The sequence below is a fragment of the Medicago sativa genome, chromosome 2 (assembly GCF_051527215.1).
Source record: "Medicago sativa cultivar Bolivia chromosome 2, Bolivia_mono, whole genome shotgun sequence".
NCBI classification, from domain to species: Eukaryota; Viridiplantae; Streptophyta; class Magnoliopsida; order Fabales; family Fabaceae; genus Medicago; species Medicago sativa.
The window spans coordinates 3,325,648-3,469,826 of record NC_140750.1 but is presented as its reverse complement, the minus strand read 5'-3'; the positions used below and the strand labels follow the sequence as shown (position 1 = coordinate 3,469,826).

At 33.2% G+C, this 144,179-nt stretch overlaps 7 protein-coding genes, 2 long non-coding RNA genes and 3 pseudogenes across 16 annotated transcripts; 8 read left to right on the top strand and 4 right to left on the bottom strand.

Moving 5' to 3' along the window:
- Positions 1-23,242: 23,242 nt before the first annotated feature.
- LOC146943675 (heat shock 70 kDa protein, mitochondrial-like) lies at positions 23,243-27,750 on the bottom strand. The gene is made up of 6 exons (XM_085741951.1): positions 27,474-27,750; positions 26,456-26,520; positions 26,298-26,376; positions 25,636-26,202; positions 24,932-25,552; positions 23,243-24,068 (listed from the first exon to the last, which is right to left on the bottom strand). Exons 1-6 carry the CDS (start codon positions 27,549-27,551, stop codon positions 23,445-23,447), a joined length of 2,034 nt encoding a protein of 677 aa, XP_085598077.1. The 5' UTR covers positions 27,552-27,750; the 3' UTR covers positions 23,243-23,444.
- A 14,159-nt stretch (positions 27,751-41,909) lies between these two features.
- Positions 41,910-46,243, top strand: LOC146943674 (Magnesium transporter CorA-like family protein). The gene is made up of 4 exons (XM_085741950.1): positions 41,910-43,191; positions 44,661-44,740; positions 45,223-45,487; positions 45,579-46,243. The coding sequence occupies exons 1-4, from the start codon at positions 42,405-42,407 to the stop codon at positions 45,845-45,847; spliced, it is 1,401 nt and encodes a 466-aa protein (XP_085598076.1). The 5' UTR covers positions 41,910-42,404; the 3' UTR covers positions 45,848-46,243.
- Positions 46,244-54,027: 7,784 nt separating this feature from the next.
- On the top strand, positions 54,028-60,593 carry LOC146943673 (oligopeptide transporter 4-like). Its single transcript, XM_085741948.1, has 6 exons — positions 54,028-54,624; positions 55,727-55,824; positions 57,876-58,442; positions 58,869-59,121; positions 59,397-59,579; positions 59,730-60,593. Exons 1-6 carry the CDS (start codon positions 54,118-54,120, stop codon positions 60,342-60,344), a joined length of 2,223 nt encoding a protein of 740 aa, XP_085598074.1. The 5' UTR covers positions 54,028-54,117; the 3' UTR covers positions 60,345-60,593.
- A 9,196-nt stretch (positions 60,594-69,789) lies between these two features.
- Positions 69,790-87,546, top strand: LOC146943672 (uncharacterized). Of its 3 annotated transcripts, none has more exons than XR_015025679.1 (4): positions 69,790-70,037; positions 70,131-70,203; positions 79,986-80,091; positions 83,767-84,169. It is a non-coding gene; the product is annotated as an uncharacterized LOC146943672 (long non-coding RNA). The 3 variants fall into 3 exon arrangements; XR_015025678.1 differs by lacking the exon at positions 83,767-84,169 and adding an exon at positions 86,990-87,546 and having other exon boundaries at positions 69,907-70,037; XR_015025680.1 differs by lacking the exon at positions 83,767-84,169 and adding an exon at positions 86,400-86,875 and having other exon boundaries at positions 69,907-70,037.
- Positions 86,200-111,945, bottom strand: LOC146943671 (MADS-box transcription factor 23-like). Of its 2 annotated transcripts, XM_085741947.1 has the most exons (9): positions 111,844-111,945; positions 111,434-111,638; positions 94,033-94,111; positions 87,591-87,652; positions 87,283-87,382; positions 87,148-87,189; positions 86,981-87,064; positions 86,604-86,758; positions 86,200-86,507 (listed from the first exon to the last, which is right to left on the bottom strand). In XM_085741947.1, exons 2-9 carry the CDS (start codon positions 111,613-111,615, stop codon positions 86,492-86,494), a joined length of 720 nt encoding a protein of 239 aa, XP_085598073.1. In that variant the 5' UTR covers positions 111,616-111,638; positions 111,844-111,945; the 3' UTR covers positions 86,200-86,491. The 2 variants fall into 2 exon arrangements, with proteins under 2 accessions (XP_085598073.1, XP_085598072.1); XM_085741946.1 differs by lacking the exon at positions 86,200-86,507 and having other exon boundaries at positions 86,570-86,758.
- A 3,116-nt stretch (positions 111,946-115,061) lies between these two features.
- On the bottom strand, positions 115,062-115,799 carry LOC146943670 (uncharacterized). Its single transcript, XM_085747727.1, has one exon. The coding sequence runs from the start codon at positions 115,797-115,799 to the stop codon at positions 115,062-115,064; it is 738 nt and encodes a 245-aa protein (XP_085603853.1).
- Positions 115,800-121,922: 6,123 nt separating this feature from the next.
- On the top strand, positions 121,923-122,270 carry LOC146943669 (uncharacterized). Its single transcript, XR_015025677.1, has 2 exons — positions 121,923-122,179; positions 122,212-122,270. It is a non-coding gene; the product is annotated as an uncharacterized LOC146943669 (long non-coding RNA).
- A 1,462-nt stretch (positions 122,271-123,732) lies between these two features.
- On the top strand, positions 123,733-125,409 carry LOC146943668 (putative cinnamyl alcohol dehydrogenase 1; annotated as a pseudogene). The gene is made up of 4 exons (XR_015025676.1): positions 123,733-124,088; positions 124,526-124,643; positions 124,733-124,963; positions 125,130-125,409. The product of XR_015025676.1 is annotated as a putative cinnamyl alcohol dehydrogenase 1 (transcript).
- On the top strand, positions 125,409-125,986 carry LOC146943667 (putative cinnamyl alcohol dehydrogenase 1 pseudogene; annotated as a pseudogene).
- Positions 125,987-129,650: 3,664 nt separating this feature from the next.
- LOC146943666 (putative cinnamyl alcohol dehydrogenase 1) lies at positions 129,651-132,477 on the top strand. Of its 3 annotated transcripts, none has more exons than XM_085741945.1 (7): positions 129,651-129,686; positions 130,059-130,154; positions 130,614-130,727; positions 130,817-131,047; positions 131,211-131,496; positions 131,615-131,765; positions 131,865-132,477. In XM_085741945.1, exons 2-7 carry the CDS (start codon positions 130,066-130,068, stop codon positions 132,059-132,061), a joined length of 1,068 nt encoding a protein of 355 aa, XP_085598071.1. In that variant the 5' UTR covers positions 129,651-129,686; positions 130,059-130,065; the 3' UTR covers positions 132,062-132,477. The 3 variants fall into 3 exon arrangements, with proteins under 3 accessions (XP_085598071.1, XP_085598068.1, XP_085598069.1); XM_085741942.1 differs by having other exon boundaries at positions 129,651-129,732; XM_085741943.1 differs by having other exon boundaries at positions 129,651-129,740.
- A 2,375-nt stretch (positions 132,478-134,852) lies between these two features.
- On the bottom strand, positions 134,853-137,626 carry LOC146943665 (U3 small nucleolar RNA-associated protein 18 homolog pseudogene; annotated as a pseudogene). The gene is made up of 2 exons (XR_015025675.1): positions 137,520-137,626; positions 134,853-136,653 (listed from the first exon to the last, which is right to left on the bottom strand). The product of XR_015025675.1 is annotated as a U3 small nucleolar RNA-associated protein 18 homolog pseudogene (transcript).
- Positions 137,627-142,239: 4,613 nt separating this feature from the next.
- On the top strand, positions 142,240-143,602 carry LOC146943664 (uncharacterized). The gene has a single exon (XM_085741941.1). The coding sequence runs from the start codon at positions 142,590-142,592 to the stop codon at positions 143,406-143,408; it is 819 nt and encodes a 272-aa protein (XP_085598067.1). The 5' UTR covers positions 142,240-142,589; the 3' UTR covers positions 143,409-143,602.
- Positions 143,603-144,179: the final 577 nt, after the last annotated feature.

Sequence of the window (144,179 nt, the reverse complement as noted above, 5' to 3'; positions counted from 1 at the left end):
CCCAAAATCACCAATCACAAGCATTCCATAGATGTCTGTCTCATGCAATCAATCAGAGAAATAAGTTGAATCCTCGATATTGATATGAATGTTTCTTATATTGATTTTGCTTTCAGTTTAGAATATTAATTTTTTTTAAGCAAAAATATAAGTTAATTGTTTTAATATTTTTAACATTATTTGAATACTGAAAACAAAAAATGGTATAAATTAACAAATTAGTAAAATAAAGTGAAGGTGAGAAAAAACACAAGAAGGGGGGTTGAATTGTGTTTTGAAAAATTCTTCAATTCTCCTAAAAACTGAACACACTGATCAGAAGCTAGGTGAGACAGCTTCTGAAGTGATAATCAGAATCTAAATGCAGCGGAATAAAACAGAGAGAGAGAGAGAAGAAGAACGACACAAAGCAATTATACTGGTTCCTTCCACAATCCGGAAGTAGTCCAGTCCCCCTTGCACTTCCAAGGAGATTTCACTATGAGTAATATCTGATTACAAATGCTCAAGCACACAAGCAAGAGACTTCCAATGCTCAAGCACACAAGCAAGAGACTTCCTTTGCTCAAGAACACAATCAAGAGACTTCCAGCTCAAGCACAACTGCAAGAGACTTCCTAACTAAACAAAATTACACAGAAAATTGTTTAAGGTTGAACACTTGATATAAAATCAGAGGTGCTCACAATACAAATCAGATACAGACTCAATGGACTTAAGAATTTCTAAGATATGACTTTGAGACACAGAAATTCTAAGTGAATGCAGAACAATTTTAGCAGAGGTTTGGTACTTGTGAAAATCTTGTGAGTCTTTCGTTTTGCGTTCTTGCATTACCAAATCTCTAGGTCTTCAGTCCTTTATATAGAGGTGTGAAAGAGACGTTGTGAAATTGTCAGCACACCAAAGAGTCGTTAGTTGAAGCTTGATCTTTCACCAATGATCTTTTGCTTGATTTGGTTGTTGTCCTATGAAGAACCAATTTGAAATCCATTCCTTATCCAAAGGAACATATATGCAGGCGAGACCGTATTCTGGAGCTGTTTTCTTGTCTTGAAGCGTGGACACAAAACAGAGCAGTGGAGAACGTGGCTGTACAATTCGTACAATAGTACAATGTCAACGCTTTCGTCCAAATTGCAACCACATGCCTTCAAACACCTTTGAAATGACCGTTGCAATGTTCCACTAATTTTCTGCTATGTTTTCGAATCCAATAGACAGCTTTTGCAATGTAGATTCTTCAATCTTTGAATGTTCTTGCAAATCCAGTTGATCTTCAGCTTCTGGTGAAATAGCTTCTGATGAGGCAGCTTCTGATGATGCAGCTTCTGATGAAGTGACTTCTGCAGCTTCTGATGGTGCAGCTTCTGATGATGTGGCTTCTGGACCTCTTGTCTTCAGAAGCATTATTCTTCAGGAACAGCTTTACTTCAGGAGCGGTATTTCTTCAGGAGCAGCTTGACTTCAGGAGCGCTTTGCCTTCAGAATCATCTAAGCTTCATTTTCTTTTGCTCTTTATTTGCTCATTCAGAACCAACCAATGATGTAACTTTTTAATTATGGTCCTGTACACTTGAACAAATATTAGCTAGTCCAATTTACAATTTTTAATGCCTTGTTATCATCAAAACTCTTTAAGGTTCATTGTTAAACACATTTTGTTCCAACAATCTCCCCCTTTTTGATGATGACAAACAAAAGTATTTAAAATTGATCAATTGTTGTTAATCTAATTAACAAGTTGACTTTGGGGTTCTGAGGTTTGTAAGCTCAGAATCTGAGGTTTGTAAGCTCAAACTCCCCCTGAGTCTGATAGTCTTTAAGGTGAGGTTTGTAAGCTCCCCCTAAGTTCTATCCAGGTTAATTAAATTCATTTTTCGCACAAAAATATCAGAGCTTAAAAACAAAATTGAATCATTGAAAGAATTAACTTATAGATAAGAAGAATGGTTCAATTAATTTTACTTGAATTTTGATACTCCTTCGTTCGTTCATAGCTTATACCAATAAGGTAAAGATGATAGAAGTTTTTCAAAAAATTTCAAATGCCATTAATGGGGCTCAGAGCCTTTAAATACTTGTCACATATACTCCCCCTTTTGTCATTATCAAAAAAGATAAAAAAATAAGCATAAAAGACAAAAAGATTTGAGAAAAACTCAAACAAAAGAGAGTATACAAGAAATTAATCAGATCAAAAATATATGAACATGAATATCTAAAATATCAGAAGCAGCTAAACAGTCAGAATCAGTAAGCATTCAGAAGCAAAGAGAATTAAAACATAATGGTTTCAGAAGCAAGGACTAGGAATTTAAAACAAACTAGTTACAAACCCGTGCTTCGCACGGGGGTTCAGTAACGTATTTGACAAAATATTATATAGGAAGGATAGATTGTGAAATGACAGATAATTATAAACCATAATACAATATTTAGAGTACTCTTGCATTACGGATTACAAAATTAAATCTTTAAAATGGTTTGATCACAAGTAACAAATGAAAACATATTTTGTCAGCGGTAGAAACACTTTTCCAGTAATAATTGATATCTATCTATAAACCAATGAAAACCCTATTACCAAAGCTGCCTGATTTATATCATTTTGACTTTCAGCTTCAACATATATAAATCATTTCACATGATCTACATCAAAGACAGTAACTGCAATTTAGTATCCAGTTCTTTCAGGCGAACAAACTTCTGCATCAGATAGATAGCTGAAAGCCTCTCTACCTAATTTATATCATTTTGTGTTTTAGCTTCAACGTATATAAATCTTTTCACATTATCTACAGCAAAGGCTAGGGATGTCAATGGATACCCATGGGTACGGATAATATGATACCCGTCCCCGCCCCGTATCCTCGTGGGTACTCACTATACCGGTACCCGTGGGTATTGAGGTATCCATGGGTACCCATGGAGTTTTGAATTTATTTATTTTTTGGTACAAATAATAACTTTTTTTAATTACCAAAAAACTTCAACTTTTAAACATCCATACATAATCCACTCGAATTTCATTAATCATACATAATTCATAGAAAATTCATGATTCTTATATAATCTATATGTTTTATGATGTGAATGAAGTAGAAATGGTGAACTTAATAAGATGAATTAAAAAAATTTAAAATAAAAATAGGTTATTATTGAGGATTTTTAGGTGGGGGGTAAAATTTTCTTCAATAAGGTACCAACTTTAAGTAATAAGATATGATATATAAAGATATATTAGTAATTTACTTAATTTATTATCGGGTATGGGTACCCATAGGTATGGATACAATCCAATCCGTGTCTATGTCCATATAATAATGGGTAGTCAAATACCCGTTTATTATACCCGTGGATATCAGTTTAGCTACCCGCTCCATACCCGTGACGAATTTTACCCACGGGTACCCATGGGCATGGGTATTTTTGCCACCCCTAGCAAAGGCAGATATTAACTACAATTTAGTACCACGTATATAAATCCTTTCACATGATCTACAACAAAGGTAGATAGTAACTGCAATTTAGTACCCATTCCTTTCAGGTGAACAAACTTCTGAATCAGACAGATAGTTGAATGTCTCTCTACTTGATTTATATCATTTTGCCTTTCAGTTTCAACGTATATAAATCATTTCACATGATCTACAACAAAGGCAGATATTAACTGCAATTTAGTATCGAGTCCTTTCATGTGAATTATACGCACTTTTAAAAACTTGTTTTAAAGGAGAGATGTTCAAATTACGGAATATTACCATTCTTAGTAAATTTGAGAATGAAGTTTGCATAATCCAAATATTTGTGATGCATGGTTTAAGGCATGGGGTTCAGTAACGTATTTTGTAAAAAAATTGTTCCGAAGGAAAAATGAACAAATTAATGAATATTGCACAAAAATTAAAAAACTTTATCAAAATATTTATGAAAGCTTTATCAAGAGCAGGAAAACAACATAAATTACATAATAGTTAAAATTATAAAAGTGAGCGCTACTGTCATAGAGTTACCAAAAAGGGATTAACACCAATATTTACATGACACAAAATGAACGAAAGAAACACATTAAACTCTTTAGCGTCTTGTGTAGGAACTTGGTTATTAATATTTTGACCGTTAAAAAATAAAAAATCTCTTTGACATCAAAAAAGTAATATCAACTGAGCAATATTTAGTCTCTTCACATATGCTTAGTAATATTCAGTCTGAAAGATTACATTGAAAGGATAGATGGTAAAATGACGGATAATTGTGAATCATTATAATATGTCAAAATATAAACCTTAAAAACCATGAACCATCAACTTAGTTTTAAATAGTTAAAAATAAAAAATTGTAAAATAGTTAAAAGTTTTTAAAAATATAAAAATTGGAATATAGTTAAAAAAATTGGTGAGGTAGCACTCAACCAAGCAACACTAAAAAAATTACATGCATTAGCGTAACAAAAAAAACAGACAGACGGACATAAAATATTACTCTAAACGTTAATGTGTGTATATATTCGCGAGGTTGAAGAAAGGAGATAAAAATATTTGGGATCATTAAATGACATCGTGAATAAAAATATTTGTGAGATTGTGATGATTAAACGATATTGAAATTAAATATATAAGTGATAAAAAGATAATAAAATTCCTTTGAAAAAAAGGTAATAAAATTAAATGGAATCTCCTTAAAAAATTAATGGAACGGTTAAAAAAAAGTTAAATGGAAGAAAAAAACATAATGAAATATAATATTAAAAAATAAAGAAAAAGTTCCCGGCGTGAGTTGAAAAGAGGTGCTTGTGAAATAAATTGTCGAGAAGTAGTTTTTTAAAGTAACATTCAACAGCTTATGGTCAAAGCTCATTCCATTCAATTTTATGCGTTCAAAAAAAGTACTTTTTTTAGTAAGTAATTAATTGATATTGTATTCGGCCTAACTTCTCCTTAAAAATGTAGAGAAGTTTGAAAAAAGTCGGGTCAAACGATACCTTAATCTCCCACAAAGGCAATGTAGAAGCAATTGAATTTGGGAGAAAAAATTGAAAAATAGTTAAAAATATAAAAATTGGAAAATAATTAAACGTTATTAAAAATATAAAAATAAGAAAATAATTAAAAAAATTGGTTAGGGGCAAAAATGGAAATTCATAGGCCAAACCTTAAAAAAAAAAAAACTTGTCGAGAAGTAGTTTTTTAAAGTAACATTCAACAGCTTCTGGTCAAAGCTCATTCCATTCAATTTTATGCGTTCAAAAAAAGTACTTTTTTTAGTAAGTACTTAATTGATATTGTATTCGGCCTAACTTCTCCTTAAAAATGTAGAGAAGTTTGAAAAAAGTCGGGTCAAACGATACCTTAATCTCCCACAACGGCAATGTAGAAGCAATTGAATTTGGGAGGAAAAATTGAAAAATAGTTAAAAATATAAAAATTGGAAAATAATTAAATGTTATTAATTAAAAATATAAAAATAAGAAAATAATTAAAAAAATTGGTTAGGGGCAAAAATGGAAATTCATAGGCCAAACCTTAAAAAAAAAAAACCACTTCCAATAATTGAATTACCAAAATGTCCCTCATAGGGGCAAATTGGTAATTTCAAGGGGCATTTCCTTTCTTATATATATAAGTAGACAACAAACAAAAAGAAAAACACAAGGGTGTGCAACTAAGGGTTGGTTTGTTGTTGTTTCTTCATCTTCTCCATCTCTTCAATTTTCTTCTGCAACAGTTCTTCAAGTTGTTGTTGCCTCTGGAGAAGAGCTTGTTCCCTTTCTCTAGCTTCTTGCTGCTGCTGTGCCATCTGTTTCTTCAGAAGCTTACACAACCTGGCTTCTCTGGTCAAGTAATCCGTTTCAAAGAAGAAAGGCTGGTTTGCCAGGAGCAGTGTAGAACTTCTTACTCTAAGACTCTGATTCAGATTTTCCATTAGCCTTCTGACTGAGGCTTGCTTGACTCTGATACATTTAGCCTTGATCTCTTCAATAAGCTCAGCTGCCCGGTTCTGAAGAGATGCCCAGGAGTCTTCATATGCACTTGTGAGATCAATTGTCCTTCGTTGATCCACAAGATTATGCAACTGACTCAGGATTGTGAGAAGCTCAGCATTGATATATCCAGATTCCAGGATGTTTGTGGGTGGATGTTCAAGGGTTTCAAGATCAGAATCACTGATTTCCAGATCTTGAACAGGGTTAGGAACTGGAATGGTAAGGTGTGTTTGTGTGTTCGAAGATGAAGGCTGGTCAGAGGCAATGTGAGTGGTAGAGGTTGAGGCTTGAACATTGACTAGAGAGATGTCAACATCCATAGGAGTTGGTTCTGGGGAGTGTTCAGGTAAAGGTTGAAAGTCAGTTTCAGTTGATGGTTGTTGTGGTGAAGTTGATGTTTGAGTGTTGAGTTGGGGGTCAATGGTAGCTGTTGGTGATTGTGGGGGTGTTGTGGGTTTATGTGGTTCAGGTGTTTGTTGATGGGGGTTTTCTGAAACAACATTTTCAGAAGCAGCTGCTTCTGGAGTTGCTTCAGAGGCCTTTTCTGAAGTAGATTCAACATTTTCTAGAGGAATCATGTTGAGAGGTTGAATGTTAAGGGGTTGAGGGTTAAGGCGAAAGATAGTCTCAATGACTTTTTCTCTCTGCACAGCCATTTAAGCCAACTTCTCATTAATTATGTGACCAACTGGCTCATAAGTAGTTGACTGAGAGGGCTTTTTGTTGGTTTTGGTTGATGTTGACTTGCTTTTTACTGGTTTTTGAAAGAGTTGGGCTAAGGGTATATCATCATCAGAATCTGATAATGGTGTGGATGCGGAATCTGATGATATATTAATTACCTTCTCTGGTTCAGGAACAGAATCCTCTTTAACAGACTCACTGGTCATCAGCAACAGTTGCTTGGCTTCTGAAACTACAGACTCTTGTAGCTCAGCAGCAATCTCCATAGCTTTTCCAATAGCTTCTGACACAATAGTAGCAGCTTCAGTCTTCTTAGAAACATGAGGGAAGTTCTTGGTCATCCTTACTGCTTGCTTCCTTTTCTTCTTTGGTATTGCAGGTTGATCAAGAGTAATGCCAACATCCATGATCATCCTGGAATCCATGTCTTCAATGGCTTCTTCAATAGAAGGTACTGATGAACTACCAATTTTGAGCTTGTCAGTAGCAACTTTTGCCTTTTTAGCAGATTGTTCAACCTCTAGATATTGCTCTGCAGTCATCTTCCTTTTTGACTTTCTGCCTCTGGCTCGTGGCAGAGCACCACCATACATTTCCTCTGGAATATCTTCCAATCTGATTCTCTCATTGGTTGCCTCAAAATGTTCCTTTATATAGTACATCTGCACTTCAATGGGATCCTTCTTGCAGATGGGTGGAAAGTCCTTCATAAGATCAGACTTAACAAGTGATTCACTCAAATCTGTATGAAGCTTGGTGACAGCAGGGATCAACTTCATATTCTTGAGGGTTTGTGCATTAATGAACTTTCCAGTTTTAGTATCAAGCAGCTCATCTGTGAAGGCTTCAGCACTGCTTAGCTTGTCCAAGACTCCTCCTTGATAGAATATTTCTGACAAGAGTCTTCCATAAGGTACCCAGGTTCTATTCTGCAGCTGACTCTGTTTCAGACACTCTATCAAGTATTTGAACATATATTTTGGCACGTTCACTTTCTCCTTCTTAATGAAGTGTTGAAGAAAGACTTTTTGTGCCAAATTGGGTTTCTCACTACCACCACATGGAAGTAAGTCCTCATTCTGAATCTTCAGAAGCAGCTTCTTATCCATGCTTAGATCAACATACTTTCCTGCTTGCGTTGAGTTGTACAGTGCCAAGTTTACTTTTTCCTTCCAGAGGCGTTCTTCAGCTGTATTTGAGAGATCAATTCTAGAGTATTTTCCAGAGGCCTCTCTACAGAGTACAGCTTCTATCTGCCATTCCGCAATTCTCACTGGAATACCACAAATACTTGACCTGATTTCAATACCTGTAAATGGCTCAAGTCCCATTTCTTCTCTGGTCTTCCCTTCCAGTTCGGGATAAATCAACACCATTTGACTTTCTTCGGTTATAGACGCAGCTTTGTCATAAACCTTAGCCCTTACCCAGAAGTGTCTTACCAATGCTTCGTATGTTGGTCCATTCAACATCTTGAAGTAATGCATAAGTTCCTGCTCTTCATAGTAGCTTCTGATCCAACACTCATGGAAGGCGAGTGATTCAAAATCCACCGGATTTTCTATTTGAACCTGTAGTTCCCATTCTTCCAATTTCATGCTTCTTCCTTTGTAGTCAAATTCAGGGACCATCCGTGAAGTAGATTCTGAAACTTTTGAGCTTGATGATGCCATTTGATGATTGACGAAGATTTGAAGAAGATGAAGATTTTAGGGTTCTAAGTTTGAGAGAATGCGCTTACTTCGCAAGAGGTTTGAGAGCAAATGTGTTTGTTGTGAGTGAGTAGTGTGTGAATTGTCAAAGTGTTAAAAGTAAAACGATTGCAATTCAAAAGAGACAAACAAACATAACATTAATGACAAAATTGGGGGCGCGTGAAAAGTACTTTCAAAGCTATTAAATCATCATTGCCCTTTTAGTTATACACCAACACATACAGGCCACGTAAGAAGTTCACAGAGTAACTACCAAATTAGTGGGCCAGAAGTTACTTTTAAAAAGTAACTCCCAACGTTTCCACTAATTCAACTATTCAGAAGCAATAAATCCAGCTTCTGGACTTCAGATGCTGACGTCATCAGAAGCGAGTTTTCCTCAGAACCTCAATAAAGAGCTTCTGATGGACTACTGCTTCTGAACTAACTTCAGAACCTAAAATCCTATTCAGGAGCAAGCAAACATCTAATCAGACACGTAATGCATGTTCAAATTTTTCTTTATAAAATCAAATCTTTCAACAGTTAAAGGCTTAGTAAATATATCAGCCCATTGATTTTCAGTATCAATGAATTGTATATCTAAAATTCCTTTTTGAACATAATCTCTGATAAAATGGTGTTTGATTTCAATGTGCTTGGCTCTTGAATGCAAAATTGGATTTTTAGACAAACAAATAGCAGCAGTATTATCACAATAAATGGGAATACTGTTAGCAGTTATCTGATAATCTTCCAACTGATGTTTCATCCAAAGTAGTTGTGTACAACAACTTGCAGCTGAAATGTATTCTGCTTCTGCTGTAGACATAGCAATAGTTGTTTGTCTTTTGCTAGCCCAGGATATAAGATTATCACCCAGAAATTGACAATTGCCACTGGTTGACTTTCTTTCAATCCTATCACCAGCATAATCAGCATCACAGAATCCAATTAGCTTATAATCTAAGGATTTCCTATAAAGGAGTCCAAGATTAGTTGTTCCTTTCAATTACCTGAAGATTCTCTTGACAGCAGTCATATGAGATTCTCTAGGATCTGATTGGAATCTTGCACACAAGCATACACTGAATAAAATATCTGGCCTAGATGTAGTGAGGTATAACAAAGAACCAATCATACCTCTATACAGCTTCTGATCTACTTTAGCTCCTTCATCTTCTTTGCTTAAGGTGCACGTAGGGTGCATTGGAGTGTTCATCACTTTACAATCTTCAAGTTTGAACTTCTTCAGAAGCTCCTTTGTGTACTTTGATTGATGAACATAGACTCCATCTTTGCATTGATTGATTTGAATGCCCAGGAAGAACTTCAGCTCTCCCATCATGCTCATTTCAAATTCATCCTGCATTAACTCAGAAAATTCCTTGCAAAGAGATGCATTAGTAGAACCAAATATTATATCATCAACATATATTTGCACAACAAGAATATCTTTCTCAAGGGTCCTTCTGAAGAGTGTAGTATCAACCTGTCCCCTTTTAAAATCATTTTTGATCAAGAAATTACTTAGTCTATCATACCAAGCTCTGGGAGCTTGTTTCAAGCCATATAGTGATTTCTTCAGTTTAAAAACATGGTCAGGATATTTAATATCCTCAAATCCAGGAGGTTGCTTGACATACACTTCTTCTTCTATGACACCATTTAGAAATGCACTCTTGACATCCATTTGATATAATATTATGCCATGATTAACTGCATAGGAAAGAAGTAACCTGATTGCTTCCAATCTTGCAACTGGAGCAAACGTTTCAGTTTAATCAATGCCTTCTTGTTGACTATACCCTTGTGCAACAAGCCTGGCTTTGTTTCTTGTTACTTCACCTTGCTCATTCAGCTTGTTTCTGAATACCCATTTTGTTCCAATAATGTTCTTGTGCTGAGGTTTGGGTACCAGATCCCACACATCATTTCTTTGAAATTGATTCAACTCTTCTTGCATGGCTAGGATCCATCCATCATTTGAAAGTGCTTCATCAACTGTTGTAGGTTCAATCATTGAGATTAGTCCAATCATTGACTCCTCTTGTCTGAAATGTGATCTTGTTCTTCTTGGACTATCTTTGTTTCCAATGATTAGCTCCTCAGGATGTGAAGACTTGTGTTTGAATGTGTTTCTGGGAGGATCTGCTTGATGTGAGCCATCTTGTGCTTCATCAGAAGCAGCTTCATCTTGTGCTTCTGATGTGGGTTCAGCTTCTGGACTATCTTCAGATTCAACTATCTGATCAGGTTCTGGAGTAGCTTCAGGAACCTGTATCTCTGCAGAACTTTCACCTTGCTTTGAAGTTTTATCTTCAAGCTCCTTGTCATCAAATTTAACGTGCATAGATTCTTCAACACAAAGTGTTTCTGAATTATACACTCTGTATGCCTTTGACCTTTCAGAGTAACCTAAAAAGATTCCTCTTTGGGCCTTGGCATCAAATTTCTTTAGGTAGAGCTTGTTGTTCAGAATGTAACATGTACATCCAAATTGATGAAAGTAAGAGATATTGGGTTTTCTTCCTTTAAAGAGTTCATATGCTGTTTTCTCCAAAATAGGTCTAATATAGATCCTGTTTTGAACATAGCATGCTGTATTCACTGCTTCTGCCCAAAAATGTTTTGGTAAATTGTTTTCATGAATCATGGTTCTGGCCATTTCTTGTAAAGTTCTATTCTTTCTCTCTACAACCCCATTTTGTTGTGGTGTTCTAGGAGAAGAGAACTCATGGAAAATTCCATGTTTTTCACAAAAAGCTTCAAATGGCTCATTTTCAAATTCTCCACCATGATCACTTCTGACTTTCAAAATTTTTGATTCTTTTTCAGATTGAATTTGAGTGCAGAAGCTACTGAATACATCACACGCAACATCTTTACTCTTTATGAATTTCACCCAAGTCCATCTGCTGTAATCATCAACAATGACTAATCCATATCTACTTCTATATAGGGATGCAGTACTCACTGGTCCAAATAAATCAATATGGAGTAATTCTAAAGGTCTTGAGGTTGAAACAATGTCTTTGGTTTTAAAAGATGATTTCACAATTTTCCCTCTCTGACATGCACCACAGAGTGCATCTGAATGATAGTCAACGTCTGGTAGCCCTTTCACAAGTTGTAACTTACTAAGCTTAGAGATTAACCTCCAGTTAGCATGTCCCAACCTTCTGTGCCACATCCATTTCTTATCATTCACTGATAATAGGCAAACCACCTTCTGATCAGCCAGTTCAGAAAAATTGATTTTATAGACATTGTCAACTCTCTTTCCCTTGAACACAATGGATTTGTCTTCCTTGTTGATTACTGTACAGTTGGGTTTTTCAAAAAGCACATCATAACCATTATCACAAAATTGACTAATGCTCAAAAGGTTATGTTCAAGACCATCTACCAACCATACATTATTAATTGATGTAGAGGAATTACCAATAGTTCCTGTACCTATGATCTTGCCTGACTGGTTGCCCCCAAATTTCACATTTCCTCCCTCTTTCATTGTTAGGCTGAGGAACATGGACTTGTCTCCTGTCATGTGTCTTGAGCAACCGCTGTCTAGGTACCATGATCTTTGCTTTGGCACTGCTCTTAGACATACCTGCATCATTGACATTTTTAGATTTAGGTACCCATTGTTCTATGGGTCCTGAAAGGTTAGTACTTAAGGCTTTACTCTTCACTTCTTGTACCTTGTGCTGTGAGTTGGGTTGCTTCTGATTAATCATCACCTTAGGTTTTGGTACTTCAGAAGCAGTAACTATCTTCTTCTGAAACTTAGACTTCAGAACCCCAGATTTTGGTTTCACCAGACTCTGAGGAATAGGTTCTGATCTTTTCAGGATCATGACCTTTGAAGTCTTGGAATCAGATTTGATCATAGCCTTTGACTTAGAGTTCTTTGGCGTTGAAGTAATCTTAGCCTTAGGACTAGAAGCTTCAGGTTCTGATTGAACAACAGTTTCCAACTCAGCCCCTTCTGGTACAAAGAATGTTTTCAGACCTTCCTTGATGCATTCACAACAAGATTTTAGATTGGTTTTCTCAAGTTTCACTTCTGGAAAACCAATTCCTCTGCCATTGTTCTTGTAAATGCTATAAATCATAGAAGCCACTCTGCTTCTATCAATGCCAGATATAATAAAATCTTCAAGAGCAATTTCATGGTTACTTAAAGGTTTTTCATTACACTTTTCTTGTAGCTTCTGACATAAGAACCTGAGCTGATCTTCATATGTTTTACACATGAAGTCAAAGCCCCTAAGTCCTTGTTCAGAAGCTTTCAGATCCAATAGAGTTGATTTTTGCTGTTGTACCAAATCAGCATATTTTTCTTTTAAATCCTTCAACTCATTGGTTCTTACTTCAAAATGTGTAAGAAGTTCTTTAAGTGACTCAACAAGTTCATCTCTGGAATTTTGGAATATACCTCGTTTTCATCTTCTGAGTCTGAATCTGATCCAGCTTCTGAAGTTGCTGTTGCTACCAACCCAACAGCTACCTTTGCATCTTCATCAGCTTCCTCTTTATCAGATCCAGATTCACTACCCAAATCATCCCAGGTTGCCATTAAACTCTGCTTAATCTGCTTCTTGAGTTTGCTTGGTTTGAATGTAGACCTCTTTGACTTGTCCTTTGACTTTTCTCTTTGAAGATCAGGGCATTCAGCAATGAAGTGTCCAGGCTTCTTACAGTTGAAGCATCCCTTCTGATCTTCTTTCTTTGAGCTTCTGGAGTTACCCCTTCTGGAGAGAAACTTTCTGTTCTTCTTGGCCAGATATTGAAGTCTGTTTGAGAGCATGGCCATTTCAGCAGCATCTGGTTCAGAATCTGAACTTGACTGTTCTTCCTCTTCAGATTCAACCACTTTGAGAGCTTTTGATGACTTGCCTTTGGATGGAAGAGCTATTGATTTACTCTTCTTAGTAGACTCATGTTCATTAAGACTTAACTCATGAACTTTGAGAGAACTAACAAGATCTTCGACACTTAAAGTGTTTAAATCTTTAGCTTCCTCAATGGCAGTCACTTTTGGTCTCCATCTGGCAGGTAAGCTTCTGAGTATCTTGCTTACATGATCAGAAGCAACATAGCTCTTCTTTAGAATCTGTAGCCCAGAAACTAAGGTTTGAAACCTTGAGTACATCTCCTCAATAGTTTCATCATCTTTCATCTTGAATAACTCATACTGATGTACAAGCAGGAGAGCCTTTGCTTCTTTGACCTTCTTGCTCCCTTCATAATTTGAACAGAGAGAAGCAAACATAGCTTTAGCAGTGGATTTGTCACTCATCTTCATATACTCTGCTTTGGGTATGGCAGTGACAAGGGCTCCTCTGATAATATGATGCTTCTTGTAAAGTTTCCTCAGTTCTGGAGTATGTTTCTTTCTATCCACAGCAGCTCCTTCTTCATCAAGGACTAAATCACCAACACCATCTTCCAGAATATCCCATAATTCTTCATCCAGGCTCATGATGTAACTGTAAAAGTTGGTCTTCCACCAAGAGAACTCTTCAGCATCTCCATTGAACTTTGGAACTTTTCCAACACTGGTTTTCTTACTATCACTATAATCATGTGAGACATGTTTATAGCTAGTATCACTAGGACCAGTAGGAGGAGGAGTAGACATGTTTTTCTCAGATCTTTGACTGTTGCACGGTTAAGTGATACACAACAGACCAAGGCTCTAGATACCAATTGAAGGTGAGAAAAAACACAAGAAGGGGGGTTGAATTGTGTTTTGAAAAATTCTTCAATTCTCCTAAAAACTGAACACACTGATCAGAAGCTAGGTGAGACAGCTTCTGAAGTGATAATCAGAATCTAAATGCAGCGGAATAAAACAGAGAGAGAGAGAAGAAGAACGACACAAAGCAATTATACTGGTTCCTTCCACAATCCGGAAGTAGTCCAGTCCCCCTTGCACTTCCAAGGAGATTTCACTATGAGTAATATCTGATTACAAATGCTCAAGCACACAAGCAAGAGACTTCCAATGCTCAAGCACACAAGCAAGAGACTTCCTTTGCTCAAGAACACAATCAAGAGACTTCCAGCTTAAGCACAACTGCAAGAGACTTCCTAACTAAACAAAATTACACAGAAAATTGTTTAAGGTTGAACACTTGATATAAAATCAGAGGTGCTCACAATACAAATCAGATACAGACTCAATGGACTTAAGAATTTCTAAGATATGACTTTGAGACACAGAAATTCTAAGTGAATGCAGAACAATTTTAGCAGAGGTTTGGTACTTGTGAAAATCTTGTGAGTCTTTCGTTTTGCGTTCTTGCATTACCAAATCTCTAGGTCTTCAGTCCTTTATATAGAGGTGTGAAAGAGACGTTGTGAAATTGTCAGCACACCAAAGAGTCGTTAGTTGAAGCTTGATCTTTCACCAATGATCTTTTGCTTGATTTGGTTGTTGTCCTATGAAGAACCAATTTGAAATCCATTCCTTATCCAAAGGAACATATATGCAGGCGAGACCGTATTCTGGAGCTGTTTTCTTGTCTTGAAGCGTGGACACAAAACAGAGCAGTGGAGAACGTGGCTGTACAATTCGTACAATAGTACAATGTCAACGCTTTCGTCCAAATTGCAACCACATGCCTTCAAACACCTTTGAAATGACCGTTGCAATGTTCCACTAATTTTCTGCTATGTTTTCGAATCCAATAGACAGCTTTTGCAATGTAGATTCTTCAATCTTTGAATGTTCTTGCAAATCCAGTTGATCTTCAGCTTCTGGTGAAATAGCTTCTGATGAGGCAGCTTCTGATGATGCAGCTTCTGATGAAGTGACTTCTGCAGCTTCTGATGGTGCAGCTTCTGATGATGTGGCTTCTGGACCTCTTGTCTTCAGAAGCATTATTCTTCAGGAACAGCTTTACTTCAGGAGCGGTATTTCTTCAGGAGCAGCTTGACTTCAGGAGCGCTTTGCCTTCAGAATCATCTAAGCTTCATTTTCTTTTGCTCTTTATTTGCTCATTCAGAACCAACCAATGATGTAACTTTTTAATTATGGTCCTGTACACTTGAACAAATATTAGCTAGTCCAATTTACAATTTTTAATACCTTGTTATCATCAAAACTCTTTAAGGTTCATTGTTAAACACATTTTGTTCCAACATAAAGTACTTTCATGTAATGTCTGTCACACTCTCAAATGAAAAATAAATGAAGTAGAAGAGAGTTAGAATAGTGAAATTAAAATAGAATATATACAAAACTTTCTAAATGGTAGAAAGTAAATCATGAAATTCGTAGAGCTCGTTCAAATCATTATTGTCATGCATAAGAAAATTTTGTAATTAAAAACATGCAACATTTAAATAGTTTATATCTTATGAGGAAATAAGAATATATCATCTGCATCATACAATAAATCATAAAGTATAATAACTTTATTGAACATATGACTTTAATGCAATAAAGAAAAAATTACACACACAATTAAATCTCAAAATGCATCTTCAAAAGGATGTGCCATTGTTCAAGTCCTCTACCGTTGCTTCCGTTTTTCCTCTTCCAAGGATATCAATTTTGTCAAGGTCAGGGCCGTTCCTACGAATCCGGAGGCTCGGTTCTATAAGTGAAAAGATGCCCTTAATAAAAAATAACCTTTTTTTTAAAGAATAATGTTCTATTTAAAAGATAAATACAAGGTGTCGTATATATGCGATACACCTAAAGGTGAAAATCACTATCGTATACATGAGGAACCTCAAACCACCCTCCCAAAAAAACACCCACCTAACACCAAAAACAAGATGACCTAATTCTAATAGGCCTAAAACAAGACAACATAAGAGGAAAAAGAAATCAAATCGAGGAAGAAGAAAAGGAAAGTCTGATGGAGTGATGGTGATGGAACGCATGGTAGCATAGAGAAAGAGAATAACGATTTTTTTTTAGTGGGGTAGTACTTAGTAGTACTACTGGGCAATAATTTTTTTTGAGGCCCATACATTGGGGAGACCCAGTTCCATTGAGCTCCTTGCACACCCCAAGGTTCGGCCCTGGTCAAGGTTCTTATTTCAACTTTTCGCTCTCTCGCCATATTCAACTGTCAACAGTTTAACTACCTTTTCTATGGCACAAATTCAACTTATAAAGCACGGACAGGAAACTGACACGTCAGTGCCAATAATTTTAAGAAAAAAACGATAAGACACACGTTCAATCAGAAATGTCGGTGCAATAGAGGATTCAACTTATTTCTGTAATTGATTGCTTGAGACATCTATGTAATTGCTTGTGATTGGTGATTTTGGGTATTTACAATCTGTCTGCGACCAACCTGTTTTCAGGCTTAATTAAAGATATTCTCGTGTTGACGCGTGATCAGAAGTTGTGTGTGCTAGTTGTTGTGATTGAATGATCTCTCTCACTTGATATGTAGATAGATATATGTATTCAATATTCATGAAACATCGTTTGATAATTTTATTTAGTCTTTTTATCTTGTATATGTAGATGGGTGAGAAAGACCTATGGGTTGCTATATCTGATTCTAGAAAGATGTCATTTCTCACATTTTGCAATCACAATAACAAGTTAAGTTTACTCTTTATGAACTCGTACATCAATTGATATGCATGCTACCTTTTCAATTAAATAATTCATCCTTACCATGGGACATATTGTAGGTTTGTTCCTTTAACACACATGTTGAACTATCTACTCCTGAAAAAACAACATCCAAATGTTTGTGGTTGATACCAGGTGACATTTTAAATTATTACACAATATTGACGTTAAAAAATCAAAATAGTGTCATTCATCTGATAACTCTTCTTGTTCTATTTATGCGGTGGTTGTCTTATTGTTGCTAATGCATATGAAGATCATCAGGGTTTGTTTAATCTGTCAATGTCCGACAACGACATCATTGATAAGGTGTTCAAATAAACTACTATTATATAGTTCTACACTTTAAAAAGGTTGCATGTGCGTGTTTGTTTGTTGACAAATTGCATATACGAGTAAAACATCGTTGTTTCCAGTAAGATATTGTTGTTTCTAGTGATATTTATGGATTCTCATTTAACCTGAATACCCACTTGCATCCAATAGCCTCCCTATTTGCAGGAAGAGGCACAAGGGACCAAGTATGATTGTGTAACAGAGTATTATATTCTTTTTGGATTGCAGAATGTCGTTTAGGATCTTGAAGAGTATGTTTGTAAGAAGTGAGTTCAACAATAGTTAAAAGAAGTGATGGGTGAATCCTGGGTTAAACAATGTCATGCTTCCCTCTTGTTCTCATGGAATGAGTTTTTGTGGGTGAATACGATGAGGAACAGGTGGAGGAGAGTAAAGAGGCACATATTGTGAGCTGGTAATGCTAGAATATGACCCAATAGAAGGACTTGAAGTTGAAACAAATTTTGAGCACTAAGGATGAAATGTTGTTTGAGCACTAAGATTTTGCACTGTGTGAATTTTATGTGCTTATATATTCTGAAACATATTTTTATGTACTTGTATATGTCATGTTGATTCATAATCGGGTGTGGTTATGGTGCATAAGGAGATCCTTATGCATCGTGCATAATTGCTTTCTACACCCAACATAATTGCTTTCTACACCCCAAGTGAAAGCTTAATTCTAATAAGTCCTGCATAAGTTCGGCCCATTAACACCTAGTCCAACAAAAACAATTTAACCTTTCTACACCCCAATTGCTTTCTAATTCTACCGCTGACAATATCAACAACCAGTTTCAATGACACAAGGCAGTTCCAGCATCAAGACCACCGGACAGAACATAATTGTAGCGCTTCCACCAATCTTGCTTATATTTAAATATAATGTACCCAGAGATAATGGCAACAATAATCCAACTAGTGAAGTTGACTGCAGTTGCAGGAGGCATCATTGATGTAGCACCCAACAAGATAGGCATGTGAATTTGACGTATCCATGTTTGTCCCGGGAATGCCTTGTGAGCAAGCCAAACTAGAAAAGGTGCAATGGCTCCACCAAGGAAAAACCAATTCACAGTTGAATATTCACCAAGGTTTCCAAAGATTCTGTGTGGTCCAACAAGTCCTCATATAATTGATTAGCACATGAAGAACATTAATAATTCATTATAATTAAAAAAAATTCATTGATTTAGTTGCTGATGATGTAAAACAAAATACCTTCGTAATCCCGCTTCAAGATGAAACCTAACAACGAAAAAAATTGAAATTTTAATTCGGAAATGAAAAAAAAGAGTCTCGTTGGAGAAGAAGGCTTTTGCCGGCGGTGTTGTTTTTTTGTTTTATAGAGATAGATGAGAGCTTTTAATGAGTTAGAGAGAGAAATGAGTATGGATTATGAGTTTCTTTACTGGAACGTTGTTTAACATGTTATACACTGAAATTATTACTGAAACCATAATTATGGTTTAATGGTTTTGATAATCATGTATGTGAAACCAAGATAATTGTGTAATGGTTTTTAATGAAATTATTATTGTTAGATGGTTTTGAATAATGATTAAGATGTTATACACTGAAATTATTACTGAAACCATAATTATGGTTTAATGGTTTTGATAGTCTTCTATGAGAAACCAAAATAATTGTCTAATGGTTTTGCTATGGGTATGGTTTCTGTGAGTTGGTTTCAAAACCATTTTGCTTTGGAAATGGTTTCTGTGAGTTGTACTCCAAAACCATTTTGCAGTGAAAATGGTTTCCGTGTTTTGTACTTCAAAACCATTTTGCAGTGAAAATGGTTTCCGTGAGTAATGCTAACACCAGATCCGAACCGGATTGATCATAAACAACACAATTCATCACAACATTCTCAATAATTCATCAAATCCGAATTCCAGCTTATACCAACGGATTTCACATCGAATCATTTCCCAATCCATTACATCAAACCTTCAAACACCGTCGGCCATCGTTCATTCAATTAACACAAGTCCAGATCCAAGTTGAAGAGAAGAGGATCAGAACTACCGCGAAGAACAACAATCGCCGGAACTGAACCGATCTCAACAAGACATAACACCATCTCCTTTTGTTCGATCCAGAGAAAAGGCAAACCGAATTCAAGGGAGAAGAAGAAGAGGAAACCGTAATCGCATTCAGGTGAGATCGGAGCTCAACAACAACAACACAAGCTGATACTCGCCGGTGATGATGAAGATCTCCGGCGAATCTCACCGACATACTCCGTCATTCAAGGCGAGCATTGCTTCCAACAACTCTCCCGATTCAGATTCGACCTCACCGGAGAACTTCTCGCCGGAAGTTCAAGACGCCGGGTAGTCGTTTGAGGAGAAGTGGTACGTCTTCGGGAAGAAGGAGTAGGCCGGAAACTCCTTCGTCGAAGTGGAAAATTCCTGAAGACGGAGAAGCCGGTGGAGGAGGATCCGGTGGAGGAGGTTTGTCGGAAAAGTGAGGAGAAGCAGCAGCAGAAGCCGGTGGTGACTGTGTCTGCGAGGAAGCTTGGTGTTGGACTTTGGCGGTTGCAGTTGTCGGAGGTTGCGGTGGGTGGTGATTGTGGAACAGAGACCGTTTTCATGAAGAGAGTGATGGAGGGGTAGAATCGGTAATTGATTCACGGAAAGAGAGAAGTGCACAGTATTATGAGATAGGTGCAGATGCAGAGAGAAGATGGCGGTAATGGAAATGAGAGAAGATTATAACACGTGTCCCTGATCTGACGGTTGTGATATGTTTATGCATGGTGCATAAGGAATGACTTATGCACCATGACTTTTGCCTTCATAATCGATATATAAAGTTGAACCAATAAAATTTGGCTCATTGACGAAACTAAATAAGATTAGTAATAGATTATATATTTGCATTTATTGCTCCTTCTCTAAAATATCTATATTTCACAATCCCTTATTCAAAAACCACCATATACGATCATATTTTATGTGGTTTTATTTTCTTTAATAAATGATGATGCAAGGAGCACCATCTAAATATGTTCAGAAAAAAAAAATCAAAAGAAAAGGGGACTAGGTCAAAAACTTTTAAACATGGATTATGCTAATAAGTGTCCTAAGATCACTTGTTAGGGCACTTGTTAAGGAACCCAAAAAATAGGTTGACATTGAAATGAACAATTTTTTGACTTTTTAAAAAGTTGAATTCACAACTTTTCACCATTTCCTAATACATTTTTTCTATTTTAATTCTCTTAACCAATGTCCCAAGAATACTCTTTAACATTTCTCTTTAAACATTTACAAATTTGTAGCTTGGTAAACCAAACATGTTTCTAATGTAATATCAGTCCTAACAATATTAGGTCCATCCACAAAAAAGAGGTAATGGACAATCCTAGCTAGATTTGCTAACGTGTCTCCACAACCATTGTCTTTTCTATATGTGTAACCAAAAAATCCATAGCCTTTGTTGATTCCTATACAATTTTCCCACTTGATTCTAATAGTCCAAGGCATCAAATTCACGGACTTGAAAGCCAAAAGAACCAACATAAAATATGTTTCTAGCCAAAGGTTTTTTCCAATTCTTACAATTAGCTAATTCAATGGCTTGCATAGTTCCTAACAGTTTTGCAATCATGATAGGATACGCTTCCCATGTTTTGAGCATAACAGCCCATGCATTCACCTTCCTTGTTGCTGAAGATACCTCCACATATATACAGCTGGAGGAGTACAACACCATCTTTGTTGCATTTGGTGTAGTTGTTCAATGGTGCTATCCATATCACTTCTTTGATATCTGGAGCTTTTGGAGGATGAATAATTATATTGAAAGCCATGAGAATGCGGAATTCAGAGATGGAGACATATGCATTTTTTTTTTTTTTTGGGTTTTGCTACCGGATAGATTAACATTTGAGATAGTTAATTTGAAAGCTGTCCTCCAATGAAATTGTTTATCACAGAACCTGGCTTGGTTTCTCACATACCAAATGATGTTGAAAATGTTGATTATAGTAGTTTGAATAACAATTTTACACTGAGGTGACCAACCTCTATCACAAATTTTCCAAATATCCTCCCAACTACAAGCACCCTTTTATATGACTACACCTTATTAGTTGCCAGAAGCTAAAATTAGTGCTTTCAATGATATTGAATTACATCTATTCCCCCATTTCAGCGAATTCTAAAAGAAGTGTCAATGTGCAAACGAAAGAGGTGAAGACTGAGTGTCACACCAATCCAGCATATAAAGAGAACAAATTTTTTTAACCAAGTGGAATTAAATATAACATAGTATCTCGCTGGAAATTTTTTTGTAAAATGGGTGACCTTGTTTACTAGCAGTGGAATTGAATTATAGTACTGATCCTCATATCTCATTGTCCCGGTGAATCTAAACAAAAGCGAGATCGTACATCTCATAGGCTTGTCCTGTAATTCTTAACATCGTCGTTCTAGTTCCCATTTTTTAGCAAGGATCATCTCTATTTTCTGTGTCTTTATCTTTACAAATAAAAGAAATAAAGAGGATCATAAATTCATAGTTGGAGAGATCCTAACTCCCCGCTTCTTAGATAAAGCTAAATATTTATAACAACGTACATCCATCATTGGTCAACAAATCTCGATGGTTAGTTACAACTAACAATTGACCTTCCCTAAAATAAAAAAAACTTACAATTAACTAACTCAAATATGTACCACATTTATGATTTAAATGAGCAATGAACCTTTAGCAATCGAACATTTTTTTGGTAACAATTATTTAGCTATGTAAAAACGTGATTTCCTTTTTTTGTATATTTTAGCAACAAAAAAAGAAGAAAGAAAAAAACTAGTTTTCATTTGAGTTTTGAGTTTTTTTCTTTGAAAAAATTTATTATAAGATTGTTATAAATATATATATAAAATGCTTTTTATTTTAATTCTTGAGAAGAAAAATGTTTTTATTTTGAAAAGTAGTTTTCTTCTCCTAGTGGGGTGAATCAACAGCGAAGAAAATGAGAGAAAATTTCAAAATAATCACTTGTAACTTGATATAATTTTTTCATAAGATGTCGCCGTGATAATTTGTCTTGATTTTTAAGATGCTCCAAAATACAAAGTGTATGTTTGGTCTATTATATTAAAGACAATTATTTCAAGGGTCTTTTGTCTTGATTTATTTGTAACAGTCAAGTCTTTTATCTATTTGTTATCTAGTTCACATCATTTAGACCTTTAAAATTAAGGTTGGTCACGTGCTAACTTACTCCATGCTTTTAATGACGTGGAAAACATGTATTTAGTTTCTATTAAATGGAAGTGTTTCTGATGTAAAAATAATAGTATGCCATTCAGCAAGTTTGAGCTTTCACAAGCATTGTAATTGCCTCTAGAACTATACTAGTGAGCGTGTTTAGGAAGCTGCCTAGGAATAATCTGATCATCAAGATCAAGCCTACAGCAAACAAGTAGGTTGCTAACATGGAGTGGACTGGAGACAAAGTTATGCTACTTAATACTGTGGTAGTTTATCATCTTCTCTTGACTTCTCTCCGTTCAATTACTGAACTTCGAGATTTTGTATCTATCCTCTTTTCAACTGTAGGTTTTGCCTGTTAACAAGTAGTTCGCGCTTTGAAATATACAAATAGCACAGACCTGCTCAACCAGGACCAGAATGCTTACAAAGAGCACAAACTTGCTTAACCAGGAACAGATTTTTCAAAGATTATAAACTCTTCCCAACCCAACATAAGATACAGTCAAAGAGAGAACTACAATAGTAGGCTGCAAAATTTTAAACTATCCCCCATCTGCTCTTTTTTTTTTCTTTCTTTCCCTTTCTTCATTACTCTTACCAGTATTACCCTCTAGTAGCAATTTCAAAACACTAGCAACTCTCCATTCATTTGTTAATGTGCAAAATAAAATAAATGGTAACCAATCATCACAATTGGAGGATAAACCACTAGGCACAGATTTCAATATAGTTTTCAGACTTTCAGTTCTCCAAAAACACCAATAAAATCCCCAGCATTAGATACAAAAATAAGCAACCTTATATTTCTACTAAACTAAAAAAAAAACTCATCTCAAGCCTGTTATTTAAAGAACTGTTGATCACAAAAGCGTCCAGCTAGAAACCACTAGGAGTCTCACTTCTTCACCTCTTCATATTCTGCCTCTGGAGCCTGGTCCCCACCTTGAGAACCACCAGATGAGGGACCACTACTAGAGCCACCTGACATGTGCTCTCCAATCTTGGAGACGGCCTTGTTTGCAGCATCAAGTTTCGACTTGATTTCATCTGCACTGTCCCCATCCATCGCACTTCTCAAATCAGAAACAGCATCCTCGATTTCCTTAGCCACTTCGGCAGGTATCTTCTCCCTGTATTCACTTAGGCTTTTCTCAATGCTGTAAATTGATGTGTCTGCAGAGTTTCTAATATCGATCAAACTCTTTCTTTCTTGGTCTTTCTGAGCATGCAACTCGGCTTCTTGGACCATCTTTTGGATCTCATCATCAGAAAGCCCACCAGATGACTTAATAGTAATTTGCTGCTCTTTGCCAGTGGACTTGTCCTTGGCAGACACGGTAACAATACCGTTGGCATCAATGTCAAAGGTGACCTCAATCTGAGGCATACCTCTGGGAGCAGGAGGAAGGCCAACAAGCTCAAATTCTCCAAGCATTTTGTTGTCGGAAGCCATTTCCCGCTCACCTTGTAACACTTTGATTCCTACTTGTGTTTGATTGTCAGCTGCCGTTGAAAAGACCTGGAACAATGATATTACAAAGTCAGAAAAAAGTCAACCATGACATAAATACACAAAGCTTACTCAACATGCTGTATTTATAAACCTCAAATGTATGTGTATTATAGTTAACAAGATACCTCAAGCAAAATGGTTTGAATGTCCAATTACTTTGTAAAGACTGAATACACTTCCAAAAATGGGAAACTCGGAAACAATTATTATTTGACAATCATCGGTGGATTTAAGTTAAACCTTAGATGTGTAAGTGTAATCAAGTCAACAAAATACGTCAACAGCCGTTTCTAATAAACATAAATGTATCGTTTGAATGTCAAATTACTATGTAAAGACTGATTACACTTCCATTTTGAATGTCCAATTACTTTGTAAAGACCGAATACAATTCCAAAAATGGGAAACTCGGAAACAATTATTAGTTGACAATCATCAGTGGATTTAAGTTAAACCTTAGATGTGTTATGTGTAATCAAGACAACAAAATACATCATCAGCAGTTTCTAACAAAATAAATGTATGGTTTGAATGTCAAATTAATATGTAAAACTTTAACCTTAAATGTGTGCGTAATGAGTTTGGATATCTAATAAACATCAGTGAATTCTAATAAACATATATGTATGGTTTGGATATCCAATAATTGTTATGTAACAATCATCAGTGAATTAAGTTAAACCTTAAATGTGTGTGTGTGTGTGTGTGTGTGTGTGTGTGGGGGGGGGGGGGGGGGGGGGTGTTTGATAAATATAAATGTGTGGTTTGAATGTCCAGTTACTTCGTAAAGACAGAATACACTTCCAAAGATTAGCAACTTAGAGACAGTTGTTATATAACAATCAGCAGTGGATTGATTGAAGGATTACCTGACTCTTTTTTGTAGGAATAGTAGTGTTGCGGTTGATTAACCTTGTAAAGATACCACCCAAAGTCTCAATACCCAAAGAGAGTGGTGTAACATCCAAGAGTAGGAGCTCTTTGACATCTCCACGTAGGATACCACCCTGGAGTGCTGCTCCCATTGCAACTGCCTCATCAGGATTTACTCCTTTACAAGGAGACTTGCCAAAAATTGACGAAACCACCTCCTGGACTTTTGGCACACGAGTCATTCCACCAACAAGAAGAACTTCGTCAATGTCCTTGGTAGAAATATTTGCATCCTTCAAACAGCTCTGACATGGAGCCTTAGTTCGTTCGATCAAGTTATTAACTAGAGCCTCAAATTTGGATCTAGTTAATGTGATGTTGAGATGCTTTGCACCAGATGCATCAGCAGTGATGAAAGGCAGGTTAATTTCTGTCTGAGATGTTGAAGACAGTTCTATCTTAGCTTTCTCAGCAGCTTCACGAAGCCTTTGCAAGGCAAGCTTATCCTTTGAAAGGTCAATACTCTCAGACCTTTTAAACTCATTCACCAGAAAATCCAACAAGGCATTGTCGAAGTCCTCTCCTCCCAAGAAAGTGTCACCGTTTGTTGCTTTCACCTTGAAATGAAAAATGTTATTAGTCTCATACTATTCCTTCAGACAGGTTAAAAAAGGATGACAAAATAAATAAATTAGCATACCTCAAAAACACCATTAGAAATTTCTAAAATGGAAACATCAAATGTTCCACCACCAAGGTCAAAAACAGCAATGAGACCTTCTTTTTGATTCATCCCATATGAAAGTGCAGCAGCAGTGGGCTCATTGATGATTCTAAGCACCTCAAGACCTGCAATTCTACCAGCATCTTTTGTTGCCTGCCTTTGAGCATCATTGAAATAAGCTGGAACAGTAATAACAGCTTTAGAAACGCTCTTTCCAAGATAAGCTTCTGCAGTTTCCTTCATTTTGGTGAGAACAAAGGCACCAATCTGACTAGGTGAATACTGCTGCCCATTAGCTTCAACCCATGCATCTCCATTTGGAGCCTTAACTATCTTGTATGGAACCATTTTCATCTCTTTTTGAGTTTGAGCGTCCTCAAATCGCCTACCAATCAAGCGCTTGGCACCAGAGATAGTGTTTACTGGGTTAGTTACAGCCTGACGCTTGGCTGGTGTGCCTACAAGCAGCTCCCCTTTCTGAGAGAAGGCAACCACAGATGGTGTAGTTCGTGCACCTTCAGAATTCTCGATGACTTTTGGATTCTAAAATGACATAAATCAAGTCAGCACAAATACAATCAATGGAAATATTGGAACAAATACAAGATAATTCTTCTAAACAATAAATAAAGATTTACCTTTCCTTCCATAACAGAAACACATGAATTAGTTGTACCTAAATCAATACCAATAACATCATTTCCAGCAGGCCTTGAACTGCAAAACAAGAGAGATATGAGTAATTTTGATGCAACATTGAAAACACGTCTATTCTAAGAATTGTTACAAATGTTACCTGAATGGTCGAGACAAACTTGACCAATTGTGACCTACATGTGCAGGCTTAGTGTTACCTATCAACTGCAAAACAACATCAAATAAGAACAAGTTTCCTTCATAAAATAATACTATGCTACTAGTCAATTAATTACAATTCTAGAACACGTCGTGTATCAAACAACTTTTTTGCATATTTCATTATGAGTTTATGACCGTAAATGTGAAAAACAAGGTTGTAGATTAGGCTACAAACACAATTCTGTATATGCACGCAAAAGACAAATCTAATACAGTGAGCTAGAAACCCTTCGATTGACAAAAACAAAAGCAATATTGTTTGCACGCAAAAGACAAATCGAATACAGTGGGCTAGAAACACTTCCGATAGACAAAAACAAAAGCAATAGACAAATCTAATACGGTGAGCTAGAAACCCTTCAATTAACAAAAATAAAAGCAATATTGTTGAACAACGAGCCTGTTTGGAGTGGCTTATTTGAGCTTATCTATGCATAAGTTTTGTGAGACTATTCGGGAGAACCTATGAAAACATTTTAGGATAATTATTGGACACTTCTTCAGCTTATTTTCGAAGGTTCTCCAATATAGCTTATAAAAACACCTTATAGCATGCACAAAAATAATTTAACTTCATTTTATCTTTTTTAAAAAAATAAAAAAAATAGCTTATCTAAGTGCATGCATAGCTGCAAATAAGTTGTTTATCCAAACAAGCTCAAAATCAGTTCGAACAGAAAAAACATCAATACTTTAATACGAAAACTCTATTACATAACGAGCTTCAAAAAGATCAAAAGATCTATTCTATAAAATGGAGGTATAATTCTATTATTTTCTTATAACAACAAAAACAGAACTTTTCAAACAAGCTAAGCGAAAACCTAAACAAAAGCAATAAACATGTAACACAAAACAAACAAATTAGAGTAAAAAAAAAAAAAGGCTAAAACGGAACAAAGAAAGCTGAAAATCAAGGTAAAGTGCACGACAGTGAAAGGGGTAAGAGATGTTACCGAACGAAAGGCGGAGAAGGAAGAAGAAGCAACGTCACGGCGTCGGAGAGAGCGGAGCAAGGCAGTAGCGGCGGCCATAGCGAGAAAACGAGGAAAACGAAGATTGTATTGATCGAATATAATATTTGAGAGAGAAATCGAGTGAAAGAAAGAGAGAAGGGTTTTCTATATATGAGGGTTTAGTTAGGGTTTTTGGTTGCAGATTACCAGATTATTCTAGTGCGCTTCTTCTTGCCAAAGAAACAGGGTCAGCCAGCAAAAGAAGATTCTAGATCATGACAAAACGGTGTCGTGTCGTGTATCTTTCTTCAATTGGCTTGGGCCTTGTAGTTAGTAAAGAATATTTTATTTCAAATTATATCTTTTTTATTTAATTAAATAACCAAAAAATTTATATATCTACTATACTTTAAAAAAAAATTACATTTCAGGGTATATATTTTTCTTTCTTTCCCGTTTTACCTTTAGGTTAATTTTTTGTTGAATTGATGTGATGGTATGACATAATTTATATTATGCATAATTTTTCTAACATACAAATATTTACATGATGTTTTTAGTTGTCTATGTGTGGGAAAAAAAATTGTATTAGTGATTTTTTTTTTTTAGGAAAAAATTGTATTATTGAGGACACATTATTTTAGTTGTCTACATGTGTAAGAAAAAAAAAACTGTATTATTTGGCACCACGTGAAATTTTGTGTGGCGTTGGTTCGGTATTGAGTTCGTCCCTTCAAGTGAAGTTGGTACGCATTTTGATCAATTTTGTCAGTTGATGAGTATGTCAAGATCTTCTCGTTCTTTTTTCAGGTTAATTTAGCTTGTCTGTGTTTGGGAATATGGAAATAAAGAAACAACCACATCTTCAAGAATGTGGCTTCTGATCTGTTTACTCTTTTTGACAGAGTGAAGCTTAATTCGTTTTTATGGTTGAAAGCAAATCAACCTTCTTTTGGTTTTTGTTATCACGACTGGTGTCGGTACCCGCATCTTTGTATGAGTGTTTCTTTGTAAGCTTATTTATTTCTTCGATTTTTTTATCCTCTTTAAGGAGGAACCAACTACGACTTTGTAATTATTGTGTGCTTCTTTTGCAGCATGCCTTGTGCTGGAGGAATCATTGTTGGTTTAATAATATATCTCATTTTGACTTGTTCAAAAAAAAAATGATCACATATATTAGTAGTGATATATTGAAATATATTTTTCCTTAAAAAAAATAGATGTATTTTATTATTTAGAAATGTTAGATTAAGTAATTAATTTAATCATTATTAGAAAAATGTTTCTTAGTCCTTAAGTTTTGTTAAAATATTTTGGAAAACAATCTAAAATACTTTGATGCATAATATAAAATATTTTGGTATGTAATCTAATATATTTTAGTACTCGATACATAATGTTTTTAATGTCTATGTGTGGAAAAAAAAACGGTATTATTGATTTTTGTTTTTTAGGAAAAAAACTGTATTATTGATAACACACATTATTTTAGTTGTCTATATGTGGAAGGGAAAAAAAACTGTATTATTGATGACACATATTAGTAGTGATATATTGATATTGTTTTTCCATGTTGTTTATTAATATAATAAATTCCAAGTTATGTTTTTTTAGCAAAAGCAAGATTAATTCATTTCATTCAAAATCAAAGGGTACAAAGTAGTTTATACATTATAGAAAATATGGGGGCTAGGGTGTGATAAGGATGTTCTCGCAATACTATGAGCAACCCTGTTAGCTTGCCTCCGAATAAACGACACAACAAAGTCGGGATTGTTATTCAATAAACTCCTACATTGGATAATAAGATCACCAAACTCATTTTGCGGTGTAGTATGTGATTTGATGACCTCGTCCAAAGTCCTACTGTCTGTCTCAAATAGGATTTCATGCAATCCGTTTGATGTAGCCATTTTTAGAGATTATAGCAAAGCAATGGCCTCTGCTTCTAAAACAATTGCGCTGGAGAGCGAGAAATCTGATTTACCCATCAGCAGTTGTCCCAAATGATTTCGAAAACATATTTCGTAACCTACAACAGTGTTGTTGTGAAAAGTTGCAGCGTCAACATTTCATTTTGTCATACCCACCGGTGGCTTACTCCAGGAAGATAAGTCTGATATATTTTGAACTTGTTTTGTTAGCCTTTTGCATACAACTCCATTCTTGAAGACTGTCTTTGGCTCGAGAGACTGTGAAGGCAAAAGATGTATATGTAGCATCCCATAGCTTCGAATTACGGCTCTTCCATATGCTCCATAGGAGCAAAAATTCTAAGGTATGTTATCAAGAATTGTAATTGATTATAAGATTTTGTATTCACCTTTTTCAACAATATATAATACATTAAATGATTAAATATATACAAACGAAGCACATAATGTTAGATTCAATTAAAAATTATTACTAATATGTTATAATGATAATGCATTAAACCATAATATATCAAAAAAAATTATAAAAATTATAAACTAATATTTAAAATATTAAATTCATTAATGTCTGTACTATCGAAATAATATCTACCGTCAGTCATACTCTCTCTCACGCTACGTTAATCTTTAGGTTGATCGCATTGTTCGACATTTTAACATTGATAACAAAGATATTGGTTTTTTGATAATGTTGCAACCTTACCTTTAAAATCATGCATATAGCCCATCGTATGAAAATGTTTGTTAAAAAAAAAATCATTGTGTTTTCTCCCAAACTCATTCTACAAGTTAAACAACAACCATTAAGTAATTTTCAATAATAACTTTTTTATATTTTAATTTTAACAATGTATTTATTCAAAATTTTGAATCAACACTTAAAAATACCTCAAAGATAGTCAAGTTCTCTTATAACGAAACGTATTTTTCGAAAATACCAGTTAAATAATCTGCATGTAAAGTTGTCATAACAACACAATAACTCTTCGAGCATAAGAAATAGTCACTTTGTCTTTTTAACAAACCAACTAGTTCCTTGTTAATGTCAAGAAAACATTATTGATACAATAAGTTGGATGAGGATATGATGGTAGTCTTTGAGGCCATAAGCCATGTAGCTTAAATTTTTCCACACATGAATCTCTATGAACCAACTTTGAGTAATAACAAAGTAATCAAATACTCCCTCTGTTTCAAAATGAGTGTCGCTTTAGCTAAAAAAAATTGTTTCAAAATGAGTGTTGCTTTCAGTTTCCAATGCAATAATAACTTTTTCTTTTCAATTGTACCCTCCAATTAATACTCTGCACACTACTTCCAAAGTATTACTTTTAAAACTAACCAATAGTTAATAAGGATAATTTGGTAAAATAATCATTCTCTTTCTCTTAATCATTGCATTTCTTAATATGTGTGTAAACATCTAAAACGCCACTCATTTTGAAACGGAGGGAGTAAGTCTTGTTGTGGCTATGCAAATGTGGTATTTGCAAATAGTATCAAGAAGAGTCAAAACGCAAAACAAAGGCCGGTGGAACCCATGGTATGATATGGTATGCAAAGAGAAAAGTGTAAAGGAAATGAGAAGAGAAACTAAACGAAAAGTTCTCAACTTGTTAATTATGTTTAAAATATTTTTATAATTTTTTTTCAGAAGAATAAGAACCCTCCTTGCAATGTTATAGTGTGATCAACATCAAACATAACAGAGTCTGATTTTAATGCATCATCCATAAGGTTTATTAATCAATGATTAATACAAAATAAATCATTTAATGATGATGCAAAAAATATTAAAACCTAACAAAAAAATGTAACGTCAAAAACAACGCAATTGTCATTGGCACTTGAGTCAGCAAAGAAAACTGAAATAATAGAACATTTGTTTTCTCCTAAAGAATTACACTTTGAAGAAAGATTCATTTAAAGTACATGATTTTTTTCATAACCTACATGAATAATTAAGACCCGGTAAATATCTTAATTTATAAAATGCCTACAATATCATGATAAGAACCCAAATATTATATCTATGTTAAGGATTAAAGAATAAAATTATAACAAGAGTGTATAGAGTGTGTACGGGGCGTAGCCCTTCATATGGGAGGGGTAGCCTTGGCTACCCAAAAAAAAAATATTATTCTTGAATTAGTCGGTATGTATCTATTCCTGCTACCCTAAATAATAAATATTGAGCTACCCCAAACAAGTTTAGTTGCAAAAGTTAGCATAAATAATAAAGTAAAAAAACTACTACAAAATTAATAGATTTATTTGTATTGGTTTGGTACTTTCGGTCTCGATAACAACAATAGAGAGACCTTTTTCAACAATAAAAATTATCAAGACAATAGTCGTAGATAAATTAAATGGACAATGAGTTTCTTGCAAATAACTTATTTATTTATATTTGAAAAGACACTATTAATCTATTATTAAACAAACAGTTGATGAAACTAGGGTTCTTCAAATGCATTTTGCCCAACGTTTTAAAATAGCGATTTTTATGTTAAGTTTCTAAGATTTGTTAATTTTAGTCCTTAATTTTTTGTTAGAGATTAAATTCAAGACTAAAAACACTTTTTTTTTGTAAAATTTTAAAAAACTGAGAAAAAATTGAATAATTTTTTTAAGGACTAAACCTAAAAAATTATAATTTATGGGACTAAAAATATATTTTATCCTTAAATTTAATACGTCTGTTTTCAAAAAAAATTCTTCTTTATAGTTGGCCCTGCATAAATTTTTCGCGAGCTTCGCCGCTGTGTGTACATAGAATATTGTAAAATATAGCGTGTTATAATCATTCATTAAAAAACAAATAAAAGAGTGTATATATAGAATATTGTAAAAGATAACACGTTTTAATCATTTCTCTTGATCTTTACTATATATAAAAGAAATACTTTTTTTTTGGCTGACTTTTTCACTTCTAATTATACCCATAAACAAATTTGATTATAAGAATGTTATTTTTTTGGTGTTATTCAAAAAGATGAGAATTTATATATATTTGTTATATTGTTGGTAAGCTTTAAAAAAAATATGTATAATTTGTTACAATACGAAAGTGAAAATATTTATTATATATACCTATAATTTTAATCAAAATAAAAATAATTTAATCAAAATTTCATAAAAGCTGCTGTTAGTAATTTACATACATTGGCACAATACATACATGGTATAAGAGAATACATGCTTTTTGGCAGAGTTTTCACTTACAATTATACTCTTAAACAAATTTATCAAAAAAATGATATGTTGTAGGTGTCATTAAAAAAGAAAAGATAAGAATCTAAATTATATTTGTTATATTGTCGGTGTCATCGAAAAATACAAGTATAATTTGTTTCGATATGAAATGCAGAATATTTATATATAGGCTTAAATATGCAATTGGGTGTCCCCGTGAGTTTAGCTAAATTGGTAAGGACAATGCATAATATATGCAAGGTCCGTGGTTCGAACCACGGACACCACAAAAAAAAATGCAATTGGTCCTTAAAAATATAGTTCCGTCTTTTAAAAAGGTCCATGACCCCACTTTGAAGCTAATTTGGCATGATTTTGGCCATGTGGCAGTTGCTGACTGTGCAACTCTTGCAACGTGGCGTTGACGTGGCATGCCACGTAATATTAAATTGTAAAGAACATTTTTAAAATTCTAACGATTATTATGCAATTGGTCCTTAAAAATATAGTGAGTTTTGATTTTGGTTCTTGTATTTAAAAATATCAAAATAAATTTTAAAAATATAAAAAACAATTTTTTTTGGTTACAAGGGGAAAAGAAACGAAAAGCAAAGAAAACAGAAAAGAAAAAAGAAAAAAAGAATTGAGGCTAGCTAGCCCCTAGGGAAGAGAGCTCCCCAAGCATCATCTTTAATTAGTTGAATCATCCCATGAGGAGGTGAGGCATGAATCGTCAACATAGAGTCCGAAGCCGCTCCTAACTTTGCAAGAAAAAAATATAAAAAACAATTTAAAAATATTAAAATAATTTTCCATTTTTTTATTAAATAATTTTCAAAAATTAAAATTAAATTTTTTGAAAATTACATAATTTGAAATTTTTGAAAATAACTTTTTGAAAATAAAATAAAATAATTTTTTTAAAAATTTAATTTTCGTAAAAGAACCCAAAAAAAAATCTGAAATAAATTTTAAAAAAAAGTTGTTGGAAAAAATCAGAAAATTATATTTTTTAAAATACTGACAATTATTTTCCATATTTTAATTTTCAAAAATTTATATTCAGATTTTAAAAAATTATATAATTTCATTTTTTTTCATATTTCAAAAAATTATATAATCAGAATTTTTAAAAAAAATTAATTATTTTTAAAAATTATTTTCAGATTTTTTTAATTTTGAAAAACAATTTTCATAAATTTAATATTATGTGGCATGCCACGTCAACGTCACATGGCAAAAACTGCACAGTCATCAACTCGTAAATGTACATACCCACGCCACTTCAGCATTTTGGTGGGCCCAGAGACCTTTTTAAAGATTTTTTTTTTTTGCAATGACCTTTTTAAAATTGTTTTTTTTCAAGGACCAAAACCAAAACTCACCATATTTGCAGGGACAAAATGCATATTTAAGCCTTATATCTATATCTATAACTTTTTTCTGTGGTGGCCTGAGTTTGAACCTCAAACCCCTGACCTTGCATATATTTTGCATTGTTCATATCAACCGATTTAAGCCCACGGGGACATCTATATCTATAACTTCAATCAAAATAAAAAGAATTTTGATTAAAATCAAAATTTCACAAACATTAATTTTCGTAATTTATACGCATTGACCCATCAAACGTTGGTGATTCCGATGATTTCTTAATATTGACAGAGTCGTTTTTTTTTGAAAGTTTTGACAAGTCATTTGAAATCCTAAAATTTCATAGTCATTTTAAATCCTTTAAAATCTTATGATAGTAAATCTTTTAAAATCATTATAATTTTTTTTAATTCTTTTTTTGTCAGGTAACCTAGTGACTGGAATTCACACATTTTTAATGTGGAGAAGTGGGGTGTCTGGGGTTCGAAATCCGATCCATACATATAATATGCATTCGTCCCTACCAACTGACCTAAGCACTAGGGGACAATTTTTTTTAATTCTTATAAAATAAACTCTATTAGACATTTTTATTTAAAGATTTGTCCTTTTTTTAGGACACAAACAAAGATTTGTCTTTTAAAATCTTAATCCACCGCTAAACTCTATTAATTTGAAGAGAAAATCTTCCTTGCACACAACCCCAACACGTCATCCTTGGACACAACAAGTAAAAATTTGACACATGTCAAAAACCTCTAAAACCAGTTTTTGTAAAAACCGGTTTAAAAAGTCCCAAAGAAAATATTATAAAAATCCAAAAGGAAAAATAGTTTTGTTGCCATTTATTTTAAATCCTAATTACCAAGAAATATATCTGGTTAAAGCACAGATTAAATGGTGTGATGAAACAGCTACTTATTATCTAAAAGAGAGTTTTGACTATCATCTCTTTTCAAGATACGTAGTTAAAGCTGAACAACTCAGAAACAGTCTTAAAAAACTAGCAAGATAATCCATGGATGGATTAATAAACCCATTTGGAAGAATAATACCACAACCATTCATATTAAAACCTAATTATAACAATATAATTAGAGTGAAGAATCAAATTAGATGGTTAAGAGAAACAGCATTCTGGTTTCTTATAATAGAAAATAATTACTCTTTATACTGGGAATATGAAAATTTTGCAAATCTTTTAAGCATAGAGATACAAGAATTCCTACATGGCTAATAAAGGACTTGGAGAAAAAATACAAGATATTTATGAAAAAATAGTTGTTTTACAAGAACGACTAGAAAAAATAGTTTCTTTCATAGAAACTTCAACAGAGTACTGGATAGATAAAGAGTTTAAAGAAAAACTCGAAGAAAAATTATTAAATTTAGAAAATATCCAAAAAGGGTTAGATGAAAAACTCTGCTTAAAGATAGACGATCTAATTGATCTAATAAGCCTTTTATCTAAAAAAGATAAAAGTCTAACTTTAGAAGATCTTCAACTTCTTTTCAAGGAGGGGGAAGATGAGGTAAAAGAAGTAGTAGAAAAACCCTCGCAAGGAATACAATTTTTCGCTCCTAATTATTAAAATGGACGAAACAGAGGAAGAGATAGCTAACCAGCTACAAGAATTACAAACCTTAATGGCTACACTAGATATTAACGAAAAGAATAAAAATATTGAAAATCCAGAAGACGGATATAAATTTGTCTATGATTTTTCAGAAAGTGCAGATTCAGAAAGTTCTTTAGAAAAATTGACCGATCAGAATATAGGAGAAAAAAGAAATTTCCTAAGAAATTTAATAAACAAAAATATTTTAGGTGAAAGAAAAAATATCCTAAGAAGACTTCATGCCCCAAAGGCAAGAAGACATGTACATGTTGGCTATGCCATGAAGAAGGACATTATGCAAATGAATGTCCCAAGAAGAAAGAATCTAAAAAAGAAACCTTAAAATTAATCTGGCATGTAGGCTTCGAACCAATAGAATCAGATATAGATTCTGATGAGAGTAGTATTTTTGAATATACTACTGAAGAAGAATTTGAAGAATGAGTAGGAAAATCCTAAAAGAAGGAAATCCTAATTCAACATTTATTCAAGTTATCTTGAATAAAAAGAAAATCATGGGTTACATTGATACTGGTGCAACCCTATGTTTTGGAAGGAAATCCATATCCAAAGATTGGATTGGATTAAAAAAACCAAAAGAAATAATTATTGCTGATAAAACAAAACATAAGATATGGTTTGTTTTAAAAAATGTTTTCATAAAAATTGAAGATAAATATTTTTATGTAAGATCAATTTATGAACATGATTCTGGAATAGACTTGATAATAGGAAACAACTTTTTGAAGTTATATAGTCCTTTTATTCAAAAGCTTGATACTATAACATTAAAATGGTTTAATGTAAACAACCCAGAAGAAAGTGAATTTGTTACAACAAACATTATAACAAAAAACGAAATTTTAAGGGCAATAAAAGAAAATCTCAATGTACTTAGATGTATGTGGGATAAAAGAAAGTTTTACTTAACCACTGAACAAAATCTAGGATATCATCTAGATCAAGTTTGTTCTGAAAATCCGTTAGATTCTGTAGTAAATAAAATACAGGATTTAGTTGTTATAAAACTTAAAGATCCTAAAAAGGAAGTTAAAGTATTATACAAAATTCCTTACTCAGGAGAAGATAAGGAAGAATTTAAAAAAGAAATAGCAGAATTATTAGAAAAAGGTCTGATAAGTGCTTCTATTAGTCCACATTCAGCGCCGGCTTTTTATGTTAGAAAACACAATGAGATAAAAAGAGGAAAAGCTCGGATGGTGATTAATTATAAAAAACTTAATGAAATGACTATAAGTGATTCTTATAAGTTACCAAGAAAAGATTACATTTTTGAAAAAATAAGAGGATGTAATTGGTTTTCATCCTTAGATGCAAAATCTGGATACTGGCAGTTAAGGTTATCAGAAGAAACAAAACCATTAACAGCTTTTAGTTGTCCGGAAGGACATTTTGAATGGAAAGTTTTACCATTTGGATTAAAACAAGCACCATCAATATATCAAAGATTTATGGACAATACTCTTAAAGGTCTTGATCATATTTGCTTTGTATATATCGATGATATATTAATTTTTACCAAAGGAAGTAAAGAACAACATATTAAGGATGTTATGACTATCTTAAATAGAATAAAAGACAGAGGAATTGTTCTATCTAGAAAAAAGTCAGTACTTTTGAAACAAGAAATTGAATTCCTTGGTCTTATTATAAGAAAGGAGGAAAACTCGATTTATCACCGCATGTTCAAGAAAATTTTTTACTTTTTTCTGATCAATTAGTGGATAGAAAACAAATCCAAAGATTTTTGGGATGTTTAAATTATATTGCTAATGAAGGATTTTTACAAGATTTAGCAAATGATAGAAAAGTTTTACAGAAGAAGATATCTGAAAAAGTGCCATGGTCATGGACACATAAAGATACTGAGGCTGTAAAATCTTTGAAAGAAAAATTAAAAGTTTTACCACAACTATACAACCCAACAGAAAATGATTTTTTGGTTGTAAACGTTGATGGAAATCAGTTTACTTGGGCTGGAGTTATGAGAGCTCTACCTGATGGAAAACAAAAACTGGGATTAAATCTCAATGGATATGTTGAGGATGAAACCCCACAACAATCCTATACCATTGTGGGCGCAACCCCACAGTTAAAATCAGATATCCCTAATGGGCGATCAGATAAAACATCAGTTTCAACTGATACAAAACTTGATTATTCAAGTAATAACATCCGAATTAAGGACAAAGATCTTGTCTTATGCAAGTATGTTTCAGGTTCTTTCAAAGATGCTGAAACAAGATATCATATCAATGAGAAAGAAACTCTTTCTTGTTTAAATGTTTTAGAAAAATGGAGAATGGATTTAATTCCATCAAGATTCTTACTAAGAACTGATTCAACTTATGCTAGCGGATTTTGGCGCTACAATTTAAAAGTTGATCATAAACAAGGAAGACTTGTTCGATGGCAAATGCGCATCCAACAATTCTATCCTTATATTCAACTAATAAAATCAGAAAACAATTGTTTTGCAGATACATTGACAAGAGAATGGAGCAAGCTCTAAAAGTTCTCTACAATAGCTTAAAGCAAAAGGATGAACAAATTGAAATCCATAGCCAAAAGCTAAAACAGCTCTCTTCAGAGAGGGGGGAGATGATTAAGATGATTGAAAGTTTAACCAAGATAATAAATGTTGAAACTCCAACAACAACAGAAGAACCGACAAAAAAGACTTTGAATGAACAACAAAGTTTTTCATCAACATCTTCAGCAGGTTCTATGCCAGAGGAAGATATGAAAAAGTCATGGGCTGAAAAAGTTGAACAAGAAGATGAAGAGTCAAAAAATGGTTTAGACCAACCAAGCGATGCTGTCGATCCACAACCAGAAAAGAATGTGTATGTCATCTTTGATGGTCCGATGAAAGGCATCTACAACAATTGGGCAATTGCAAGCCTTCACATTAATGGCAAAAATGTCAGACACAAAGCTTATCCAACAATGGAAAAAGCAAAAGAAGCTTACAAAGCCTCCTATAAAGAAATGACCATTGCTAAAGAAATTGGCCAACCATCAAAAATGGAGTCAAAGAAAAAGATCTCAGTGGGATCCATAATAAATCTCCAGAAAGAAAAAAATAAGCCAAAAACCCTTGATGATTTCATGGGAAAATGGAGATGGCTAGCAAACTTCAAAGAAGAGTTAGCAGTTGAGTGTTTTTACCCAGTCAATACCACACATGGGGTAAAAGCTAATACAGTTCCTGGAATATCCAAGGAATTACTTAAAGAATTATATGATTATGGAATGCTTAAGACCGTATATCTTGAAGAAGGAGAAGGTCGCAGGTTCCAAGAATTGGCTGATCTTCCAAAAGAAATTGGTGATACAGCAAAAAGGTTTAATGACTTCCTTGCTAAAGGAAGAGAAATATATCTCCAGTTCAAACAAACCTATCCATGGTTTTTTGAAGAAAATAATTTCATGGCTGTAAAACCAAGAACAGTCATCAAAATAGGAATTTCAAATAAAACTTATCTACCTCCAAATTCAGAAAGTATTGGATGGACAGTAGATTCGTTCATTTATCAAATGAAACGTTTTTACGATAATCTTATTAGATATGGTTCTATTAATTATAAGGTTCTCTACACTACAGAAACCTGTCTTATGGTCTGCGATTCGAAGAAGAAGGTTTCAGAGAAACACCTTAAGCAGACACTTCATTATGAAGAACTATTCTCAAGATTTGAGAATTCTCTTTACCAAGTTCCAGATGAAGTGCAACAGGAGTGTTGCCAATATTTTTCAAAATACAAAGGGCACTTATGTAAATGGTGTGCAAAAAAGAAAGTGTCGGCAGAAGAAGACAAGATACCGACAATCACAGTACCTAAAGATAAGGCAAAAGAAAAAGCCTAGACACGCGTCATGTAGATGACCGTAGGAAAAAAGATGTAATAATGGAACCTTATCATCTGAGTCAGATGGGGTCCATTTAGTTGAAAATCTTATCACCTTATGTGATAATGCTTTTACTTTTTTCTTTGCGTGTTTTGTTTGTTTTTCTTTTGAGCTGGAAGGAAAGTGACATGTGACCTACTCTGTAAGTCCTTTCCTCCTATAAATAAGAGCCTCGATGCTCACTTGTAAATTACAACTAAAATCAATGAAGTAAGTACCTTTAGTTTGTGGGAAAGAACTTCGCAGGATTAGGTTGTCATAGCAAAATTTTAAGTTTTTAATATCAATAATCGAAAGATTATTTCAAGTTTCATCAAATAATCGAAAGATTATTTTAAATTCCAAAGGATCGAAAGATCAGAGTCATCAAAAATCCAAGACAAAGTCAGGTATGATTTTAAATAATTTAAATATTTTATAATTCTTACATTTCATGATGGAATTTAGCATGAAAAAAGAAGGTTCATCTGGTTTTATAGCAGATGTATTAATAGATCATATAGAAAAGGTAGATTTTACCTTAAAACCTGAAGAAAATTTCAAACAAAAAAGTATTTTTTCCTTGATAAAAGAAAAATTATCCAGAGAAAACATACTAAAATACGGAATGATGGTAGGAGAAGTTGCCATACCAATGGAATCAACAGACGGATCTGTTGTAATATCCTTAATTGATAACGAACAAATTAATAATAGATTAAAACATCTATCGTTAGAAAAAAGACAGAAGATAGGATATATTCATATATCGACTATCCAAATAATCATAAAAAGTACTTTTATGAAAGGAATAGATGCAGAACTAGAACTTCTTATTGAAGATGCTAGGATGGATGAAAAACATTCACTAATAACCCAAGGTGAGGGAAATTTAAAGTGTGGAAAATTAAAATTTGACATAAATTTACAGATAGGTTTGAGTTTAAATGACATAGATCTAGACAGATCTCTAGTAATTCATTATAAGCTTAAAGACCAAACCCTCATGAAACCAGGAAATCATCCTTTTAGTGTAAGTTATAAAATGAATTATGCATTAAGTAATTCTCATTACAGTATAGAATTTAGTGGAAAAGAAAAAATACAAATAGATGAACTATTTGCCCCACTAATAAAATTAGAATCACCAATTCTAAAACCATTAAAAAGGTCAAAATCTATTATGACTATAGAAAGAACACCTCTTCTAAAACAAGAAGAAAGTACTAGTGAACCAAAGTTCCTACCAGCAAGAACTTCATTAGATAGTAATGAAAAGAGAAAGCTTAATAAAACTTTATCAGAAATAAAAACGGAATTGTTAGGCATCAATAGAAAACTATAATGCCAGGAATAACAATAAAAAATGAGTTAAGTTTATTCAGAAGAAAACTAGATAACCTAGTTAATAAAATAGAAGAAAATTTTTTAAGAATAGAAATGAAAAATACAATTTGGGGAATCCATGATCTAATGATTTTACAAATTTCATACATAGATGAGATGATAAAAGAATTAGAAGAAACAGAAAATATTTCTGTTACCCAAAAGGAAAGAGCCACAACCCTGTTATGGCCATCTCAAAAACTAACTGAATTGGAACAATCTTTAGCAAAAATTATATAATGCCTGGTTTAGGTCTTATAACAGAAGTAAAACTCTTTAAAGAAAGATTAGAGAACATAGTCTCTGATATAGAATTTTATCATAGAAGAATTGTCTTAAGGCAAATTCTTTTTCATTCCAAAGAATTAGTACAATACCATATAGAATATATTGAAGACTTTTTAAGAGAAATAGAAGATCTAGAAAATCTTACAAACACACAAAAAGAAAGAGCTAAAACACTCTTAAAACCATTTCAAGGTCTAATTAAAATCGAACAAATGTTAAATCAAGTTCGAGAAAATTCCGCTGGCGACCCTGCGCCCAACCTGGTATCAGAGCCAGTATTACAATTCTAAGGGATGAAGATAAAAATGAAAATAAAAATATTATATTTTCAAAAAAGACAAAAACTTATCAAAGTCGCTCTTTTGCTTAACCAACTTAGTAGAATCTTATATGAAATCAGTTAATCTTTTAACCGATTTAAAAACTCATAGACATGAGTTGCCAAAATTCTATTGGCTGTGCCCAAGAGACAGGTGTTAGGCCTGTGCCTATGCAAGTGTTTCTCTAATTTGAATGAAATACTAAATTGCGGCAACGAATGTAACAAAAACATTAAAGTGAAGTGGGTGTTCCTGGATCTTAGCATAGAGATAAGAATCCCAAATTAAAATCATAGGTTAGATTTGGAAATTCGAAAACGAAGTTTCCTCGAACCTCAACTACCTGATTTTGAATTTTGTCACATTCTTCTGTTACTTTATTATTATTAATCACTTTCTCTCACTATCATTCATATCTCTCTCCCTACCCTTTGATTTTTTCCTTATTTGTGACGTTTTTGCTCTATCCAGATTCAACCTCTCACTTTTCTATTCATTTTCTTCGTTTTTTTATTTTTCTTTCTCCATTTGGGTATTCAATTCATCAAGGTAATGTATTTCTAATTATTTTTTTGAAAATTCAATTCAGGGTCTGATTCAAATTGCATAAAGTTTGGTTTTTTAGAGGATTTTTGTGAATAATTCTATTGGGTGGTTTGAATATTTTTCTGGGTTTTTCTTATTTTTAGTTATTTTGGATCAATTTGATATTGGGTCATCTTTTATTTGTGGAATTTGGATTTGAGATTACAATTGGGTTAGTATAGTTATAGTATGGTAATGCATGTAAGATAGAAAATTTGAATATTGAAGTTGGAATTTTCTGGAACAAGTTGTTTGTTTAATAACATATTGTGCATTAGTGTTAGGAGAGTGTTTTTGGGGTAATTTGTGAAAGTTATGGAACTAGCTAGTAGGCATAGAGTAATGGAGAATGGGGGAGCTGAGGAGATGGATGTTGAAAATCCTGTGGATGAGCATAGATTCTACCCTTCTCATCCTGTAGGTTTGGTGAAGAAGAGAGCTTATATATTTGATGGTTTGGGGAATTTTTATAATAAGGAGTGGGATCTGGCTGATCTTTATCAAAAAGAAGAAATGGAATCGGATGCGGTGGAAGGTCGAGGGAATGAGTTTTCTTGGTACCATGTGGAACTTCCAAAAGGGAATCAGAAGTTGTCGCAATCTGCGCAGGACTTGATTGGTGTTTTATGTCCGCCATTGAAATTACAGGATATTCTTTCACTTGTTAGTAATGGGCCCTTTTGTGCACATGTAGACGGTGCACTTGTTTTTCGCGTCAATTCACCTGGCCCTCCTTCGAGTGATTTTACATTTAGACTTGCTGCTAGAGTTACTGAAAATTCGGTGATTACAGTGTCCTTAGGGCGTGTTCCTCGGTTAGGTTTCTCACGTATGGGTGAATCTTTACTTTCGGAAATTCCTAGAGTTGAAAGCTCCTCTCGTTTTAGCGGTCAGCAGAGGGAAGGAAGTGGGACTGTGATTAAGGAGCATGTTCTTGAATTCTTATTGACCATGAATCATTCCGAGGAAGCTGACAATCCTGTTCCTAGATCTGTCTCGAATCTTGTGGTTCACATAATTGATACGCATGTAGACCAGCTTCAAGATCTTGTGACAAAGCTTGAGATGGAGTTGGACTCTGTCGAGCTTGATCTGGATAAAGGTAATTCCACTGTACACTCTTTCAACCCTCCCCAGCACTCTTATATTCTCTAACAATGACATCAATAATCACAATTTATATGCTTGCACCGTTCCTAGTTAAATGGCTTATAGGATATAGTCATTGTCAACTATTATTAGTTTTTTCTTTATACTTCAAATCTTACAAACTAAAGCCGCTCTCGATTGCTTGAAGTTTACCTTAGTTTCTGTTAAACTGACTTAAAGGAGTTGTGATGTAAATTTAGACGTACTTTGTTGTCTTTTTTTGGTAGGAATATTGAAGTTGTCATAGGGATGACCTTTGAAGTTTGTGATAATTACTTTGATTGATTGAATGTAATACCAAGACCCTGTTTAGATTAGCTTCTAACTTTTGTGAACTTCTCAAAGAAAATAAGTTTGTGGCTATTTTTATACACAGAAGTCCTTGCATACTTACATAAAAGTTAAGGTACCAAAATCTAATTTCAGCTTAGACGAAAAGCTATTATTTATTATTTGAAAAAATATAATGTTATTGCAAGTTCTTTTTCTATTTAAAAATTGACTTGAGAGAAGATTTATGTTATGGTGAAATGTAAAATAAGGGCAGGTTAGTGAAATTTAAGGGATGGGGAATGAAAGCAATTATATCATATGAAAAAAATATTTTATTGAATGAAAAAAAGAAATTCCTCCAGTTTCATCTAATTTCAAGTCAAACATGTAGGATTTATTTCCATTTCTCATACCTTAATATTTAGACATGATAGGTAATGTCTATGTGATAATGGATTTCATGAAAACCTGTACTTATCCATGCATCATAGTCCATATAATGTATTTTGATTTGACTCTTGCTGAAAATTTTGATTGAACCTTTTGTCCAAAACATAATCTTGATCTTGCATCCTTGTATCTCCTTTTTTTCTCCTGTAGTTTTTGGGGTCCTCGGATGCATACTGGGTGGTGGTAAAACATCTGTGCCTTCAAATGTTTTGACCACTAATATGCAGCGAGGAAGGCCTTGTAGACCATGGTATTTTACAGAAGATACTGTTTGGGTGGATATTCAATTGTTAATTGTATTTACATCACCTTCCCTCGACTAATAGCCAAAATTACGGGAAGAACTCCTGGTACGGCTTGTTTATAAAAGAATTATAATGTCCACATGGCATCACAAGCCAAAAAGCCAAAATTACGGGAAGAACTCCTGGTACGGCTTGTTTATAAAAGAATTATAATGTCCACATGGCATCACAAGCCTAAACTATGCGAAGAATTCTTGATATAGCTAGTGTGTTAAATAATTAGAATGTCCAAATGGCATTTGATGCAGTAGTGTAGCGTAAGACTTCAAAGTTTTCTGGCAAGGTTTTTTGTTCATCTTGGTGGCTTTTATGTAACTGTCATATTTGCTCCTTGATGTACAATATTTGAAGAATTGAATTAAGGAGTTTTTTTTTTTTTTTTGCTTAATTGTAGGTGGTTATGCTCTGAAGAAGCAAATGCTAGATGATAGAAGATTCCCCAAGATACATATTAATTTGCAGCGGCTCCTGCAGGTGATACTATACTTTTTTTATACATTCGTTTTGGTTTAGTTTTATAGACCCTTGAGAGGAGAAACAGAAGTCTTCTACCTCGATTTTAATTAACTTTCACTAAAGCTCAGAGTGATAAATATTAGTGAATCATGAAAAGGGATGTTATAGTTTTGCAATCAAGCATAAGGATTGAGGTCTTGGGGGTTCCATCATCATAGTGTAATCAATGGCATCAATACTCAATAAAGATGTCTTTGGTATTCAATATAAGACAGATTAATCTGGGAGAGACGGTATAAAAGGAAGTTTATGTGTTTTATTATGAGTGGTTGGCGAGCTTACGCAAAATTGCCACTAGAAAATGATTCTTTATCTTGTTGGATGGAAAAATAAACAAGGATAGTGTTGTTGTTTCCATTATATTCGTTCTCGTATTTATCAAGTTTTGTATGGACTGAACTTCCTTTTCGTGTTGCATCACCTTAAATTCTCTAATTCAGGTGATTGCCCATGGAGAACAAGTGTATCTTCGTGTAAAAGAAAAATCCTCTTCGAAAAGATGGTTATCTATTGAAGACATTAACTCCCTTGAAGAACTAATTGGAAGGTTGAGGAGGCTAAAAGAGAATGTAGGGTTTATAGTTAATCGTGTCACGGCAATACAGGCTAGTCTTGACAGTTGGCAATCGGAGCAAATAAACCGTAAACTGTACTATCTCTCATTCCTTTCAATAGTATTCCTCCCCTTATCCATCATAACAGGAGGTTAGAAATCTGCTTATACATCATTTTTTATAATTCACATCTACATGCATTGCAATACTGTATGGTTTTGATTTTTGGACTCTGATTGCAGTATTTGGCATGAATGTTGGAGGAGTTCCATGGACAGGTCAAAATTCCCCGGAGCTAAAGGATGGTTTTCGGAACGTCATGTTAGTATGTGTCGCTATGCTTGTTCTTGTACTACTCTGCTTCCTTTTTCCTGCTCTTTATATGCGGATAGTTGCTGCTTGGCGAGAAAAGAAAACTCTTGGAAGAAACTGGTCACTGAACAAGAAGTCGTTGCTCAGGAGACCGTTAAGAATAGATGATACGGCGAGAGGGGGTTACCTTCGGATTTAATGGTGATGCAGTGTCTGCTTCATTTCACTCATCCTACTAGCGAACGTTCAAGTTACACTATACTTTGGGTTTTGAAGAATGTCTCGCGCACAAGCAAAAGCAACCGTATCAGCTGGTTTTCTTCAATGGTTAATACAGAAGAAACTAATAAAATTGACATTTAGTGGTCAATAAAAGAATCACCAGAAGCACAAATCGAATCCTCATGAAGCACAGATTCTCTGGCTGATGAAATGAGAGATTGTAATCAAACCAAGATTTTTGCTTATTCTTTCATTTTTTCCCTTCTTAGGGGAGGGGTATGTGGGCCCATCAATATACATTTCTTTAACAAAACTTGTACAGTGTCTTTTTTTTTTTCATCTGGTTAATGGCAGATATTTTGATTTAGTATCATATTATGAAATGTCATTCTACCCAAAAAAAATTATGAAATGTCACTTGGAGCCTCGTTTGGCCCGTAATTATATTGGGACTGAATAATAATGCTTGTGGTTAGAAATGAATACGCTGATTACAGTTTTCCTGCTCTTTTCAAAAGCTCAATCCTTAAACTTTAGTGATAACAAAATTCTTGTTTACATCCTAATCATAATCACATTTGTAATCACATTGCGAATTAGTGTTTAAGGACACTTTTAAATACGTCTAACGGGGTATATGCTAACATGTGTCGCAAGTTAAAGATTTCAAAAACTGAAATTGTTTTGGAAAAAACAATTTTTGAACTTATAATGAATTGAATGCTCAATTTCTAAGACAATATTTCTACATATAGTTCTTTAATATACACTTTTAGGGCACTTGTTAAAATTTTCCTATGTCTAATAAGAAGTTTTTTTGTGCAAACTATTGTGTATTTATTACATTTGAGATAGATAACCCCCTCCATCAATTATTATAAAGACCTTCAACAAATTTTACACGTATAAAATAAAGTAGTTGTTTTAAATTTTTTTTACAGAAATATATAATTTTTTAAAGAAAAAGTATTTTATTTCTAATGATCCTTAAACAATGCAACTATTTTTGCGAGATATAGTTGTAGGCAAAGCAATATTGAAGCCAATAGTTCCCTAAAAAAAAATATTGAAGCCAATAGTTTGGCCTGTCTAGGTAGAATTTTATATCATCGATTAGGCAGAGGAATGCCCCTTTTATTGTACCTATGTAAAACTGCATGCACAATCTAAACAGTTGTATTTGCCCTCTAGTTTTTTGTTATCTCATAATTGGTACGGAATTTTAGTAGCCGTGTATAATCTCCACCAAAGAGGTACATAAGGTGAGTTCTCCTGTCCTAACCAAATTTTCTCCTTGCGCAAAAGTCAGGGATCGAACCTCCAACTATTTGCTTAAGAGTCTAAACTCTTTACCATCTCGAAAGCTACCATAACCACCACTGTTATTATCATTGTCAAAAGCACCACCATCACCACCTAGTTCTGTAGATTTCCCAGTGTAGAGGTGCACTACTTTTTTTAGTTAGGACAACATGTTATGTACATCGTGATATGACACTTTTACAGACGTATACCTGAAACCCTCACCCAATGAGTTCAAACTTTTGCAGAAATTAACAAAGAAGTTAAATAAAAAAAGTACAAAAATTAATTTCAATTTATCCAAAAAATTATTACCATGAAAAACCCATAATTACTGTATAATACAATTTTAATATTTTATTACTTAAACAAAATGTGGAAAAAGGAAAAGTCTAAACCATCCCATCTTCACTGTTGTCCCCAGCTCGTGGAAATATTGGATACACTCTGTGCATGCCTCTATCACAACTCACAAGTCGTTGATAACATATCCAAAAAACAATGAACATCCCAACGCTACGCACAATGAAATCACAAAAAAACATAAGAAAAATCATATCTGTGTGGAAAAACGAGACACATGTGAATGATTCTAGACAAAAAAATGACTCTAAGGAAAGATTTTTAAAAAGAACTTCAAGATAAGGTGAAGTTTTTCTTTCTAAAATAGAAAAAAAAGTAACGTCTCAATTTTTAAAGTCTCGTCGTATCTTGATAAGTATGAAGTAATTTAACAATTCATTTTCTTTCGATATCTCTATTCTTATCACATCACTATATCACATCACCATGGCTCTGTTTGGTAAGCCCACCAAATGAGCTTATAGCTTATAGCTTATAGCTTATAAGCTCGTTTGACAAAATAAGCTCTGTTTGGTAACATTTTTTTACAACGAGCTTATAGCTTATTTCACGAATTTCCACGAGCTTATAAGCTATTTTTCAGAAGCTATTCCAAGTAGCGTTTGAGCTTATAGCTTATAGCTTATTATCATTTATTCCATTTTTACCCTTATTATTTTAACTAAAATCCATATTTACCCTTTATAATTTATTATACTTGAAAACTAATAATATAACGTTATTGTGCGACGTATTTTTTATACTACAAAGTATGCATGCTTTTATTTAGCACTCTTTCAATGTATTACAATGCAAATGACACCATTTCGTTTCATGTAATGACACATGCAATTTTTTATATTTCCCAACTAATAAAAAAAAGTTTAATTTTCCTGGGTATATACTGACTACCAATTTTTTTTTTTTTTTGTGTTATTCTTTTAACACTTTTTTCTTCTAATCTTATCGATGATTATTTTTAACTTTGTTTATAGGATAAAATTTTATACTTTAATCATTCATAAAGTATAAAAATTGAATGAAATAAACTTAAAATAATTTCTTAATGAAAAATATATGTTGATTATATTAATAAATTTAAATGACTAAACATCTTAAATATTAATTGGTATAGATTGTATTATAAACTCTTAAAAACATTATTATGAATAAAACATGTCCTTTTATGTCAATGTACAACTATCAGCTAGTTGAACCGCTAATTTTACCAAACACTTTAATTAGCTTATCAGCTATAAGCTATCAGCTAACTTATCAGCTAAAAGCTATCAGCTAGCTTATAAGCTATCCGCTATTTTTACCAAACAGAGCCTATATCTCTTTTTTCCTCTTTGTTTCAAGGTGTATACACCCACGTGGGTGTACACAATATTTTTCTTATTTTCAGTATTTCTATGAATTAAAAGCCATCAAGATGCTCGAATTTACATAACTACAATTAAGTCCAAATTCACTTTGTAAGAAAAGGTCCAAATCCTTTCGAAAAGATTTACTAATATATTCATTTTACTTTGTTTCCTAAATATTTTTTTGGTGGTGCTTTGTTCCCCTAAATTTCCCGGGATTAATTTTAAAGTTTTAATTGCGTTAACTACTCCTTTACAAAAAAAGTATACTTAAATAATAAATACTCATGTAGGTGTCCAAAAAACTATCTCATGTTCCACGAAGGGTAAATCTGTAAATTTTAAAAATAATACAAATTATTACAAAGAATTGATTAATCAAATATTTAAGAACGGTTATAGGATTATGGATTTATGAAAACAAAAAATCTGTAAGACTTTTAATCGTCCAATCCTTTTACCATCCAATAGAGTAGCGTGCGTAAACTTCTACATCATAGTAATATGACATAACCACATACATAAAACTCATTTACATGTGAACGGAAGTCTTTTGATGTAGAATTAAGGTACCTCCTGCGGTAAACAATTTTGTTTGGATACTGGCAAGAAATTGTGTGTGCAGTTGTCCACTATCCACGTTACCTTGACGCTCAAGTCAATAAAATTAAACAACATGAGTAGAGTGTATTTTTAGTAGAAAATTATGTATTTTGCTTTGCAATGAAATTAAAATATTTACATGCATGGTTGTAGAGCTGAGCTATTCTTCCATGGTCACAAGACCAAATAAATAGCCTTTGAACACACTCACATGAAGAGATTATCTGCAAAATATTTATTTATTTTTTTAACAATTTTCTTTTTATCATTAAAAAAATACTTGTTTATGTGTGTGTGACCAAACACTATTTGTTTGGTCTTGTGACCATGTTAGAATTTCTCTGTAGAGCTAGTCGTTTGGAGGTGTTACAAACAACATGTGCATAGATAATCCAGTGACCGTTAAAGATCATTCATACATATCACAACGAATAATTTGTAAAATGACAACGAAAACAAATTTTGCTACAATGAATAAAGTAGTATGGCCTAATACGTGTTTTTTGACAAGAGAAACTATATAAAATAAAATAAAAATACATAGTGGTGGTCCCCATTCAGTTCTTAGTAGAGCACCACCGTCGTGCATTAGCGTTTACATGTGCGTGCTGGTGGCATTTAGGGTGGGTGAGGGAAAGAGTTTCCCACTATGGGAAAGTTATTTTAAGCCAATAGATTAAAAAGATGTATTGATTTTATCATAGTCTATCTGCACTGTATTTTTTCTCTTTCTCTTTCTCTTTCTCTTTCACATTGTCTTCATCCTCGATGGCACTGGTTTTTTCAGAGATCTGAAATTTTACATTCAAAAGCTCATCAATGACCTTTCAATTCCATGCTCTGAAAAACAAAACCCACGAACAATGTTTTGAATAAACTATCAATATTTTGAGGTTTTATTTATAAGAAAAAAATCTAGAACAATATAAAATAGAAAAGAATCTAAGAATGAATTCTTAACGAAAGTTTCAAACTCATGGAATGAAAATAGTAGCTTCTGTTCACTAATCCACCACATCCAAAGTTATTTTTTTTTAACTTCTGTTCATTTTTTTTCATTTATGTTAATTAATCAATGGATTTTAGAAATTTAACAGTTAATTTTGTGCATAATTTGAAGGAATCAATTGTGAAAGGATTTGGGTTTGCAGAAATGGTTTAAAGATTGCAGGGCTTGATTCAAGAGATGTTCGAATTAGAAGTTGATTATAAATTTCTCAACTGTAAATGTGAATGTAAATTTTCAGATCTAAAAAAATCAATATTGATGAGGTTGAAGACAACATGAAAGAGGAAAAATAATATAGTGTGCACAATCCATGATAAAATCGATACTCCTCTCTAATCTAGTGGTTAAAAACAACTTTCCCATAGTGGGAAACTCTTTCTCTCACCCACCCTAAATGCCACCTTGCTAGCAAGTAGCTAGGGTTGGGAATAGGCCAGGCCGGCCTATAGGGGCCTACGACCTGGCCTGTTTTGGCCTGGCCTGGCCTGGCCTGTTTAATAGATAGGCCTAGGCTTAGGCTTTTTAAAAAGCCTGTTTAGTTAAATAGGCCAGGCTTAGGCTTCCAGAAAAGCCTGTTAAGCCTAATAGGCTGGCCTATTAATACTATTTATTAAAAAATGTTTTTTTATATTAAAATAATTGCATATATTAAAAATATAAATATCTTTTTCTCTATCTAGTAGTCCCATAATAGGCTTTGTTGTTATAGACTTTTAAGTAGGCTTTAATCTAGTTGAAATTTACTTGTAGTTAAATAGGCTTTTAAGTAGGCTTTAAGGCTTGTTTAGCTTATTTAGTAGGCTAAATGAACTATTTGATGGCCTTAATATAAAGTAGGCCTGTAAGTAGGCTTTCAGGCCAGTCCAGGCTTTTAAATAGGCCAGGCCAGACCAAGAAAAACGGCATATGATAGGCCATAGGCCAGGCTTAGGCCTGTAAATTTTTTCGTAGGCCAGGCTCAGGCCTATCAAAGCCTGGCCTGGCTTGGCCTATTCCCATCCCTACAAGTAGCAAATTACTAATAATAACAACCAACTTGATTTATTTGCCACTATCTTGCCAACGTCATGTGGATAGCGATAAGAAAACTAGTACTCCCTCCGTTTCAAAATGAGTGTCGCTTCAGCCAAAAAATTGTTTCAAAATGAGTGTCGCTTTCAGTTTCCAATGCAATAATAACTTCTTCTTTTCAATTATACCCTCCAATTAATACTTTGCACACTACTTTCAAAGTATTACTTTTAAAACTAACCAATAGTTAATAAGGATAATTTGGTAAAGACAAATGTTAACATGTGCCCTCTAGGGCACATGTTAAGGAGCTTTTTATAGAAATATACGCATCAAAAGTCGTGTAGTCAACTTCTAAAAAGTTAAAATATCATGTTTTTCAATGCAAAGTTGCTTTTTTGGGTTCCTTAACATGTGCCCTTAAGGCACAAGTTAACAAGACCCTTTGGTAAAATAATCATTCTCTTTCTCTTAATCATTGCATTTCTTAATATGTGTGTAAACACCTAAAACGACGCTCATTTTAAAACGGAGGGAGTAGTAATTAAAATACAGCTAGCAGCTTTGGGATCATACATGTATCCTCTGCAGTCTGCCTCAAATTTTAAGCATTTTCATATCCTTGTCCTTGTGGTTTTCTTGAATTTATATTCTACCACTCATTACATATGCATGATGTAGTCTGGTCTCAAACTAAGTGTGTGAAATATTTAAACATGCATGATTCGGTCAATATATAGTGAGTGTAAGTCAAGTAATAGAAAAGGCCAAATACCTCTCTGGGTCCTTTAAGTTTCACGTTTGTTTCAGATAGGTCCTTTAAGTTTCTAAGGTTTCAGATGGGTCCTTTAAGTTTCGAGTTTGTTTCGGATAGGTCATTTAAGTTTTTAAGGTTTCAGATAGGTCCTTTAAGTTTCGAGTTTGTTTCAGATAGGTCATTTCTATCAACCTCGGTTAAGCCAAAGTTGATCTGTCCGTTAAGCCAAACTCGAAACTTAAAGGACCTATCTGAATCCTTAGAAACTTAAAGGACATATCCGAAACAAACTCGAAACTTAAAGGATCTATCTGAAACCTTAGAAACTTAAAGGACCTATCCAAAACAAACTCGAAACTTAAAGAACCTATCTGAAACCTTAGAAACTTAAAGGATCTATCCGAAACAAACATGAAACTTAAAGGATGCGGGGAGGTATTTGGCCGATAAAAAATAAACAACCAAGATCAAATAATGTGTATCCGGGAACAATATTTTCTTTCTTTTTGTAGATAAAGTGAACAATATTTTATAGGTAAAATTTCAGAGTTCAAACCTCAAACTAATTGACAAAAAACATGGAGACTCTCTTTAGATACAAGTAAAAGTTATTTATGAAAAAAATATGTGTCGTTAATCCCAAATGAATAACTTAAGGGTATTGGTAACAAGTGCCCTAATACTATTGTTTAAGGAACTCACTAATAGAAAATTTATCTTGAAAATACAAGTCAAACACATATAAAAAATCATAACTACACAATTTTTAATGTAAAAGTTATTAATTTTGGATGCTTAAACAATGTCCTAAGAGCAGTTGTTAGCATTTTCCATAACTTAATGATATGAATTGGACCACCAAATAAGTTCAATGTATGAGGTCTAATAACACTTTTTTTTTCCCTCTTATAAACTAACACATTCAGATATATGTAAAACATTATCATCATTATACATTGGGTATGGTATTGAGTAAAAAAAAAAACTATTTTTAGAATGAATAATGTTATATGGACACCTTTTATTCCCATACACCGTTGTACACCCCATACATTAGGAAGAGAAAAGAGGAGATGAAAGAGAAAATGTGTTTGTGTGAGGTCCACATAATCACGTGTCAGATTTTTATGTGGGTGTCAAGGGGTGTGTTGTCAGCTACGGGTGTCTATATATATCATAGCTCTTTTAGAATATTCTACTTAAATACGTTGCCCATACAAAACAATTGATTAATCTTAACAACCGCCTACATCCAAAAAAAATAGTACTCCCTCCGTTCCAAATTATAAGAAGAAAAAAAAATCACACTTATTAAGAAAACTAAAACATAAGAATTTTGAGTATAGTTTTTTGTGTTTTCTTTGGAAAAAGTTTTATAGGAATATGTAAAAACAATTTTCATTGGCTATTGGTTATGGAAAAAATGAAAGAGAGAGAAAATTGAATGTAATTTACATTTAATTTTATGAGAAAAAACAAAAGTTTTTCTTGAAAAAGAGATTTTTTAAAAAAACAAGATTAAATAGGATAAAAGTTTGTCTTTTTTTCTTATATTTTGGGATAAAAAATGAGTTTTTTCTTGTTTATAAGTTCAAATGACACATTTTGTAAATTAAATACTAAAGCACCAATAAAAGCACTTGATAAGGAATCAATGAGAATCCAATTTAATAGCATGCAGAATCCAGCCACCAACCGGAGAAGATAACAACTTAGTACTACAAACAAGTCCCTATAATAACCCCTTTCTCACTCCCAAATCCAATACAAGAAAAAAGATAAAAAACCACAAGACCCTTCTCTCTCTCTCTCTCTCTCTCTCTCTCTCATCAATTTCTCTCTCTAACTCTAACAGAATGAACACATTCGACACAGAAAAAATAACACCCATAGAGCAAGAAGAAGATGAAGAAGAAGAAATCTCCCCCGTTGAAGAAGTTCGTTTAACCGTAACAAACACCGACGACCCGACCCAACCAGTATGGACATTCCGTATGTGGTTCTTAGGTCTCATTTCATGTTCACTCCTTTCTTTCCTCAACCAATTCTTCGCTTACCGTACAGAACCACTCATCATCACTCTCATAACCGTTCAAGTAGCTACACTTCCCATAGGTCACTTCATGGCGGCGATTCTGCCAACCACAAAGTTCAAAATCCCCGGGTTCGGGACAAAAATGATGTCGTTGAACCCGGGGCCGTTTAATATGAAGGAGCATGTGTTGATTACTATATTTGCTAATGCTGGAAGTGCTTTTGGATCTGGATCTCCTTATGCGGTTGGGATAGTTAATATCATTAAAGCGTTTTATGGAAGGAGCATTTCTTTTCATGCTGCTTGGCTTCTCATCATTACCACTCAGGTCAGCTTTCTTTAATTTTCTCACTGCTAATTATTGTTAGTTGTAATTATCAAAATCATAATCTCATCATCTTCTTTTAGGCTCTGAGATTATATCAAAGCCTAAAACTCGAGCTCATTAAATGTTTAGAAGTGATAAATTGCAGATTCAAACATACGTCGAATCATATCATGGATATTTACTACTTTTTTTACCATCTAAAATGTATTTATCTCATACATACATTCAAATTATCTTCATATTTCTTCCGTTCTATATATAAAAGAAAGTTAGTCAACAAAAGTTAACGTATTTTATTCAAATCCCGAATCTAATATTTTAACTTTTCTTGTATATAGAATCGGAAGGAAGGAGTATATTTTAAGATTAAAATTATTTATATATTTATGTGCTACCTATTACTTTTTTTTCCTTCTGAAGAAATGTGTTACCTAGTGTAGTACTATACAGTTGGTTCTTTGTCCCTTTCATGCTCATGTAATGATTGATTGTTTTCCTCACATTATTTCAATCAAACATCCACTAAGCTCTCCATTATCTTGTTTTTTTTGTTTATGATTGCCGGACTAGTTCTTTTTATTTTGTTTATATCGACCTTTAATAATGAATGGGACAGTTTTATTTCTACCTTCATTGTTAAAATCGAGTCTAATATTTTAAGTTTGATTTAGTAATGGCTCACAATAATTACAAATGAAAATATAATTATTCTTTTAACTAATGATTGTTTTCTTTTTTGACAGCAAGTTTTACACAAGTTGTAAAATTAAGTATTGGTTAATCATTTGGGTGTATTTATTTATTTTTCATCGAAAGGGTGTATTTATTTTATATTAATATAGATATTCGTTTAGGAGCTATTGGAATTGATTTTGATTGCGCGGTGTTTGGTTGTTAAGGCCCAAGGGTTTTGCTAACACGTGCTTTTGAGAAATTTGTTAAGGAATAAAAATTTGTCTTGAAAAAACAAATATTAATATTTTTCAAAAAATATAAACATACAATATTTTTTAATTTGTGTAACATTAGCTTTTGCTTTTGTCATAATTGAACGAAGACCTTTGATTTATGTCTTCTTTATTGACAGTGTGTGTATTTGTAGGTCCTGGGATACGGATGGGCTGGGTTGCTGAGGAAGTACGTGGTGGAGCCAGCCCATATGTGGTGGCCTAGTACCCTTGTCCAGGTCTCACTCTTCAGGTATGCCAAAGAAAAATGAGAAGACAATTATTTATTCCTTGAATATCAAAATTCTGAAACTATTGGTGAATGTGTTTTTCATTAGTTAGTTCTGGAACTGGAATGTGTTATTTAAACTAGTTTGGTTATTAAATCCATCTTCTGATTGTCAATTATTTATAAAAGGGAAATGTTAACCAGTGTCCCCGGGCACTGGTTAAGGACCATAAATAGTAACTTTTTATAAAAGTTTGTGTAATCAGTGCATTGGAACTTGAAAATTTTGACATTTTAAAAAAATAATTGCTCAATTTAGCATATGCTTAAAGAGTGCCCGGGGGCGCACTCATTAACAAGACCCTTTATAAAATTGCAAATAGAAGACACATTCATAAACATTTTGATGATTTTGAAATATGCATGGCTAGAATGAGATTGTTTCAAATATTTAGAGACCAAAAAAGAGAGAATATTATATTGTCCAAAGCTTACAAATATCAATCAATAATATGAGTGAAATACAAGAATGAAAGAGATAGAATGAGATTGTTTCAAATATTTAGAGACCAAAAAAGAGAGAATATTATATTGTCCAAAGCTTACAAATATCAATCAATAATATGAGTGAAATACAAGAAAGAAAGAGATAAACAGTTGGACTTCATACACTTTTAAATTGTGAATTGATTCAAATGTTTTATTATTTATTTCAAGGAGGTGTATGTTTGTCTTATCTAAACTATGTATCACAATATCGTTTAACGTGTAGTGCGTATGTAATAAGCTATTGAGTTGAAATAGAGATAATCATGCATCAATAATCCAGAAAATTAGTCTATTGAAATAGCCGAATCTATATATCTTCATTATTTTCCTCATACGGAGGCATATATTTAGGAGGGAGAATTGGAGATAGATAATAATTAATGGATGTGTGTATTTGTGTTAATAAGAACACTGAGCTGTCCCAGCTAGGCCATATGCTTATCAGATTTCCAGTCAGTGTTGACTTCAATATTAGCAACTAGTTAGCCAGAACGTTGAGTCTGTCAAACATTTCATCTTGTTTTCATACGGCAAAAATCTGTGGTCCATAAGTTATTTTATAGTCCCTCTAGATTAGATTTAGGCTTTGACTTGCAATTGGAAACGGCTTAATGGCTTGGTGGTCCACGGCATGTGACCCCATGAGCCTTGTTTCATACTGATCAATTTGAACTCTTTTCCCATATACTATGAATAACTCACACAAGCACCAGACAAAATGACACTAACATGTCGACAACGGTTATAGTTTGAGAAAATAAATTAGTTGAATGCATCACATGTGTCTGTATCGGGTACCAATACGTGTAGGACATCGGACACATTAAATTAAAAGTGTTGTGCTACAAAGATTATATAGATGATCCCTTTTATTGGTGAGATGTTTTCATGTATTTATTTTTTTCAATTGACTTTGATTGTGACAATTTGGAAACCCTCTTATATGGAAGTTTAGAAGTTCGGTAGGAGTGAGGACAGTCTAGTATCCCTTATAAGTTAGGAAATATATCTGATGTTACGAGATCAAGCAAATTAAAATTAGCAACATTAGAATTTCCTGTAGGAAAAAAAAGGGCTGCAACAAGGCAAAAGAGGTGCATGAGTAGTGCCTAATACATCATTTCATAACATTGAAAAGTGATTAAAACATAGTTTGTCCTTAAAAAATGTAAGGATGGGTAACATTAATTCTTAAACAAGTAAATGCATTAAAAAGTATGTCAAAACAAATCTCAAGTCCAGTAACATTAGCAAACTTACTTATGTGGCACGTTAAGTGCTATGTATCGTGCTATATAGGATTAGATAAGATGCTTATGTGGCTTATTACCGGTTAACATTACCTCTTTTGTTTCTAAATACACATCATTTGCATGACAGTTACTTGAATTTTCAGAACATAGGTGATGGCAATGCAATTTTTCACACGAAATTAACCAGATTGTGCGCAGATTCTATGTTGATGTATGTATTTTTTGAACATAATATACACACACTAATCATATGCAAAAATTGTTGGTATGCAGAGCTTTGCATGAAAAAGACAACGACCACCGTATTTCAAGGGCAAAGTTTTTCTTTATTGCACTAGTATGCAGTTTTTCATGGTATGTGATCCCAGGGTACTTGTTTACAACACTCACAAGCATATCATGGGTCTGTTGGGTATTCTCCAAGTCAGTCACAGCTCAGCAGTTAGGCTCAGGCATGAAAGGGCTTGGAATTGGAGCTATCACACTTGATTGGACTGCAGTGGCATCATTCTTGTTCAGTCCTCTTATCTCACCATTCTTTGCCATTGTCAATGTTTTTGTGGGCTATGTATTGATTATCTATGCTGTGGTTCCCATTGCATATTGGGGCCTAGATGCGTACAATGCAAAAAGGTTCCCCCTTTTCTCTTCTCACTTGTTCACTGCTCAAGGTCATAAGTACAACATATCTGCTATTGTCAATGACAAGTTTGAGCTAGATGTTGTAAAGTATGCAGAGCAAGGTAGAATTCACCTAAGTGTGTTTTTCTCTCTCACTTATGGTTTTGGATTTGCAACCATAGCATCCACCCTTACACATGTTGCTTGCTTCTATGGGAGGTAATACAGTTATCCAAATTATTTAGCATTTGGTGTTTAATTTCTAACTTAATTTAATATGATGAATGTTCTCAATATCATATTGCTTCCGCTGATTTAAGTTTGCAAATTAATGAATATCTGACATTTATAGACAATTCTTATAATTCAAGGTAATTCACTCATATAAGCTAGAGCTTTAGAATTTTATTGCTTTATAGAGTAACTTGTAAAAATTGTATCAAAAAGAAAAAGTTAAGATGGTTTTTTTTTCCCACAACTATTAAGAGTTAATGTGCAATATTTTAAGATGTTTACTTGCACCATGACATAGTTGACCATGAGGAACTAATTTACTTCACTTTGTAGCTTATACTTTTATTGAGCTATAAGCTACATATCATTCAAGAAATTGCTATAGTTTGATGTATAACTTAAATAATGCAGGGAGATTATGGAGCGGTATCGTGCTTCTTCTAAGGGTAAAGAAGATATCCACACAAAATTGATGAAAAGATACAAAGACATACCTTCTTGGTGGTTTTACGCTTTGCTGGTTGTGACTCTTGCTGTTTCTCTTGTCCTATGCATCTTTCTTAATGACCAAGTTCAGATGCCTTGGTGGGGACTTCTCTTTGCCGCAGCTTTAGCTTTTGCATTCACTCTACCTATTAGCATCATAACTGCCACCACAAATCAGGTTAAGATCTTGAAACTTTTGTTTACTATTAAATGCATTAGTAAACTCTACCTTGTGTTAAAATTTCATTTTACTAAAAAGAATAGCGACAAAGATCAAGCTCCTAGCCACTTTTTCATAAGAGCTCTTATAGTTTAAAATACTAACTATTCCAAAAGCCCAAGCTATTAGATTAAATCATAAAAATTTCTGATATGTAACCTATATGATATATGTACAAAATTATATGAATATATACATGTACATTTGAATTGAAGTTTTTTCCCTCTCTACAGACACCAGGATTGAATATCATCACCGAGTATGTCTTTGGTTTGATTTACCCTGGAAGACCAATAGCAAATGTATGCTTCAAAACCTATGGTTACATTAGCATGGCACAAGCAGTCTCCTTCCTTAGTGATTTCAAGCTTGGACACTACATGAAAATCCCTCCAAGATCAATGTTCTTAGTTCAGGTACATTATAATTCGATTAGATATAAAAGTTCGTTATACTACTATTATCAGATAAAGAACATAAAAGAAACATAGCACCTACCTTAGACACAATTTTAAACACATACTCGTAGTTTTCTGATACACTCAATTTGTTGAATTCATGTATAGTTCATAGGAACAATGCTTGCTGGAACCATCAACATTGGGGTGGCATGGTGGTTGCTGAACTCCGTTGAGAATATATGCCATGATGATCTCCTTCCAGAAGGAAGTCCCTGGACATGTCCGGGTGACCGTGTTTTCTTCGATGCTTCGGTTATTTGGGGTCTGGTAGGACCAAAAAGAATCTTTGGTTCTGAAGGAAACTACAGTGCAATGAATTGGTTTTTCATTGGAGGTGCAATTGGACCAATACTTGTTTGGCTTTTGCACAAAGCATTTCCTACACAGTCATGGATTGCTTTGATTAATCTTCCAGTTCTCCTTGGAGCTACTGCAATGATGCCACCAGCAACACCATTGAACTACAATTCTTGGATTTTTGTCGGGACGATTTTCAACTTCTTTGTTTTCCGTTACAGAAAAAAGTGGTGGCAGAGATACAACTATGTTCTCTCAGCAGCACTTGATACTGGAGTAGCTTTTATGACTGTTCTTCTTTACTTTTCACTGAGTTTGGAAAATAGAAGTATTAGTTGGTGGGGAACTGAAGGTGAACATTGCCCACTGGCATCTTGTCCAACTGCAAAAGGCATAGCTGTTGATGATTGTCCAGTACACTAGAGGTTCTAAGCCATTTTAATGGCTTCATTAATTACAAATTTACAATTAATACCACGTATGGAAAAACATGTATTAAGAAATGCAAAATGCAATGCATAAAAACTATGTTTGCCTGTAAATAGTTAGTATTACATTACCACCGGCTCTAGCGCAAATGGTTGGTGTGCAATGTGTATTACTAAATCTTAGGGTACCAAGTTCAATTCTTGCTATTCATAAAAGAAAGGTTAGTGTTATATGGTTTTATTATACCGGGGGTATTAAGCAGTAGTAATCATCTTATTATTTAAAGTAAGAAGACAAGGGAGAATGAAAAGATTCTGTTGTAGCCAAAATCTACCATTAATAGTTGAATCTGCATTGCAAATTTGGGCTTCTGGTTTCAGCTTTGCCAGACATGGTAAATGCCTTCTTCTACACACCACTTGAATAACATTTGGTAACATTTCTTGTGGTGACAAAATTAAAGTATAAGCATATATAGTTATATTTGACTAGATGGAGAGTTATACAAATGACTGAATGAGAAATAATAGATGTACAAACTGTCGAGTGTGTATGTAGCTTTGTTTATGAGACGTAAGAAGTAATAATAAATGGGATATACTCATTTTCGTAATTCCATCTAATTAAAGGTTGTTATGAACATTTGACTATTTAGGCTGCCATATGATGGTCTATAACCATAAAAAAAGAGTAAAAGACCCTTATTCTGACCAAGGGAAGAAAGTTTCGCGTTAGCCAGAATTGCCTGCAAACATGCACCAGCAAAGGGTAGTACTTCATTTATACTATTCCGTTTTAGATAAGAAACCTTTTTGTCTAGCTACCCGTCTCTAGAAACATAAAAGTACACAGGAAAAGAAAAGAAAACTTAATTAAAGAGGAATGAAATAAGAATGCTGCAATCTAAATAGAGTGATAAGCTCGGTACATAATGTTACAATTTTTTTTTAGCATTCTTAGACCTTGTCTTTGGACCTCGCAATCCTTGACAGATTGCTCTATAGGTCCTCCAGGTTGCTCAACCTTGAAAATACACCGATTCGGAGTTATGATCCGATTAATATAACAATGATCGGATCGTACTTTCTGATAGATTAATATAAGAATGTGAGAGACTTGTAAAATAATTTTTTAATCCTTATATGTATCATTGAGTCCAAGACTCATTAGGTCTTCATTATCAATGCATGATTTATATCCAACTAAATATGTCAATATTGTGCAGATCTTCATATATATGTGTGTGTGTGTGAGACTGGGAGTTGCAGAAGTTACAGTCCGATAATTCTAAAGATCATTCATAAAATGTCAAATATTGAAGAGAAAAGGTCAAATATTGATATTTGGTATAATATAATATCAATACTAATATTTTTTTTTATTAAAACTAAAAATGCTACTCATATTTTTTCTTTTTTATATAAAATTGAAATTAGGAAAGATTCACCACCATGTAAAGTCGCACCATTTAAAACTCAAGTTACAACCGGTGTGAGCGAAAAGTCTAATTCAGAGTGTTAAAATAGTTGGAAGTTATATGGAGTTAGTTAAGGTAGTTAGACTAGAGTTAGTAATCAACTATAGTTAGTTGATAACTAAACTAGAGTTAGTAGCTTGGTTAGAAGTTAGTTAGAGTTAGTTGCTCAAACTAATCTCTATATATAGGAACACCATTGTACACATTCATATCTTTTATCAAATCTATTCATTCTCTAATGAGTTTCTTTGAGTATCATATCTTTTATCAAATCTATTCATTCTCTAATGAGTTTCTTTGAGTATCTCCCTCATGAGTACTCTTATGCTTGCTATCTTGCTTACATCTATGACTTCTCTCCCTATGATTCCATGATTTTTAACATGGTATCAGAGCTAATCTGGTATCCTCCTTGAAGGATTTTCCGTTGCATTTTCTCGAGAAAATTCAATTTTCTCACTTTCAATTTCTTTCTTATTCCAATTTTTCCTTTTCTTTCTCTCTCTTCATTTTCCCGAGAAAATTAGTTTCACTTTTCTTTTCTTGTTCCTTTTCTCTTACATTCTCTTTCTGATTCGATTTATGTTTTTCAAGTCTTCGATTCCGTTTCTTTTTTTCTTGATTTTTTCCGATCGATTTTTGTTTCTTCTCACACTGATTTTCATCTTTGGTTCTTCGGTTATCTTGTGTAATTACATTTCGTGATTCTGTTTCCAAACTCTTGTTCGCATCTGTGCGATTCTTGCGTTTTCGATTCTGATGTTGTTTTTTTTCCCCAATTATTAGGGTTTCGAGATTTTCGTATTCGTTTTTCCTTAGTTCATGCTCCCGTTTTCCTTCTGTGATCAGTTTGTGATTCAATTTCATTTGCGATTGGAGTTTCTTGCTTAAATTCTGGATCGATCCTAATTTGCAGAATTCGTCTGTTTTGATTTCTTGATTCAGTCAATTACAAGTTTTAGGTTTCACGATTCGATTCATATTCCTTGACTTGGCTTCTAATCGTTGTTTCTGATTAAGTCTCTAATTCTATGATTTCATTCTTCATTCTCATGATTTGATTTTCAATTCTTCGATTCAAGTCAGAGTTGTGGTTTCGCATTGATTCTTTGAGAACTCTGTTTTTTAGATACGTGTTGTATTGTAATTGCAGTTTGTGCTTCTTGTGCACACAAGGTGTTTGCTAAAAGTTTTCACTGAAAATTGATTGGTTTTACTCATGTTTGGGATTATGGTTTGTGAAGGCTATTAAATGGATGGAGTTCAGTTTAAGCCTCTGGTTGCATAGTGTGTTGTACAATGTACACACTGTTGGTGTATATTGGAGTTTTTTACTCATTTGTCTGAATAGTTGCAACCTACTCCTGGAAGATTTAGTGCAGCTGCATATATATTTTTGATTTGGCAATTCTCACATTGAGCAGATGATCTGTTTTGATATGGCAGATGATTTGGCAATTTTTGTTCAAGAAGAGATATAGGTTGGAGGAAAAGTTGTATCCACTTTGAAGATGGGTTCAAAGGCTCTTGGTTTTGGGATTATATAGTATTGTTGAAGTTACACATTTGCTGCATAATTGCTTTTCTTCTGCTGCAATTGTGATTCATCTGCTGCTTAGAGTTTTTGGGTCTCTGTCCACTTATGTTTGCCTATGGTTTTGAGGAATGTATTGCAAGCCAACATTCCATGATTTTCTTCTTTGTTGCCTTATTGGCTTTGTGGTGAGCTTCTGTCTATGATGGTTAAGCATGATGCTTCTGTCATAGATGGTTAAGCATTTATGGTAGCTTCTGTCAATGGTTGTTAAGCGTGACACTTCTTCCATTGATGGTTAAGCATTGATATATTTGTTGATGGTTGCTTCTGCCTTTGTTAGGTGGTTAAGCTTGTTGCCTTAATTGGCTTGTTATTGTGCTTCTGTCAAGTGGTTAAACTCTGAGTATAGTTTCTGCTTGGTGGTTAAGCTTTTGCCTTATGGCTTGTTGATTCTAGCTTCTGCCTTGCCTTATGGTGGTTAAGCATTATGTCCCTTGATGGTTTTTGATGTTAGCTTCTGTTAAGTGGTTAAGCATTAAAAGAAGGAGGAAGTCAGCAACGCATAAGAGAGGTTTAAGCACAGAGTTTGAAGTTTTCTCACTTGTTCTCAATTGGGCATCTTCCACCAGTGGATCATCATCTTCCACCAGTGGAAATGGTGAAGTTTATAGGCTTCAATATGGGCTTTCTTAGATTTGCTGGATTTCTTGGTTTTACTAGTTTACATTCCATGTTTCCCTTAGTCTTTATAGTATACAAATTCCAATTGTACTTTCATTGTATTCCAAACTCAAATTGGTGAATTTCCCCATTTTGAGTTTGAGGGAGGCTGTTAAAATAGTTGGAAGTTATATGGAGTTAGTTAAGGTAGTTAGACTAGAGTTAGTAATCAACTATAGTTAGTTGATAACTAAACTAGAGTTAGTAGCTTGGTTAGAAGTTAGTTAGAGTTAGTTGCTCAAACTAATCTCTATATATAGGAACACCATTGTACACATTCATATCTTTTATCAAATCTATTCATTCTCTAATGAGTTTCTTTGAGTATCTCCCTCATGAGTACTCTTATGCTTGCTATCTTGCTTACATCTATGACTTCTCTCCCTATGATTCCATGATTTTTAACACAGAGGCTTCCTTGAGATTTTATGTACACTTGTAAACTAAAAAAATATGCCTCATCAGTCGTATATTCTCCGTACATATTGTTGTAAAACCATTGCCAGTTCATTTATTTTATAATCAAGGGTCTTTGCAAAAAATTGATAGAAATCAAAACAAAATTAATTTATATATCTTATAATGATATATATAAATTCGAATTCTACTTATGTATAAACTAGTCACATAACTTCTCCAACATGTTTATGACAATGATTTAATTAAACATTTCACATTCTAAAAAAATAATTCTAAAGCTTTGCAGAAAAACAAAATACAATATAAATTCGGTAAAAAAGAAAACCGGATAGCAACAAAAGATAACCTTGTGATAAGGAATGTTATTCCACTGGAGGCTTCAAATTTGTGTGTCTTGTGCAATAGGGACGAAGAATCAACGCGTCACCTATTTTTACATTGAGAGGTGGCGAGGTCGGTTTGGTTGAGATTGATGGTGTGGATGAATTGTTCCTTTATAATTCCTCCGAATTTATTTGTTCATTGGGATTGTTGGTGTGGGGAGAGTGGAAACAAGAAGGTGATCAACGGGTTGCGGCTAGTTTGGCATACCGTGGTTTGGTTGTTGTGGAAAGCAAGGAATGACATAATTTTTAACAATTCTACTTGCAAGGTAGATGACTTGGTGGAGAAGATTAAAGTTTTGTTGTGGAGATGAATGTCGTATAGGACTAAAATTCCGGCTTGTCTTTTTTATGAATGGTGTTGGAACCCTCATTTATGTTTATTGAGATGAGGGGAGGTGTGTTCTCTCGGTGCTGCTGCCTTTTGTCCCCGCCTGATGCACCGGTTCTACTGTGTACTCAAGCATTGGCCTTTAGGGGGATGTATTGGATTAGGATTCTATGGGATTTTAAAAGACTTTTTAATTATGAAAAAGTCTTGTGGTATTCAATCAAGACTTTTTGCAACTTAAAAAAAGTCTTGTGGTATTCAATCAAGACTCTTTGTCATTTTAAAAAAGTCTTGAGGTATTCAATCAAGACTTTTCATCACTTAAAAAAAGTCTCTTGGTATTCAAAATCATTCAAATTTCGAAGGATTGTTTAATAAATTGGATTTTGATGGATTTTGTGGGATTTTGTAGTGTAATTTTAACAAGAAAAAGTCTTTCATGAAAAGATGAGATTTCTTGGGATTGTTTTCATTTAAAAGTTACTATCTCTTTCTTCTCCCTTCTCTCTCTCTCCCCTCCCCCCTCTCTCCTTTCTCTCTTCGTCTCTCTATCTCTCCATTCTCTCTCTCTCTCTCTCTCTCTCTCAATCTCTCTCTCTCCCTCTCCCTCCTCCCTTCTCTCTCTCTCACCTCTCTTAGAAAAACTCAAACGACTTCTCTAATTTCAAACACAAAATGAGGGCTGACACAATATTTTTTTTTTGAAAGATTTGTAAGGGCTGTCATAATTTTAAATATGTACAATTGAATTTTGTGGGAATAACATTTTTAACAAATAAAAAATGTGTATGGAGAATAATGTGTTAAGAGTGTTTTTTAGTCCCTTAAAATCAATAGTAAAAGAATTTTTTATTGGTTTTATTTTTCTTTATTCAAACACTAGAATTTATTTGTTCATTATTTTTATCATTCACGCTTGTAAGTTTGTTCTTTTTTCCCCTAAAATTCATTGAATCCTTTAAAATTTTAAAATCCCATAAAATCCTTTGAAATCCTTAAAAGTCAGTGTGATAAATCCATTAAAATCTTGAGTGTATAAAGTCTTTTACATAAAAAGTCTTTTAAAATCTCACAGAATCAATACAGTGTGTGTTTGGTTCAGCTTTGAATATAATTGATTCTGACAGAATTGATTCTGATAGAATTGATTCTGACAGAATTGATTCTGAAAGAATTGATTTATGTTTGGATACAATTATGTAGAATTGATTAAACAAACTGATTTATGTTTGGATACAATTATGTAGAATTGCTTTTGAATGTATAATTACTAAAATAGACATAGCTAAAGGAGAATTGATAAAGAAGGAGAATTGATAAAGGGCAATAAAGAAAAATAATAGGTTGTAATAATAAAATATAATATTTACTGTTTATAATTGATTCTAGAAAAGTTAGAAGCTAGGATTTGTAGCTTCATGAAGAATTGCTTTTGGAGGATAAAAGCAATTCTGAAAAGCCAAACCAAACACATTGTTTTTGGCTAGAATTGCTTTTGGCACTGTAGAGAATTGCTTTTGGCTGGGCAGAAGCTGAACCAAACAGACCCACAATCTCACACAGTCTTTTAAAATCTTAAAGACTTTTTTTTTATTAAAATAGTCTTTTAAAATCCTAATCCAATACACCCATTGTTGTTTTGGTTAATGTTATAGTATCCATTTTGTAAGGGTGGGGTAGGTAGCTGATGCTACTGTAATGCGCTACCTGGGAACTATTTGGCAGCGGTAATGTGTCATTTTTTGGGCTGATCAGTTTACTTGCTTCGGGAATAGCGAGGCAAAGGCATGCATGTGGTTTCCTCCTTTGGCCTCATTATTTAGTATGGGTTGATACTTTGGTTGGGAGGTGTTCCGTATATATGTGGTGCCGGTTGTATTGCTCTTTTCTAACTCGAGTTTTTCGGGTCGATTACTAGTTATTAATAAAATTTGCCATTTAAAAAAAATGTAAATATGGTCTAGCATTCCAAACAAACATCTTTAACTTTAGTATGAGAATTTACAATGTCACATAGTCTCAAGTTAAGGATACGTTAAGGATACGAGATTAGAAAGAAAGAGAATAAAAAAAAAAAGGATGTGACGTATCCAGTTGTTTGGTTTCCTTCATAGAATCGGAGCTGGCACTTGGCATTATCAAATTGAAAAACATGTTTTTTACAAAAACTAGGTTGGTTAGAGGGTCAAACAAAAGTGAAAGAGAAACTTAGGGGTGTTCGTGAGTGGATTTGGGTTGGGTTTGGCCAAACCCAAAACCAAACCAAATAGGGTACTCTGATTTGGGTGAGGTAAAATAACCACCCTATACTATTGGGTGGGTTTGGATAAACCCACTAATTTTTGGGTTGGGTTGGATTGGGTAATGGGTTACCTAACTTATTTTTCTATTCTTTTAATATTAAATGATTATTATTTTTTTGATAATTTTAATATTAAATGATTAAATGACAAGTCCTCGTAATTTTGTTTTAAAATAGTACTCCACTTTTTAATTTTCTTAAGAAAAATGTTTAACTTATTTTACTATAATTTTATGCATCATAGAATATCAAATAATAAACTTCATCATAAAATATTTGCAACAAACTAAAGTTGCATGACATGAAATTGCATTAGTATCAAAATAACCAAAAAATGCAACATATTAATTTGTAACTTTTTTTTTTGACAAAATATTAATTTGCAACTTTAGTATGTTTTGATTTTCAATATATAGGGTACAATGTGTATGTTTTGGAAATATAACTTTTTTATACCTTATGAAAATAAAGATAAAAAAACTTAGTTTTTCACATGTGAGTATTTAGCACACTTAGTTTTTTAATGGGAGGAATTTACTATACACACTGCACAAATTTGTGCACCATGCCCAAATTGAGGGAAGTTATTTTTTAACCATTAGATTAAAAGAAACACTGATTTTATAAGACCCCGAAAAAATTCCTCCCCAATGAAGGTACCTAGGTACGGGGTCTTAAAAGGTTAAGACCCTCCCATTAGAGATGGTCTTACCCTTTGATGTACTTTTTTTTTTTACTAACATATTTTTAAACTTTATGAATGTTTTTAACTATAATATTAAAATGTTGGTAACCCTAAAAAATGAAGTTTGTGTGAGCTCGCGTATACTCGTTGCATCTTCATGACCATAATTTTTGTGTGTGTTTGAATAAGATATCATTTACTCACAATTACAAAGACTAATATCACGAATTAAGTAAAACAATAATAAATGTTAATACTTTCTTTCAGAAGATATAACACCGCTCATCTAACTATATGTGGATGGGCTTGCTTGTACATTTACTTAGTTTGTAACTTAGCTAATTGTATGTGTTTGGTTTAGCTTTTTGCTGCCGCAGCCTCACGTTTGGATGTTTTTTAATGTGATTTGGAGAAACTACTATTTATAGCTTCACTAGAAACGTGAATTTGTGCTGTGGTTTTGGCTAGATGTGAAAATGGTGCCGCAGAGCGAAACATAGGCTAAGTATTTGCTGGAAATAAAAGCACATGAAACTAAAACAAATAATTTAAATTAAAAGCAGCAAATCATACTGTACTACTCCTAGTGGGTCGTGTACAAGTTGCCCACTTGTTGATCCAAATTCAATGAACAAAGGCAAAGAAAAGCCTTGTGTATATTACGTTACCACTCTCTCAAAATGCGGTTCAAATTGCAGCACACTTGCTTATGCTCTCGTCCATAATCATCATTGAACAAAGCCAAAGAATACTCTTCCATCTTTACCTTTGTCTCCATATTTTCCTATTTCCGACAGCTTCTACATTGTTGCACAAATCCACACACAACTTGCGTTACTACTCACTCCTAAATTACTGAGCAATTATGTTTTTAATTCCAACTTCTTGTGTTGTCTTAAAAGTTGTTGAATCATTCATTTATTTAGAACCAAGATAGAATGAGTCGTCTCGCACTATGACATACTCGTACCTACAAACTTAGCAAATTTGATTTTTCCTCCTCATAAAAAAGTGGCATGTTTATCTCCCTATAAATTTTTCAGCACGTGATTTTACTCTTTACAAAAAATTAAATTTATTTAATTATACTTAAATTTTTGAATCATTATTTTGCATTATTTAAAGCTCATTCGTAAAACCCTAGTAGTGTAACCCTAATCCACTAAAGTTTCTAAGTTTTAAGAAGACACACTTTCTCTCATGACAATACATACGAACATTTGTCTTGACCGGAGTCTCACCATAGGATATCTCTACGTCTTTTATCCACAATATCGCGACAAGACTTGCATAATCGATTAGTGAAAAATAATAACTTAAGAGTGATATGCACATAATATTTGTCAGAGAATACGATTGGAAAAAAAAATTAAATATACACTATATCTGTATCAATTGTGTCACTTCAACACATGATTTCGTGTACTATGGAGATTTCGTGTACTATGGAGAGTGAATACTCGTATGAAGGATAGTAAATAAACATTGAAGAGAAAAAATAATTTAAAAATAAAAAAACAGCATACATATACGTACTATGTCTATGTCAACATATAAATGTTAACAGGGAATGGTGGCAGTGGTGTTTTTTTTCTTTTTGTTGGCACAAGTGGTGTGTTTTTTTTACTCAAAAGGCAGTGGTGGTGTGTGTTAGAGAATAAATTAGTCCCTGATTACAATTAAATATTCGTTAAACCTAAGATATTTTCTTCTCTCTCTACCACGTTGCTGTTTTTATAGTACTACATCTTGTGCAAACCCAACACCTGTTCGAATTAAAATGCTGATTATTATTCTTAATTCCTCCTTCACTTCTCTTCCAGATCGCCGTCGTGAGTATATTTTGTACACTTCTTAATTCACTTTTCTGCACCGGTGAGTGATTTAAACTGAACTGAACATAAAGTTTTGGTTATTGTGAACAGGTTGGTTCTAATTAAAGAGATCACTGAGGAAGCAAAACAACATAAGATGGATCTGGTCTTTTATTTTTACTAGGTACGATTCATGATATATCTTTATATCGGTAGATATATATATTTTTCTATAGTTTTTATGTAGGTTTATGATTTATTCTCTAAATATGCTTTTATTTTTTATTTTCATTCACCTTTTTCTTTTAAAGTTTGGGGTACATTACACATGTGTTTTTGCCTTTCAAACTGCTTCTTATGAGAAACCAGCTTGGGTTTCTTTGTAATAGATAAATATTTTGTTGGTTGATTTTTTCTTTTTCTCTAATTTATGATAACTGTGATATTAAGTATAGCATATGGTGCAATGCAACAAGATTGTTTTCTTGTTATTAGTTGCTTTATCTTCATGTTTTCTTTCTTCCACAATAATCGATGATTTTTAAATTTAATTAATTGTGTGCAGACTAAATTGGTACATTTAGTTTAGTTAGGTTAATAATAATCAGATGTAACAAGTTGATATATATATATATATATATATATATATATATATATATATATATATATATATATATTGGAATAAAGAATCTGAACTAATTGAAAATAGTTGGTTTTGTGTGGTTTGATTTTTGTAATATATCTCATAAAGTTTGAAGAACAAGAGTAGTTGATATGATTTGGTTTAGTTAAATTGACATTTTTAAAATTTTAAAAATTAATTTATAAAATATAAAATATAAGTCTTTTTACACTAATAATACTATTAAAACAATGGTTGATTAGAGTAAATGGTTCCTATAACTGTCAAGATTTTCATTTTTAATACTTTCAGAAAAAAATTCGGACTTTTTAGTCTATGAAATATTTTCTTTAGCATTTTTTGACTGAAAATTTTAAAGGGAGTTGAAATGTTGATGAAAAAATTTACATGACTAAAAAGGACAATTATTTTAGGGACTAACAACTAAATTATCATTTACTTAATTAACCTTTAAAACAATGATATAATGTATATATAAAAAGTTTTTTACACTAATATAACATCAAGACTCATACTTACAGTGGAAGTAAAAACTACGACCATGTAGATGAGTAAAAGAAAATCTTTTCAAAATGTTCTCAAGACAAACAATATTTTATGATATTTATTATTAATTAATTATTCTAAATTAAAGTCATGAATAAGTTACGTCAAAAGAGTTTGAAAGTCCTATCTCAGTTTGTAAAAATATCAAAATTGATAGGACAGACGTTGTAATTGAGGTTCGAACTTTGACTTATCCCTTTATGTGTGTGTGACTTTTCAATAATTGTTGCCATTTCGTCTAAATTAAACAAAAAATAAGTTAAAAAAAATCTTGAAAAAGATTACAGAAGCAAAGTCGAGGGAAGAACGAGATATTGTGGTACATTTATTCCGATAAAAATGAAAATAACTTGCAAGTTGCAACAACAAGCGAGTATTTTCTTATTTAGCCATACATGGTGAGTAGATATGCCTCGGTCCAATGCAAAGAAAACTTTAAGGTCTTGTTTGTGAGTTTGAAAGGGGAGGGTTTGGAAAAAAAATAAAGGAGTAAGTGGAAGAAATAGATAACATTGAGAGGAGGGACTTTAGAGGGTTAATTTTTCTTCAAAATATAAAACCTTCTCATCTAGGGAACTAAAAAATTGTATTGGAGGAATGGTTTGGGAGGTTTGAGAAAGTTTATATGAATTCTTCAAATTTAATATATGTCGTTATAATACTCTTAGAATTAAAAATGTATCGGTCCTAAGAATTAATTTATCACTCTCTAAAAAAAAATATTTCAAAAAATGTGAAAGATTTCTAAATTTTCTCCTATATTTCTCTCTTCCAAAGTCTTTCATTCCATTCTCCTCCAAACTCTCAAACAAAACATAAGGGTCAAAGACCGCTTACAAGGTTCGTCAAAAAGAAAAGACCACTTCTCTTCAAGTGTATTAGTGGAACTCGAACTTGATAACTCTCGTATCTTAGGGTTTTCAACTCTAACTAGATATTTTAATGTATTTTTACAACTTAGGATATGATTTGTTTTGCATTGATAAAAATTGATTTTTAATGAATTGATTCTATAAATGTGATTATCGTTAAAAATGAGTTGAAGGTAAAATGATTTATGTTTGGATGAATATCTTTATGTAAAAATGAGTTGAACAACGAATTTGAATGTTAAGATCAATCTAAACTCAAAAACTTCAATTTATAGCCTCAAGTAAAATCAGTTTTAAAGGTGGAGTCAATTATAAGAGAATAACACTTTTAAATGTCACATTTAAATTTCACTTGAATTAAAGAGTGTTTATTAATAAAGGGAACAATATCCTTCAAAAAAATAAATAAAGGGAACAAGTAGGGCTGGAAATGAGTCGAGTCGAGTCGAACCTGTCTGAGCTCGACTCGACTCGATAAGAATTGGTTCGGCTCGAAACTAGACTCGAGTTTGAAACGAACCTTTTTTTTAGCTCGAGTTCGGCTCGTTTAAAGTTCGCGAACAACTCGGTTCGGCTCGTTAGGTTCAACTTGTCTACTCGAATTGTATACTTCAAAAGCTTTTTTTCTTCAATTTTTTTTTTGTCCAAATTTTTTTTGTCCAAAATACATGTCTTTGACTTAAAAAAAACAAAAATATAACTTAAATAAAACTATGAAAGTTAGAAAGGCAGTAGCACTTACTAGTGTAGCGCATACCATGTTTTACATTGTACTCATCATCATCCACCTCTCTTATATATACACTCTTACTCTCTAATATTTTTAAAACACCTGATGTGGGACTATTTGTGTACAAATGTTTGTTTAAAAGCCTTCAAAAGATATTAACTTTTTTCCTCTATCATTACAATTATCGTTGATTATTAATCAAATTAGTAATAATTCCTATGAGAAAAGTACATAATCATTAGAAGAAGCTTGTAATAAATTACATATTATATAAAAATATGCAAAATAATATTTTATATATATCGAGCTGGTTCATGAACCAAACGAGTCGAACCATACTCAACTCAAGTTCGACTCATTTATTTAACGAGCTTAATTTTCAACTCAAGTTCGACTCATTTGGTTCATGAATCAAGTTCAACGAGTCAATTATCGAATCGAGTCTCGAACTATTTTCGAGTTGGTTCGGTTCATTGCCAACCCTAGGAACAAGATAAAGGGAACAAGATCCCTTTAAAAAATCAAATAATGGGAAGATAATAGCAAAAAAATGTTTTGATGTGTTTTCACAACATATACTCTTCATAAATATCACATCACGTTCCTTAAAAAAAAAAAATATCACACCACGTGTAAGTTTTACATGAATTAAAAGGTTTTTTTTACAACAGAATTAAAAGGTATTTATAAATGAAAGGAGTTGGTTTTATTATGTTTGGGTGAAATTCTAAGAGTGTAGAATTGATTTTGATATATTTGGGTGAAATTCTAAGAATTGTATAATTGATTCTTACTTGAAGTTAGAATTTATAGCTTTTGACTTTCACAATTGATTTTTTGTCTTAAATTTATTTTTCAACTCACTTTTACAATGATTGTATCTAAACATAAATTATCCACACTCCTTTTAGCCAAAACTAATGTACAAAATCAATTTGTGTCGCTGTATAATGTATAGTGAATTATGTCTGCATATATTCATATAAATGTGAGTTGAACAATAATTTCAAAACTAAAATTAATTCTATGGACAAAATCCCTAAATTTCAACATAAGTTTCTAGAGAGAAAATCAATTATACTTGAAAACATCCAAACATGTCAGAATCAATTCTACAATTCTAGAAAAATAAATCTTAACTGTTACAAAAATGGAACCAAACATTCACTAAACTAAACCTATAAATGTATTCTCACATCTTAAATTCTTTATAAATGGCACATCTAAGTTTTATTTACTTTTACATTTATTTAGATTTTATAAAAGTCTTGATTGATTACCACAAGACTTTTTTATCATAAAAAAGTCTATTAAAATCCTTTGAAATCTCAATCCAATACACCCCTAAATGAATTAACGAGTATTTATAAATGAAAGGAAGGGAATAACAATTTTACGAAATTAAATTTATCAAATATGGATATATTTCTTCACCAAAAAAAAAAATATGGATATATTTATCAACGTAGAGTGAATAATATTAACTGAAGATTAATTCACATAATATTTGAAAAAATATAAATGTAAGATTATTTTTTCAAAAGTAACTAAAATTACATTAAAACTAAAAATGACATTAATTTTGCAAAAAAATATTTTCAGTAAATATGACACTCATGATGAGTCAAAGGGAGAAACTGTTATCATAAATGCATTTTAAAAATTAAAATACAATTGTTTGAGAGTATTGCACATATTATTAAATGATTAGATATATTTGAAATAAAGTAATTGTTTAATGCTTCAAATAGGTTTAATGCTTCAAATAGGTCTTGTAATTTTGGCTAGATATGAAAATAGTTTCTTGAAAAAGAAAAAAAATTACAGGCTCCACGGCTTCACCTTGTGATTTTGGATTCTTCACTTATTACCCTCACTTTTTTAATAAAATATTTGGATGAAGTTTGCAAATAGTCTTCGTAAAAAGTAATAATAAATAAGTGTAGGTAAATTAAATTAATTTGTTGTCACAATCTAAGCCACTGTCCTCGTGAGCTTAACTCAGTTGGTTGGACAATGTATAAAATATTCAAGGATCGGGGTTCAAATCCCGACCACCACACAAAAAAAAAAAAAAACTAAGCCCCTAATTACTAATTTTACATGAACTTTTAAATCACTTTTTTTTTTTTTAATAAGAGCCTAAGTTAAAAAGGGGTAGCACTTTGGTGACATTGGGGTGCCAATGTCACGTGACATTGGTCAACCATAATGTCACAAGTGTGCAAAATGACAAAAAACATGAATTCTTTCTTTCTCATTAACAAGCATGTTTTGTCATTTTGCACAGTTGTGACATTGTGGTTGGCCAATGTCACATGACATTGGCACCCCAATGTCACATGACATTGGCACCCCAATGTCACCAAAGTGCTACCCAAAAGAAAGAAGAAGAAAAAGCTGCAAAGGAATTAACCGCGAAGTAAGACAATTCTCAAAGGTTCTCAAAGAGCCTCCAAGGTTCGCCACTGTCACATCCAAAAACCACTTTAGGTTGAAGTTGAAATTTGAAATAATTTTTAAGTAAAATGTAATAAGTCTGTCATAATAAGATTTTAAAGGGTTAAATATGATTTTAGTTCTATAAAATTATGATTTTTCTGAGTTGGGTATACTACGAGGAGTTAAACTTCTATGACTTGACAAATCAATGTTTAAGTCCCAATTAAGAGACATACTCATATTACCTGACATGTCTCAAATAAAAATGAGCCAAATGGATGAAACTTAAGATAAACATAAACTAAACTCAATGGATACCCACATTACCCGACGTGCCTTCCTTAATTTTATTAATTTCTAAAACTCTTTTAGTCTCGCTATGTAGTATCTCTTTGAGGTGGACAACACTTCGGTTCAGTCGAAAGTCGGTCCGAAATCTCATACCGATGTACAACCGTGAGTGACAAAAAATGTACCCACTCCCAAGCGCTCGGTTACTATGGTTGTCGGGTTGGGCAAAATACGGGTTGGCCGGGTGTTTGAAACAAGCAACACTAACTCAATTTTAAGTAAGCTAAATTTCAAAGCTTTGCACATAAAAATTCATAAATTCACCACCACAAAAAACCTATACAACAAACAAAAATGCAGAAGATCGTCAAACTCCTGGAAGATCTACTTGAGATGGAAGTTTGTGTTCTTTAAATTAAATGTGAAATCTTGTATAAATCTAAGAACCTTGAGTAGATCACAAGTCTGTGGACAAGAAAGGGGGGGTTTGTGTCGTGTGTGGAGGAGAAGTATAAATGTTTGTGGAGAGGAAAGAGAAGGATCGTGGGAGAGGGAAAAGAGAAAGCGAATAGTCTGGAAAAGTGGAAGTGTAAATTGTAAAAGCATGAGAATGAATTTCGAGAAATTAAAATTGTGAACAAGGAAGTAATGACTATTAGTGTATACAACTGTAAAATTAATTTATTGGGTAAAGAGAGAGTAGGAAAGGTGGGAATGCCTTGATCGCTAAGCCATGTGATATAGACTCAGTGACATTAAATGGTGTCCATTCATTTTGGACTGTTTAATTATACTATAGTTCAGTCAGACTTGAATTTCGTTGGGCCAGTCTAGCTCACCCGCAACCGACCACAACAAACCAAAGGAACCCGTTTTTTCTGCACCTTCCTGACCTAGTTCACCCGTGAAACCCGATCCATCGTGTTTCGAGCCATACGATCCGGACGGTTTGGACCGGTTACTGTTTTTTTGTCCAGCCCTATTACCGGTTGAGAACTTGTATAGAGAAAGACGTACATATTTGAAGCCGATTTCTAGCAATGGGGCCTGGGGACCGATATGATGATTAGTTTAGGCAATGATTAAAATTGAAATTTTTTTAATATTTTTTTTACCAAAATAGATATATTTATATTTTTAGGTAGACTTAATAGCAGTTTTAGCCCCCTAACTTTTTCAAAGTTGCGATTTTGGCCCCCTAAAAAAAATTACAAAATCGCCCCTTAAGTTTTGCACCTGTGGCAGTTTTGACCCCCAAGACAAATTTTGACTCGGTCTACGCTGACATAGCATCCTAAGTGAGGTTCCACGTGTTATTTTTTTTTTTGGCCTTAGGGGGCCAAAACTGCTACAGTTGTAAAACTTAGGGGGCGGTTTTGTAGTTTTTTTCATAGGGAGCCAAAATCGCAACTCCGTGAAAGTTAGGGGGCGAAAATTGCTATTAAGCCTTTTAGATATTATATGTTACATAATGATAAGCCTTTTAGATATTATATGTTACATAAAGTTAGGGTGCCACCACCGGCCACCGCGCCGGCCACCGTGCCGGAGAAAGATTGAAGATGAATGTTCATCTCTTTTGTTCATTTGTTTTTTTGTTCTATACAGTGTGAGAGAAGAGGGAGTGGTTGTGATGCAAAGCAATGGGAAAGAGATGAAGCACAAGATTATAACACGTGTCCCTGATCTGATGGTTGTGATTAACTTATGCATGGTGCATAAGTTATGCCTTATGCACCATAACTTTTGCCCTTATAAATATGAGATATACACTACAGTCTATAGAAAATAAATCTACACGTGGAGTTGAATAACTGAATTGGTTTGAATTACGAGTTACAAAATTGAAGATCGACCCATTCAAAAAAAATTGAAGATGGATTTTAAGTCAAGAAAAATCTAACATAACAATTATTAATATATTAAATATGAGAGGTCTCATGTTTAAAGAGAAAAGTTTGATCTAATGGTGAAAATATAGTACACCGTGCGATCATTGTAATAAAAAAATCAATATTTTAGATTCATTCATTAAATAAATATCATTAATTAAATGAATGTTAAATGTAATTTTTTTTTTTAAGGAGTAAATTGTAGATTTTTGTTTATAATAATGACAAGAGAGTGTATATTCCATGTATGTTTGAGTATCCCTAACTCTAATTTTTTATTTTATCAAAATGAGAAAATAAAAATGTGTTTGTACTTGGACATGGTGGAGGATCTTGGTGCTGTGATTGGTTAGAAACGAAGCATTTGGTTCCCTCTTCTTCTCTGTTGCGAGAAGTACAGTACAAACTCGTCTTTGCTTGCATAAAGCCAAACACCTTCTCGCATTCCAACGCCATTCATTGTTCACTCCACAATTCTACCCACCGATCCGTTTTCGTCTCTTCCTCCTCCTCCTTGTCGCCGTCGTCCTCATGCCCTATCTTCACCGCACTTCCGCCGATTCTCCTGCTTCTGATCAAAATTCCGGTTAACGATCTACAAAAATCTCTCTAGGTTTTCATTTTCTATTTCTAATAACTCATTATTTTAATATTATTTTTTATATCTCCAAATTTGCATGTCAAATACTCAAATCCTTCTCGGAATTGATATGCTCCACTAGTGGCGTTCGTTTTACTTTTTATTTTTGCAAATTTTGATCCATTAATACACAAATAACCCTAACCTGTGCTGTGAGAAACTGAGAATGCCTATTACTATTAATGTGAATTATGTTTACTTGTTTAAAGTCTTTTCATGTATGGAGTATTGAATGAAATGAATGGATGAATTTTCATCACATATTCACATGCATATCTCTACAATTTCAATTAGGGCACTAGCTCTATCATCATTTTCTGTTCTTTCCATTTTATTATATTTTTAATTTGAATTGAGGCCATGCATTATTTATATTGTTTAACTTTAACTTTGCTAATATTATGTTTGTTAGGCATTTATGTTTTGTCAACTTTCTATTTATTAACCATTTTTTACTATAAGATTTTGATTTTTTTTGTATATAAGGATAAGTAAGATGTTGTATACTACTAGAGTTTAGAGTTTTAATGGGGTTTTTTTAGAAGACCTTATTTGGACTAAAGTGTATGACAGACATTTTTGAGGGAGTTTATAAAAATAGCTGACAATATTCTCATACTTGTTTTTTAGTTTATTTTTATAAGTTCTCCAAGATATCTTATAGAAACAACTTATGTGTTGTCCCTTTGATTGTGAAAACAACTTGTAAATAAGATCTTGTATGATAAATGTTTATTGAATGATTGCTTAATTGAGTTATTTACCCAAACATCCTTTTTTTCAAAGATATAAATTAGTGCTTTCACGGTAAATGCGAGAAAGATTGGGAATCTTCTACTAAATTTTCAGCCGAATTATAGTCCATGTTTGAAAATAGGACTTGAGGGCTGTTTGGATTGACTTATTTGAGTTTATCTACCCGCATAAGTTTTATGAGACTGTTTGGGAGAACTTACGACATTGTTCATTAGCTGTTTTTAGCTTATTTTCATAGATTCTCCAATATAAATTATGAAAACAACTTATAGCTTATACAAAAATAGTTTAGCTATATTTTACCTATAGAAATAGCTTATACATAAGCACTTATGATAAGCTCTTGTGATATAATTAGTCTATGAAGAAGATGAGAATATGAATATGTATCGGTAGAAAATTTGTTGATATCTTGATAAAAAAATCCCAATATATCATTAAAATTACGATTATTGTCTGCAACAAACGTTTCAATGGAATCATGTTTCAAAGTAATGTAGGACTTTTCTGTTCATTCGTAGGATTTTGATGTCGCCTATAGTTCTTACTAATTTACTTTCATGTAAAAGAAAAGTTGAAACCCTGGAAAATTAGTTTGTTGTAAGGTTTTTTCTTACCAATGAGAATTTGTTCTTACCTAGAAAAATTGAACGGTTTTCTTCTGTTGGTAATTGTTAATTTTTCTAATATACTTCAGGTTCACTTTTTGATATAATGGTATAATATTCTGTGAACTGGACCAGTAGTGTATGGAAACCTATTTTCTACTAGCAGTACGTGTTTGAAATTGTTCATACTTTGCTATGAAAAACATAATTGGCTACCATCATCATGAATATTACAATTTACCAGTGCAAATATGAGTACTCTTGGGAAAGTGCTTGCTATGATTAATGATTGGATATAAAGTATCTTGCTTAAAAGTTAATATTAAGAGACACCCTAACATGAACATGAGGACTTCAAAAATAAAAACAATGTCTACTTTGTCATTTTCCTACCAAGCATATTTGTTTGTAAGACAATTTTGCAACTAATTTAGGTTCCGTGATTTACCAAGTTATTATAATCTTGCATTTCTTTATTTTTAATATTTAGTCATTTTCTATTCATTAATAAAGAATTATGACATCTCCCCCTTTATTTGTATCCAGAAAAGATGCATGATGAAGTGGAGTTTTTTCTTCAGCTTGGCTATGCAGCTGCAATAATAGCAAGAGTCTTACATCCACATGTCTTGCGTTGTATCATTTATTAAAGGTATGTCGTTTTTTAAAACGGTCTTATAAAAGAGAAAGAAAGGTTGATGAACTGTTTTCAAATGTAATCATACATAATCTCACTAGGTAGTTGGAGAATTAAGTTTTCTGAAAGAAAAGAACATAAAAATATGCCATATAATTTTAACACAAATATCAAGGATCTTATAGAGCTAAAACAATATAGATGCCTTTGACGACCTGATAAGTTCTGTGTCGACATAACCAAGGTTGTCAAACTCAAGTAAACTCAATTCTACAATTCTATGCAAGAGAATTGAGCTATCTCACTTTCAAATTTGTTTCATGGTAGAATCAGGTAGAATTATCCTAAAATGAGTTTCTACCTTTGTTTTTTAAAAGTACTATTTTTATGAGGTGAACCCAAACTCTTATGAGTTTACTAGTTCATTCTTCAGACACTCCATGAGTTTATACTGATTCTCGAGTTTGAGAGGACACCCACAATTATTGTATTCTTGATTTTTCTTGTCTGTGCAACTGCTCATCCATTTTAACATTCTCTCATATAGTATCTCTTTAACATTATGAGTTCATGCATGTTTTTCTTTAGTAGTTGTTTGCCTTGTAAAATCGTTGTATATAATTTGCGATTATGCTTTTAGATTGGTGTTAAGTATCCTCAAGTTTTAGATATATCCACTAGGCTATGACACAACTTTAGTTATAGATTTTATGATTTATTTGTTACGTTTGTTTTAAAATTTAAGTAATACTCAGTCATTGCTTATACTTTAAATTATATGAGTTTTTATCACCTAAATTGATATGATTTAAAATGATGAAACAATTGTGGACATATGTTTGTTCAGTTGGTAAGTAGTTGATTCATACCTTATAAGGGAATGGGTTTAGCTTTTGTTGGCAGCGTAAGGACCTTGTTTGTGGATAATCTGTAAGTACATATGTTAGGGATCTCTGAACCTTAAGATCTGTCCTGACCAATATGAGTTCTTGCAGACCCAACTCAGCTAAACTTTACTTTACCAAAAGAAGAAGATGGCGAGTTTGGAGGGGAAGGGAGGGGAGGGTTTTGGAAAAAAGGAAGGAGCAAGTGGAAGAAATAGAATACGTTGGAAAGGGAGGGCATTGGGGGGTTAATTTTTCTTCATAATACAAAACCCCCCCTCATTTGGGGGAACTAAAAAGTTGTATTGAAGGAGGGTTTTGAGGGGTTTTGGAGGGTTTATATGAATTATTCAAATTTATTCTATGTTATAATATTCTTAATATGAAAAATATATGAATCATAAGCATTAGTTTAACATTCTCTAAAAAAACACTCTTTCAAAAAAATGTGAAAGATTTCTCTATTTCCCACCCCTCAAATCCCTTCCTTCCCCTTCCCTTCAAACTCCCCCCAAACAAAGCCTAAAACATTTATGAAACAGTTCACATAGAATACAATTCTATTGAGAAATACATGCATGTGCAAGTATATACATAACAACAATCCTTATTATTAAGGTAGTAGTATATAATTTTTAAGGTAAAGACAGTGTCAAGATATTTTACACTGTTAGCTATCTACAATTGTCAGATTAATAGAAACGTTCGCTTTATTCGTCTGGACACTAATATTATTGTTATTATAATTATTATCATCATTAGTTTAAATGATTTGAGTACAATGTAATTTTTTGTACATGTATTATTTTAGTTATCAATTAAAACATCCCCCCCCCCCCCCCCCCCCCCCCCCCCCAAGGATATTCAATATCAATTATATCATTTGGTTATTTTCCTCTTTTGTAAAGTGTATAACAAACAATACTAAGCTGGAGCAGGAGTGGTAAAAGATAGGAATATATTTTATTATTTGTTGATAATATCATCTTATGTGATCGTGTAGGATAAGTTTCTTACAGTAGAGGACCTATGAATATCTCTCGAGAGTAGTTTTCATAGCTCGTTGTTTTTATCCTGATTTGTTTCTTGAATATGTATCTAGGAGTATTGTCCACATATGATATCAGATATGGGTGCGACATGGTGGCCTTCTTGGGCAACACCTAGTGTATACCAAAATCATTGTATGGTTATGAAAATGTTGGGCCTATCTTGGGATTTAGTTTTTTGTCGATTCAAAATGAAACTAATTAAACCTGTGTGTAGTCTAGTGTAAGCCAAAAATTGTTGGACAAAAAGAGGTCTGCAAACCTAGGCTAGATGCTTTTGCTTTAGAAGTCTAGTGTGCCATAAATTGTGTTATCCAGCTGGAGAACTCTCTTATAGACTACTTAATTACAAGCTGACAAGTTGAATCTCAGCCCAGTAAATTCGCTAACTACCATATAAACCTTTATCCTAATTAAGAAGAGAACAAAATAACAATTACACTTGAGTATGAGGTTGTGGTTTACACCTGAGGTATCTTAATTAAGGAAAGAAAATGGTTTTCAACTGAGCTATCTAACAACTAATTAATAGCATTTTCCATTTAAAAATATGGTTTACACCTGAGGGAAATGGATCCTCTCATGTGTAAATTACACGAGAGGATAAAGTGTGATCTCTCACTATTCATCAAGAGAGAGAAACACATGAGGTATTTAGATGAATTGAGATTGTATGGTGATAGATCACATTTACCCTCTTTCTCTTGTGTAAATTATACATGAGAGAATCCATTCCCACACCGGAGGTATCTTAATTAAGGTAAGAGAAACAATCACAAAGTTATAAATGTACAATTACACAACTGATTTAATAACCAGAGAATTTCACATTAATTCCATTTACACCCCCTCAAATTTATGTTGCTAGTCTACAAACATCAATTTGCCAACTAGGAATATGGATCTGACTATGACAAGACCTTTGCTCCGGTCGCCAAGATGACTAGAAAATTCAGAACATTTTGGCCAAAAGTTGTCTTCTCCATCCACATATTTCTCATATAAATAGTGTTTAATTACAAGAATTTTTTGACTCAATTACAATCTGACAAACTGATTGTTGGCCCATTAAATTAGTAAACTACCATATATACATATACCGTAGTAAGAAGATAATAACAATTAAACCTACACCTGAGGAATCCTGATTAAGAAGAGAGTATAAGTTACAAAGGTATATATGAATGTTGATGCCTGAAGATATAACTCATAGGGAATTGTCAAATAGCTGATATGGGCTGGTAGAAGCAATTGGGTATCCTGTTGTTTAAACTATTCTGAAAATTATCACTCTGATCGTGTTGAGTTTCAAGAGGCTTGCTTGTATTGTTGTATTCTTTCCTTTCTTGATAACATATTCTTTATGAAAAAGTGATTTGTAAAATTTTAGGGCCTGGCCTTGATTGATTCAAGATTGTTTTTTCTTTCCATTTCCTCTTTTCACTTTTATTCACAAAACTACCACTATTTTCTCTTTATTGTTGTTTATTTGCAAAGGAAGCAGTGAAAACAATTTCACTTTTTATTTTATTTTATAATTTTGCTTTCACTTTTTCCTGTACAAATATTTGATAAAAGGAAACAAAGTTAAAAAGGTGACTATTTTGCAAATAAAAGCCAACACAGAAAATGAAATCATTTTTTGAAACCAAATAGACCCTTGCAACTTGCAGCAATGTTTTATATTGACCCAAATCTACCATCACTCCCCAAGTTCTACTTTCTAACATTTCATTTTCTTGCAACATGGCTTTTAGCAAATGTAACACTTGAGATGGTAGGGCAGGAGAGGAGGGCTAGTGAAATGGTTTGGTAAAAATCTGCTTTCAAGATGAAGCAGAAGGCTGATGATGGAAATTGTTAGGTATCGAAACACTGGCCGTATCTCACTAGTTCATATCGTACAAAATCAATCTGGATGACCCAGTTCGGTTTGACCCATGGTCAGGATTTACTGCTTTTCCATGGCTGCTTGCCGGGTTAGTTCTACTAAATATATTCTCGTAAGTCCCTTCCCTTGTGCCAACGAATCATGCAATATAGGAATAGAAATATATTTAACCCTTCTATAAACACCAGTGTCCTTTTTTCATCCATGTAATGTTGATACCTTAGTGTAATTAGGAATTGTGCATTTGCTTTAAATCACACATATCCAAGGTTGTCAAAATCGCGATCTAACACCCAAGATCGTACGATTTTGCGATTCCGACGGCCATCACCGATCTGGAGCGGTTACGAGATCGGAAACGACGGCGGAGCGGCCGGCGCGCCGAGGAAAAGCGGAAGATCGCAGAATCGGCGCTCTTCTGCGTTTTCTGCAATGGTTTTGACCCGGGTCAGAGGTAGTTGACCCGACCCGACCAGGGTTGACCCGGCACCAGCCAGCATGAATTCGACCCGTTTCGGTTCGATTTTGGCCCGTTTTCACTTGAAAAGGTCTGATTATACCATTAATTTCGTTTTTTTGGGAGTTATTGGTGTTTAATTGAATCATTATGTTTAGAAATTGGGAATTTTTCTCCTCTTTTTCTCTGAAATTGTAACTGTTCCAATTATTATTCAATGACAATTATGGTTAATGAAAGTTTTTCTCTGAAATTGTAACTGTTTCAATTATTCATTCAATGACAATTATGGTTAATGAGAGTGTTTTTTTATGAAAGGCTATTTTTTTAAGTTTCTTTTATAATTTTGTCTATTAGGTGGGATCTTACGATCCTTGGTACGATCCTACGATCTACGCTCTTTCTATACCCCAACGATCTTTAGCGGGATCTCGATTTTGACAACCATGCACATATCCCCACAGTTACCAATTTTTTAAAGATAGACAGGAGTTATTTGAATATTCACGTAACCTATGAAAAATTGGAACTACAAAATCAATAATTTATCTCCACTATCTGCACATGAGATGTCAAGTACTTGTACAGACAGAAATTTTTGAGCTTCCAGATTGTGGTTTAACAATTTACTGGCGACACAGATTGGTTTGCTCTTATAAGCTTGCTTTTGTAAAATCTTTTTATTTTGTCTTCACTGGCCTTCATCCCCATGAAGTTTGCTTTTCTGTTGAATTTGATCTTTAAAGTAATCCAGGGTTGACCCATGAGAGTACAGGCCTAGATTTGATAACCCTCAAGATTTTCTATTGCACACTTGATGCATCCATCTACAAGAAAAATAATTTTATCGTTATTATTGGCAATCTAATACTAGTTTTATGCATAAAAAAATTGAGAATAAGTGCTATAACATACCTTTCCACTGTATAGTTTATACTGTGATTATTTGATCCATATGATGCGATACTGTTGATGGAAACCCTTTATTAGGTAAATGTCTCACTTACTGGCTATACTGTTGCCCTTGTGGCATTTCACTAGCGTGATGGGGAGACCATGGGGTTTGTTCCACTTGACACGTGGCTAAGATTAACATTATAACTTTGATGTTCAATATGTAGGGTTTAGGGCAGATATGAAAACAGAATCTTTGATGGTAAATGCTTGTGAAATGCTGCAACTTTGTTTAGGCATAATTTTTTTGCTGAACTCTTTTCCAAATGGAATGAGGGTTTCCTTGATTAGTTAGGAATGATGGTTTCTACATAACCATTTGTGCATTCTCGAACTTTGGAAGGCAGTGCCCATATGCATGAAAACTTCTCATCGTTTGTTTGTGATGTCAGCTGTATGCTTATTCCCATTTGTGCATTATCGAACTTTGGAAGGCAGTGCCCATATGCATGAAAACTTTTCATCGTTTGTTTGTGATGTCAGCTGTATTCATATTCGTAACTGATTGAAATTGTGGTGAGAATGCTTTAACTATGTAAATACTTTTTTGGGTGTGCCTCTGACGGTGAAGGTTTTCCTATTGCTGGTAGATAACTTTCTGTTTATGCTGCATGTTTGTTAGACATGTGTGGTGGAGGCCTCTATGTTGAGTCATTTACCACTTTATTTATGGTGTTGTAGCATTATACATCTGGCTGATAGATACAAGATTATTGAGTCACATTCAGGGATATCTGTCCCCTTGTTATTGTTGGCAATTCTTTTGTATAAGTTATGCTTATCAGTTATCACTTGAGAGGAATAGAATAATTACCGTGACAGTATGAGCTACATAGTTTCCCGTTTTGTCACCAATTAAATATTAAAGGTATAGGCAAGCACAGGTAGTTGTGTTCCAAATTCCATTTAATTAATCATGAGAGATGTATTATATAAAACAACACCAGGCACAATCATTGATGTCTTTATTGCATAAAATTTACAGAGGTAGTCATTATGTCTTAATCTTAACAGCAATTGTAAGCTTGTCGATAGACAATTTCATACCCTATTCTGTTGAATTGAACAATATGGTTGTTGAGCTACAGGATCCCACACATAGCAGCACGATCATATGTTTTAACTGGTTCATGACAGTTTTTCAGAAATGAAAGCATAGGTGCATATTGAGCAGTTCTTGTTAATGCAGCTGTAATCTGGTTCAGAATTTAGGTGTTTAGATTCTGAATAAATTAGAAAGAAAAGGTGTAGATTGATGCTATATGTTGTACATTATCAGTTCAAGGGAATACCCTAATTTCATGACTTTGGCCGCTGGTTCACTGTATTGAGGCTGTGGCTGGCTTAGCTGGAGACTGATAGGTGCATGTAAATCAAATCCATTTCTGATGGTGCATGAAAGATTGGTAGCTGCATTTTCTTCATTTGTACTCCTTGCTTCATAAACCTAATATTCATATCTTCTGTTTAGGTTTTGCACAACTAAAACTTGAAGCCTTTTAGCTTCTAGATAAATAGTAGTAATTAGCCTAATGAAAAGTAAGTTCTACTTGATATGGCTGTATCTGTATGTTCACTCTTGTTCATTATGCATGCCTTTCTTTGTTATTGATGTGTATGTATTTATGAGAAAATTATTAACATATTCGTAAAAAAAAAAATCATTTACCTTCTTCAGTAGCTCTGCATTTTCTTTTTGGACGACATCCATCTTTTTATGGAGTTCTACATTTTCTTGATGGACAAGATTTCCCTACAGTAGCATTAGTGGAAATTGATCGGTAATTTGTGGAAAAGCTTAGTCAAAAACTGCAAGAAGAATGAGACTCTCAATACCTTTTGGTGCAGTTCTTTAATCTCATTAGTCAAAATATGATCCTGCAGGGAAAATGGGGACAACGCAACAGTCATTAATGTGCGGTAAAACAAGCGTAGTATTGAATGGATGAGATTTGAATTGACCTGGCATACCTTTTTCATTCGAACACCCTTCAGACTAATCTCCAGTTGGTTTTCCAGATTCTGTAGTTCTTTAATACCCAACCCGGAAAGTCCTTCACCCATCAATTGCCTGGTTTTACCAAAAATAAAGTACGAAATACATTTCAATGTGAAATGGTAAAGATGGATGTAATAATTTTCCTTTTTTTATGCTCCCCACCCAAAAAATAAATAAATAACAATGTATTCTTTTACCAAAAGAGGTGATGTTTATTCTGTTAAGTTTTATACTCCTATTACAATTATGCAACTGCTAGGTGCACATTAATTTATTTTACCTATGGCTTTCTTGCAAGTACTGCAGTTGTTGTCTCAGGGTTGCTGCTTCTGTCTGCCAAAACTAGCAAGTGGAAATACAGATATGAAAAATGTTTAGCAGTTATTACTAAGGAAAATTACCCAAAATGCAATAATTGTAATGTAGAGAAACCAACAGCATTAAGGACAGGGACCGACAGGATTTTAACACATTATTGCATTATGGTGGTTTACCCAGATTATTTTATTACTTGTAGTCTTATTATTCTGTTGTGTTCATGTTTTGATACTCTCATTATATAGTTTACCACCCTAAGGATTAAAATGAATTAGGAGAAAAGCTTCATATTTATGTTTCAAGGAAGATAAGTTTGCACTTGATTGGTTGATTGCCGGTGGTTCCATTTCCATCAATGGGGCCAAATACTAGACTTTTGCAGAGAAGTGGTTAGAGAGACACAAAAGAGGGCGTTCTGCCACTCGTTCTCTAGAGTACATTGATGTTCTATTTTTACACCAGCATGTATGTTTCGAAAGGCACCATGGAATTACTGTATATGTGGATTCTACTTGTGTGCATTCTGGTGTATTCTATAAGCATTTTGTATCTTGTATCTTTCTATTGAGAGACTTGTTAAGGTTTAAATGGGAATTCTGCTCTTCACCCAGCACAAAACACTCGCGCCCTGCAGCGTTGCCAAAAATACCCTCACGTGAGTTAACTAACGCCGCGTTAATTAACTCACGCTAGTTCAATTTCTTTTGTTGTTTCTTCTCTCGTTTTCTGCTTTCGTTTTCTAGCATCATGTGTTTGCTAACTATGAAGATTAAGTCATTTGGCCATCAATTAACTCACGTATTTCTTATTTGAGCATTAAATTCATAAAAAGATAGAGCCAAAATAAATTGATAAAAATTATAGAAACAAGCCATCAATTCATACACGTGAAGCCCATTAATTCTACAACACCTAACAAAAGCTAACAAAAGCAGGGGTATTGATTTTTGAATTGCTGACAAAAGTAAAAAGCAATAGCAGATATGATTTTCAATTACTGATATGAATTTTTGCAGATATGAACTAGCGTGAGTTAACTCACGCGGGGTGTAACACCTGCGTGAGTTAACTCACGCAGTGATTTACACATGCGTTACTTAAGTAGCGCAGCTTTAGTTAACTAACGTATAAATTTACATTTGCGTTAGTTAACTAATGCAGGGGTATTTTGGGAAAGACTGCAGGGCGCGAGCGAAAAGTGCTGGGTGAAGAGCAGAAATCAACAAATAGGGGTCCATGAATGGTTTTATATCTCTAGCACATCGTTAGCATGCAAGAGCTCATTAAGTTTGAAATATAGATGATCCATGTGGTTTAATTTGAGATTTGATAGAGGTAGGTAAGTTATGTATTTAATTTAAATGATATTACTGTCCATAATAATCGATCATGTGTTAAGAGAATCCGTTCCCGTCCTTGGAGCTTAGCTCAGTTGGTAAGAACAATGCATAATTTATGCAAGGTCTGGGTTTGAATCCCGGACACCACAAAAAAAAAGAGAATCCGTTCCGGGTCCTGTATATAAACCCTTACATCTCTCTTCAACTGAATGGACCAGTCCTATCACCAAAGAAAATCCAAATTCATTTGATTCCATGGATCTGATAACTCTCTGAAAAGCTTTGGCTAATTGATTGAATTCTAAGAATGTTTTGTATCTACTAGTACTGAAATCTGGATCTTGAATTCCATTCCATATATTTGACACTAGATTACCTCACATCATAAAAAATGTCGACTCTACTACATGAATGGGTTAACATAATTTTAGAATTAGATTTAGAACACAACAAAAACTATAAATTTATGGTTTTGGTAATCCAGATGATTATTACATTTTTAAAAATAAATTTGAGATTTAAGTCGGATCCTTTAAGTATGAAGTTGAAATTAGTTTTGCAACCAAAAATAAGAAGTTGAAATTAGTTTACATTGTCACTGGCCTAATTTTCATCATCGATGATATCAACAATTTGCCAACCAATCCATATATTCTAAGGGTGGCGATACCGGACAGAGTCCTGTAGTCTTTTAACGTTGAGTGAGTTCAGGTTAGATTACATATATATTTTTAAACGGACTTTGTTAGATACATTATATATTATTAGATTTTGTGTTTGAAGAACATTTAAAAGATTAAATAAAACAAAGCCAAACCATATAACAACAAGTATATGTGTGTTATTTGAACAACTATTTGATTGATAAACTATTGGACAATCATGGATTTAAAAAAAAAAAAAAAGGTAGGTATTAACACGAAAACCAAAATAATAGATAGATAAAGTAAAAACATAATGCAAATATGAGAGGGAATATTATCAAAAAAAATTTCAGAAAATTGTTGTACAAAATATGATTTCTCAGCAATTAATATGTCATATTTGAACTTGATTTTTCTTTTGGAATATACCAGAATTATTTATACGAAGTCTTGTTAAATCCATATTATTCCTACCCTTATTAATCGATTTGAACATAAACAGAAATAAATCAAGTTTAATGGCCCAAAATATGAACAAGCCCTAAATAGTTTTACTCTATTTGATGATATATTTTCTAAAATACTCTTTAATTAATGTAGATTTCATTTTCTAATGGGGTTTGCTAGAACACACCCACTAGTTTTTATGTGGGAGTGTTTTAGCAAGTTATAACTAAAAAGTTAATAAATACACCTTAAGGTGTATGTTGCTATAACACACCTTCTAACAAAAACAAGTGGGTGTGTTCTAGCAAATCCTATAGGGGTTTGCTAGGATACACCCACTTACTTTTTAGAAGGAGTATTTTAGCAAGTGAATAACTAAAAAGTGGTTAAATACACTCTAAGGTGTAGCTTTGCTAAAACACTCCCACATAAAAACTAGTGGGTGTGTTCTAGCAAATCCCTTTTCTAATAACCTATTTTTATTTTCCCTATGAAACAAGTTATTATGTAGAACAATTGAGAGGTGTTAGACCAAATTCAATTATAAAAAATTGATTAGGGAAAACAATTTATTATGTAGAACTCATATTTTTTTTTATTAGTATAAAAAATCAAAAAACATGACACGATGAAAGGTATTTATTATGATTGTCGAATGATGAGCACCCATAACCAAATCACGCCACTCAATTTAAACTCTTTATCATTTACAAACACATAAGTTTTCTTTGTTCTCTTCCATGTGGGACTTGTTTAATATCCAACCCAAACTAAACAATGTGAGAACAAAGGGAGCAGTCAGAATATTAAAAAGCTTAAACAAAGTAACAAAAAACAAAACACTGGGAAAAAATAGAGGAAAATGCGTTAATGTACTGCTAAGGAGATTGAAAAACTGACTCTAATTAGATGGGGACTCATATTCCACTACAGATCAGACTCAGAATGATCTGTTCACTGTTCCATTTTCATACACACACAAGTGAAACTCATTTAAGTTCATGATAAAAATGCGAGATTCAATTCGGTCTTTGAGATCCAAACTTTTAGTCATGAGATTTTTGGTTTTTTTTTTTTGGGACAACTTACTTCTTGAGACTCAATATTTTGATATCTCCTCTTATCTCAAGGACCAAGTTGTTTTGAGTTTTTTTTTTCTTTTTCTCCTTCTTTCTTTGGCCTAAAAGTTGATTTAATTTTTTTCCTATAGACGAAATTGAGTCTCTAAGTTTTTCTCACATAATAAAATAAATCATCAGTCATTATTATCTAATTAGTCCTCTTTAAATAACTAACTAACTAACTCTACTGTAACCAAAAAAAAAACTAACTCACTCTACCAAAACTAACCAGTCCCTTCTTTCTTAATAATACCTCCCCCCAAAAGACCTTAAGATAATCAACATTTCTTCAGGCATTATGGTTGCATCAAAAGAATAAGCAATTAAGAGTTAAGACTCTTCATACTCAATAGTTTATATACAGAATCTGAGCTATAAGGAAAAACTATAACTGACTAATTGTCCATTTTGTTTCCTCATTCTAATTTGTGTCGTTGTTGGAAAAATATAAGCAGTTGTGTGTGCTCCTTGACTCTGTTCCAAAGTCTTGGGCTTGGCCTAATATTTCCAAAATCAGAAATTCCAATTTACCCAGAAATAGAATATGATGTTTCAACCATAAAACAGACAAGGGAAAAACAGTTTTGCTATGTGAATGAATAAAGGACTGTTTGGATAAACAACTTAATTAAACGTTTGTAGCATAATTGTTTATGTATAAACTATTTTAATAACAAAATAAAATAAAATAAAATAAAGCCAAACTATTTTTAACAAGCTATAAGTTGTTTTCATAAATTATTCCGAAAAACTTATGAAAAGTGTTTCAAAAATTGTTTCTATAAGCTTTTCCAAACAATCTCTCACAATTGTTTATACTAGTAAAAAAACTCAAATACGTCGATCCAAATATGTCATAAGTGTTTCCCTTTCTACAATTGAGAAAATTATCACTTCCCCAATGCTAACTATTCAAAATGACCTGTTTACTCTGGAATTCCCTTATTAATTTGATTTGATCTAAATAATCCCTGCTAGTAAATTACTCTTCCAAGCTAACAATCAATTTTTTTCCTAACATGCGAAGGAATGTGAATTATGTCATGGATATGATATTTTTGGCATCTTTGATAATTTTTTAATACTCATTCCTGATAAAAAAAGGAAATGTTGAAAGTGTCCATGATAAGGGAATCTTATACATAATGCTAATGTACATGAAGTGATAAGAGAAATTATCAATCAAACAGACAAATGGATCTTCCTAGGGAGCAGCCATGTTTTTGAAAGGGATGTGATGCTAGTAATGTTACTTTTTTGGCACATGAAGGTTTTGTTACCATTACTATAGCTATTACAAATTATAGCTTTTAATTAGAATCAAATTCTACAATCAAAATGATCAAAATTTTAATCGAGATGTCTAAAACATGCTAAAATCAATTTTAAGTCTTCATAATCATTTTTGACACTCCCAAAAGTGACGCCAAATATGCACTATCTAAAACGTAGAACCCTGGTATTGTTAGTATAAAAGATAATAATTAAAAGAATATCACGTCTTTTCAATTTTATCCTCTTCCCTCTAATTTGATGGTGTAATGATTTTAATCATGAGAAGGGGTCTCCTTACTTTTTGTTACCCCTTTTTAAAAAATATATCTCTTAAGTATACTTATTATACGAAAATACTCTCTTTTGAACACTCATTCAAAGTCCATAATCCTTGTTTGTTATGCAAACTATTCTATGGAACATAGTGCCGTTTCACTAGAATCTTGGCTTTTATCGGTTTCCTTAGTGTTTCTTTCGTAAAATCAAATAGGCTCATCATGAGCATGTTCTTGCTACGAAGAAAGACATTATTTACATCTAATTGATGTAAATGTCGATGTTTTGCACCAACGAGAGTTAAAACTAATTTGACCGCAGTCATCTCGCTTACTGGAGAAAAAGTCTCCATACAATCCACACTTTCTTGTCATGTGTAACTCTAACCCTTTGCTAAAAGTCTAGTTTTGTGCCTTCAATAGAAGAGGAAAGGGAATAAGATGTAGGCCTTATATACATATGACATAAAGTGTTGAAGAGAATATGTATAACTTAAATTGGATGGACAGCAAAATCATGATGAATTTGACATATTAGGAAGGTGTCTATTTCTAGCGGAACTACGAGTAGAAGAAATAGGTATATTGGTAGAATGGGGTGCTGTATTACAGGATTTACCTTGGACACACTAGGGTGAGTAGTTGTATTTCAAAAGTTAGTTAAGTTAGTTAGCTTGTTAATTGGAAAGTTATTTAACTAGTTTGTTTGCTTGTGACGCAAGTTATAACAAGTTAGTTAGAATTGCTAATTCCTTGTATAAATACCACGGATTCCCTTTAAAAAAAAACATGAAATCATATTGTAACTAAGCGTGATCATCATCAATAAAGTTTTTGATTCCTTATCATTTCACTCTCACTCAATTCCTCTCTAATCACAAAGCCCTAAACTCCCAAATACAAAATTGTTCTACCAAGTTGTATCATTAGTTTACTTAATATTAGAATGGTGAATAATGTGAATTCTTAAGATGGACAACATGTAGACTAACATAACACCAAAAGAAAAGTTCTTGTCAAGAAAAACACAACAACAAAAGGATATAGATAAATTGTTGGATTGAAATAAGACACTACAGGCAATGTTTTAAATGTGTTTATGTTTTTTTTTTCAACCAAAATGTGTTAATGGTATAATGACCTAGTTTCTACAGTGTCCCATAATTACAACATGGTGATGGTTTGGATATCTTTTTAAAGAAATTGAGCAAGAATATAAATGCAAATTAATGGTATTATGAATGTTTTTAGTAACGTCAAAAAAAAAAAAAAAAACTAGATGAATAGTGTAGAAATAATTACCTTAACTTCTGAAGCTGGATTCATTAGCTGATGTTGTTCCTCTTTCTGTTTGTTGTAGCGCTCAATAACAGATTTCATACTGCCATGATGTAGACATCAGTAAAAAAATGATTAGCAACTATCGATGATTACCCCTCAAAAAAAAAAAATTGATTATTAAAATATGCCTATTAATGCGATAAACCATGTAATTAATTATTTGTAATTAAGTGTACCAATGTAGTATTATCACATGATTTGCATATTTCCTCCAAGTTACTACTTTATTTCAGTTCCATTCATAGAAAATTGACATTAGTTTAGTATATTAAATTTCAGAAATAACATCTTTTCAAAATTTAAACAATATCTTTTTGTAAAATTTGATGTTAATTGTAAAAGAATTTTTATAATTCGATTGTATCATGACATACATACTAAATTATTTTTAAATGTTCAGAAATATTATTAATCTAATAATAATTTCAAATGTTTTGAGGATTCAAAAAGGGGAGGACGGTGATTTTAAGGTTAACTGGCTGGTGAAGTCGTAAAAGTGTCATAAAGATGATAAGTTGGCCAGGAATTTTAGGGAGGTGAATCAATGATAACGGGTTCAGTTAATACTAGAGGTTTGAGGGTTGAAGAAGAAAAAGGTGTGAAAGAGTTTCGGAAAATCACTGGGGCTTTATCACTTTTCAGGAAACTAAACTGGAATTGGTAGAGGAAGCTCTCTATCATTATTTGTGGGGAATTTTTAGAGTGTGATTGAAGGTTTGTGTTGGCGATTGGTAATAGTGGTTGGATCCTTTCTCTCTAGTGTAAGTCTAAGGGGGAGTTTGTTTTCTCGTTTGGTGGGTTTAGTGCATGCTTGAAATGGGGTATCCATAGAAAAATATGTATGATCGTTAACGTTTATGCCAAGTGTAAAGACAAAAGACACCTTTAAGACTATTTGTTTAGAGCTAAAGGGTGCTTTGGGGGCCAAGTGTGGTGTGTATCGGGCAATTTCCATTAGTTTTATCTAAATGGGAGAAGACGGGGTCTGATTTTGGTGGGGGGAGAAGAGGAGGGGTGGAGGATGTGATTTTCATAATTTCATATCTCAAATGAACCTCTTTGACACAACCCTCCTAGGTAGGAGGTTTACCTAGCTCCAGCTGAACGAGATACATGAGCCATTTAGACAACATTTTGTTATCTGAAGGTTGGCATAACCAGTATGGGGTTGCAGCCCAATGAGTTCTTACGAGGGATGTGTTTGAACATTGTTCTTTGGTCCTTAAGTAATCCTTCAAGTGGTTGGGACCAAAACCTTTTAGATTCAATAATTTTTAGCGTGGCCATAAAGAGCATCTAGAGCTTATCACCAAGAGTTGGCAAGAGTCGACTCATTTGAGGTGTATGAGTTTTATACTTAAAGAGAAGTTTAAAGTTCTTAAAATTATTCTTAAGAGATAGAATTAAGGGGTGTTTGGAGACTTGTATAGGCAAATTGATGTTAAGGTTGAGGAGATTAAGGTGCTTGAATTGAAAGGGAAAAATGTTCTTTTGTCTCTGGATGAGGTCACCTCTATACGTAAGGCGTTTGCATATCTTCAAGACCTTCTCAAACTTAAGGATTCATTAGTGTTTCAAAGATCTCGAAGGTAGTGGCTCAAGGAAAGGGATGCTAACACATGTTACTTTCACAGTTGTATTAAAGTTAGGGAAAGTATAACTAATTTATTGCATTTAAAGTGAAGGATCAGTGGATTCAAGAATTTTTTTTAGGTTTGTTCGAAATTTACTTGGTTTTTTTCAAAGAATTTTGCACATGCTATTTTTGACTGGTTTAGATTAGATGATATTGCCTTTCTTGTTCTCTCTAGTTCAAAGAGTTCCTCCGTGAACAAGGTGGTTGCTTTTTGTAAAGTTAATTAGAGCCCAAGGACACATGGTTTTAATTTTATTTCATTAACAAATTTTTGTCTCTTTTAATGGTAAGGTTTGTAGTTATATTTGTTCAGATATGCTATAATGCTAAAATGCTTTGTAGCTTTTCTTCCAACGTCATTGATGTTATCTCTAAAATTGATTAACTGTTTTATCTAGGTGATTTTAGATCTTACTGCATATTAACCTATCTATATAAGTTGGCGGTGAAGGTGGTGGTGGCTTGGTTTTCTAAGTTACGTGCAAGCTTATCTCGCTGAATCAATATGTTTTTATTGAAGGGGGCAATTAGTCGATGATATGGTGGTTGTTACTGATATTAATGATTTTGCTAAAGAAGTCTAGGAGACTGTGCCTTATTTTTAAGGCCAATTTTGAAAAGTCCTATGACTTAGTTCGTTGGGGGGTTTTTTCGATTACATGTTGGCAAGATTTGGTTTTGACGTTAGCTTCAGGTCTTGGGTTCGTCCCTGTGTTTTCTCGGTTAGTGTATTGGTCTTGGTGAATGGGTGTCCCACAAAGGAAGTTAATATCTAGAGAGGATCAAACAACCAAACAATCTTGCGATGTTCATTTTTATGGTAGTAGTTAATGGTTTGAGTGTGATAATTCGCAAGATGGAGTCCCTCAATAGGCTTATGGGTTTTTCGGCGGCAAAAGATTGTATCCCATTTGAGAATATTTGGTCTTTGAATACGATACTCCAGTGCTCCGATCTAACCTCTAGTATTTCAGAATTTCTCTAAGAGTAGTGTTATTGAGGTTAATTTAGACGAACATATTTATGGATGACCGAAAGATTTTTCATTTCCAAGGCGAGGTTTTTCTCTTTGGGTATATGAGTCTCTTGGTGGGGGCCAATCCCCGTGATATGAGTGTGTAGGATCCTTTTCTTAACATCCTCAGAGGTATTCTTTATTCTTGGAGTGATAAATATGATATTATGGGAGGTAGATTTATTCTTCTTAACTATGTTTTTTAATAGTATTCTTATTTTTTACATTTCGTTTATGAAGATGCCTATCAAATTTTGAAAGATTATCATGCGAATATAGACACTCTTCCATTAAAGGAATCTAAAGATGGGAAGAAGATTATTTGGATTAGGTGGTATAATATAGGTAGACCTAAGGTGGAAGAAGGGCGAGGTATCTGATGTTTTTTAACTTAAGTCGTATGTGAAAATGGAGGTGGAGGAACATAACGGGTGGTATCTCTTTGTGGTGCAAGGTCCTCGTAACAAGGTATGATGGTGGTCGATTAATTGCTTCCCATTTGGGGAACCATCTTAGTCTTGTAGCAAGTGTTTCATCTAGTGGAGAGATTTCCTTATTGGGTTCCCCAATGGAGTCAAGCCCAAATTGGTTTTCAGATGGGGATGTGAAGGTGGTGGGGAGTGGTAGCTTGATGGGATTTTGGATTGACAGTTGGGTAGGTGATGAGATATTGGTTGTGATAGGTTACTTTTGGTCTCTGATCAACAAAGTGTGTTGGTTGCCATGTGGGCCATTGGCCTGAGGATATATGGGGTTGGGATCTAACTTTGAGGATGTAGCTCCTTGTTTGGGAGCTTTAATTAGTTGAGGATGATCTAAGTGGTTTGTACTCTATAGGGTTAACCTATGTTTCTATTGCAAAAAACACTCATCGAGTCCAACTTCTCTTAGGTGAGAATATCCAGACTCTAGCTTGGATTTGGAAAAGTCCTGCCCTGCTTAAGGTTTTCGCCTTCTCTTGGCTGCATATAGGGTTCCGACTAGGGATAATCTTCTTATTCACAAGGTAATCCAAGACCAGTCAGACACAACTTGTACCTTGGATGGTTTCTCAGAGGAGTTTTCTCATCATTTGTTCGATTCTTGTGGGTCGGCTCTTCAGGAGTGATATAAGATTTTTTTGAGTAGTTATGGTTTGAAGCTTGCCACACCATCAAACCTTTTTCGTTTGTACTCGATGTTCACCTCTTTTGGAGTTAATCGTCTTGGTAGAAAAGATCTGCCCCTGGTCTTGGCATGTGGTGGTCTGTCCCATATTTGGAAGACTCATAATGATGTTATTTTTCTAACAATTGATGGATATAGTTCAGTTTTCCTCATGGGAAATGACTCTTTGGTAAGTCTCATGGGTCTTCCTTTTTCTTGGATGAGTGGGAAGTGAAACCCTCCTCATTCATGAGCAGATAGGTTGTTGGTGCTGCTTCATTTTTGGCTTGGTTTTCTTGGTCTGGTACTTTAACCTCTTTAGGTTGGCTGGGTTTTAGTGTTTGTTGCATTTGTTTCTTTTCTGTTGTATTTGTTATTGTATTTTTTCATGTTTCTTTCATGTGGTTTTGTTTTTATGCATGTAATTAGTTGGAGTATCCCTTGCATTTTGTTTCTTACATATGATTTTGCCATAAAAAAATTTGAAGACGTGCTAAAAAAACTAGTTAATCTAGTAGAATATTAATTATAGCAAATATACCAATCACCTACTCAAGAAATACACACATACTATACTAGTAATATGTTAGTTCAAGACATTCTTCCTAATATTAAATTATCATTTGGTAGATTTTTTTTTGTCAAATAGTCTAATGGCTAGAATTCACGTTTTTTAAGATGTATAGTGATATCATTTGATAGATTTTATACCAGCGTGCTAAATAAATAATTGGTTTTATGAACAGTTTTTTTTTTTTTTTTTTCAGTTTTAAAAAATTATGATTTTGGAGTATTATCTAAAGATTTTATTTTTATTTTTTATGCATAAGCACGTTAAAACAAAATTCAACTTTTTTATATAGATTTTTCTTATGGATTTAATTTGTATATGCTGATTTAATTTACACATACATCCAATCAAACAACTCCCTGATACCACTTTTTTAGGTTAATTGTTAAAATATCTCTACAAATATTTATCTATTATGATTTGATTAGATACATGTGTAAGAATTTTTTTTGGTTCATATAAATTTTTTTGAAATTTTCTATTTCTCCTCTTTATTATCTTTAACAATATACACCCTCCGGTCACTAATATAAGCAAAAGTTCAATTTTTAGATTCATTCATTAAATGATGTATGTAATCTATAATAAAGACTACATACATCATTTAATGAATGAATCTACAAATCAAACTTTTGCTTATATTAGTGACCGGAGGGTGTATAAAAGAGATAAGTGAATTTCGGCTGACTTTTTTATTCTTCCAATTATACATTTAAACAAATTTACCTAACAGAATGCTATATTGTTGTCAGCATTGGAAAAAAAAAAGAATTTATGTTACATTTAATATGTTGTTGATGTCATTAAAAAAGACAAGCATGATTTGTTACAATTTGAAAGTCACAAACATATATATATATATATATATATATATATATATATATATATATATATATATATATATATATATATCTACAATTTTAATCAAATCTATATTTCATAAAAAAGACGTTTATAATTTACATGCGTTAATGCAATAAAAAGAGCGAACATACAAGCACGGGCATGCACGTCTAAATGTCTGAACACTAGTTATTTAATATTTTTCATTATTTATATCATCATAATATAATTGCAACTCCAAAGTTAACTACCATTAATAATTAAATTTGGTTGGACTTATTGACCAAAAAAAGTTTTTGGTCGGACTTTCTTTTTAAACGAATTTACCGTTAACAACTCAATTATTTTTTAAATTTAAATCTACACCATAGTTTAAACAAAAAGTAACCGCAAATTTTGTCAATTTTTTTTAAACAAATTTTTCCAAGGCAGTATGATCTTTTTTAAATTCAAATTCGAATTTATAATCTATATCATTATATAATAGCAACAGAAAAGTTAACTATCACTTTGGTAGGATCTTTTTCTGGACATATTTATCATTATATAATGATAACTCCAAATTATGGATGAATTTACCTTTAACAACTCGATTATTTTTCAAATTTAAATCTATACCATAATTTAAGAAAATAAAAAACTAACTGTAATTTTTTGTTATCATTTTTTTAAACAAAAGTTTCTAAGCAGTGTGATGTCTCCTACATTCAAATTTGAATTTATAAAATAAAACATGAATGTTTGAACTGAAACTTAGATAAATTTAGACAATATAGATATTATAAAGTTGTAATAAAAAAATTTAAATTAATATAATATAAATAAAACATTCGGATAAATGGATACATTAGTGTCTGTATTTATACTAGTTAATTAACAATGTAAATGTGAAATTATAAATTACAAAGTAATAATTGATATGTATTATCTCTAAATATTGATAAACTTAAATAACGTTTCTCAGGTGATATTCTACAAAGATCGTTAGTAACTAATTAAAATTGAACTAGAGCTAGGTATATAGGTCACAACTTTTCAAAAGATGTCACAATCCCACTTGGGGTACATCAAAGTCTAATGTGCATGTATTGGAGACATAAGGGGTTGAAGACACTTTCCTTAATAGTAAACTTTAGTGTCAATATTATTCTTATTTTGACGGAGTGTCTATGTTATTTATGTTGATTTCCTAAAAAAACAGTTATTCGATGATGGGATGTTGAGACATTATTCTACTTCAACTATGAAGAACTGATTAAAGTACTATATATCAAGATATCATCAAAAAAATAAATAATGAAATCCTTAGAAAAGGTTTGAACATGGTGTTCATAGTTGCTTGAAATGAAGAAGGTGTGTTGCAAAGGCCAAAAGATACTACCTAAAATTTATAGTGACCTTGGTGAGTGCGAGAAAAAGACTTGTTAATACTGTTCATGCATCATGATCTGATGATACCTTTGAATCAAGTCGAGTTTCAAGAACAATGTAGCACCACCAAAATCATCAAACAACTCTTCCACAGTTGGGATACAAAATATATTCTTAAAGGGGATGCATTTAGTGGTATGTAATCTAAACATAACCTCCATGACCCATCCTTCTTTTTGATAAGAATAAACCGTGATGTAAACAACCTGGCGTTAGGCCAAATTTCCTTATGTCTAACATTGCATTCATTTGTCTCTCAATTTCTTCTTTCTGGAAATACAGATAATAATAAGGACGAACACTTATGGGTTAGGCGCGATGTAAAATCGAATGGAGTGTTTTGTATCTTCGACAGGTGGTAATGTTGTCGGTTGTTGGAAGAGGCCGAAGAACTTGTGTAAAAGGTGTTCTAGGTTTGAATCCATTGGTTGGGTTAAAGGGGACTCTCAAGAAATGACATGAATATTAAATAATATACTTATGACATCAGTGTGAATGAGGTGTTGCACTTATTGGGTCATAATTAAATGGATCCCATTGTCATGTTCACCATCCAATTCAATCATCTCGCCATCTATAAATAATTTTATTGTGAGATCTTTGCAGTCTATCAAAATGGACCCAAGTGCCTTCAACCATTGTACTTCAAGTATGATATGAGCTTCATTAAGCGTAAGAATGTGCAAGTCCATTGCAAACATATGAGATTGTACATGAAAATTGCTTTTTTGACAAAGAATACTTCCAATTGACACAAGTAAATGACCATATTGCCCCTGGAGGTAGTTAACTACCGCTGGGAAACACGCCGGCAGTTAACTGCCGCTGGTACCCAGCGGTTGTTAACTACCGCTAAAGTCTTTCCCCCCAAAACCTGCAAACCCCTACCTCACCTATTCATTCATCACCTTTCTCATTCCAAAACCATACCCAAAAAAACCCCATTTCAAAAATTTTGTGTTAAAATCATGCCTCCTAATCATTGCTGATCGATTGCTAAGACGTTTCTACACACAAAATGCATCAAAGAACAGGTATTACAACATTAAAATCCATTGCATTTGATTGATTGTTCTGTTTCTTTTTTGCTCTGACACGCGTTGTAGCGGCAGTTAACTACCGCTGGGAGTGAGCGGCTGTTAACTGCTGCTGGTAACTTAGAAAATTTTTCAAAATTTTCTAAGTGCAGTAGCTATTGCCAAAAAAAAAATTTCCATTTTTTTTTTCTTTTGTTTTTTTTGTTTGTTTATGTCACTATATGATATTAGATACATGTTTATTAATTAGTTTAGTAATTGTATGTTGTTTATTTATAGATAATGTTGAGAATGCGGGTGATGATCCGGGTGATCGAAAACCTAGAGTTGTCGATTCCATTAAGGTTGAAGCTCCCGCTAAGGTCGAAGTCTCCGTTAAAGTTGAGGCTTCAAGCGTCAATTCCGATGTGTGGAAACTTCGTGACAACGAAGTGGACACGACTCATTTCTTTTCAACCCAAGACACATGGAAAGATAAAAACGAATTGCTCGGTTGGGTCCGTCGACAAGCAAATAGGGCTGGATTTACGGTTGTCATTAGAAGATCTTGTGAAGGAAGAAATGCTATGTTGGAGTTGGTTTGTGAACGGAGCGGCGAGCACAAAGTACCGAAGACAAAAGTGAAGCATGAAGGAATGAGATCAAGAAAGTGTGGGTGTTTGTTCAAGGTGCGTGGATATGTCGTTAGGGACAATGCTTGGAAATTGGCTATTCTTAATGGTGTTCACAACCATGAGATGGTGCCGTATGTAGCAGGGCACCTTCTTGCCGGAAGATTAACGGAGGACGACAAGAAGATTGTACATGACTTGACCGATTCTTCGGTGAAACCAAAAAATATTTTGACAAATTTGAGGAATAAAAGGAAAGAGTCCATGACAAATATCAAGCAAGTCTACAATGAACGTCATAAATTCAAAAAGGCAAAAAGGGGTGACTTGACAGAGATGCAATATCTAATCACAAAGTTGGAAGAGAATGGATATGTTTATTACGTAAGAGAAAAAAAGGAAAGTCAAACCGTTCAAGACATATTTTGGACTCATCCAACTTCGGTAAAGTTGTTTAACAATTTTCCTACTGTTTTGATAATGGATTCCACGTACAAAACCAACTTGTATAGGATGCCATTGTTTGAAATAGTTGGAGTCACCTCAACCTATTTGACATATTCGGTTGGTTTTTCATTTATGACGTCCGAGAAGGAGCATAACTTGGGCTTTGCAAAGGTTGCTTAAACTTCTTGGACCAAATAGTGATATGCCTGGTAGTGACCGACAGGGACACGAGTATGATGAATGCCGTAAAAAATGTTCTCCTCGGTAGTAGTGCAATACTTTGTTATTTCCATGTTGGCAAAAATGTTAGATCAAGAATCATCACCGATTGCAAAGTTAAACAAAATGTTGTTGTGGTGGATGGGCAAAAGAAGATTGTCGACGAGGAGAAGCATAGTAAGTTGGTTGATACCATATTTGATGCATGGGAAAAATTGGTTGAATCTCCTACTCACGAGTTATATGCGGGTAATTTAGTGGAATTCCAAGATGCTTGTAAGGATCATCCAAAGTTTCTTCACTATGTTCAAGAAACCATATTGAACCCTTTTAAGGACAAACTAGTGAGGGCATGGACGGACCTTGTGTTACATCTTGGGTGTAGGACCACAAATTGAGTTGAAGGAGCTCATGGTGTGGTGAAGAAATATTTGTCCACCTCCAAGGGTGATTTGGGTACTTGTTGGCAAAAAATAGATGAGATGTTGGCAAACCAATTTGGGGAGATACAATCATCGTTTGGTAGGAGTGTCACGGTCTTGGAACATAGGTACAAAGATGTCACTTTGTACTCCGGGTTGGGGGGTCACGTGTCTAGACAAGCCATGAACTTTATTTTTGTGGAAGAAGAGCGTGCTAGGAAAACCTTGTGCATTGAGAACAAAACTTGTGGTTGTGTTCAAAGGACGTCGTATGGCCTACCTTGTGCATGCTTCATTGCTATGAAAATCCGTCACAACAAGCCCATTCGATTGGATGAGATACACCCGCATTGGCATAAGTTGTACATGGGTGAAGAACAAAGTAATGAAGATTTGTTTTCGGTCGCGGAGGAGTGGCGTGGTATCCAAGAACGTCTCCAAAGAGTTCCATTCCAAATGAAACTAGAAATCAAAGAGGCTTTGCGGTTGTTAGCGTTTCCAGAGACCACATTGTTGTCACCACCTCCAAGAAAGGTGGCAACCAAAGGAGCTCCCAAAAAAAATCAAAACTACACGTAGGATCCCATCTTCGTGGGAGACTATTGATTCTCAACATCCGGAAAGTCAATCTTCACCACGGAAAAAATCTTCACAAACTAAAAGAAAAGGTGCTCGCATTGGCATTTCTCCGGTTCCGGTTCCTAAGCCTAGCTTGGTTTCAACAAGTTATGATCCATCCAATCCTATGTATTACATGCCAAAATTCATGAGACCATACATTGAGAGAGTTATGGATGTTATTGGTGACGGACATTGTGGGTTTAGGGCTATAGCAGAAGCCTTGGGTTTGACGCAAGAAAGTCATGTTATGGTGTGGAGAGCACTTATTCAAGAGTTGAAAGAGCATAGGAGCAAATACATTGAGGTATATGCGAGCGAGGACCGTTACAACTACATCTTGGATGGATTGTATCCTCCCAAAAATCCTAGTAGCTTTGCACCTCCCGACAAATGGTTGACATTGCCGGATATGGGACACATCGTTGCATCATGTTACAATAGGCCGGTGTTAGAGATGACTACATGGAAAGACTACATCTCCGAGACTTTTTTCCCACTTAGAGGACGGCCTCCGGTTAACTCGAAAAGCAACATGATTTGCCTTGGTCTAATCCCAAATCATTTTGTCCTTCATTCATTAAAAGATGGTTGCCCACCACCTCCAACATCCCCGGAGTGGAGAAATCACAGGAGCGAAGAGGCGGCAACATGGGAGGATGAATTCTTGGATCAACACGATCGTTTCCGAACACTCATGGACATTGAGCTCAAAGAGAGACCGATTCCACCAAAAAAGCCAACAAATGAAGACAATCCAATTATGTTTGATGACACTCCGGTTAAAGAAAACACCGAATTTGAAGATGTTCTGGAACATTTAGATGATTTGCTTTTATTAGATGAAATTTGACACTTTTTGGTCGGTGTTAATCCGTTTTTTGGTTGATATGCGCCGACATATTTTTTTGGATATATAATGTAATGACCAATTTTTTGGGTGATATGTAACTAATCTTTAACTATTTATATGTATATCAATATATTTGAGTTTCGCATTTATTAGTAATTAATGTACTTTACGTGTATTGTGTCGCATAATGTGGAAAATTTGACGAATTTCAAACAATTGTGAAACGTTAACGCATTATCGGTTTTGTGTAATGTTACCGAATAATTGATAAACTATGAAATGTTGATGTTTGTGATTGCTGGATGTTGTTGTTTCGGTTTGATTTCCTCCGGAATTGCCGTTTGAAATTACAGGTAAAACAGGACACATTTTCTGGGAAAAACCAGTGCAAACTGGACTGGTTCTGTAACTGGTGTGAGCGGTAGTTAACTGCCGCTGGAAGCCAGCGGTTGTTAACTGCCGGCGTATTAACCAGCGGTAGTTAACTACCACTGGGGGTATTTTGGTAATTTACTTGTGTCAATTGGAAATATAAAAGCAATTTTCATTGTACATTGACCAATATGTTTGTACAGATTTGATGACATTCAATCTTATTGTCATTACCCACCATAACCCGCAATGATTAGGTGGGTTGGGCAAGGAATTTACCAATTTCTCACATATAAACTTATGTGTGTTGACCTTGTTAATGAGGATAACGACATTGTTTGTGGAAAATGTGTCCCACCTAGCACAGTGTTTATAGGGTCAAATAACCCAATAAGGCATGGAAACTGATTTTGGCTTTGTGGTTGGTTGGATTATATACCGATTTTGGTTTATTGTCACACTCTTCGGCTTCATAACGTGGAATCCCAGAGTTGCCTCCTCTTTGTTCACAATCAATATGCAAAATTTTGAAGCACATTTATGCCCTAAAGAAAACTTCACATCACAGTTAAAGCAAAGTCCCTTCTCGCCGCTAATCATCATTTATGTAAACATGAGACAATTGAAGATGAGTAAGGATGGTTTAGTGGTTATGGGCATGGAAGATGATTTAGGGGGTGGTGTAGGGAGGGAAAGTATACCCTTTCTTCGATTGGCACGATGACTCTCAATGATATTTTCTTACTGCAAATGTGTTAGCAAGGCTGCTTGAATAAGAGACAAGGGTTTCAATGTTTACACCTCACGGAGTATCTCTGAAGAGAGCCCTGAGATGAAGTAACTCAACATAAAGTTTGGGTTATGTCCAATGATGCATGCATATAATCATTGACAAAGCTCTGTTGGGTGAGTTTGAACAACACACCAGTTAGGTCGTTGTACTGAGGGAAGGGGAAACTCATCCCATCTTGGGAGTTGGATGTTGCGCGCCATCTACTAAAACCATCCTAAGGAAGAGCCTTCCATATAAAAATAAGCTAGCGTCAAGCTTTCCGTCTCCAGCGTATTGTGATACTTGAAAAATTAGGTGATCCTGAAGATTCAACCCAAAGTATATGTGTTGTCTAAATGGGGCACATCAAGCTTCATGTGATGCAGTTTCTTGTTTTCGGTAGGGGGTTAGTGTGGCTAGTGTTAGTAAGGGTGGAAGCAAATGATGGTGGTTCAAGGGATGTTAGTTTTTTTTTTAAGGATTTCGTCAATTTTGGCAGCCATAAGGGATTGGGTGTTGGCTAGGTTGGCTTGGTTGGCAATGAGTTTCATAATGTATTCTTCCACAGCAGAATTCTTGGCAATGGGGAGAAGAATTATCTTGCTTCCCTCTTACTTATGTTTGAACCATGTTGAATTTGATTTACATATATTTTTATTTTAAGAATTTTTTATTATATTTGGTACTTTATATTTGACTGGTTTAGGATTGTGTTGGTAATTCTTGCTAACCTTTCTTCAATTTTTGACAGGCTTTGTTCTTTTAATTCTTGTGTTAGAGGATGGAAGGGACTTGCTTTGATTCGACATTCAGTTTTTTCGTCAATTTTAGAATATCAAGAATGAAAAGATATTTTTTTTTCATAGGGTTTTGAATTGTAGGATGGTGGTTGACCTTATTCATCAACTTATGAGTGGTGTGTGAATCATAAAGAATTTATGTCAAGAAAATAGTTAGGGAGATGTTAGTTTGTTATTTTGGTGTTTTAACTTGTTTTGTTTTATAAGTTTTAAAAAAACAATTTGTTTTGTTTTATGAGTTTTAAAAAAAAAATTGTTTTATTTTATGTTTGTTGGAAAAAATTTGTGTTGTGTTCCTTTTTTATAATATTTCGTTGTTTTATAAAACTAGGTAATAAGTATGTTGTCCAAGACACCAACATATGTTTTCCTTGCAAAAATGTCAATAACTCCTACATTTTCCAAACAAACAAACAAAAATATTGTTCATCTAATTTATTCGCTTATTTACATAAAAAAGAAGAAGTCAATAGCCATCGATAGTTGGTAGTCTTGTCCATCAAGCTAGTGATTCTTAGGAGTGGGAATTAATGTCGAGGATAACTCTTTTTGTTTGGGAATGACAACTTACGACAAATCTACTTAGTTGTTTACAAGGAGTAGGGTTATCTCTAGTGGATGACTTAAGGGTATGGATCAATGACGCTAGCGACATTTACTTAGCCCAGTTTGGCTTATCTCAAACTCTTGGCAGAGGAGCCTAAGACGAGAGGTTTGTCGAGGCAACAACTCCAAAAAATTTCAAAGGTGTGGATGAGTTCAGCTCCGACTAAGGTTGTTTCTTTTTCGTGGAAAATTCTGTTAGAGAAGGCACATATTCAAATTAAGCTTTTCCCTTTGTCGAGTTATTCGTGATGTGGAGATAGTTACCTATTGGTTGTATGGATCCATCTAGAATTTGGCATGCAATTTATTTTTCACCACTGATTTCTCCCTCTGTGTTTGGCATAATATCTTCAGATGGTTTAGGTGGAGTATTATTGTCCCCTCGTATCTGTTTGGGCTATTTGAAGGTTTTGCTCCTTTGGTTGGGTGGGCAATTAAGAAAATGATGCTATTTTTTAGAGAATGTTTCTTGTGTTGGATTATTGGTAGATAAGATTCAATTCTCCTCTTGAAAATGACTTTTGACAAAGTGGTTGGGGTCTAACTAGCTACATCTTGCATGAGCGAGTATTGAACCCTTCTTTTTGTTTGCTTAGTTAACGGTTTTGTAGTATTTTAGATTGTTCTTTACATGTGTGGCCCTCTTTGAAGATTTTCCCCTCGATGCAGTTTTCTAGTCTCCTCCTCCCTTTGTTATTTTATGTTCATTGTTGAGTTGATTTTGGTTGTTTGGTTATTTTTACTTTTTTTTTTTTGTTTTGGTTTTTTCTTCTTCTTTTATTTGTTTTGTACTTTTCATAATGAGTTTGAGTACCCTTGTACTCATGTTATTTATATATCTCGTCTTTTAATTGTTCACAAAAAATATTGTTACAAGAAACTTTTAGTCTTCTTGGACAAATTTTGGATATGTACGCGCTATTGTCCAAGGCATTATGCATGCGAAAGGGGACCGAATAGCACGTTTATAGGTGATTTCACGAATCTCGGGGTTGTGGCTTATGCAGGGCGCATGAGACTTTGCGCTAGGTGCCCCTATGTCGATGAGGTTTGCGTTGGGCACATGATTTGGGGCTATAGGAGCATGAAAAGAAACTTTTAGCAGCTATAGCGGTTGTCCTATGAGCGAGGCACACCTCTCATTTGTGTGCAACCAGGCCTATAAATAGGCAGTCTATGCATTAGTTGTTTAATGTCGAAAAGTGTGAGTTCTATGGCAACACAAGTGGGAACTTTTAGGGTTAAAATTGAGAGTTTGGGGGGAAATTCTAGGGTTTAGAAACACTTTTAAACACCTTGGGATGAAATCATTTAATCTCTTGTCCACGAGAAGAGATACGGAAAAATGACAGAAATTAGGGTTTATTGTTGAAGGTTAATTTCGTGTAACTCTTGTATCCCTTTGTAAGAATCTCGTTGATAGTGGATTGGATAGTTGCTCTCTCCCCCCTAGACGTATGTCAAATTTGGGCCAAGTTGGATAAACAAATATCAATGTGTTCTTCTTCTTCGTCTTCCCCTCTATCTTATTTTATTGTATCCCGTCACTTTGGTTTGGTTGTTGCTAATCTTACTCCACACGTCAAAGTATTGGTGTGAGTTTTGTACGAATTCACAACACTCTAGATGTAACTGATCTTCCTCCATGGCTAAATTATTTACTTGTTCACATTTCAAATGCCATCTACCAACTATTCTTTTGCAGCCTCGATCTTTTGATCTAAGTTACCAAAAAAGTGGTTCGGATTCCATGCACTCTCTTTGTTTGTTTTAGAATCTTTCAATTTGTCCTTCAATACAAAAGTACCTCACCTCTGGACCTTTATAAATGTCCATTGCTTTCTAACAAGCTCTGAAAAACCTTCTTACTTTCATTCCATCCCACTAATTAGTATCTTCTGCCAATTGTTTCTTATCACCATGATCATTGATCATGACAAGATATTTCATTTCTAGTAGACATAGTAGCGGGGATAAAAATCTAAGAAAAATTTCTCTTCAAGTGAAGGGACAAGTCATCTCCAATAGAGATTCGTTATATAATGATATGAAAGGCCAAAATGTTGAGAATCTAATAAGAGGAGTAGTTTACGGTTTAATGCACTATATCACATGAGATTATTCATGTACTATATGCTTAAACTCAGTTAGTATGAGAGTTGTTAACAAAAAAATTGTTTCGTTAACCCTCTCTAGATAAAATATAAATATGCAATATTGTTTTCTTTTAAAAATATATCTCCATACAAGTAAGATAAGGTTTACATTTTAGATTAGTTTCTTTAAGTGGCTAGACCAAAGATAGACAAATCTATCTAGCTGGATATATAATATACACACATAAGTTCTATTAGGGTTTAGATATGAGCTACCAAGTCAGAAAAAGAGTATTGTTCATAGGAAACTTAATTGATGATATAAGAATATAACATCTATTTGGATTTACAAGATTGATGACAATCAAAATTTAAATTATTATCAATTTGTTTCTTATACTACGCAGATTAACTAACTTCAGTAGTTTTTTTTTGGTAACTCCTAACTAGAAACGTTCCCATGATGCTTTTACATGATCTACAAACTCTCCCACAGTGGACTCCTATTAGAAGAAAAAAAAATGTCATCGTTCCTCATCTTCCAAACCTAGTCTCAAATCAATGTCACCCCTTTCTAATCATTCCTAACTAGAAATTGTTTCCTTCTATAGTTTTGGGTGTGAGTATTTTGAAATTTCTTATCACTTCACTTCTAATGTAATAAACTAATCTAGACAACCAAAATAGACAGTCTTATATCTCCCATGTAAAATATCAAATTGTTTCATAATTTACGTCCATTAAAAACTTGAACAACACCTATCCTATACTCAAAAAACAACAGTGATTGAAATGAGAAAAAATAACAAAAACTATGCTCTTATAGTGGCCAAATGAAACTATAAATTGATTACTACAAATTTTTTACAATATTCTAAATCAGTATTAATTTCCCCATCTTTCTGTTTGTGCATCTTTAATTTGTAGTTTTTGTACTTTGCATATTGGGGACAATGCATGCGTGGACTGCAATATAATGCAGCTCAATTATCCAAAAGAAAACATTTCTTACACTCTTTTATATTAAAGTTTGATTTTACTACAACATTTTACAGGTTTACTTAATAATATTATTAACTAATGTTTCGAAAACTTCAAAACAAAAGGCAAGTAACTACATTCTCGTGACCGTGTTCAATGCAAAAAAAATGATTCCAAAACTCTACTGTACTTCAATACCTTAATTTAGACATGTATATAATATATATCGTACAATATGAGATTTTGTGCCACTTTAAACTACTACATAATATATTGTCCTATGTTCAAAAGTGGTAGAGTGAAAATGTGAAATTAGAAGCTTATAGGGTATGTAAGGATATGCTTATAGACAAAGGAAGAACAAGAGAAGTTTTTCTCATCCACATTTTAGAAGTTATTAATCACATATTATACTATAGTTCTAGATCACATATTTCCTTATGAAATGGTAATTGAGGTGCATTTCAGATAACAATCTTGAAGATAAACAAATACCATATTTTTTGTTATATAATCATCAATGATCAATCCATCAAATAAGGGGGGAAATCATAAGAAATCAATGTCATACAAAAACTCCTAATAATGCAAGTCTTAACTTAAAGGAGCCATGAAATAGTATATGAGAGCAATCACAACAAAGATACGCATATCTTGCAACATATATAGTATATTTATTTAATTTTATTTTCAGCCTCTATTTAAGAGATTTATCTTTTTCTTCCGGTAAATAAAAAAGCGGTAATTTCAAAGACAACTAAAAGTTGAGATTTCATTCAGATCACTAAGTTTACAAATCAAAAAATGGACATAAATTAATTAAAATAAAAGGAGAAGAAGAGATTTAGAATAATAATTAGAATTAGAATTAGAATTGGTATGGTACCTAGTGCTTGAATAATCATAAAGCTTTCCAGTGCTGGAAAAGACAATCAATCCAACTTCAGCATCACAAAGAATGGATAACTCTTTTGCTTTCTTCAACAATCCATTTCTTCTTTTTGAGAAAGTCACTTGCCTGCTTGTTGAATTGTCAATCCTTCTAATTGCAATCTTTCCTCTTCCCATCTTATTATTTTCTCCAAATATGCCTTTCAAAAAATAAAAAATCTCAAAATAAATATTAGGGTTTCTTTAGATCAGCCAGCATATACTCTTCTGATTAAGATCGTCAAGAACTAAGGGAACAAAAATTGACTAATATGGTGGGTTGATAAAATTAAATCTTTTAAAAAAAAACAAACAAAAAAGAGGAAAAAATTGTGGAAAATACAAATCCAATTAATAGTGACTTACTTGAAAATTATAGGTGTGAGTAGTAAGGAGAAAAGGAAGCACAGAAGTAGAAGATGGAGAAGCTTGACAAAACCTTTTTTAGATGTTCGTATATAGATTCGTGGAAGAGGTATGTGATGCAATTTTATTCTTTATATGGAAAGACCGGAGAGCTTTATGACAAAGGTCACTACCACAATTATAGATTTTTTATTTTATTTTCTATTTATGGGTATCCAATAAAAAAAGAGAGGTAATAAGTGTTTTTGTCACAAAAAAACTATTAAAATGTTGGCTTAAATGCACTTTTGCCCCTATATTTTGCCAATTGTGCGATTTTGCACCCCATTGTTTTAAACGAGCGATTTTGCACCCTATATTTTGCCAATTGTGCGATTTTGCACCCCATTGTTTCAAACGAGTGATTTTGCTCCCCATAGTTTCCCCCCTTTCTGATTTTGCACCCCAAAAAATCATAAAAATATTCAGTTTTTTTCCAAAAAATTTAAAAAATCGAAAAAAATTAAAAAATTAGAAAAAAATCACAAAATATAATCAGATTTTTTTTTAAAATTCTGGAATTTAATTTTCAAAATTTTAAAAAAAATCTGACCTTTTTTTAAAAATTAAATTTTTTCCAGAATTTTTTAAAAAAATCTGACCTTTTTTTAAATTGGTATCCAGATTTTCAAAAATTAAATTTTTTTCCTAAAATAAATCTAACCTTTTTTTAAAATTTTTAAAATTTACTTTTTTTTTTGTATTTTGAAAATTAAATTCCAGATTTTTTTAAATCTGATTATATTTTCTAATTTTTTAAATTTTTTCGATTTTTTAAAATTTTTTGGAAAAAAACTGAATATTTTTTTTATTTTTTGGGGTGCAAAATCAGAAAGGGGGTAAACTATGGGGTGCAAAATCGTTCGTTTGAAACAATGGGGTGCAAAATCGCACAATTGGCAAAATATAGGGTGCAAAATCGCTCGTTTGAAACAATGGGGTGCAAAATCGCACAATTGCCAAAATATAGGGGGCAAAAGTGCAATTAAGCCTAAAATGTTTTTTGACTAAGAAGTTTGTGACAAAAGAATAACTATTAAGTTCTTGACCAAAAAACAAAAGCTATTAGTTATAATAAAAAAAATCACATACAATAATTATGATAATAAAAAAATTATCAACATTAATTCAACAACAAAACTTTAAAAAAAATCTCCTTAAAAAAACTTTATAATTGATTAATTGTCAATAAAAAAACACCATATGAGCCAAGGGAAGATGAGTCTAGGAGAATGAGGGTTAGACTTCTCCAATATATAAATTTATAATTAATATCTGTCATATATGAAATAATATGATGGTATTATCTTCTAGTATTAAGAGAACTTTGATCTTATTAATTTATATATCATTTGTTCTCCAACTTTTTATCAAATATTTCAATGATTATATATTTATTCATAAGACAAAAATATAAAGAATTTAAAATTCAAACTCAAACTCAAACTCCTACAAATTAGAATGTCTTTACCAACTAAGATATATGATCACCATTCTCCATCTTTCTAATTTGTTATTTTATTCAACGCCAGATGGGGATGGTGTGAACTTGTTAAGTTATAATTTCTGATGTCCTTTAATTTAAAAAAAAAAAAAAAAAAAAGAAGGTTATAATTTCTGATGTAAACTTTTTTTTTTTTATGTGAGACTAATTTATGATGAAAATCTAAAAGTGGTTTTCTAAGAATAGTGGTTTTAAGGTTTCGGCTTGTCTGGTTTACCTTAATCAAGTTTATAAGGCAAGCGCGTCGTTTACACTATCTTATTGTATTGATTATAATGGGCACGTTTCGAATTGAGAGAGAGAGTAGCAAAAACGTGAAAATCCTGCGCGTGGGTAAATATTAATCCTGGGACAACATTGGAGTCCAGGAATCGTGGGGGACCCTGAAAGTAGTGAATAATGTGCATTTCTGTGACGTATGGGGAATTGACATGTGTGTTTTCTAAAACCGAGGGCGCTTATTTTTTCCTGCTTTAAGGTTTGAGCCAAAAGCGTTAAAAACGGTTCTTCATTTTCAGTTTCACTGTTGACAATTTTGTCCTTTTCATATAAGAAGATTAGTGGGGAATATTAATATAAATGAATTATTAAGTAGGGTATTACTATTTCGTCTGCTTTTCCAGAATGGAAATCATGATTTATTTTTAAGTATTAAAGTGCATGTTGCAGAGTCTATTTGAAGGTAGGTATTACTGGTGTGATAATCTCACTACATTGTGAGAATGATTGTGTGGATTTGGTACTACTTTATATAGTAAAAGCTTTAACCTATATTCAATATCAAGCTTTATGCCACTAATAGTAGTAATTACTGAAATGAAGGAACTTTTCTTTTACGGAATGGAAAAAAAAAAGGAAAAACTTCTTTAAATAACCTAAAAATCTAAAGTGATCATTAAGTAAAAGTATATTAACCTTGACAAACATCATGTAACATAATTTAGGGGAATGTTGAATCAATAATTAAGTATGCGGTCATGAGTTTAATCTTCGCTTAATGGACACATATGGAAAAGAGTATGTTGAAAAATGTCAATTCTTTATATAGATATATGGCTTAATGGTGTGTTTCGCCCCTGCAAATAGGCGGCGTTTAAAAATTGGTCCCTGTAATCGCTAATCCTGACATTTTACCCCTGCAATTGTTAATCATTTAAAATTTGGTCCTTTGACCAACTTAATCACTGCCACGTCACCAGATTAGCAAAAATGGCATGGGAAATGACGAAATTACCCCTGGCTTATTTTTTTTTTGTTTTTTTTTTCCTTAAAAAAAAATCAGTTTTTTCCCGAATTTTTTTTACGATTTTTTCCCTAAAATTTTTCAGTTTTAATTTTAACAATTTTTTTTCAAAATTTTTTTTGACTTTTAATTATTTTTTCAGATTTTTTTAATTTAAAAAAGAATTTTCAAAATTTTGAAGGAAAAAAAAAATTAGCCCAGGGTATTTTGGTCAATTCCCATGCCATTTTTGCCAATCTGGTGACGTGGCAGTGATTAAGTTGGTCAAAGGACCAAATTTTAAATGATTAACAATTGCAGGGGTAAAATGCCAGGATTAGCGATTACAGGGACCAATTTTTAAACGCCGCCTATTTGCAGGGACTAAAGACATCATTAAGCCTAGATATATTTAAAGGATTAATCTCTTTTTTTTTTTTTTAAGGAAAAAATTCATTGTTTTTCATTAGCTATCAGGTCTCTGATACATGACGGTACATCATCATAAACGTGGGAGCTAGCATGAGATGAGGCTACTCTAGCTAATTCATGAGCGACCCCATTGGCTTGCCTCCTATTGAACTCGACATGAGAGTTCTGAAAATTACAATCGAATAACTGCCTACAAGCCTGAATAATACAACCTAGTTCACTACTATCACCTAGGTTTGAATTAAAACGTTCAACAACAAACTTGAAATCCAAAACAAAATCAACGTTGTCATAATGAAGATCAGCCACCCATTGTAGTGCCGTGTGAAGTCCAACATCCTCGCCAACATCAACATCACAAAGAGGAGAGAAACAATATGTCTTAGCCATGACAAAATCACCCTGATCATCACAGATGCATATGCCAATACCTACCATATTCAGAGAGTCAGAAAAGGAGGCATCAATATTACATTTGTACCTACCATATACCGGTTTAGTCCACTTGATGACAGGACCATGAATAACACTATTCAGCTGAGCAAGGTTGTCTGCAGCTTTGTGTGATCTGACTTCTTGGGCGGTTCTCCAATCATCTAAGAGGTGTCTGGCCCGTTCAACAACCTGTAGACATGTTTCATTTTGTTGTTGCCACAATTTTAAATTCCTACGCTTCCACAAGCTCCACATGATCGTCACAAACAATTCTTTTTGCGCAGAAGGCAGCTGGTCAAGAAGAGAAAATATCAAAGCATCCATGTTATAATTCCGACGGAGAGTTCTATCAATTATATCCCATAAATTAACCTCCCGCCACGCTTACATCGCACCTGGACATTCTAACAAGACATGAATACTATCTTCATAGTTAGTTCCACACAAGACACAATCATTAGGACAATGAATACCACGACTACTTAGGCGTGCACGTGTAGGGTGATACATTGAGCATAAAAAACAGGCTTAATTGGTGACATTTATATGGGCATGTATTAATAAAACTAATCAAGCACAAGATGTACTTCTGCTCAGAAGCACAAGATGTACTTATAAACAAGCTTACACCATGCACAATAGGCGAAACAACACAAACACAAAGAACATAAGCCCACGCAAATACAAGCGACTGGAACCATGGACGGATGCACATGTATCCCATTGGAGCAGCTGCCCCGCATAAATTAACGACGATAGCTAGTAACAACAAATATATAAATTTTCTCTCTGCAGATCCCTTAACTATTAAAAATTTATTGATAGATCAAGATAAAGATTTCACAATTCCGTCTTAAAATTTCTCTTGGCAGTCTTTCCCTTCACGAGTCAAAATTTCCGGATTCGTCACCGCCTAAAACAAACATCCACAAACCAATAACAAATTAATGGACCCTCAACATCCACTAAATTAAACCATAGTTAGAACCTCAATACTTAGCTTTAAACGAAGATCAGTACAAAAATTTAATGAGTAGCATTGCAATCAAGATTCTAAAATGATATTTTGTCAACAAAAAAGAAAATACATCTTTCTCATTTGTCAAATAGACCGACTAAATGCAAGTCAACCAAATAAAACAAAGCTTCTCACAAAAATGTTTTCTGTCATGTCGCAACCAACATGATGGTTGAGCATGAATAAAGCTCAATTTACTAAAACACTACTAATATTTGCTTTCCATTTACTTTAAAATAGAGCATATAAAGCTGTTATTTGTTTTAATTCTGGCTTAGTTTTATGCTCTGTCTATGTTGTTTTATCAATGTGTAGTTTTTTTTTTTTTTTATGATTGAAAAATGTGTAGCTATTTTTTTTGGTTTACAAGTATATGTTATTCAATTAATTACTAACAGAATAGTTAATCTAAGCCACGGCTTTTAATGTTATAAGAGCTTCAAATTACATGAATCGCAATTTTTCATTCATGATTAGGCTTAAATATGTCTTTAGTCCCTGCACTTTCATCAGATTTTGGCATTGGTCCCTGCACTTTTTTTTTGTTTGGAATTGGTTCCTACACTTTGTAAAAATATTGGTATTGATCCCTCTGTTAACTTTCTGTTAAAAAAAAACACCAAACTATTGGGATTGGTTCCTGCACTTTGTAAAAATATTGGTATTGGTCCCTGCACTTTGCAGAAATATTGGTATTGGTGCCACGTGGCATGAAATGATTGGGCCACGTGGCACTCCGTTAGTTTTGTGTTTTTTTTTAACAGAAAGTTAACAGAGGGACCGATACCAATATTTTTACAAAGTGCAGGGACCAATGCCAAAATCTGATGAAAGTGCAGGGACCAATGACACATTTAAACCTCATGATTATTACCCACAAAGTCCAGAGAGAAAATCTTGTGTGGACCAAGACCAAAAATTTTGGTTTGGTCACACACAAAGAGAGAAGAGAGAAGAGAGAGAAGAGAAAAGAAAGAGAACATGTAGAAGAGAGAAAAGAAGAGAGAGAAGGAGAAAAACTTGTGTGTGTGACCAAACCAAAATTCTTGGTCATGGTCCACACAAGTGTTTCTCAAGTCCAGAAATACCATTAAATTTGATAAACTTATGCTTTGATTATCAAGAAATAAGAATATTTTATACTAGCTTTTTTTTGTTAAATATTACTACATTCTTCTCTAAATACAAGACTATCTTAAGTTGTTTATTTGTCTCTTTTATAATACTCATTCAAATTTTCAAATCCATTAATTATTTCTTCACCACAATATTACCTTTATTTTTTTTGTGAAAGGAATACCCAAAAATAATATGGTAAATCTTTTTCTGCAATATATAATAAACACTACAATAATCCTCCGATATAGACAAAGTTCAAACCCAATGGGTAGCAAGTATTGCTCTAGGGTGTTATTTGGTATAGTTTGTAATTTATGGCTTTTGTTCTATTGTATTTAATTTATGGCTTTTGTTCTATTGTATTGGTAGGTAGAGTATAGCTTGCATTTCACCCCAACACATGGGTTTAGTACTATTAAAAAGTGTACCTTATAATGTTTATTAAAATTTCTAAAAATAATAAGGTACACATTTGATGATTTGAATCATATTCATATTAGACACCCATTATATAAGCCTGGTCTATCTATCTTATAGGAGTGTATATATATATATATATATATATATATATATATATATATATATATATATACTAGTTGGTTTTGCAAGTTGCCAAATGCCAAACAGGATCTGGCAAATGCAAGAAATCGAAAAACACAAGAAAGAAAGAATCAAACATCGTACACGTGATGAACAGGCAATTTGTGGAAAGACTGCCTCTCAGACTAACCACAGATATAACTATGTCCTTTCAAATTTGGTAACCTTTCTAAAATCGGAAATATCTTCTCCATAGTCATAATTTCTATTTATATCACAAAATCCATTGGTATTATTTTTAGAATTGTTAACGACACTCGATCACACTTTTATTGCTTAAAATCAATGTGAGTCATATCACTTTATGTGAAAACTATTTTTAAAGTGTGAGAATCATTAATTTTACTCAATAAAAAATAAGTGTTATAGAGTGTATTCTTAGAATCACTACCAAAATTGTTTTGATTAACAAGAATAGACAAATATTGTTTGCTTTCGTCTCTCTTGTGCTTCCTAGCAAATATATCATGCATTTTAAAAAAAGTTATATTTCTACACTCATTTTTTGGATAACTTTACGCAGGGTCGTTCCTATAAATCTAGAGGTTCGGCTCTGTAAGTGAAAAGAGGCCCGTAATAAAATAAAAACGTATTTTTTTTAAAAGAACAATGTTCTATTTAAATTTTTTAAAAGATAAATACAAGGTGTCGTATATATGCGATACAGCCAAAGATGAAAATCACTACCATATACATGAGGAACCTCAAACCATCCTCCCAAAAAAACATCCACCTAACATCAAAAGCAAGAGGACCCAATTCTAATAGGCCTAAAACAAAACAACGGACGAGAAAAAGGAAATCAAATCGGGGAAGAAGAAAAGGAAAGTCTGATTGAGTGATGGAACGCGTGGTATCTGAGAGAAAGAGAATAAGGAATTTTTGTTTTTAATGGGGTAGTACTTAGTAATATTACTGGGCTATAATTTTATTTTTGAGGCTCATACCTTGGGGAGGCCCAGCTCCATTGAGCTTCTTGCACACCCCAAGGTCTGGCCCTGACTTTACGGACAATTATTTATTTCCTCTTCTTTTGAGACGTAAAAATAAATAGAGATAGAGTGTGTGTGAGAGTGAGTTGTCCTAAAAATTATATATATATATATATATATATATATATATATATATATATCATTTCTTTATAAAAAAACCATGATCAAATGTGTAAATCGAAGCATAAAATATTTACCACAAGATTAAAGGTGTAATTATTGGAGCCCTCCAAAATTTTGGAAGGTTACAATATAGAGAACGAGGTTTTCTTTTTTTTTTTTTTTCGACCATTTTTATATTTTGCTTGAGCAAGTCTTTGGGAACTTATGCTCTTGATTGGTTGTAGCCCACGTGATAAAGATTTCATGTGTCCAATGAGGATATCTTGTTTCCTTAAACAATCAATGGACTTGTATTACATGTTCAAACCGTACTAAACCCCTAGTATTATTTAAGCAACGCGAGAATAAAGAAAGACGTAGGTACTACGTTTCCAACTAAGGAAAACCAGATGTCAATCATCAACACCCATTGATGAGTAGTATACCATAATTAGTCCAACAACCCAATGACATTTTACATATTAATTTAATATTTAGAAAAGACAAGTACTATGAATACTCTCTTTTTAACATCTAACACTTATTTTGTTTATCGAATGGAATTCATATGTGTATCACACATTGAAAATTGATTCCACATAAAGTGATGAGATCCATATGAATTTTATCAAATAAGAGAGTGAGTGTTAAAAAGAATGTGTGTCATGACATTTCTCTCTAACATATAATCTTATAAATTTCTTGCTGGTCGTGACATAAGGATATATGTTTAGAGTATAAGTATAAAAATTGACACACTAAATCAATGAAACAGCTTATTTTCCTTGCAACTATTTTATGCTTCTAGATTGAATTAGTGTTGAGTTATTCATACGCTCTCATCGCTCGTAAGTTAGTTAATGAAAGGATTCATCATTTTCATGTTTTTGCCGCTGTTTTGTATGATATTTAGCAGAAACTACGTAAGAACTTGAGTGTGGAGCTGCAACATTAAGATTGTTTATTCTCCGCCAATGAAGCTTGCTACTACTTTACTTGCAGATGATTTAATTTGAAAATCTCTTTCCATACGGAGTAGTTCTTTTCTGCTTGCTTTTTTCTATTATGTTACAAAAATTACGTATATATTATATTAAAAATCACGTTTATAAACAATGACCCTTTTGTCACTTGACTCACATAAGTATATGATCTTAAAAGAATGGCCAAATCATAGAATATTCTGATCTATAAGTTTATATTCCAATATGTTTTTGTTACAGAAAGAAATGAGTGGAAAACAAAAACGTAAAACGTAGCTTAATACAGTACCTTAATGGTCCCCATTATAAACCGTTAGATAAGACTTCACATTTCAAGATGCGATATGATAATGGTAAACAATTGTCAAAGGATTGTCCTTTATGGTTAAAGAATCAATTGCTTTTAATTTATGGGTTATTATAGTACGAGGATCTTTGCAAATTGTGATTTACTATTAATCAGAGCGCGTTTGCTGGAACAATTTGTAAAGTTCTTTGGATTTGCTTCCCCCTTCTTTGAGATCCTAAAAGGATACGTTAGGCTAAACTTTTCTTTACTCTTCACCTATCAATTATTACAATATAACGCTGGTACTCACCATTTTATATGTTATCCTTCCTTTCTATAAAAAAAAGAAAATAAAATAAAAAATGAACTAGTGTGGAGGACCACCTAGTGAGCTTTTTTGTATATTGACTATTCAACATGTACAGCTAAGATAGTACCTTTGGTATGCCTAGTTTAGCTTGATATAGCTCATGTTACATGCATGAACTTCACTTTCAGCTTGATCGTTCAGGTCATGCGAGTTTCACCTTCAATATGGCAACCTCTCTCAAGTTGTTGTCCAAGTAAATATTATGGTCCTCTTAGAAGTATCTCATAACATGCCACGTGTCGTGCACATACAAGTGACGTGAGTTGAGCATGCCCTAACTCCACGTGCTTTGTATGGACGAGATGAGCAAAGAAAGAGTAACTAGCTCCACGCGCTACAATACATGTATAGGCGAGTTATGTGGATCTCATAGGGTTAACCTAATAGGCCTATATATCCAAAGAAAGACCCATTATGTCAAGGAAGTGAGGATTATAAAAGGAGACACCTAGAAAGTAATAAGTGAGATTCGTTTTATCTTAAACAGTGTATTTTCATCTAAATGATTTTAAGACTACTATTTCAATTCATCCTAAGACATTTCAATAAACAACTCATATGTTTTAACTATCTTGCGACAAAAAACTCATTCTTCCTCATTCTTTTGAAATACCATCAATTTAATCCATGAAATATCAACATATCTTCAATTTAGGATTTTTAGAAGAGATAGCCTAAGTTGTAAAAATATATATTTTCTGTGCTACTCTTTATTATTTGATTTTTGGTGTCGTTGTCCAGGTGGTGTAGGTGGGATGATTTAGTTTTCTGTGCTATTAATTTTCTGATTGAATCATATTGCATGATTATGACGAATCCATTAACCATAGGCGTTTCTAATCATCCAAAGTATAACGTGAGTTACAACATACTTTGTTTGATGTAGATATGGGCTTGTAGCATATCTCACATTTTGCGATACGTAAACAAACTAGTGCTAGTAGTTGGTTTTGCAAGATTTTATTTACCTTTGACTTTATGTAGTAGGATGTTCTTTGTCATATCTTCCTGCCTGTCTGCGTAACTTGTTTTGCAAACTCTACTTGGGTCTGCTTCCTTGGAGGTTTCAAGTTTTTGCGCAGTTTCAATTTTAATATAGATCTTGATTTTTATCCAAAATATCAAACTTGAAATTTTGAGCATGGAATAGTAGAGATGTAATTGTTAGCATGAAGCTGTGTCTCATGAGGTTGCGACGGTACACAATTCAAATCCTTCGACTTTGGATGATGTGAAAGAAATTATTGTTTTTTTTTTAACAAGCTGAAAGAAATTATTGTTATTTTTTTAAGTAATGAAATTATCAAAGTTTTACTGCTCGAGAGTTTATCTCAACTTGTTTTACCTAGATAAATTCGACTCGTAAACTCGTACGAGTTTTCCTAAAATTAAAATTATATAAAATTTATTATACACGTGATATATGTAATCTAATATCAATATTGGAGATAGGTTAATAGTGCAAAGGGTCGTCCCTATGAAACTGGAGGCTCGGCTCTCATAGTAAAAATAGGTCCCTAATAAAAAAAACCCACAATTTTTTTAAAAGATTAATCTTCTATTTAAATTGAAAATAACACTCGTATAATGATTATTAGCCAACAAAATCAAAATTAGCAATTATTTTTATTAAAAACGTGTTTTTTAACTTAGAAATAGAAACATGGAACATGATTTTTTACTTAGAAATTGAAACATGAAACATGTTTAATTTTCTTTTTTGAGTGGGGATGGGGATATTGAGCAATAATTTTTTTCTTGAGGCCCATCACTTTGGGAGGCCCAGCTCGGTTGAGCTCTTTGCACTCCCCAAAGAACGGTCCTGGTGCAAACTATGACTTAATTATAAAGACAAAGTATATCAAACCACCTTAATAAAACATTATGTTCAACTTAGCAAATACAAAATTAACTCGCAAAATCATAAATTTTGTGTGTTGTGTTGTTCGTTTCAGAAGGTTTCAGAAGAAAGAAAAACAAGGTAAGACAAGAAAGTGATAATTGTAAAGGCAAAACAAGTACTTTAGGTTATCAGAAAATGGGCCCGGAAAAAAATGGTCCAAAACAAAAAAAAAATGTTTTTTAAGTGTTAACTTGTGAACTCATATGATTTTACCGAGGTTTATCGAGTTTACCACGTGTTAACTAGCTCAAACTCGTCAAACATTCTGATTTCAACTAAAACGGTTTTACATCTAAGTTAACACGATTTTGACACCTAAAAACATAAACTTGCCCGACTTTATGAGTTAACACTCGATTTGTGGAACACTAGAAATTATCCTTATTATTAGATAAATGAAAATATTTGTAAGTTTAAAACCGAACTAACTCCATAAAAATCACAGGTTGAACCAACTTAAACTGAAAGCTGCAAAATATTGTGTTTGGTTTGAATGTGTTTGAGCTAATTTTTCTCTCAATCGCGTTGTTCGATTTCCACTTTTTGTTTTGACACTTGAACCAAACCAAAATGCATGCTCGCTTAATTAATTAGGAGATTATTTATTAAACTAGTAACTCAACTTAAACACTTAAACACACAAAAAGTGAGCAAAGAGCTGTTTTGTTTTGTCAATCTTTTTCTATTTATTCAAAAACAAACACTCCTCTCAAACAAACAAAAAGTTAGCAAAGAGCTGTTTTGTTTTGTCAATCTTCTTCTATTTATTCAAAAACAAACACTCCTCTCAAACAAACAAAAAGTGTCAGCATAGCAAAGAGTTGTTTAGTTTGGTCTATCTTCTTCTCCGTCACTGTTATCCCTTACAAAGGTATGTGCCTCTCTATTCTCCTTACCAAATTCTCTCTTTATTTATATTATGATTTCTTATGTTCATTGTATTATGTTTCTCACTTTTTGTTTGTTTTGTATCAAAGAGTATCACACAATTGTGTACAAAAATGAAATGATTATCAGCTATGATATTGATTCTTTGGGCCTATATTATCCTTGCATGAATCCATAATTTGTTTGATCTATTAGAAATTAATTATATGAAATGAATTGAGGACTAATTAATTATGTTATTATGTTTGAGTAGAATAGCTATGAGTTCTGAAGGTGTTGGTGAAGATTGCCTTGCATGGGCAGCAAGAGATGCATCTGGTGTTCTGTCGCCTTACAGATTCAATCGAAGGTGTGTGTGTGTGTGTATATATATATATATATATATATATATATATATATATGTTACATTTACCTCTCATTCCCCTTTGCAGAATGATGCAACTCTTTTAGGAATTAATCTATCTATACTGTCGATGTAAAGGGTTTTTAGACTTGTCACTCAATCATAACCGCTTTATCATAACCGCTTCTAAAGTCACACACATGATTGCTTGTGATGTGTTGATAGTATAAAACTTTTTATTTACACTGACAGTGTATGAAAATTAAACTCATTTTATTTCAAGGCAACCTTACTACCGTAAGATACTAGTTATTGCAGTTCCTAGTTTGATGCTACACCTTCATATCAATTCAAATGTTCACGTATAAGAATGTATGAATTTATGTATGACTTTCTGGCCATGTTAAATAAATCCTGACAATATGATAATGGTGATTGCTAAGGGCTCTCGGGAGTGAAGATGTTTATGTTAAAATTACACACTGTGGCGTTTGTTATGCTGATGTAATTAATTATGGCAAGGAATAAACATGGGGATTCAAAGTATCCTGTTGTGCCGGGGTAAGTTGTGAGCTATTCTTGCTGTGTGTATGGTTGAGAATGTTATATACATAAGCCTACTTATCTGTGTTTTTCTTTTTTCTTATCAGACACGAGATTGCTGGGGTTGTGGCAAAGGTTGGTCCTAATGTCCAGCGTTTCAAGGTTGGTGACCATGTTGGAGTGGGGACTTACATCAACTCGTGCAGGGAATGTGAGTATTGTAATGATAGACTAGAAATTCATTGTGCCAAGGGATCAGTTTACACCTTTAATTGTGTTGATTATGATGGTACAATTACAAAAGGAGGATACTCGACTTCAATTGTAGTAAATGAAAGGTAAACTTAATAGAGGGCTTAGTTCTGATTATGTTTTATGAGTTTTTATGAGACCTTATCTTGCTGAAATTTATTATGAGCACTAAAAAAACTTCTTTGATTTCATAATGATGGAAGTTGTAATTTCAGTTCGTAACTTCTTTTATATTTGGTCTTGCATATGCAGGTATTGCTTCTTGATACCTAAAAGCTATCCTTTAGCTTCGGCAGGTCCTTTGCTTTGTGCTGGAATCACTGTTTATTCTCCCATGATGCGACATAATATGAATCAACCTGGTAGTCTCTTGGAGTGGTTGGTCTTGGTGGCCTCGGTCATATGGCAGTAAAATTTGGGAAGGCATTTGGTTTGCGTGTAACGGTTTTCAGCACTAGTATGTCAAAGAAAGAGGAGGCGCTGAGCTTTCTTGGTGCAGACCAATTTGTTGTTTCATCTAATCAAGAAGAGATGAGGGTAAGTATTATATGAACAATCTATACCATAGCATTTTCTTCGAACCATGAGGTGAATACTGATACCAATGACATGTACTTCTGTTTTTTTTATCTAAAGTAATGGTGACTTCTATGCAGGCGTTAGCTAAAACATTGGATTTTATAATTGACACGGCATCGGGTGATCACCCGTTTGATCCTTACATGTCACTTCTGAAGATATCTGGTGTTCTGGCCTTAGTTGGGTTCCCAAGTGAAGTCAAATTCAGCCCTGCAAGCCTTAATTTAGGTAATGTTGCATTTGAAGTATAGAAGTTTTGCTGGAATAACAACTCGTTCTTTGTACTGCTGGAACCCGAAATAATATCCTTCATTCATCTGTTTGCAGGATCAAGAACTGTTGCCGGAAGTGTTGCAGGTGGTACAAAAGAAATACAGGAGATGGTTGACTTCTGTGCTGCAAATGGGATTCACCCAGATATAGAACTGATTCCAATTGGGTACTCAAATGAAGCTCTTGAGAGGGTCGTAAATAAGGACGTGAAATATCGGTTTGTAATAGACATTGAAAACTCCCTCAAGTCGAATTAGAGAAATATGAAGTTGATTCTGAAGTTAGACATGGAAGAACTACCTTTTTAAATATTACACACCAAGAGAAATGTTCAGTATTCCATAATGATTGCCAGATATAGAGATCTCAAATTTCATATATCTAGTAATGCAAATAAAGCTCTTGAGAGGGTCATAGATATGGACATTAAGTATCAGTTTGTATTAATCTTTTAATTTAGACGAGTTCGGTTTCGAGAACAAACGAAGGCAGGCTTCACAGCCAACAGCTCAAAGAGCATTTATAGATATATTTAGGTTTGTAGTAGTCTAATGGATATTGAGAACTGAATAAAATAAAACTTGAGTAAGCTAGCATGAACTGTTTGGAAATGACTGTCTTGAGTATCAAACAAAACAACAGCCTTCTTTATCTTCTATGCTGGTGTTTATCTTATTTCTTGTATACCGGGGATGCAATCGCCATTCTATGGGGCAAAAGCCAATAATGATGGAAGATAAAACCATCAACTTAACTTCATTTTTCAGAAAGTAAAAAGTTAAAGATCAAATAAGTGAAGTCTTGATCATGGTCAACGTATGAAAATAGAACTGTCCATCAAATCGATGAGGTTATGATCGTTCAATCAACACACATTTGTAATGTAATTTCTAATGTGCACGAGTCACTTAGGTGGTTCTTTTAAAAAAAAAAAAAAAAGTCACTTAGGTGGCGAATTTTCATTTTTTAATTAGTTGTATCGCTCTCTCATAATCATATCAATAGTTATAAATTGTATATTTTTCTACAGCTGTCAAATAGTTGTTGATTTTTGGATGTTCAAATAACATTGCTTATTTTTAACATTAGATCTTATAATTCCACCAAATGTTTTGGTACACTCTCTTCACCAAATCTACTTCCTCTTCTTTCCTTACTCTCACCTTCTTCCTCCCCTTTACAACTTATGTTGTTCAACCTTCGAGACACAGTCACAAACTTTTCTTTTCAAGCGTCATGTTACTATTGCAGTCTATCTTGCTTTTCAAAATCCATCCGTGAAGCTATGCATTTTTTTTAAGGAATATAGCATTTTTATTATGCACTTCAGAACAAAAAAAAAAAACTGTAAGTACTAAGTAGTAGCTAGATAAATTATAGCAAAAGCATGCATGATTCTTGCATTTGCTGGAATGGAATGTTTGTCCCATCAACAATGTATATAACGAGTTCAGGTCAGGTTTCTATGGGTATGGTTTGGACACCAATTTGCTTTGCATGTGTAGATTATGGAAATTAAATGATAAAAACTATATGACAATGCTTATACCACTTGTGCACTATAAAATTGCCCCCCTCCCCCAAAACAAAAAAGAAATTGCTCATCAAATTGACAAAGGTTATAATTCAAGTTAATTATTAATGGTTTCCCCTTCTATTTATGCATCTTAATGGTATTTAGAGTTAATTGTTCATCATTGCAAATTAGTTAATTGTTGCAACTAATATACTCAAAGAGTTTGCCAAATTTTTTAAATTATGTGTCATCTTAAAAAAAAAAAATCGAACCAATGTGAACTGCATTGCTTTAATTTGGTTTAGTTTTTTTAAAAATCGATCGAATTAAGCCGAACGACATATTTTAGCTGTTCAATTGACTTTTTTTTAGGCCAAATAGTCAAGTAAATTCACTCTTTAACGTGAACAAATCGAGAATTTGAGATTCAAACTCATCTCCTTCGTACTCCAACGTTTGTCAAGTGAGTTATGCCTACATTAGGTTAAGATGATTTTAGGCTAAAAAAAAAAAGAGATGTGTTATTTGAAATAATATTTGGGTGATAATTTTTGGGACAACGATAGATGTGTATTGGGTTGGGATTTAGAAGGATTTTAAAAGACTTTTTGGTATAGAAAAATCTTAAGGTATTCAATCAAGATTTTAAAAGATTAGAAATAGGGGAATTAGTTACTTTAGTCTCTGAATGGGAAATGAGTAGTCACTTTAGTCCCTGAATGCAGAGAAATTGCAAAACAGTCCCTGAATGTAGACTTTGTTGGTCAATTTTAGGACTAAAGTGACTAATAGAGTCTACATTCAGGGACTAAATTGACTAACGGAGTCTGCATGCAGGGACTAAATTGACTAACAAGTCTACATTAAGGGACTATTTTGCAATTTATCTGCATTCAGGGACTAAAGTGACGTTTCCTTTCCAATTCAGGGACTAAAGTGACTAATCTCCCATTAGAAATAATTCCGGTGGTATTCAATTAGGATTTGAATGATTTTTTGAAGAGTCCACCAAAATCTAGTGGTATTCAATCAAGATTTTTTTACAACTTAAAAATTGTCTCTTGGTATTAAAAAAATGTATAGATTTCAATGGATTATTTGGTATAATGGATTTTGTGAGACTTTTTAGTTAAAATTTTTAAAACTAACAATCTCATACAAATACATGAGATTTCGTGAGACTCTTTCTACTCCCATTATATGTTCTTTCATTGTTTCTCCCACTTCACTCATCAACATGTGTTATTGTTGATATCATCCTTTATTTTATTTTATTTTTCTTTTCTTTTTCCGGAATTTCATTTTTTTTACTCAAAATCACGTTTACATGTTTATCACTAAGTTTTTTTTATACATTTTTTTAAAGATCATGTTTATATCCTTACATGTTCTTACATGTTTATACATTTTCAGTACGTTTTTATACATTTTCCTGTTCTTACATATTTATATTATTATCAGTACGTTTTTTTTTTAAAGAATAACTTTTGATTTTATTTAGTAACTATTATTATTATTATTATTACTACTTCTATTATTATTATTATTATTATTATTATATTAGTAGTCAATCTTATAATAGTAAATATATATATATATATATATATATATATATATATATATATATATATATATATATATATATAGGGTTTTGCTAGAAGACACATTTTATGAAGGTGTTTTTAAGCAAGTTATTCTATGAGCATTTGCTAAAAGACACCAACTAATTTTTATAAAGGTGTCTTTTAGCAAAGTTATAACTAAAAAGTGAAAATCACACCTTGAGGTGTGGGTTGCTAAAAGACACTTTATGGTAAAAAAATATATATCGTTAGTTGTTAAAAAAAGTTATTTCAAATTTGAAGTTTTAAATTGTCTTAAAAATATTATCAATTTATTGTTCAAACGGAACAACATGTATAAGAAGAAGATAATTTATGGTAGAATAGTTTAGATGTGAAAAAATATTATGAAACTAGAACCACTTTGTTATTGAAAAATTATATCGATTTTGTTTTTTATCATGCAAACCTTTGATTTTTTATTATCTTTAGTCATCCACTCTTGTAATTTTGTATTTTTGTGGTTATTTGATAGAGTCATTTCAAATCTTACGAATTTTCATAAAATACTTTCAAATCTTAAAAAATCTTTGAGTTAAAATCCCTCGAAATCTTAAAAGTCTTTTATAAAAATTTATACATTCCTGCACAATCTTTTAAAATCTTCAAGACTTTTTTTTACCAGAATAGTCTTTTAAAATCTCAATCCAATACATCCCCTAAAAGTAGATATTGACACAGAATCCAAAACAATAAAGAGAAAATTGTCATTAAAATTGTAAAAAAAAAAAAATCAACCCTTTGCACTTAGACACAAAACAGAAGTCACACTCACACCCTCTCAAACAAACAAAAAAGAGTCAGCAAAGAGAAGAGCTGGTTTGTTTTGTTTTGTCTATCTTCTAGTTCTACTAACTCCGTCACGGTACAAAGCTATGCGACTCTATTCTCCTTGCCAAACAATGAATGAATCAACTCTTTAGATTAAACCAACTAATCATTTCTTAATTACAATTGCAAACAGCTTCTTATTATTTTAATCGAATTTCAGAATTCTTGTATTTTGTTGCTGAATTTTTGTTTTGTCGGATCTATTCTATCATTTGTATGATTGTTTCATCTATAGCTATGATATTGATTTGGCTGCTACAATATCCTTGCATAAATCCATAATTTGTTTGATTTTTTAGAAATTAATTATATGAAATGAATTGAGGACTAATTAATTATGTTATTATAATGTTTGAGTAGAAGAGCTATGAGTTCTGAAAGTGTTGGTGAAGATTGCCTTGCATGGGCAGCAAGAGATGCATCTGGAGTTCTGTCGCCTTACAAATTCAATCGCAGGTATATTTGTTATGTACCTCTCATTCTGCTTTGTAGAATGGAGTAATTCTTTTAGGATTTAATTTTTATATATATACTGTCAGTGTAAAGGGTTTTTAGACTTGTCACTCAATCATAACCGTTAAGTCATTAGAAACATTTGACTTTTATCATAATCGCTTTTAAAGTCACACACATGCTTGGTAGTGATGTGTTGACAGTGTAAAACTTATACAATCAGTGTATGAAAGTTAAACTTCGAGTTTTAAGTAAAATCTCATTTTCCTTTTGTTTCAAGGCAACCTTGCTACCAAAAGTTACTGGTTATTGCAGTTCCTAGTTTGATGCTACACTTTCATATCATATCAATTCAAATGCCCACATATAAGAATGTATGCATTTATGTATGACTTGCTGGCCATGTTACATTTTTCCAAAAAAAAATTAAATCCTGACAATATGATAATGGTGATTGCTAAGGGAGCTCGGGAGTGAAGATGTTTATGTTAAAATTACACACTGTGGCGTTTGTTATGCTGATGTAATTTGGGCAAGGAATAAACATGGGGATTCAAAGTATCCTGTTGTGCCGGGGTAAGTTGTGAGCTATTCTTGCTGTGTGTATGGTTGAGAATGTTATATACATAAGCCTACTTATCTGTGTTTTTCTTTTTTCTTATCAGACACGAGATTGCTGGGGTTGTGGCAAAGGTTGGTCCTAATGTCCAGCATTTCAAAGTTGGTGACCATGTTGGAGTGGGTACTTACATCAACTCATGCAGGGAATGTGAGTATTGTAACGATCGATTAGAAGTTCATTGTGTGAAGGGATCAGTTTACACCTTTAATGGTGTTGATTATGATGGTACAATTACAAAAGGAGGATACTCCACTTCCATTGTAGTGCATGAAAGGTAAACTTAATAGATGGCTTGGTTCTGATTATGTTTTATGTGTTTTTATGAGACCTCTTGCTGAAATTTATTATAAGCACTAAAACAACTTCTTTGATTTCATAATAATGGAGGTTGTAATTTCAGTTCATAACTTCTTTTATATATGGTCTTGCATATGCAGGTATTGCTTCTTGATACCTAAAAGCTATCCTTTAGCTTCAGCAGGTCCTTTGCTTTGTGCTGGAATCACTGTTTATTCTCCCATGATGCGACATAATATGAATCAACCTGGTAAGTCTCTTGGAGTGGTTGGTCTTGGTGGCCTCGGTCATATGGCAGTAAAATTTGGGAAGGCATTTGGTTTGCGTGTAACGGTTTTCAGCACGAGCATTTCAAAGAAAGAGGAGGCGCTGAGCCTTCTTGGTGCAGACCAATTTGTTGTTTCATCTAATCAAGAAGAGATGAGGGTAAGTATTATATGAACCATCTATACCATAGCATTTTCTTCAAACCATGAAGAGAATACTGATACTGATGACATGTGCTTCTGTTTTTTTAACTAAACTGATGGTGACTTCTATGCAGGCGTTGGCTAAATCATTGGATTTTATAATTGACACGGCATCGGGTGATCACCCGTTTGATCCTTACATGACACTTCTGAAGATATCTGGTGTTCTGGTCTTAGTTGGGTTCCCAAGTGAAGTCAAATTCAGCCCTGCAAGCCTTAACTTAGGTAATGTTGCATTTGAAGTATAGAAGTTTTGTTTGAATAACAACTCGTTCTTTATATCGCTGGAACCAGAAGTAATATCCTTCATTCATCTGTTTTCAGGATCAAGAACTGTTGCCGGAAGTGTTGCAGGTGGTACAAAAGAAATACAGGAGATGGTCGACTTCTGTGCTGCAAATGGGATTCACCCAGAAATAGAACTGATTCCAATTGGGTACTCAAATGAAGCTCTTGAGAGGGTCGTAAATAAGGACGTGAAATATCGGTTTGTAATAGACATTGAAAATTCCCTCAAGTAGAATTAGAGAAATATGAAGTTGATTCTGAAGTTAGGCATGGAAGGACTACCTTTTTAGATATTACACACCAGCAGCAAAGAGAAATGTTCAGTGTTCCATAATGATTGCCAGATATAGAGATGATTCAAAAAAAATTCATATATCCAGTAATGCAAATAAAGCTCTTGACAGGGTCATAGATAGGGACATTTAGTATCAGTCTGTATTAGTCTTTTAATTTAGACGAGTTTCGAGAACAAACTAAGGCATGCTTCACAGCCAATAGCTCAAAGAGCATATATATATATATATATATATATATATAGGTTTGTAGTAGTCTAATAGACATTGAGAACTGAATAAAATAAAACTTGAGTAAGCTAGGATGAAATGTTTGGAAATGACTCAGACAAAACAATAGGCTCTTTTTTGTCTTCTATGCTGGTGTTTCTCTTATTTCTAGTATACTGGGGATGCAATCGCCATTCTATGGGGCAAAAGGCAATAATGATGGTGGATCAAACCATCAACTTAACTTCATTTTTCAAAAAGTTAAAGGTCAAATAAGTGAAGTCCTGATCATGATTCATGGTCAATGGATGGAAATAGAACCGTCCATCAAATCGATGAAGGTTATGATCGTTCAATCAACACATGCATGCACCAAGTCATACATTTTTTAGGTGGTTCTTTCAAAAAAGGTCACTTAGGTGGTGTACCATTTTTTTAAGGGCAAATTATAACAACCTCCCCTAAGTTATGGCTAAATACAACAAACCTCCCCTCTATTTTCAAAACCATCATATACCTCCCCTCAGTTACATTCCGTTAACTCTGTTAGAATTTAGAAATCAGCATAATTAGGTCATGCGACCTTTGCGTTTCCTCTCTCTCAAAACCGCAAAAAATATGGGATTCTACTACTGATCTACCTCCTTCTCTCCATAGTTGTTCATCTTCACCCTCACTTGTATCTCCGGTCATCCTCCTTCATCACTCACTACTAACCACTGTTTTTGTGTGTTCTCTCTATCGCTGTCGTCGTCGCTCTCAACGGTAATTGTGGCATCGTTCTTTCTTGTTTCTGGTGTGTTGTTTTCGCTAACCATTATTTTTTTCACGCCGTCGATCGTCGTCGTATCACTGTTTCTTTTTGTGGTCTCCATAGTTCTCATACTCATGTGTGTTTAAATGTCTTTTCCTCCTCATGTACTTTTCTGTCTATTTTTTATGGTTTGTCTTCTGTTCTAGTTAATATGATTTGCTAGTAACCTGGTGGTTTAGACTCTAGTAAAACCTAGCTGGTGTAAAACCATTAGAATCATTTGTATTCCAGAAGAAAACAATATAAAATGAGCACTTTCTACATAATAATAATAAAGTAAAACCTGCCTGGTGTAAAAATTCAATCACAGGCACCAAAATCAAGAAATTTATAATTCTATAGATTTTAGTCTCTTAACTCCTTGATGCCAATAGTGATAACCTGTTCTTTCAAGTCATTAAGAGGTGTTTCCATTTGGTTGATTAAATTTAAAGCTGAAGCTTAAGTTGGTGAGTGAAGGACCATGAATGATTTTATAGACAATGCACACGCTATCTTACCTGTAAACTAGGATTATTTGCTCAAATTTCATGGACTGTCACGTGAATTTGAAGAATTATTATGAGTGTCATCGTATGATCATATGAAAAATTATCATATGTATAAAAATGAGTTTTTGTAGACCTTCAATGTTTAAAAAACTGAGGAAAAAAAAAAGTTAACGGACAATTTAACGGTGTTAACCAAGAAGGGAGGTGTTTGTTTATTTGTTGAAAACTTAAGGGAGGTTAATGTTCATTTTAAAACTAGAGGGGGTGTTAGTGCCATTTTAATAAACCTTAGGGGAGCTGAGTGCAATTTCCTCTTTTTTTAACGAGAAATGTTGTATTACAACTTTTTTTTTTTTAAAGGATGTTATATTACAACTTTGTGGTTGTCCAACACCGTATATATACACCGAATAGGTACTATTTAATTTTTTTTAATTAGTTGTTCATCTATCTTATAATCACATCAATAATTATAAATTGTATATTTTTCTACTGCTGTCAAATAGTTGTTGATTTTTGGATGTTCAAATAACATTGTTTATTTTTAACATTAGATCTTATATAGTTCCACCAAATGTTTTGGTACACCCTCTTCACCAAATCTACTTCCTCTTCTTTCCTTACTCTCACCTTCTTCCTCCCCTCTTATGTTGTTCATCTTTAGAGACACAGTCACCTTTTCAAGCATCATGTACTATTGCAGTCTATCTTGCTTTTCAAAATCCATCCGTGAATCTATAGCTTTTTTTTTTAAGGAATATAGCATTATTACTATGCATTTCAGAAAAGAAAAAAAAAAACTAACATAAAAGAGTTGTACAAATATCATTTCTAAAAAAAAAAAAAAACATTTAAGTAATAGCTAGATAAATCATATCAAAAGCATGCACGATGCTGGTGGCATTTAGTCTATGGGTATGGTTTGGACACCAATTTGCATGTGTAAAAACTATATGATACAATGCCTATACCACTCGTGCACTATAAAATTGCCCACCATGGTTGAGCAAATCCAAGGGGACAGCTCATTTCATACACAAATACCGCTGCGCTTGGTCAATGGGTAGCGGGTACTAGCTGCCTGCCATCGCCTCACCCCATCATCGCTGAATCGAAGTTGGGATCGGGGATTAAACTGTAAACAAATGCATGTGCATTTCATATACAAATAGAGTAAGCGTAAGAAAATACAAGACAACAGATAAAGTTTTCGTTATTTGACACAAAAATAAAGTTTCATTAATTAATGATAAAATACAACTCAAGTCTCAAAAATTTCACAACACCTCAAATATAAAAGACAACTAAAACCTTGCCAGAATTTCTGATCTACTTCAGGCATGGTGATAATGGTGCAACTTATACAGTAACACTTTGCCTGAAGCATTTCCTACAGCCATAAAACCACCACCTGGGCTAAAATCAATACAACGGGGATAATGCAGGCTCGCATTTGAACGCGGCCAGTTAGAGAAAACAGTGTAGGATGGTATATGTACTAATTTCAAACTGCTGTTCTTCGCCCTTGAACAGATTGCTAGTATTTGAGAGTCATGATTGAATTTCATGAAATCCACTTCAGTATTCAGATTATCAATGGTCTTGATAGGCTTTCTCTTTCCCCCGAGAAATTCCTCGCTATTGTAAATATTCACAACTCCACTAGCTGAACCAGCTGCAAAATGTGTCCCTACTGGAGAAGTACAAAGAGCTGTGCCGTTTAAACAGCCTTCATCTACACCTTTGTGTATACAAGTCCTTGTTCTCAGATCCCAATGGTAAATATGACCATCACCACCAGCGCTTAACAATTTTTGTCCATCTTCAGTAAAAGCTAATGAACGGACTGTTCCGTTCATCTTCAGAGTACCAACTAATTGCTTCGACTTTGTTGAAACCAGTAAAATATAACCTTCATTGCCCACAAAAGCTATCATTTGAGAATCAGGAGAGACCTCAAACACTTCAATACTCTTCTCTTCCCTACCCAACAGCGGACCAATCTTATCAACTCTAGCCTTAACTAAATCAAGACTATAAAAGAACTTTCTTCTTCCTGATATTATCACATGAGACCCATCGGGCAAGAAAGATGCTTTTCGAATGGGGCAATCTTCAAGGAAGATACTTTCAATCTTGGTGTTCCGTTTGCCATCAATTTGAAAAAATTTAAGCTTCCGGTCTAATCCAGCAGCAAGAAGCAGCTGACCATTTCGATGGAACTGAACTGAATTAATGGGACCATTAGCGGGATCTTGTATATTTGCATCGACAAGCTTCGAGTATTCAAGATGTCCTGGCAACAATTTTGAGCTACTCTTCACAACCAGGTCTTCATTTGTTCTGAGAATATCATCCAGATCCTCGTAACCTCGGCTCACAGCAGCTTTATTTTCATCATCTGTCAATTCATCATCAGAAGATCCATCCATTTTTGACCCTGAATCCAGCTGCGCCCAGTCAGTTCCTCGGTTGAGCTTTGCATGCTGTGCCCTCAATCTTGACACATACTCTGAACCAGATATCAAATCCTCATCCTCCTCCTTCCTTAACTTCCTTAATCTGTTGACTTTGGCTATGTTTACAGTAACCTTTTCTTCTTCCTCATCCACCCACACCGGCTTTCTTTTCAAAGCATCATCATTATCACTTTCATCTGAGAAGTCAGCATCTTCTTGGTAAACAGTGAGGAGACTATCTGCAGAACGGTCAGTGAAGAACAAATTAGAAGCCTTTGCAGAAGCCGCGGCATCCACCTCATCATCATCCCCCTTTCCAAATTCAGGAGGTGAATAGAGAGACCCAAACAAAAAGCTCTCAAGCTTTTTCATTTCTTTAACTTGTTCCTTTGCCAACTGTTCTTCCTTTCCATCTAGCTTCCTCTTTTTCGTTTCCTCAGTATCAACATCAAACTCCTTCCCATCTTCAACCTCATTTCCTTTCACAACTTCCTCCCTTTTCGTCTCATTTTTAGAGCGAGCATTTTGAGATATTAAACTCATATTTCACGAACAAACCTGAAAAATAAATATAAGTATACCTCAGATGAAACCTACCATCTTATCCAATATGACAGTTGGAAAATGAAATAAAAATACGAGAATAACAAGCAATAGACTCACTATGACAGTATAGTTTGCAGCTTATGGGTGCGTTTATTTTGGCTTAAAAAAATGATTTTGTCTTACAAAAAATCTCTTCGAGATTTTTTAGAAAAGCTAAAGTTAATTTCCCCGTTTGTTTATTATCACAAAAAACTTTTTTTTTTTTTTTTTTTTTTTAAGATTTGAAGCTCTTGCACTTGCACTTGAGTACCATGTTTTTTAATAGATTGTAGAAAAGCTGCTAGGAATAGCTTTTCATTTTGAGGTTAATAATGATTTTTAACAAAATGTATTTTTTTTGTTTTAAATTTGAAACAAACACTATCAAAATAATAAAGATGATTTTTTTGGTTAAAAAAATCCAAAACAAACGGGCACTATACATACCATAAGAGCATATCATAATAAGCACTTATGTATAAGCTATCTCTACAATAAAAGATAAAATTAAATTAATTAAATTGTTTTCATGCAAGTTATAAGCTGTTTTCATAAAATAAGCTGAAAACAGCTTATGACCATATCATAAGCTGTATTCATAAGTTCACCTAAACAGTCTCAAAAGTGCTTATACAGCTAGATAAACTCAAATAAGTAAATCCAAACAGACCCTAACTAACAGAAGACTAAAATGAAAAAACATGCAATCAGAAATGGGTAGCATAATGATTCATAAAATAAAATCACCAGTAACAATAATTAATAAATAGAATCGTATGAAAAGCTTCAAAATTAAAATTGAGTTTAGCGTAATGAAGAAGGATGTGAGTATTGAATACCTTAATGATTGTTGCGAAGTGAAGGGAGAAACGATGGTGGGTGGCCGAGTCTCTCTCTCTGTCTCTCAACGTGAAGGTTTTAGGTGAGAGAAAGAGAAAGAGAGAGAGAGACAGTGAATAGCCGAAGGAAAAGGGTTTAGCAATCGGATTGGATTTGCTTTTTTATTGGGCCTTCCAAACTTTTTCTATAACTGGGCTCTCAAAAGAACTGCTCCCTTTTGACGATTTCTTTTCACACCTCCTCAATTATAAGGTTGTTTTTGCTAGTAAACACCTAATCAATATCTATCTCATTTTGTGACTAGTGTATTTATATCTTACATTCATTGTTAACTTTTCATGATATAAATTATTACGGTTTCCATTAAAAAAAATTCGGATTTTCTCTATTGTTATGAATGAAATGATATGAATTTGTCTGACTGAAAATATTTTATATGAGTGTGAGATGATTCAAATCTCCTCCAACTTAAGTTACTTAACCGCACGGCTTGAGTTTGAAACTAACTCTAAAAAACACATGAACTAAAACTCTCAAACCTAAATTTAAAATAAAAAAACATTTGAAATAAAATTTAATTCATATGCAATATAAGTATATTTTTTTACATAATCAATCAATATGTATAATTACTTTTGACTATAAAAAACATTTAATTTTTTTAGAGGAACAAACTCATTGCATTTCATAAAAAAAAAATTAATTTTAATCACAACTACTTCTAATATATTCAAATTAAACTCATAACTCTTGTAAAAAAAAAGACTCATAAAAATATTTCAAAACGGATGATATCATAGTACTCTCTCCGTCCTGCAATACATGACCTATTTGTAAAGAAAATTGTCCTAAAATACTTGACCTTCTCAAATTTTAAAGCAAAATTTGACAAATTTACCCCTTACAATGCTTGTGTGGTCTTCATGTAAAAAAAGTGCAAGTCAGTTATTAGTCTATTAGTGCTAAGCATGTTTCACGTAACTAATCCAATTATCTACCAATATCTTACAGTAATAACCAATTGGAGAGTATCACATAATTATGCTTGTCTAGCATGGGGTTTTAGCAAATAACATGAATTGCAAAAACAGTGGAGGAAGATAGACATGGGGTATTAGCTTCGTAGGCTTTGGCATGTGGAGCGAAAGTCTTTACTCCAAAGTTCATTTATTAGTAGTAGTAAATGTTTGCAGTGGAACAACAAAGTAATCATTTACTTGAAAGTGAACTTTTAAAAATGATAATAAGGATAATTTAGTAAAGATATCATATTCTTTCTTTCATATTTACATTTTTCTTAATCTGTGTAAAATGGTCAAATATGTCATATATTGCGGGACGGATGGAGTAATTGATTACATTCCTTCAAAATCTAGTAATTGATTACATGAGTGTCAAAAGATCTACTGAACAAATCATATCTCTGAAATAGTCTGATACCTGACCATAACCAGATCTCTAACATCTCTATTTATATGTCTTCTCATCTTGATTGGTTTAGACCAATTTTGGAGAAATCTGTCACCCAATCTAATCATATTTAATCGGTTCGTGTTAGGTAACAAGTTTGTATTTTTTTATGTCAAGTCCGAACCAACTCAACCCGATGAATGGGTTGGTTTAAGTTAGGTCAATGGACCATTTGACATAATTTTTTAAAACATTAACAATAAAAATATATAGTTCAATTACATTATATTCATGAAATTCAAACACTAGACTAAATTTTATTATTTAAAATTTCAACACATTTATTTACTTAAAACATTTTAAGATTAACACATCAAAATCATAAACTATATTATAAAAAATAAATAATTTAACAATTTTTTGAATGAGTTGGGTTTGCGGTTCACATATTTGAAAGCATAAACATGTTACCCAAACCAAATCACATTGGGTGAAATGTGATTTTTTTTTTAGGTCATTGGGTTGAGTGGTCACCCAGACCTATGAACACCCCTATTATTGACTCTTACTAGATCATTCATTGTGATTATCGGAGTTTTGATCCTTCTAAGTACCTTTATTTTTCTCAAACTTTTCTTTCTTCATATTTTGAACTTGCAGGGCTTGATTACCGGCAAGTTCACCAAATCCTATAAACACCCCTATTCTCGACTCTTGTTAGATCTTTACCTCTTTCCGCCAACGTAGTTAGTTAATATATTTCAAGTGAAGCTTGCAAATATTCAATTTTTATCTCATTGAGATTCTTAGATTCCTCTAAGGCCACTACAATGTGATCAAACTTTGAGGTCAATGTCTCAACACTTTCTCGATCTTTATCGAATCAGACACTTTATCACCGTTACTATTCATCTAGTTTGTTAAGGTGGTCAACGATTGAAGTACTTGCTCACATTTTCTTTGTCAGTCATTTGAAGGAGTTCATATTTTCTTCTCGAAGCCTGCAAATTCACATGCTTCTTATACGAAAATTAGAGATATTTAGGTCCATAACAAATATTTTTTCTCGAAGCTTGCAAATATTCTTTGACGCAACGTCGTTGAGGAAATATGTGAAAATGGAGTGGGAGAGGTATGTTGCTGCATGTGTTGAGATCGAGAAAGAATGTCTGGCGGCTTCTACCGCTACGAAGGAGGTGATGGTAATGGTTTTGAGGCTGCATAATGAGAAGAGTTCGGTGGAGATCGAGGGGAATCAGTTTTAAAGGATGGTAGAGGAGAGACAAGAGTATTATCACAAAGTTTAATTAATCTTTTTAAATGGAAGGGAGGATGGTGGTGGAGATTTGAGGAGAAAAAAAAAAATCAATCAAAATTGAATACAACAATACAATTTTTTAATTTGTCAAAATACAATTTTTTAATTAATGTTTTCAAACAAAGGGAGACCATTAAACTGAATTGCACACAAATACGACAATTATAATAGATTTTGACAACATCATCTCATAAAAACTTCACATAACTAAAATGTTATGTATTGAATGACTAATATCTGAAGGTGGTAAATCATAATTTGCTAGTCACTAACCATGTGATTTGTTTGCCAGCAAATATAAATAAAACTAACATGTAATCTTCCTCATTTGTATTTCAGAAGGAAAAAAAAAAACAATTTCCTCATTTGTATTTCAGAAGGAAAAAAAAAACAATTAATGAGGATGAAACTAGAATAATAGAAAAAAGAAGTCGGACAAACTTTGTCAATAAGAGAAATTGCAACTTTTATTTTTTTTTTTTACAATAGAAATTGCAACTTTTTTTTTTTTTTGACAAAGGAAATTGCAACTTTTATAATCTCAAGGTAATATAGCTTTTTGCGTAAAAAAAAAGAGGTTTTAAAATACAGGGCAAATGCTTTGTAGAGATTAGAAAGGTTTCATGCATTCTAAGTGTTATACTAAAATTATAGCAGAGAAATTCCCAAATATTCAATTATTCTTCCCATTGTACATTCCCAAATATTTATTTATCATTGGCAGTGCCGGTATACCATATTTTATCATTATTTTTAGGAATTATGTCAAAAGAAGCAATTACCTCTAGGAAGCAAAATAAACATGATATTTACAAATTTAACCGTAATTTAGAGGGAAAAATCATCCATAAAGTTACTTCATTTTTTCTTTTTGACAAGAAAGTTACTTCATTTTAATTTAATTCACACAATTTTCCTTCCACGAAAACATAAGTTCCTAATCTTATCATATTTATAAACTATTTACAAATAAAAGAAAGATATTACATGTGATAGTTCATATTTTTTATTTTTTAGGGATGTGATGGTTCATATTGTTTTCGTCTTAATTGGAGAATTTGAGTTTGAATCTAACTTCAAACAATGCATGAATTAAAATTCTAAAGTCTCTTGGTTTGTGCGTAAGAAATTCTCAATTCACACCTAAAATTTTTAAGCCTAAATTTTAAAAAAAATAGAATTTAATGTTTTATGCACCATCAAGTTAAAATATATATTTTTAACACTCTTTATCAATTGTTACTATTTGATCATAAAAAAATTGATTTTGATTATAAAAATATAATAAAATATAAATATAAATATAAATAATAAAAATATATCAAACAGTTGACCAAAAAATATAAATATAAAACTGGATAATACCATGTATATTTTTTTCCTAAAAAAAAAATACCATGGATATTTTTCTTTCCTTTCTTGGTTCTCATAATACAATGGATACTAGTATCATTGTTTTTATAACCTGTGGATCTAATTAATAAACACAATAATTTTATACCTTAAATAACAATAAAGATAAAGATTGCCTTCAAAAAAATAAAGATAAAGATTGATAATTTATTATGATTATAATAGGGGTAATAATCGCTTTAATCCCTGAATATGTAATGATTAGTCATTTTAGTCCTTCATTGCATCAAAATTTCAAAATAGTTTCTGATTGTGCATTATGTTAGTCAAAATAGTCCTTGACAATAAAATAACCTCTCAATGTTCACAATAACTCTTTTCATATATGGACTAAAATGACAATAAACATGTACTTATAAGGACTAATATGACAATAAGTAAGTATACTGGAGGACTAATCTGACAATATTAATGAAAGATTTTAACGTTAAGGACTATTTTGACTAACAAAATGCACAATCAGAGACTACTTTGAAGTTTTGATACATTGAAGGACTATTTTGACTACTCATTACAATTTCAGGGACAAAGTGACTATTACCCCAATTATAATATAATAATGTCCCTAACGGTATCAAAATCTCATCTCTCTAAATTGGTCTGAGACACAAACAAGGGACCATAGAATAACCCGATCTCTTCCTTCATCTTCTTCTTTTTCTTCACATTTCAATTTTCTTCTTCTTTCACGTTTCATTTTCAACGCTTCATATACCAGTAACACTTATGGCACTACGTATATCTTAATCATACCCCAATAACCTAATAACTAACACAACAAATTTTTGTTTTGTTTTGTCCTAAATAGTGTTTTTTGTATTGTGTTTGTTGGGTTATTGGGGTGTGTTTTTTTTAAATAGTTTAAGGTAACACTAACAACAACACCCTTTAACGTTAAGATTGGGTGTTGTGTCAAAATCGAACCCAGATGATGCAGATGCAGACTCTGGGTCGTTTTTGTTTGTTGATTTTTCTACATCACTCTGTTCTTGGCATTTACCACAAATTTCTTCGTTTTTCTCTTCGTTTTTTTCTCTTCATGGATTTTCCTTCCACTTTCAATTTCCTCACACAAGCTAGTGAACTTGGTTGTGGTATTGTTCTCCTTGGTTACTTCTCTCGTATTTTTAATCTCATTGGTCTTGTTTTGATTTTCGGTATCTGTTTTAAGATTCTTCGATTTTCTGATACACCCAGATTGAGAAAACCGCAAAAGGTTGTTAATTTGGATACCCAATTGAAATCTAATGTTAAATGTGATGATGGGTTGGTGGGATTGGATGTGAAAGATATGGATGGTGGTTTGGAAGATGAGGTGTTTGATGTAATGTCCCTGAGGAAATTGGTGAAAATGGAGAGGGAGAGATACGTTGCTGCGTGTGCTGAGATCGAGAAAGAACGTGTAGCTGCTTCTAGTGCTGCAGAGGAGGCAATGGCAATGATTTTGAGGCTGCAGAATGAGAAAAGTTCGATTGAGATTGAGGCGAATCAGTTTCGGAGGATGGTGGAGGAGAGACAAGAGTATGATCACGAAGTGATTGAATCGTTGAGGTGGGATGTTGTGCAGCTTGAGTCTCAGAAGAGCTTTTTGGAAGAAGAGTTGGGGATTTTTAAGGAGAAACTGAGGGAGTTTATGAGGGATGATGAAATTGAGTTAATTGAAGGTGCTGATTTTGCTAGGGAATTCTGTAATTTCTCTGTTGAATATGATCTAGATGATTCTTTAGATGATACTGCATCACACTAAATGGAAATGTTCTCATCTGTCTCGTAGTTGCTAAGTGGAAATTCCTTTTGCATCATTTTTCTTCTTTCCATTGTAAATTGTATTTATCCCATCAGTGAATCTAAATTATCTAATAATTATTGTGATATGATAATCATGTATCTTTTGTCATAGTGGAATGGGTTTCAAGTGATCCAACTTTCATGTTTATGCTACATTAGTCTTGTCAATGAATTTCATGAAGCACTTGACATTGCAAGCATTTGATTATGGTTTTAGGCATGTAATGCTGTGTACATATGATATAGTGGATTAGCCTTTCAAGTTTCAGTTTCAGGTAGACTAGTGTAAAGTTGATAAACGAATAATTGCATTTGGAACACAACATTGCAAAGATGCACACTGTGAGAGCTTTTTTGACCTTTTGTCTGTAAACTGGTAACAGTTTTGTATTGTTGTTTTTGATAATTTTATTGTAAATTTGCCTCAATTTTATAATTTACTAATCTGTTATGTATTGTTTGGAGGAATTTTTATGCTTTTGATTAAATTTGGGATTTTTTTTGTCCTCCAAAACAAGCTTGAGACTCAACCTGTGATTCTGCACTTTGTACTGTACTAGTATACTTTTTCTATGATTCTTTGGGATATTTTGTCTGTTATTGGACACACCTAACTAAGGATTTTAAGAACTTCTACATTTTTCTAATATGTACGGCTTATGCTGTGATTATTTTTTAACTTTTTATTGATTGAAGAAGGGGGGGTGGAGAAAGGGTGTTGAATCTTCTT

Bases quoted from the DNA above. Each gene is read 5' to 3' on its own strand.
- LOC146943675 (XM_085741951.1), bottom strand. From the start codon at position 27,551: ATGGCCGCCGCTACTGCCTTGCTCCGCTCTCTCCGACGCCGTGACGTT. The intron at 26,203-26,297 runs GTAAATCTTTAT...ATGTCATTTTAG, and splicing joins TTTCTGTTATGGAAGGAAAG to AATCCAAAAGTCATCGAGAA. The intron at 24,069-24,931 runs GTAATCCTTCAA...TCATTGTTCCAG, and splicing joins TTCCTACAAAAAAGAGTCAG to GTCTTTTCAACGGCAGCTGA.
- LOC146943674 (XM_085741950.1), top strand. From the start codon at position 42,405: ATGGAACTAGCTAGTAGGCATAGAGTAATGGAGAATGGGGGAGCTGAG. The intron at 44,741-45,222 runs GTGATACTATAC...TCTCTAATTCAG, and splicing joins ATTTGCAGCGGCTCCTGCAG to GTGATTGCCCATGGAGAACA. The intron at 45,488-45,578 runs GTTAGAAATCTG...CTCTGATTGCAG, and splicing joins CTTATCCATCATAACAGGAG to TATTTGGCATGAATGTTGGA.
- LOC146943673 (XM_085741948.1), top strand. From the start codon at position 54,118: ATGAACACATTCGACACAGAAAAAATAACACCCATAGAGCAAGAAGAA. The intron at 54,625-55,726 runs GTCAGCTTTCTT...GTGTATTTGTAG, and splicing joins TTCTCATCATTACCACTCAG to GTCCTGGGATACGGATGGGC. The intron at 59,580-59,729 runs GTACATTATAAT...ATTCATGTATAG, and splicing joins GATCAATGTTCTTAGTTCAG to TTCATAGGAACAATGCTTGC.
- LOC146943671 (XM_085741946.1), bottom strand. From the start codon at position 111,615: ATGGGAAGAGGAAAGATTGCAATTAGAAGGATTGACAATTCAACAAGC. The intron at 87,653-94,032 runs GTAATTATTTCT...TCCACTTGCTAG, and splicing joins ATCCAGCTTCAGAAGTTAAG to TTTTGGCAGACAGAAGCAGC. The intron at 86,759-86,980 runs GTAAATGATTTT...TATGAATATTAG, and splicing joins ATGCAGAGCTACTGAAGAAG to GTTTATGAAGCAAGGAGTAC.
- LOC146943670 (XM_085747727.1), bottom strand. From the start codon at position 115,799: ATGGATGCTTTGATATTTTCTCTTCTTGACCAGCTGCCTTCTGCGCAA.
- LOC146943666 (XM_085741945.1), top strand. From the start codon at position 130,066: ATGAGTTCTGAAAGTGTTGGTGAAGATTGCCTTGCATGGGCAGCAAGA. The intron at 131,048-131,210 runs GTAAACTTAATA...TTGCATATGCAG, and splicing joins TCCATTGTAGTGCATGAAAG to GTATTGCTTCTTGATACCTA. The intron at 131,766-131,864 runs GTAATGTTGCAT...ATCTGTTTTCAG, and splicing joins CCCTGCAAGCCTTAACTTAG to GATCAAGAACTGTTGCCGGA.
- LOC146943664 (XM_085741941.1), top strand. From the start codon at position 142,590: ATGATGCAGATGCAGACTCTGGGTCGTTTTTGTTTGTTGATTTTTCTA.